The 113,987-nt window shown below is 35.4% G+C and overlaps 5 protein-coding genes across 7 annotated transcripts; all 5 read right to left on the bottom strand.

The window, feature by feature from the left end:
* Positions 1-4,990: 4,990 nt before the first annotated feature.
* LOC138693367 (zinc finger protein 83-like) lies at positions 4,991-21,518 on the bottom strand. The gene is made up of 5 exons (XM_069817286.1): positions 21,102-21,518; positions 19,070-19,204; positions 17,514-17,651; positions 15,182-15,264; positions 4,991-9,104 (listed from the first exon to the last, which is right to left on the bottom strand). The coding sequence occupies exons 1-5, from the start codon at positions 21,357-21,359 to the stop codon at positions 7,688-7,690; spliced, it is 2,031 nt and encodes a 676-aa protein (XP_069673387.1). The 5' UTR covers positions 21,360-21,518; the 3' UTR covers positions 4,991-7,687.
* Positions 21,519-30,058: 8,540 nt separating this feature from the next.
* Positions 30,059-46,404, bottom strand: LOC138692662 (zinc finger protein 227-like). Of its 3 annotated transcripts, none has more exons than XM_069815775.1 (4): positions 46,194-46,404; positions 43,962-44,096; positions 42,407-42,544; positions 30,059-34,053 (listed from the first exon to the last, which is right to left on the bottom strand). In XM_069815775.1, the coding sequence occupies exons 1-4, from the start codon at positions 46,305-46,307 to the stop codon at positions 34,036-34,038; spliced, it is 405 nt and encodes a 134-aa protein (XP_069671876.1). In that variant the 5' UTR covers positions 46,308-46,404; the 3' UTR covers positions 30,059-34,035. The 3 variants fall into 3 exon arrangements, with proteins under 3 accessions (XP_069671876.1, XP_069671874.1, XP_069671875.1); XM_069815774.1 differs by lacking the exon at positions 30,059-34,053 and adding an exon at positions 40,113-40,211; XM_069815773.1 differs by lacking the exons at positions 43,962-44,096; positions 46,194-46,404 and having other exon boundaries at positions 42,407-42,494.
* A 5,486-nt stretch (positions 46,405-51,890) lies between these two features.
* LOC138692661 (zinc finger protein 431-like) lies at positions 51,891-66,805 on the bottom strand. The gene is made up of 5 exons (XM_069815772.1): positions 66,767-66,805; positions 65,931-66,071; positions 61,707-61,844; positions 60,637-60,710; positions 51,891-56,078 (listed from the first exon to the last, which is right to left on the bottom strand). Exons 1-5 carry the CDS (start codon positions 66,803-66,805, stop codon positions 54,602-54,604), a joined length of 1,869 nt encoding a protein of 622 aa, XP_069671873.1. The 3' UTR covers positions 51,891-54,601.
* A 5,942-nt stretch (positions 66,806-72,747) lies between these two features.
* On the bottom strand, positions 72,748-92,587 carry LOC138692660 (zinc finger protein 235-like). The gene is made up of 6 exons (XM_069815770.1): positions 92,426-92,587; positions 90,553-90,687; positions 89,071-89,148; positions 84,533-84,670; positions 81,955-82,037; positions 72,748-76,703 (listed from the first exon to the last, which is right to left on the bottom strand). The coding sequence occupies exons 1-6, from the start codon at positions 92,537-92,539 to the stop codon at positions 75,731-75,733; spliced, it is 1,521 nt and encodes a 506-aa protein (XP_069671871.1). The 5' UTR covers positions 92,540-92,587; the 3' UTR covers positions 72,748-75,730.
* Positions 92,588-97,855: 5,268 nt separating this feature from the next.
* Positions 97,856-111,477, bottom strand: LOC138693366 (zinc finger protein 721-like). The gene is made up of 4 exons (XM_069817285.1): positions 111,364-111,477; positions 107,752-107,889; positions 106,226-106,308; positions 97,856-101,264 (listed from the first exon to the last, which is right to left on the bottom strand). The coding sequence occupies exons 1-4, from the start codon at positions 111,475-111,477 to the stop codon at positions 98,612-98,614; spliced, it is 2,988 nt and encodes a 995-aa protein (XP_069673386.1). The 3' UTR covers positions 97,856-98,611.
* Between the last annotated feature and the right edge of the window lie 2,510 nt (positions 111,478-113,987).

Below are 113,987 nucleotides of genomic sequence, written 5' to 3'. Positions count from 1 at the left end.
CAATATGTGACGAAATAGAAAAACGACTCTGGTTCTAGTAAGCATGTATTTCTAGTTGATGTGTCAATGCAATGATCATTCCAAGATCATATCAAAGTTAAGGCGGGTTTTATCACAGTCCACAGAATACTTTATGAGCCATATATGCTTTGTGCTCATCTTATGCACTTTTACTTTAGCTTGGCGCCATTCAGTATTATGTCCACTTCGTTCACATTGGAGGGGAGAGAACCGTTTCCTTGGGCGGGGAGGGGGCAAAGCAAAATCAATGAATTCCCATAAAACGGGGTTTTGGAGGACATCGTTTACTTCCCTCCCCCCTTATAGCTTGATCGTTTTGCACTATATCGGAATATGATCATTAAATACAAGTATTTTCGGGGAGGGGTGTGTTTCTTACAATGTTACATCCATATCCGCAATTTGTAGGACCGAGTTCAATAGGGTTTGAACTGTAGGTCTACTACTAATTATAATAGGGCATAACTTAAAAGAATCTCTCTGTTTTTTTTCTCTCATACAGAAACGTATGCCTACATCAATAACAATTTTGTAACTATGCTAACAGAAACTTTTTTATATAGATCTTACCTTCCTGAAGATATCATATGAAATATTCTATTTAATCTCGTCTATAAGCTTACACATTATACCGGGATTGTTTCTGCATTGTTGTGCAGTATGTTATTCATACATCTCCAAGTGAAGGCCAGAACACCTGCATACTTCTAACACAGGAGTACAAGCAGTTACAAAAGAAATATTACACCGCTTCCATTCCTCAAATGAGGTATAGAAATTCTCATACATTCAGAAATTTAAAATAAATATTATAGACCAGAGACATTATCCGAAGGATTTAATCGTCAATTTAAGCACAGGACCGTAATCATAAACAAAAGCAAAAAGGTTTTTTCCATACTTTCTAACATTAATGGAAAAAAAAAAGAGTTGTGACAAGTTTGGGGGGGTAGTACCCACATAGCCCCCCATAATTCCGGCTATGTTTGTTCCACTAGATGGGACATTCATTATTTTCGGCACGAAAGTGATAAAAAAAAATAAATATATACATCTTCATTACACAACTTTTAACACTGTATCACTTCGGTATTTGCATGATAATATCTTTCTTGTTTAAATTTTATTAACGTACCTTGTTAACATGTTTCGATCTATTTTTCGGTCATCTTCCGAACTGGTCGTTGTTGGTCTTGGTTCCTCTTGTTTCCTGTGTGGGTGCGTTTTGTAGTGTAGAGTCAAAGAGTGAATGTGTTTTGAAATTGAGTTGTGTGTTGAGAATATCGTTGGGTTGTGTTTTCGTGTGTCTGTATATTTCGTATTGTTCTAGTGTGTTGAGTTTCTGGTTTTTGGTTGGATGTGCAGTATTTCCATGTCAGTGTTGATGTCTCTGTAGGTGTGGTTGGCATTTGTGATGTGTTCTGCATATGTGGAGGTGTTTTGCAATTTTGTTATGGCTGTGATGTGTTCTTTGTAACGAGTTTGAAATGATCTGCCTGTCTGTACCATGTAGAAGTTGTTGCAGGTGTTGCATTTGAGTTTGTATACGCCTCTGTGGATGTATTTGTTTGTTTGTGTGTTGAGATGTTTTTGTAGAGTGTTATTTGTTCTGTATCCGATGTTGTAGTTTAATTTCTTGAATGAGGTTACAATTTTATGCGAGTTTTTGTTTTCTTATGTTAGTGTGATGTGTTTTTGGCGTTGTGTTCTACTGTTTTTTTGTGGTGTTGTTTTGTCTTACGTATAATGTTGTCTATTATGTTGGGGTTGTATCGGTTTTCTTGTGCTATGTATTTGATTGTATTTAGTTCTTCGTTGTAATCCTGTTGGTTCATTGGTATGTTGAGTAGTCTGTGTACCATTGTTCGGAATGCAGCTTGTTTGTTTTGTGTGGGGTGGTTGGATGTGTTGTGTATGTGTGTTGTTGTTGTTGTGGGATTTCTGTATACTTTGAATGTGTGTTTGTTGTCTACTGTTGTTATTGTGATGTCTAGAAAATTTATGCATTTGTTGTTTTCAATTTCTAATGCGTAGTGTAGCTTTGGGTGTATTTTGTTTATGTGTTGATGTAGCTTTTGGATTTGTCTTTTGTTTCCTTTGTATATTATTAGTATGTCATCTGCGTATCTGTGCCAATATATGATATGGGTATATTTGTGTATAGGTTAGTTATGTCGAAAATTGCTAATGTTGTATTGCGTGGGATGTTTGTCTTTTATTTTATTTACTAGGTCTATGTTGTTTTTTATTGTTTTCGTTTCCGAATTTTATGTTGTTTCTTTTGGTTTTGCTGATACACAACACATCCAACCACCCCAGAAATGAAATCAGACGAAATTCAAATACAAACTGCTGAGCCATTTATACCCGAACACACAGTTTCAGAATTCGAAATAGCGGTAGAAAATCTGAAGAAGTACAAGTCTCCAGGTGTCGATCAAATTCCAGGAGAACTAATACAAGAGGGTAAAAGCGCATTAATTAGCAAAATTTATAAACTTCTACTTGCTATTTGGGAAAGGAAATTGTACAAGAACAATGGAAAAAGTCCTTTATTGTACTTATTTTTAAGAAGGAGAACAAGACTGGTAACTTTCGAGGAATATCACTTATGATGACGACGTACTAAAATTTTATCCAATATTCTTTTGAGAACATTAACTCCGTATGTAGATGAAATTATTGGGGATCATCAGTGCGAGTGAAGGCGGAATAGATCGACTATTTATCAGATTCTTTGTATTCCACATATATTGCAGAAAAATGGGAGTATAAGTGTATAGTAGAAGAGTTATTCATAGATTTGAAAAAGGCATATTACTCGGTTAAGAGAGAAGATTTACATAATATTCTTATTGAATTTGATATTCCCAAGAAACTAATTTAATTAAAGAGTGTCTCAGAGAAAATTACAGCAGAATTCGTATAGGCCAGTTTGTATTTGATGGTTTTCCAATTGAGTGCGGGCTAAAGCAAGGAGATGCACTATCTCCTTTACTTTTTAACTTTGCTCTAGAATATGCCATTAGGAAAGTTCAGGTTAACAGCCAGGATTTGAAATTGGACAGTTTACACCAGCTTGTTGACTATGTGGATGACGTGAATATGCAACGAGAAAATCCACAAAAGATTAGGGAAAACAGGGAAATTTTACTTGAAGCAAGTAAAGCTCTAGGTGTGGAAGTACATCCCGAAAAGACAAAATATAGGATTATGTTTCATGGCCTGAATATTGTACCAAGTGGAAACATAAAAAATTGGAGATTTTTTCTTCCAACATCTTGGAGCACCAGTAACAGATATAAATGACACGGGAGGAAATGAAATGCAGAATAAATATGGGAAATGCCTGTTACTATTCGGGTGAGAAGCTTTTGTCATCCAGTCTGCTGTCAAAAAATCTGAAAGTTAGAATTTATAGAACAATTATATAACAGGTTGTTTCTCTATGATTGTGAAACTTGGACACTCTCTTTGAGTGAGGAGCCGATATTAAGGGTGTCTGAGAATATGATTGTTAAAAAAATATTTGGTGCTAAGAGGGATGAAATTACACGGGAATGGGGAAAGTTACACAACGCAGAACTGTAGGCATTGTATTCTTCACCTGACATAATCAGGAACATTAAATCCAGACGTTTGAGATGGGCAGGGCATGTAGCACGTATGGGCGAATTCGGAAATGCATATAGAGTGTTAGTTGGGAGACCGAAGGGAAAAAGACCTTTGGGGAGGTCGACACATAGATGGGAGGATAATATTAAAATGAATTTGAGGGATGTGGGATATGATGATAGAGAGTGGATTAATCTTGCACAGCATAGGGATCGATGGCTGGCTTATGTGAGGGGCAATGAACCTGCAGGTTCATTAAAAGCAATTTGTAAGTAAGTAATTGCATCAATATAATGGATTCCTAGTTTCCAACAGTTAACATATAAAGAATTTATATTGTTTCAAGTTGTCTTGTGAGTTTGGTAATTTTTTGTAATTCTAAGTTTCTATTGATAGGTGGAAATAATTAGTTCAATAAAATTGTCAGTAACGTTTGGGTCCCTAATTTTTACTTACGAAAGTTGGCAAGCCTACCGATAGGACAACGATACCTATACGACGTATTCTGCGATGACAGTACTTCAAAATATGCATTTAATCGGGTGCAACCGCAACTTTCCTTTGTCCCACCCTACACCATTTCTCTGCCCTTTCTGCCATACATACCTTGCTCTACTTCTCTCTTTTCAATCTACTTACTTTATTCTAAAGATTACTTTATATGAAATAGAATGTCTAAATTATCTTTAAATATGCCGGGATTCGAACCTAGAACCTTTCGTTTAATGAACCACTATCACAGCCATTATTCTACGAATTCGTTCCTGAACAAACCATTATAAGTTATGTTTACGCACAATAAAGTAACATCAAATACTTCCAAATGTATTAACAAATGACTTTATTATTGCCGGTATATAGTAGAACTGAATTCATTAGTTTGCTATTATCTTTATTACAGTTAATATGCCAAATTCTTCACTAATTAGTGTGCTTTCTAACAATTTATAATATATCTTGAGTATATATAGCTATATTGTTCTCACGTGGCAATTAACTAGGTTTCCCTGGTTGACTAGTTAATTAACACGAGAATATGTGCTACATATTCCTAATGTATAATATTACAAAATCTAAGATGAGAATTATATTTGGTTTAAGTTCATATTATTATATTTACACATGGACGAACGTTAATAAAGAAGCAATTTATAGCAGAAATGTAAGTACAGCCTAATGGTATTTTATTATAGCACACGTCAAGTAAAGAGTGAAGCCATGCTTGTAGATCGTATTGATAGAATTTCTAATCTGAAAACATCTGCACTGCAATAGCTGACACACTGAACATTGTCAAGTGTGTTCGTAAATAAAAAGGGGAATTTAGATAAATGAAAGAAGTATTGTATGTGTATAACGTGTTTATTAATTATTACAACAAATTGAAAATCATCAACTGCATTCTTTTTATCCATACGAAGTATGTAAAACAATTTATTGTAACACTAAGTAACAATTCTATGAGAAAAACAATGCAAATATAACCTAATACAAAATTTGGTAGGAACAGTGAAGATGTACTCTTAATGTTTTAATGCCTAAAATTGTATTTTACGTAAACATTTTTTCTTCCAATTGTATGGCAAGAAAAAGTGACGTAATGAACATTTCAATATATTTCAGGCAGAAGACTAAACAATATCTGAGAACAAATTGCTTAATAGACAGGTATGCACTCGACAACTAATACTATATAATATTATAAATAAAAGTACTCAATTACTCACAGCAAACATAATTCCTTTTGAGGATGTTGCTCTTCCTCAAACAGGAACAGCAATGATGCGGTACGTAGAAGAATAATCCTCATTGTATTTGTGTATTAAAACATCCAATTGTACATAAAAAATTTGCACATTATATTAAACCTGTCCACGTGTAAACAGATAGTCTTTTGAGCTTATATTTACACATGAAACAAACTGCAAAATTTTCACAACTGAAAGGCATTTACTGCCTTCCTCTTTCTCTCCACATAGATCAATATTGTTAATATAGTTTATCGTCTGATATCTTCTTTTGCCCCAACTCATCTCCGATTAACGATTCGTTCCAGTATATCATTCACTAGGCAGTTTCATCTCAGCCAGTGACCCAACCAATTCCTTTACATCTTCAATTTCAGTATCATTCATTCTTCACTCACTCTTTCCAACACAGCTTATTTCTTATTCTGTGTGTCCATTTAACACGATCCATTTTCCTCTCTACATATATTTAATGCTTGTATTCGCTTTCCTTCACTTCATAGTAATGGCCATGTTTCTGCTCCAAACAATCCCACACTCCATCCATAGCACTTCTTTACTCTCTTACTTACTTCTCTTTCCAGAAATCCACAAAAGATGCTCCTTTTTCTACTAAAAGCTTCGTTGATCATTCCTAATCTCAATTTCATTTCGTAGCAACAGCTGATGTTACTGCTTTAGTACACCCCAATTATTTGAAGGCGACCACTTGTTCTATTGCCTCATTTGGAATTCCTCTGACAATGGTTCTCGTCTTATTTGAATTTATGCTTATCCCATATTACTGTACACAACTGGCATTGAGATCCAGTAGCATATAGATTAGTATTGTCTCCTCTGCTGCTAACAACGCCATATCATCAACAAATCTGATGTACTTTACTCTTCTTCCTCCCGCAGTAAATCCTCCCATGTTCTGAAAACATTTCTTCACATGCAGGTTAACCCACTACAAAATGTAACACACAGAATGCATTAAGAATTCAATTCTGGTGGTAATCTGGTCAGACACACGCAGCATAATTCTGAAAGTGATTCCATTCAAAATGTGAGTTAGTTAGACACAATGGATGAAGAAGAAACATTCTTGCTACAAAATATACGAGAAAATAGATTTATGATGACAAGAGAGTGAAGTAACGTTCAAGTTTCCCACAAGCTTCTCGGTAATTACGATTGCTCACCTTTCATTATATTTATTTAAACCATATTTCAGTTCTCGATTTAGTTGTCGTTCCCGGTTAATTGTGAAACAAGCCCAACAGTTTAACTTACAGGACAGAGACAAACACATTCCACAAACACCGCATTACCAAGTAATTTCCTCGGTAAATTTTAAACCATACCTAAAATAGTCTTCCTAAAGAAACACGTTTCAGAGATCAGACTTCAAAGACTTCTCACGTAAAAGTGTTCATTGTTTCTTAGGCTACCTAAGCGAACAAACATTTACTACAAAAATCGTACTACAAAAGGTTATTACCAATATACTTGGGCACATGAAAACTTAAATTGCACCTACTACCAAAACACAATTGACGTCACTACAAACGAACATATAATTGAAAGGTTTCTCGCCTGAATGCTGCCGTTCATGGTTTCTGAGGATAGTCGAATCTCAAAAACCATAATCACGAATTTAATATTTGAAAGATTTCTCGCCTGTGTACCAGCGTAGATGTACCTTTATGTAACTAGACATTAAGAAACACCAAACACAAACATCGCATTTGAAAGGTTTATCGTCAGTGTGTAATCGTAACAGCACTTTCAAATGAGAGCAACGCGAGAAATACTTACCAGAAACATCGCATTTGAAACAATGCTCTCCCATGTGAAGACGTTCATGAGTTTGGAATATTCGATTGCGAAAAACACTTACCACACACATCATATGTCAAACGATTCTAGCCAGTGTGAAAAAGCTCATGCACTTTCAAGGTATCGGAGCGCGAGAAGCACTTACAACAAACATCACATATCTAAGGTTTGTCGCCTGTGTGTAGTCGTAAATGCACTTTCAACTTACCAGAGCGCAAGAAACACTTACCACAAACGTCACATTTGAAAGGTTTCTGGCCTGTGTGCCGGAAATTATGGTCTCTTAGATTAGACGAATCTGAGAAACACATACCACAAACTTGACATTTGAAAGGTTTCTCGCCTGTGTGCAGGCGTAGATGTCTCTTTAAGCTAGAAGACATCGAGAAATCTCTACCACAAACATTACATTTGAAAGGTTTCTCGCCTGTGTGCAAGCGTAGATGGCTCTTTAAGCTAGAAGACATCGAGAAATCCCTACCTCAAAAAGGACATATCAACGACTTACTGCTTGTGTGTATTCGTATATGCACTTTCAAGTAATCTGAGTGAGAGAAACACTTACCACAAACATCACATTTGAAAATCTTCTCTCCCACATGAAGACGTTCATGTGCATTTAGGGTATTCGATTTCGAAAAACACTTATCACAAACATCACATTTGAAAGGTTTCTCGCCTGTGTGCCGGCGTTCATGGTTTCTTAGTGCAGTCGAATCTGAGAAACCCTTGCCACAAACGTGACATATGAAGGTTTTCTCGCCTGTGTGTAGTCTTAAATGCCGTTTCAAGACACCGGAGAGAGAGAAGCACTTACCACAAACATCACATTTGAAAGGTTTCTCGCCTGAGTGTAGTCGTAAATGCTGTTTCAATTCACGGGAGCGACAAAAACACTTGCCACAAACATCGCATTTGAAAGGTTTCTCGCCTGTGTGTAGTGGTATATGGTGCTTCAAGGAGTCGAAGCGAAGGAAACACTTACCACAATCATCACATTTAAAAGGTTTCTCGCCTGTGTGTAATCGTGAGTGCTCTTTCAAATGACCGGAGCGAAAGAAACACTTACCACAAACATCACATTTGAAAAGTTTATCTCGCGTGTGTAGTTGTGAATGCTGTTTCAAAAGAAAAGAGCGAGAGAAACACTTAGCACAAACATCACATTTGAAAGGTTTCTCACCTGAGTGAATGCGTTTATGCATTCTTAGAATACTAGACTGCGAAAAACACTTGCCACAAACATCGCATTTGAAAGGTTTCTCGCCTGAGTGAAGGCGTTTATGGATTCTCAGATTACTAGACTGCGAAAAACACTTGCCACAAACATCGCATTTGAAAGGTTTCTCGCCTGAGTGAAGGCGTTTATGGATTCTCAGATTACTAGACTGCGAAAAACACTTGCCACAGACATCGCATTTGAAAGGTTTCTTGCCTGAGTGAAGGCGTTTATGGTTTCTCAGATTACGAGACTGCGAAAAACACATGCCACAGACATCGCATTTGAAAGGTTTCTCGCCTGAGTGAAGGCGTTTATGGATTCTCTGATTACTAGACTGCGAAAAACACTTGCCACAAACATCGCATTTGAAAGGTTTCTCGCCTGAGTGAAGGCGTTTATGGATTCTCAGATTACCAGACTGCGAAAAACACTTGCCACAGACATCGCATTTGAAAGGTTTCTTGCCTGCGTCCGTGGATAAATGGCGGTTCACTTTTTCCGCAGACGGGAAACATGTTTTAGACGATTCTAATTCCATTTGCTTCTCACTTTCACGAGTCCGCACGGGTTTTGCGGTGGAATCTGAATTCTTGGGAATCTCGCACACAGTCTCGTTCTCTTCAAGAGAAAGTGTGTCCAATTCTGATGATACAGTCCTCTCATTCGTAGCTGCAATCCTGAAGTAAATATACTATCAGTCTATGAAACAGTCCCAACAAATATACATTCAATTACTGAATATTAAAAAAAAAGCTATTTCATGACAAGGTGAATTACGATTAGAGATACAAGCTTGTAATTAATTTATGAGTAACTCAGGAAGTATCAAAATATCTCAACTATTTGGACTTCACCTGTACAATAAATTTAATAAGGATTACGCCACGTTAGTCAATTGTTGTCATTTTTTTGTTATGAACCTCTCTGTTCAAAGTCCCCTGTCTTTGAGTGGGCTAAATAATGCGATTATTTCGAATTTTGGGATTGCAAATGCCCAATAACTTTTCCTAGCACTCATTATTGTGATATACAAGGTGTTTCACAAATACGGGGCATATTTTCAGGTATTTATCTCCCACATGTAGACAATCGAAATAGTTCATTGCAAAATGTTTCCGGAAATGCTTCATTTCCGAGTTATGGCCTTGACAACATTGAAATTCACCGCAACGTTTTTCTTTCCGCAGGTCGTTGTCATTACAGAAGATGTTCAAAATGTCCACCTCCTGCTTGAATACACACCTCACATCGATGTGTCATTGACCTGCGAACACGATCCCAAACTCCAGGAGTATTGCGTATGTCCTCAGAACATGCCACAATTCGATTCCGAAGGGATTCCAAATCAGGCACAGGAGACGAATAAACCTATGATTTTATATGGCCCCACAAGTAGAAATCGAGAGGGCTCAGATCAGGTGAGCGTGAAGGCCAAGCAATTGGGCCAACTCTACCTATCCATCGATCAGGAAACCTTCGATCCAAGTACTGGCGAGCCGTACGACTGAAGTGTGCAGGAGCGCCATCATGCAAGAAGTGAATGTGTTGACGATTGATCAGTGGAGTGTCCTCTAAAACATGAGGTATGGTGTTTTCCAGGAAGTTTGTGTACGCCTGCCCCGTAAGTCACTTTACAAGTACATGGGGTCAAACTAATTGATCACCAATGATACCGGCCCACATGTTGAGGGAGAACCGCACCTGGTGATGAGATGGAACAGTTGCACGTGGGTTTTCATACGCCCATACATGCTGAATGTGGATATTTGTTATGCCATCTCGTGTGAACTGTGCTTCATCTGTAAATAATACTAAGGCAGGAAAGTTCGGATTTACACCACACTGCTGCAAGAACCACTGACAGAACCTAACTCGTGCAGGGTAATCTGCTGGTGACAGGGCCTGTACACGTTGCAAATGATAAGGATACAATATGTACCGTCTCCAGACAGTCGTATGAGGAACATTGACTTGCAACGCTACCCTTCGTGTGCTGATAGAAGGAGTCATGTTCACAGCCTCCAGAATCTCCTCCTGTACTTCTGGAGTTGTAGATCTTGGTCGTCCCCTTCCCAAACCAGGAGAGTTAAATTTTCCATACTCGCACAGACGGTAATGGAGATGTAGCCTACAAATGTCATCCGATCTGGACATTGTCACTGTGTGTACCTCTCTTGGTACAAACGACGAGCAAGCGCAGCATTGCCGTCCGCCTTACCGTACATGAAGTGCATTTCTGCCAGCTCTTGATTTGAATACATGTCGCACAGTCTAACGCCTACACAACACTGAATGTAACCGTCGCCTCGGAATGAACTGTAAGAGTGCCCTCTTAATGTCTCCTTTGACGGCAACAACCTGCGGAAAGAAAAACGTTCCGGTGAATTTCAATGTTGTAAAGGCCATAACTCGGAAATAAAGCATTTCCGGACACATGTTGTAATGAACTATTTTGATTGTCCACATGTGGGAAATACATACCTGCAATTATGCCCCCTATTTTTGAAACACTCGGTATAAAAAAAACCTTTTTAGTTTATAATTCTATGTATTTAAAATCAGGAAAATTCGCAGTCGAACATTACTGATTCCATTCCGTAGCAAGCGTCATCATGAGAAAATTGCAATTTGTTGTTTTGCGGAAGTTAAACTAGTAACAATGCTTTCAGAGCTCTGCAACAATGTAATTTACAAATGTACAAAATTATAAGCATACAAAATATTATTTTTCCGCTTAAAAGTTAAGTATACTCGTACTCAGCAATATAAAAGCATTAATTGACTCAATTCAGAGAAATATTTGAAATGTCTGTAGCAAATTTAAGACTTCAATACTCTTCTATTGACCGCATTATGTCAGACGAGTAGCTTTCACCTCTAAACGGATAATGATATTTAAAGTTATTTATCAGAAATAAAGGGTTGTGCGTCTGGCAGCGAAACAGGGAGGCCCGGGTTCGAATCCCAAATGGGGCGAGTTATCTGCTTACGTTTTTTTGCTGGAGTTCTCCTTTAACACAACATGAGAAAAACGCTGGGTAATTATGAGTCCTGGACCACGGACTGGTTTCACCAGCATTATCACCTTCATCTCAATCAGACGCTAAATAAGTGAGATGTTGATAAAGCGTCGCAAAATAATATAGTAAAAAAGGTATGAAATTCTGGACGTGAACAGATGGAAATACGTATCATACCCATGGGATGCAAGTACACACAGGAGGAGTCAGCAGAGAACAGACAAAAACCAAGGAATGAGAACTGTCCAAGATGTTATGTTGGTTCTCTACGGTACAGAGCGATAGATAACGACAGACCTCTTCATAAGCTGCAATATGACAGAGAACTCTTTAGCTCAAAACCTAGCCCTCACTGGATGGGGAAAAAAAAAAGTTGACATTCGAAGCTTTTACAACACCGAAAGCAAAAGAAGATTTTCATCTCTAACCGGGGTCATGCTGATTTCAGTGACATTCTATAATAGAAGAAAAAAAATATTTTGTGCTGCTGTCATCACCAGCAACGTGGGATGACTTGTTCAAAGGGAGACAACAATTGCAAGCCAAAGATAATACTCGACTGTAACAAAACCAAATTAGGGGTGGATACTATAGATAAGATGGTTAGAGAGTACACAACGAGTGAGGTGGTGTGTACGTCTGTTGTGATACGTAGACATCAACACACTGTAAATTCCCCAACAGAAAATGAAGCAAAACATCATAGGCGCTTATTACTGCTTCAACTAGGTGACCTGCCTGTTCGTCTCTTCATCACCTAGAGATCTACGAATGTGGTACTGAGAAAATTAGAGCGTGTTTCTAAGGAAGCACTTGGTACACACACTCCATAGAATGTAGGCTGCATTAGCCAATGTATCAGCTGGAAATGGAAGGAAAAGTGGACACTGCCACATCGCCTCAGTTTGGCAGACAGAAAACTGACCTGAAGCTTCTGATGGTATACGAGATTAAGACATATGGCTTGTATGGGGAGACTAACAGAAAGGCGGGAGTTCAAACCTTGCCGTACTCTGATATCCCTCTGCTACCTGGAACCTTGTGCTAGACGTCATAGGGAAGTAGAAATTTAATGGAGTGCATCACTCGACCTCATGCTAAAGAGTAAAGAGCATTGAAGGCTTCATCACAATATTATCAATTACTTCAATTTTTACTTTTTATTTTAAATAATAAAATAAAAAGTATTTCAGAAGCAATATCAATGTTCGGCAGTATGTATAGCTGTAACCAGTTTTTTCATCCACGAAACTTAACAAACTTCGATTCACAGACAATAATTTATTTATGTTCAGTTTTAGGGACTGCAACTGCTAACGTAATATTGCCTGATATAGAGAATGTTATATCCAAAAATAATCGTTAAATATGAAGCGTCTGCAGCAGGTCCTTCACGAGAGAAAAATGACTCTTGTGATATAAGAAAACTTGTTTCAAAATTGTGAGTACATATTGCAATTGCAAGAAACAAGCAATCTAGTAAACGCTTAGGAAGTAACTAGCTTTCCTTGTGGTTCAGTTTGTACACTGACGTTCAAAGACTTCTGACCTACGATATTATGAACACGTAACCGAATTTTTCACTCACGGGAGAAGTGAGAGCAAAGATCCGCAAAAAACAAACAAATTTTGAAACAGTATCCTGAAGTCTCAAAAGGTTTCACCATTATTGGGGCGCTTATAAAGTGTCAGGGACAATGACGTAGTTCAAGCAGAAATTATTATCATAACTGACAATATCAGCGGTTTCAGGCTAAACCTAGTGTAGTTTTGCAATCAGCAGAGTGGGATGAAGTATTGATTTCTATAATGCGGGTATTATTTGTCCAGTACGACTTACAACACCGACTTTTATCTTCACCATTTTTTCAAAGAAGTAATAACTACAGAAGCCACACTTACACTAACAAATTATAGTTCACTATAGATTAGTAGGGTCGGGTATCTATGTATTCACGTGCCAGTATATGGTTAATTGTTCCAATGTTTCGTGACACAATATAATTCAAGTACAATAAATTATATTTTTGCCTAGAAGAATATCCTATCTTATTTAACATAAGGTACTGTTACTTTGTAAACAAATAGTCATAAAATATTAAATCCATATCAGAAATATTCCAATTTTTAAGTAATGTTGATGCCTTATTTCTTTGTCTTTTGTAGAAGTTGTTATATAAATTTATTACACTTAATATACTGTTGATTATTATTGTGCATGACGTATCTCAGGCATTAATAACATAAACATCCGTGCCTGAACTTTGAGTAGTCACACAGTTATAATCAGTCTGTTACAGAGAATCACGTGGCTATCCTGTAACTTCAAAATCATAATTTCCTGTGCTGATTTCGTGACAGCACTGCTCTAAACTCACTATGTGTGAGAAATATTGGAGAACAAGAAAGTAAATGTGTTTACAGCTAAGAACTCTGCATTAGTTAATAACAACACCAACATATCTACACACTAGAAGAGGAAACTGTGGTCAAACAGAAAGAAATCATAAATTGGTGAAACAACGTTGTTCAAGTACAGTTATATGTATTAATGTAGTACGGTAGTATATCTGGTTTATGGAAGTGAAAGAATGATGACCTTAACTACAGCACAATAAATAAATAAGTAAACAAATAAATAAGTAAGTAAGTAAATAAAGCAGTAATTAACAAGTAAATAAATAAATAATTAAATAAAGACATAAATAAATAAATACATGAATTACGAAATAAGAAAATAAGTAAGTGAGTAAATAAGTAAGTAAATACATAAGTAAATAAGTTAGTAAAGAAAGAAGTAATTAATATGTGAAAATAAATAAATAATTAAATAAATAAATAGACAAATAAATAAATAAGTAAATAAGTAAATATGTAAGTCAGTAAACGAATAATAAATAAGTAAATAAATAAATAAATAAGTAAATAAATAAGTAAATAAAAAAAAATTAAATAAATAGATAAGTAAATAAAGTAGTAAATGAGTAAAGAGGTAATTAATAAGTAAATAAATAAATAGATAAATATATAAATAAAAAATTAATAAGAAAACAAGTAAATAAGTGACTAAATACGTAATTTACATAAGTAAATAAGTTAGTAAATAAGGAAGTAATTCATAAGTAACTAAATAAATAATTAAATAAATAAATGAATATATAAATAAAGAAGGAAATAAATAAATAAGTAGATACGTGAGTAAATAAGTAAATAAATAAGTAAATGAATAAATAAATAAATATAAAAATAACTCAATGAGTGAACGGATATAAAAATGAATAATTAAATAAAACAGGCAAATTAATGTTACACAGTGACTATGCAACAGGGATCAACGCTTTGCAGAAGAATACTTGGATTGGACTCAAAATAGTATCGTAGTACATAATTTTTCTAGGGAATTATAAAAATTTCAATTATAAACAAACTGTACATGTTAAGTTGGAGGGCTTCAATACCCTGGGCTGGACTATGAGTGTAAAGGTGCACGACTTGCATATCCATCTATATTACTTTCCTGAAAATCTACGCATTTTCAGTGAAGGATATTAAGACAGGTTTTAATAGTACATTATGGCAACCAGATACCAAGGGAAGTGCAGTGTGAATGAGATGACTGATTATTGCTGGACGATTCAGACAGACAGTTCCTCTGAAGCTGCTTCTAAACAGTCAAGCTAACAGACACTTCAAACACAAAGAACTCTACGTGAAGACTCGCACACCACACTCACCTTTCCGTCAAAACCTCGTTGTCCTCTGGAGCTACTTCAAAACATGGCTCCTCAGTCACTGCGTCCGAGTCAGTCTGCATTCCCTAGAAATACAGAGCAAATAAAACAAAAAGATAGCAATTTACGCTAAGAAAAGCGCATCGAATTTAGATGTCACAGAATTGCTTTTAAATTGTATTACGCCTAGCAGTATTTTAGCAAATATAGGATAATTCTTGAGGCAGATTTCTCGCGGGGCAATTCTTTTCCTTGTAGATCTGCGGTTTTGAACCTTTTTCAACATGTGGCTCAGAAAAAATGTAATTTAAAATCCTGTACCGCACTTATGTAATCTAAAGCTGATTCCCCAAGCAGGAGGGGAATTTTGACACTTTAAGAAGGGAATGAGTACCATAAAATGACAATAAATGGGATAAATATATATGCATTAATATATAAAATAAAATACCTTAAATTTTATATGACTTACGGAGAAATGACAATATTCTGAATTGTGAAAAGGCGCAAAAGATGTAGAGAACAGAAACAAAATACATTTTTATTCACAAACTGAACTAACACAGCTTTTTTATTTCTATTTTTATTATTTTTTAAGTTTATGATAGAAATGCAAAATTTAATGATAGAAAATTATTCCAAAGCAATATCAGTGTCAAACATACCGTATTATGAATGTTTTCTTAACTTCATATTTAGGAGATAGGAAAAGATACAATATTATAAGATGTTTTGATAAGATATCTAATGCAGGAAACATCACTTTTTATAAAAATTAGTGAAATACGGTAGATTTTAAGGTTGGCACTTCACTAATCTGGCTATCCTAGATGCGATTCTGTCATTTTCTTCTCTGTTGCTTGCACACCCACACTTTGTTCACTGAATGTTGACTTGTGCCATATTTGAGATTCCGTCGCACACCAATAGATCACTTGAGTATGCACAGCCACGCTGGTGGAAAATGACTGTTATAGAGTAACTACTTGAACACTTATAATAGAAGAAATTTTCTATGAACAATTATTCAATCATTTCTAGTTTAGAATTCGGTGGATTTTGTAAGTGGTTTACAACAATTTAACAACTGCAATGGTTATCCAGCGTCTCAGTGAAGTGAAGGTGATAATGCCAGCGAAATGTGTCCACGGTTAGTGCCGAGAGTTAACCAGCATTTTCTCTCAATGGGTTAAGGCATAATACCTGAAGAAACTTCAAACAGGTAACTTGTCCCAACCTGAATCTGGTCACTGATTTGTTAGTCTGAAAGTCAGACATGTTAATTGCAACTCCTCACTTTTGAACGAAATGGGTACAATCCCCATTTTTCTGACAATGTCTAATATCAAGTTATTGTATGACTTCGAATTTTTACATTACTAGGTATATAATCATTCGGTAGAGTTCGCTTTCTATATTACATCTATGCTCATTACATTTTCTTCCAGTTTTGGTCCATAATTTCTGCCAGGCAAAGTTATGTTGTATGCAAATATACTAAAGCTCCAGTACACAGAGATTCCTTTGCTACGACAATATTGATTATTATATCGTAGAGAAAAAATTGGTTAGAAAATTTGTTGAACAAATTTGTGAACTTCATAACTTTCCCGTGAATATCAACAAAGTTGTAGTCTAGTCATTAGGAGTAAAGGAAATTAAAATACAATGCATATTCCTAATAATTTTAAAATTGGCAAAATGAAGTTTCAAATTTTGTTTCTCTACCTCTACAAAAATTAAATGCAGTTCACTGACAGATTAAGAGAAAATAAAATACACAACAGTTTCATGTATGCTGTATCTGCATGTATATATGACAATATTTTGCAAAATTTAGAACCTATTCTGCAATCCACTCAAAATCAACTATATAATTTATCGTAAACTTACAAAATATCTTGTCTCTATGCGTAAGATAATATTCTACAAAAGGTACATTGCAACTACGTAAATACTTAAAAACAAAAGATGGAAAAATGAAATCACGAGATAATGTATTTACATACATCTAAAACAAAAATCTTTTACTTGGATACGGTAAAATGTATTAAGAATTTTAGACAACGACACAGAGTTCACAAAAAGAAGCAGTATCCTCAAACACCATAGATTATGCAACAAGCAATTACGTTTTCATATCTAAAACAAACCGAGATACCACTCCAGAATTAGTTCCCTGCAATATGACATATCTCGTAACACTAAATAGTGATAAGTGTTTTTCAGTCTCTATCATAAAGTAAAAGGCACTGCAAACACAGTTGTAAAGAGGTAGCGGATCTGACAATAAAAACACAAGAAAAACACAGTTCATTCCTTGTGCTGCACTCACCTGAGGTTCACGTTTCACAGCAGGGAACGAAAATGCCACTGGTTCTTTCTTACATTTTACCTCTGATACGAGATCATGGGTCTGATTAACATATTCCTCCTTTATACCAGTCACATGATGATCCAAGAAATTCTGTTCCTGCAGTACAAAGAGTTATATTAAATGAGCAATTTATTACAGGATATTAGAAGACGACTTCTAACGTTACAAGCTGCTGTCTATATATCTGCATGCAACAGCTCGACATTATGAGGAATAGGGTCAGAATTCATGAGCGAATGCAAATTTTTCATGCAGAAACATTATTTACACATGTTATGAAGGTCTGTAATAATACGGAAAGCAAATCGTGCATATTACGGCCATTCCTACGTATAATAAACTATTGTGCATATAATGTAGGATATTTTCAACACTGATTTGTGTTAAACCCGTGAGTAGAGTTGTTTTGAAAAAAAATATACAAATAAATAAGATAAAATAAGAATAATAAGAAACGATATAAGAGACAGATTAATACATAATTTTAATGATGTTTATTATGGAAAAAATATCTGAAGGAAAAATACATTGATACTTTTTTTCACTCTGTGGGAGAATTTCGAAATATTTCTGATCCATTGATACTTACTGACGAGGAGAAGAAAAAAGCATTCCCCTGAATTTCAAAGCTACTATCAGTATAATTTCATCATTTTTCATGTACGCATTCAGTACTCGGGTTTTCCTTTCCTATGCAATTAATGCTTATATCTTAGACAACAAAGATGCTTAGATAATTCGTCGCCTTTCCCGAGTTTTGTATCTACTTGGAATCCACCCACAATCAGTTCAAGTAAATTCAAAACCCCTATTTCTATTTCTAATAATTTCAAGATTTGTCAACTGGAATTTTTAACTTTTCCTTTCTATACCTATATGTAAGTTGAACGCACTTCATTGACAGAACAAATATAAGTAAAATATAATACTTTGATGTATGCTGTACCTATGCCTACGTATCAGATCAATTTGCAAAATTTAGAGCACCTTCTGGAATTCACCCAAATAAGCCCTGCAATGTACTGTAAGCTTACAAAATATGTTTCCCATACTGGCAGCATAATTTTTTTCGAAAGAAATATCCGAGAGACGTAAATACATAAAAGAAAAATGAAGACAAGTGATAATATTTCTGCTTACATCTACAGTAAAATCAATCATTATTTTAAAACGGCAAAACGTATCGAGAATTTTAGACAAAGACATAGAGAAAACAAAAGCAAATCATGTCAAGTACAACACAGTATCAAGGTAATAAACTGTGGGAATTTGTAGCTATGGCAACCATTACGATTGAGTGTAATGAGCAATTTCGTTTTCAAACTTAAAACAGAAGCGAGATAACAATGCAACAAGGCATAAATAATAATAAATAGAGATGAGATTGTTCTTCCCCTCTCTCAGACTATAATGCGCTACAAGTACTGCTGTAAGGAGGCAGTGTCCATTACAAACAAAACACAAGAAAAACACTGGAAGAAGAATACAGCGTGCATTCTTTGTGCTGCACTCACCTCAGTTTCACATTTGACCACAGGGAAAGAAATTGGCTCTTGATCTTCAACTTTTATCTCAGAAGTGAGATCATGGCTCTGGTCCTCATATTCCTCCTTTAAACCAGTCACATGCTGATCCAAAAAATTCCGTTCCTGCAGTACCAAAATACATCTTGAGCAATTTATTAAATGGTTTAGAAAAGTTTAGTATATACAGTTGCGAAGCTCAATACTTGATAAATATGCATACATAGATAGCTGCTGACCACCAGGAGCGCTACTATTGCCTCAGTACATATTCTTTCCCGACCAGACAATAATGTATGATCGGAACTTCTATTAGAGTGTATGGAGCTCAGTACAATATAATACAACTTTATTGCGTATCATTGCAAAGTTGTATTTAGTGTAATGTGTCCATAAGTTCCGTTTACTTCTTGTTGCATATTTCGATGCACAAATAATTACAAAACTGTGTTATTTTAATGTGAACACAATTTTACATGTTAACATAATATATTCACCTCAACGTTTCAATTTTAGAATGGAAGCTATTTTGAGTTTTAATAATTGTGATTTTAATTTGGCACATCTACCTTAATTAATCGTAGGCAGAAAATATATCATACTACACCTATGAAATTAATGTAGGTACGATCGTGTTACTTCGTCTCTTAGGAAGTAGATAAATACAATAATTCAGTAGGTACTCGATTGTAGTATTAAAATACAGACAAATTGAATGTGCGGCGTATCATACATGAAATTATGCTTAATTATAATGTATAATTGCGAATATAGGAATACAGTATAAATAACAACCAACAATTTCCATATGACATAACATAGGCTTAATATGTAATGGCAGGGCATTGGAGACTTTGTAAATCTAGTTGCTCTAGGAATAGCGCTGTCAGGTTACCGTATTTCAATATAGTCAAGTGTCCGAAGGCGAATAAGGCACCACTCATAAAGCGGTGGAACTAGTGCTCAGGTAGTTCCTGCGATTTCGGAAGTGAAAAACGTTGAATTTATCAGAGAATTTTTGTGTAGGTCCAGGTGATGGTATAAGCAAGGCATAATAAAAGCCAAAAGTAACCAAACCTAACCTGTCACAGATCCGTATATGCAAGGAATATGAGTACAAACGAACTACGTCTGCTCTAGTTGAGGCTACTAACACAGTATATTAACCTGACTTCAGATTGGAGTACCGTAAGAAACGAATAAATAGAACTGAAATAGAGACAAATTGCATTTACAAGTATTCACACGTAACTTTATGCTTAATTATAATGTATAAATGCGAATAGTGGAATATTGGTACAGTAAACATAACGTACAATGGCAACATATAAAAATCTCCGTGTGGTGGAACTCAAAATTATTGAATCGAGAATAAGTGACTGTACAAGAATTTTGCAATATTTAATCCAAATAAATTCAGGTATTACACATACGAAGAACGCAATTTTCACACCAAAAATAATATTACACCTTAACTCACAAGTGAAATATGTCTGAAGTGTCTCCTAATGATTGTTTTAAATTTACCTGTATTCATGCAATTACACTACATTTTAGAGAAATGTATGTTGCTCTTTATGCATTGCAACTAATTTATATGGTTGAAAGAAAGAACATATTCTCAAACACCCCTACCCTCCTTTTCCATATTTGACTTATCAATAATTGAAAGCCAAAAATTATTTATAGTCTTATATAAAAAGAATAAAATGAAAATGAATTCGTGACCTTAAGCATAATATCAAGTACTTACATTGGGGGAATGTGTAGCTTGGCAACCATTAAGAATAAGGTGTACACTGTAACTTCGTTTTTAAATTTGAAATATAAAACCAGTTAACAGTTCAACATTACACTTCGCTACAACATAACAAATAAAAAATATATTATCATCAGATTCCTTCTATCCCTATCACACACTGAAAAGCACTCCAAGTAATGTTATAAAGAGATAGTGTCTGTGAAAATCAAAATACAAAATAAGCACTAGAAAAATACATTGCATTCATTGCGCTCCACTCACCTCTGGTTCATATTTCAACATTGGGAATGAAATTGGCATCGGATCTTTATCAACTTTCACCTCATGTGTGAGAGCAAGACCCTGGTCCAAATATTCTTCGGAGTAATAAGACATCTTGCGTAAGCTTATGTATAACAATCTTTTAACTCTCGCATGTTTCCAATTATCGTTATGATTTAAGAAAGTAAGGGGCAGCGTTGCGAACACCAGTTTGCAGAAGTACACTAAAAGCATGAAAAATAACAATAAATATAGCATTAAAGCCACTGGATTTTTAGATGCATATTACATATTTAAAATTGTGCGAATTCGGCTATTTCTTTGAAAGGGTTCATATCTGATCCATCTTTATAGAAGACAGAAAAACTTCACATCAATATCCTTTAGATTTCGCACTGCCAAAACCAACACGTTGGCGACGCTGGTCACGGCTGACAAAAGCCTTAATAAGGTATTTTCAAGGCGGCCGTGTTCAGACAGATGATCGAGGTTCAGAATGACTGTAATTTCATGCTTTACTTCTCTTCGCAATTACTATTTTTATTTGGATGATTATTTTTCTTCTAATATTGCTTTTTAATACTAATTAATAGTAAGAGCTGATAATAGCTTATCGGTAAAATCCAAGAATCAGTGACTGTTTTTTCACACGTAGGGATAGTAGGCTTGCAAACTGTCCCGTATTTTCCAGGACAGTCCAGGATTTTGTCCATTGCGTCCAACGTCCCGACATAATTTGCACATGCATCAAAAGTCCTGATTTCAGAGCATATTAGACGTGACAGCTGATTTTCGTTCCTATCATATTGTTGGTTTTAGTCTGGATTGGAAGATTTTTCCTTACAGTCTCATACAGACATGCTTGCAAAATGTGACGAAATGGAGAAACGACTCTGGTTCTACTACGCATGTATTTCTAGTTGATGTGTCAATGCAATGATCATTCCAAGATCATATCAAAGTTAAGGCGGGTTTTATCACAGTCTACAGAATACTTTATGAGCCAAACATGCTTTGTGCTCATCTTATGCACTTTTACTTGAGTTTGGCGCCATTCAGTATTATGTCCACTTCGTTGACATTGGATTGGGAGAGAACCGTTTCCTTGGGCGGGGAGGGGGCAAAGCAAAATCAATGAAATCCCATAAAACGGGGTTTTGGAGGACATCGTTTACTTCCCTACCCCCTTATTTATTTATTTATTTATTTAATAATAACGTATACATAAAAACGTTTCATTAAAATACCCCGAAAGAGCAAAGCTCGTGTTCGGGGACAGTTCCGTTACATAGATACACATACTTTGTAGACAAAATACTTAAGAATAAAGCTCACATAAAGATTGTAATAAAATTAGTAAATAATAATACTAATAATAACAGAGTGAAAAAAGAGACGATGTTTAGATTGATGGATTAATATTAAATTATTATTAGTAGTATAATTAGTGCAGGTCATGTTGATATAGTAACCAAGATAAAATAGAAATAGAAAAATACACAGTACAGCTTCATCGTTTTGCTCTATATCGGAATATGATCAATAAATATAAGTATTTTCGGGGAGGGGTGTATTTCTCACAATGTTACATCCATATCCGCAATTTTTATGACCGAGTTCAATAGGGTTTGAACTGTAGGTCTACTACTAATTATAATAGGGCATAACTTATAAGAATCTCTCTGTTTTTTTTCCCTCATACAGAAATATATGCCTACATCAATAACAATTTTGTAACTATGCTAACAGAAACTCTTTTATATAGATCTTACCTTCCTGAAGATATCATATGAAATATTCTATTTAATCTCGTCTATAAGCTTACACATTATACCGGGATTGTTTCTGCATTGTTGTGCAGTATGTTATTCATACATCTCCAAGTGGAGGCCAGAACACCTGCAGACTTCTAACACAGGAGTACAAGCAGTTACAAAAGAAATATTACACCGCTTCCATTCCTCAAATGAGGTATAGAAGTTCTCATACATTCAGAAATTTAAAATGAATATTATAGAGCAGAGACATTATCTGAAGGATTTAATCGTCAATTTAAGCACAGGACCGTAATCATAATAAAAGCAAAAAGGTTTTTTCAATACTTTCTAACATTAATGAAAAAAAAAAAAAAAAAGAGTTGTGACAAGTTTGAGGGGTAGTACCCACATAGCCCAACATAACTCCGGCTATGTTTGTTCCACTAGATGGGACATTCATTATTTCCGGCAGAAAAGTGAAAAAAAAAAAAAATAAATAAATATATACATCTTCATTACACAACTTTTAACACTGTATCACTTCGGTATTTGCATTATAATATCTTTCTTGTGTTAAATTTTATTAACGTACCTTGTTAACATGTTTCGATCTATTTTTCGGTCATCTTCCGAACTAGTCGTTGTTGGTCTTGGCGCCTCCTGTTTCCTGTGTGGGTGCGTGTTGTAGTGTAGAGTCAAAGAGTGAATGTGTTTTCAAACTGAGTTGTGTGTTGAGAATATCGTTGGGTTGTGTTTTTGTGTGTCTGTATATTTCGTATTGTTCTAGTGTGTTGAGTTTCTGGCTTTTTGGTTGGATGTGCAGTATTTCCATGTCAGTGTTGATGTCTCTGTAGGTGTGGTTTGCATTTGTGATGTGTTCTGCATATGTGGAGGTGTTTTGCAGTTTTGTTATGGCTGTGATGTGTTCTTTGTAACGTGTTTGAAATGATCTGCCTGTCTGTACCATGTAGAAGTTGTTACAGGTGTTGCATTTGAGTTTGTATACGCCTCTGTGGATGTATTTGTTTGTTTGTGTGTTGAGATGTTTTTGTAGAGTGTTATTTGTTCTGTATCCGATGTTGTAGTTTAATTTCTTGAATGAGGTTACAATTTTATGTGAGTTTTTGTTTTCTTATGTTACTGTGATGTATTTTTGGCGTTGTGTTCTACTGTTTTTTTTGTGGTGTTCTTTTGTCTTACGTATTATGTTGTCTATTATGTTGGGGTTGTATCGGTTTTCTTGTGCTATGTATTTGATTGTATTTAGTTCTTCGTTGTAATCCTGTTGGTTCATTGGTATGTTGAGTAGTCTGTGTACCATTGTTCGGAATGCAGCTTGTTTGTTTTGTGTGGGGTGGTTGGATGTGTTGTGTATGTGTGTTGTTGTTGTTGTGGGATTTCTGTATACTTTGAATTGTGTTTGTTGTCTACTGTTGTTATTGTGATGTCTAGAAAATTTATGCATTTGTTGTTTTCAATTTCTAATGCGTAGTGTAGCTTTGGGTGTATTTTGTTTATGTGTTGATGTAGGTTTTGGATTTGTCTTTTGTTTCCTTTGCATATTATTAGTATGTCATCTGCGTATCTGTGCCAATATATGATATGGGTATATTTGTGCATAGGTTAGTTATGTCGAAAATTGCTAATGTTGTATTGCGTGGGATATGTTTGTCTTTTATTTTATTTACTAGGTCTATGTTGTTTTTTATTGTTTTCTTTTCCGAATTTTATGTTGTTTCTTTTGGTTTTGCTGATACACAACACATCAAACCACCCAGAAATGAAATCAGACGAAATTCAAATACAAACTGCTGAGCCATTTATACCCGAACTCACAGTTTCAGAATTCGAAATTGCGGTAGAAAATCTGAAGAAGTACAAGTCTCCAGGTGTCGATCACATTCCAGGAGAACTAATACAAGAGGGTAAAAGCGCATTAATTAGCGAAATTTATAAACTTCCACTTGCTATTTGGGAAAGGAAATTGTACAAGAACAATGGAAAGAGTCCTTTATTGTACTTATTTTTAAGAAGGAGAACAAGACTGGTAACTTTCGAGGAATATCATTTGTGATGACGTCGTACAAAATTTTATCCAATATTCTTTTGAGAACATTAACTCCGTATGTAGATGAAATTATTGGGGATCATCAGTGCGGTTGTAGGTGGAATAGATCGACTATTTATCAGATTTTTTGTATTCCACATATATTGCAGAAATGTGGGAGTATAAGTGTATAGTACTAGAGTTATTCATAGATTTGAAAAAGGCATATGACTCGGTTAAGAGAGAAGATTTATAGAATATTCTTATTGAATTTGATATTCCCAAGAAACTAATTTAATTAAAGAGTGTCTCAGAGAAAATTACAGCAGAATTCGTATAGGCCAGTTTGTATTTGATGGTATTCCAATTGAGTGCGGGCTAAAGCAAGGAGATGCACTATTTCCTTTACTTTTTAACTTTGCTGTAGAATATGCCATTAGGAAAGTTCAGGTTAACAGCCAGGATTTGAAATTGGACAGTTTACACCAGCTTGTTGACTATGTGGATGACGTGAATATGCAACGAGAAAATCCACAAAAGATTAGGGAAAACAGGGAAATTTTACTTGTAGCAAGTAAAGCTCTAGGTGTGGAAGTACATCCCGAAAAGACAAAATATAGGATTATGTTTCATGGCCTGAATATTGTACCAAGTGGAAACAAAAAATTGGAGATTTTTTCTTCCAACATCTTGGAGCACTAGTAACAGATATAAATGACACGGGAGGAAATGAAACGCAGAATAAATATGGGAAATGCCTGTTACTATTCGGGTGAGAAGCTTTTGTCATCCAGTCTGCTGTCAAAAAATCTGAAAGTTAGAATTTATAGAACAACTATATTACAGGTTGTTTCTCTATGATTATGAAACTTGGACACTCTCTTTGAGTGAGGAACCGATATTATGGGTGTCTGAGAATATGATTGTTAAAAAAATATTTGGTGCTAAGAGGGATGAAATTACACGGGAATGGGGAAAGTTACACAACGCAGAACTGCAGGCATTGTATTCTTCACCTGACATAATCAGGAACATTAAATCCAGACGTTTGAGATGGGCAGGGCATGTAGCACGTATGGGCGAATTCGGAAATGCATATAGAGTGTTAGTTGGGAGACCGAAGGGAAAAAGACCTTTGGGGAGGTCGACACATAGATGGGAGGATAATATTAAAATGAATTTGAGGGATGTGGGATATGATGATAGAGAGTGGATTAATCTTGCACAGCATAGGGATCGATGGCTGGCTTATGTGAGGGGCAATGAACCTGCAGGTTCATTAAAAGCAATTTGTAAGTAAGTAATTGCATCAATATAATGGATTCCTAGTTTCCAACAGTTAACATATAAAGCATTTATATTGTTTCAAGTTGTCTTGTGAGTTTGGTAATTTTTTGTAATTCTAAGTTTCTATTGATAGGTGGAAATAATTAGTTCAATAAAATTGTCAGTAACGTTTGGGTCCCTAATTTTTACTTACGAAAGTTGGCAAGCCTACCGATAGGACAACGATACCTACACGACGTATTCTGCGAAGACAGTACTTCAAAATATGCATTTAATCGGGTGCAATCGCAACTTTCCTTTGTCCCACCCTACACCATTTCTCTGCCCTTTCTTCCATACATACCTTGCTCTACTTCTCTCTTTTTAATCAACTTACTTTATTCTAAAGATTACTTTATATTAAATACAATGTCTAAATTATCTTTATATATGCCGGGATTCGAACCTAGAACCTTTCGTCTAATGAACCATTATCACAGCCATTATTCTATGAATTCGTTCCTGAACAAACCATTATAAGTTATGTTTACGCACAATAAATTAACATCAAATACTTCCAAATGTATTAACAAATGACTTTATTATTACCGGTATATAGTAGAACTGAATTGATTAGTTTGCTATAATCTTTATTATAGTTAATATGCCAAATAGTTCACTAATTAGTGTGCTTATATACAATTTATAATATATCTTGAGTATATATAGCCATATTGTTCTCACGTGGTAATTAACTAGGTTTCCCTTGTTGACTAGTTAATTAAGGGCACTGGGTAGTGATTTGTGATGAAAAATTCGATTTTTTGTTTTGTGTTTCAAAAAAAAGTACAAAACTTTCCCTTTCAAACGATATATATATTGTGGGGGTATCTCTGCAGATAAGCCCTTTAAATGGTCTCTTTAAATATGGCTGCGCGCTGGTAACGCCCCCTCAGCTCATGAAGCGAACGCGAGAGTTACACAATATTTGATGTTGTATATTTCTGAACGGGGTCCAATTAGAACCATAAGGTAAATTTATTTTTGTGCAGAGTACACCCTGCTTCAGCTGGTAGTCTTCCTGAGTTGTTTGGAAGCCTGCCAATAGCTTGTTTATGTTGTGAAAGGCACGTGGTTATAATTGTATAGTTTCGTGATTGTAGGTCCGTTTTGTATGTTTGCAAATCGTTCACAGTCATCATGGGAAGGTATAAGAAATTCGGAAAACGTAAATTTTATGGAAATCAATTCAAATCAGTTGAAAATTGTTCAAATCGTTCAGATAATGGTGGTAGCCCTAACCTAACTAGGCCTAATTCTGCTTCTGAGAGTTCGTCTGCCAAGAAACTGAAGCATATTTTTACAGATTGTAATGACAAAAACAGTGTTAGTGATAATGTTAGTGATAATGGGTATGTAATTGTTCATTTGAGTGTGTTAAAAGAACTTTTCAACAGTTATAGCAAGTGTAAACAATGTGACTCACAAGACAGTGCAAGTGTATGTGAAGACAAAAGTTCTAGAAGAGGATTATCCTGTAAATTAAGTATATGTTGTAGTAATTGTAATTATAGTGTTTCTTCCATGTCATCTAAGTTTTTAGGGTCATGTTACGATATTAATGCTAGATTAGTTTATGGTATGAGATGCATTGGTAAAGGAGTGAGTGCAGCTAATACATTTTGTGCTATTATGGATTTACCACCACCACCAACAAAGTTTAGTAAGTGCATGGATCTAATTTATAAGGCAGTAAGTGAAGTAGCTTTAGAATCTATGAGCAATGCAGTTAGGGAAGCAGTGTCTGAGAGTAATAATACACATCTGACCGTTGCATGTGATGGCACTTGGCAGAAGAGAGGTCATACCTCTCTAAATGGTGTCGTTACTACTACCAGTGTCAATACAGGCAAGGTTCTGGATGTGCACACCCTCTCAAAAAGCTGTAATATATGCCATGGGGCAAAGAATTTCGAGCTGCATGATTGCAGTATCAATTATGAGGGATATAGTGGAGGCATGGAAGCTGCTGGAGTAGTAGAAATCTTCAGTCGTTCTGTTGATAGGTACGGTGTAAAGTACACTAACTATCTTGGTGATGGAGATTCTAAAGGCTTTCAAAAAGTAAAAGAATCAAATGTGTATGGTAAGGACATTGAGATAACTAAATTAGAGTGTGTGGGTCATGTCCAGAAAAGAATGGGGGCTAGGCTCAGAAAATTGAAGAAGGACATGAAAGGGAAAACTCTTTCTGATGGTAAGTCGCTTACGGGGCGGGGTAGACTGACAGACACTGAGATCGATCTGCTCCAGCAGTACTATGGGCTTGCTATTAGAAGAAATGCAGGTAAGACAATTAAAGACATGCAGCAGGCCATCTGGGCAATTTATTTTCATAAATTGTCCAATGATGATGCTCCACAGCATGGACTTTGTCCTCCGGGTGAAGATTCATGGTGTGGATATCATAAAGCCCAACTTAAAGGTGATACATATAAACATGAACATTCACTACCAGAGGCAGTTCTACTTGCAATTAAGCCTATTTTTAGGGATCTGGCCCGAGATGACCTGCTAAGTAAATGTTTACATGGGAAAACTCAGAACCCAAATGAAAGTTTTCACCATGTCATTTGGGAACGAGTGCCTAAAACTGTATTTGTACAAGTAAGAACTCTAAATATAGGTCTGTATGATGCAGTTATTTGTTATAATGATGGATGTTACAGTAGAATTAAGGTTCTTGAAAAAATGGGCTTGACAATAAGTGGAAATGTTAAATGTGCACTAATGAATATTGATAAGCGGCGACTCTCAGAAGCCAACAAGAGGGCAGAAAATATGGAAAAAGAGGCCAGAGTCAGAAATAGGATTGAGAAGAGGAAAAGAGAGTCCCAGGAGGAGCAAAATCAACAGGAATATGCAGCTGGAATGTTCTAAAGGTACTGGGAGCTTCTAAATTACATACTTTATTTTAAATGCAGTTTTCCGTAAGTTGAGATTTTTCAAACTAAAGTGCACTTTTCTCAGAAACTACTCTATCTATCTGCATGAAATTTTTACAGATTCTTCTGAGCACTGTATTCTACAAATTAGACCCACAGATTATTGAATATGACACACATAACAAAAGACAAAAATATATATGCATTGAAAAAAAATGGCAAAAATTGTTAATAAAAGTGTAGATTTTTTTTTGTTTGACTAAGGATGAAATATTTAACTAAATATAGGTTTAGAATTTACAATGGGCATTACTTGAGAACCTAGAAACAATTAATGGAATATGAATGTAGATTATAGGGAGTAATGTGCACTTAAATTTTGAGGTACAGTTAGAAAAGTGGGTAAACAGGTTATCAGTTATGACCTTTTTGTGCACTTGCATAAGAAACTAATTAATTGTCTTTTATACCACTGCATTCAGAATGAATTATTCTATAACCATGGCAATTTTTATTCCAGTCTGACTACTAGAAGCTTAGAAATATTAAACTAAACTTTTGTATTGAAATGCTTTAAATTGTATAGTCATCACTACCCAGTGCCCTTAACACAACAATATGTGCTACATATTCCTAATGTATAATATTACAAAATCTAAGATGAGAATTATATTTGGTTTAAGTTCATTTAATTATATTTACACATGGACGAACTTTAATAAAGAGGCAATTTATAGCAGAAATGTAAGTAGAGCCTAATGATATTTTATTATAGCACACGTCAAGTAAAGAGTGAAGCGATGCTTGTAGAGCGTATTGATAGAATTTCTAATCTGAAAACATCTGCACTGCAATAGCTGACAAACTGAACATTGTCAAGTGTGTTCGTAAATAAAAAGGGGAATTTGGATCAATGACAGAAGTATTGTGTCTGTATAACGTGTTTATTAATTATTACAACAAATTGAAAATCATCAACTGCATTCTTTTTATCCATACGAAGTATGTAAAAGAATTTATTGTAACACTAAGTAACAATTCTATGAGAAAAACAGTGCAAATATAACGTAATACAAAATTTGGTAGGAACAGTGAAGATCTACTCTTAATGTTTTAATGCCTAAAATTGTATTTTACGTAAACATTTTTTCTTCCAATTGTATGGCAAGAAAAAGTAACGTAATGAACATTTCAATATATTTCAGGCAGAAGACTAAACAATATCTGAGAACAAATTGCTTAATAGACAGGTATGCACTCGACAACTAATATTATATAATTATAAATAAAAGTACTCAATTACTCACAGCAAACATAATTCCTGTTGAGGATGTTGCTCTTCCTCAAACAGGAACAGCAATGATGCGGTACGTAGAAGAATAATCCTCATTGTATTTGTGTATTAAAACGTCCAATTGTACATAAAAAATTTGCACATTATATTAAACCTGTCCACGTGTAAACATATAGTCTTTTGAGCTTATATTTACACATGAAACAAACTGGAAAATTTTCACAACTGAAAGGCATTTATTGCCTTCCTCTTTCTCTCCACACAGATCAATATTGTTAATATAGTTTATCGTCTGAAATGTTCTTTTGGCCCCAACTCATCTCCGATTAACGATTCGTTCCAGTATATCCATCACTAGGCAGTTTCTTCTCAGCCAGTGACCCAACCAATTCCTTTACATCTTCAATTTCAGTATCATTCATTCTTCACTCACTCTTTCCAACACAGCTTATTTCTTATTCTGTGTGTCCATTTAACACGAGCCATTTTCCTCTCTACATATATTTAATGCTTGTATTTGCTTCCCTTCACTTCGTAGTAATGTCCATGTTTCTGCTCCAAATAATCTCACAATCCATCCAAAGCACTTCATTATTCTCTTGCTTACTTCTCTTTCTAGAGATTCACAAAAGATGCTCCTTTTTCTACTAAAAGCTTCCTTGATCATTCCTAATCTCAATTTCATTTCCTAGCAACAGCTGATGTTACTGCTTTAGTACAGCCCAATTATTTGAAGACGACCACTTTTTCTATTTCCTCATTTGGAATTCCTCTGACAATGGTCCTCGTCTTGTTTGAATTTATGCTTATCCCAAATATTACTGTACACAACTGGCATTGAGATCCAGTAGCATATAGATTAGTAATGTCTCCTCTGCTGCTAACAACGCCATATCATCAACAAATCTGATGTACTTTACTCTTCTTCCTCCCGCAGTAAATCCTCCCATGTTCTGAAAACATTTCTTCACATGCAGGTTAACCCACTACAAAATGTAACACACAGAATTCTTTAAGAATTCAATTCTGGTGGTAATCTGGTCAGACACACGTAGCATAATTCTGAAAGTGATTCCATTCAAAATGTGAGTTAGTTAGACACAATGGATGAAGAGGAAACATTCTTGCTACAAAATATACGAGAAAATAGATTTATGATGACAAGAGAGTGAAGTAACGTTCAAGTTTCCCTCAAGTTTCTCGTTAATTACGAATGCTCACCTTTCATTATATATATTTAAACAATAATTTAGTTCTCGTTCCCGGTTAATTGTGAAACAAGCCCAACAGTTTAACTTACAGGACAGAGACAAACACATTCCACAAACACCGCATTACCAAGTCATTTCCTCGGTAAATTTTAAACCATACTTAAAATAGTCTTCCTAAAGAAACACGTTACAGAGATCAGACTTAAAAGACTTCTCACTTAAAAGTGTTCATTGTTTCTTAGGCTACCCAAGCGAAGAAACAATTACTACAAAAATCGTACTACAAAAGGTTATTACCAATATACTTGAGCACATGAGAACTTAAATTGCACCTACTACCAAAACACAATTGACGTCACTAGAAACGAACATATAATTGAAAGGTTTCTCGCCTGAATGCTGCCGTTCATGGTTTCAGAGGATAGTCGAATCTGAAAAACCATAATCACGAATTTAATATTTGAAAGATTTCTCGCGTGTGTACCAGCGTAGATGTACCTTTATGTAACTAGACATTAAGAAACACCAAACACAAACATCGCATTTGAAAGGTTTATCGTCAGTGTGTAATCGTAACAGCACTTTCAAATGACAGCAACGCGAAAAATACTTACCAGAAACATCGCATTTGAAACAATGCTCTCCCATGTGAAGACGTTCATGAGTTTGGAATATTCGATTGCGAAAAACACTTACCACATACATCATATGCCAAACGATTCTAGCCAGTGTGCAAAAGCTTACCACAAACATCACATATCTAAGATTTGTCTCCTGTGTGTAGTCGTAAATGCACTTTCAACTTACCAGAGCGCACGAAACACTTACCACAAACGTCACATTTGAAAGGTTTCTGGCCTGTGTGCCGGAAATTATGGTCTCTTAGATTAGACGAATCTGAGAAACACATACCACAAACTTGACATTTGAAAGGTTTCTCGCCTGTGTGCAGGCGTAGATGTCTCTTTAAGCTACAAGACATCGAGAAATCCCTACCACAAAAATCACATATGAACGACTTACTGCTTGTGTGTATTCGTATATGCACTTTCAAGTAATCTGAGTGAGAGAAACACTTACCACAAACATCACATTTGAAAATCTTCTCTCCCACATGAAGACGTTCATGTGCTTTTAGGGTATTCGATTTCGAAAAACACTTATCACAAACATCACATTTGAAAGGTTTCTCGCCTGTGTGCCGGCGTTCATGGTTTCTTAGTGCAGTCGAATCTGAGAAACCCTTGCCACAAACGTGACATATGAAGGTTTTCTCGCCTGTGTGTAGTCTTAAATGCCGTTTCAAGACACCGGAGAGAGAGAAGCACTTACCACAAACATCACATTTGAAAGGTTTCTCGCCTGAGTGTAGTCGTAAATGCTGTTTCAATTCACGGGAGCGACAAAAACACTTGCCACAAACATCGCATTTGAAAGGTTTCTCGCCTGTGTGTAGTGGTATATGGTGCTTCAAGGAGTCGAAGCGAAGGAAACACTTACCACAATCATCACATTTAAAAGGTTTCTCGCCTGTGTGTAATCGTGAGTGCTCTTTCAAATGACCGGAGCGAAAGAAACCCTTACCACAAACATCACATTTGAAAAGTTTATCACTTTTGAAATGTTTATCGCCTGTGTGTATTTGTAAATGCTGTTTCAAATGACCAGAGCGAGAGAAACACTTAGCACAAACATCACATTTGAAAGGTTTCTCACCTGTGTGAAGGCGTTCATGGCTTCTTAGATTACTAGGGTGCGAAAAACACATGCCACAAACATCGCATTTGAAAGGTTTCTCGCCTGAGTGAAGGCGTTTATGGATTCTCAGAATACTAGACTGCGAAAAACACTTACCACAGACATCGCATTTGAAAGGTTTCTCGCCTGAGTGAAGGCGTTTATGGATTTTCAGATTACTAGACTGCGAAAAACACTTGCCACAGACATCGCATTTGAAAGGTTTCTTGCCTGAGTGAAGGCGTTTATGGTTTCTCAGATTACGAGACAGCGAAAAACACTTGCCACAGACATCGCATTTGAAAGGTTTCTCGCCTGAGTGAAGGCGTTTATGGATTCTCAGATTACTAGACTGCGAAAAACACTTGCCACAAACATCGCATTTGAAAGGTTTCTCGCCTGAGTGAAGGCGTTTATGGATTCTCAGATTACCAGACTGCGAAAAACACTTGCCACAGACATCGCATTTGAAAGGTTTCTTGCCTGCGTACGTGGATAAATGGCGGTTTACTTTTTCCGCAGACGGGAAACATGTTTTAGACGATTCTAATTCCATTTGCTTCTCACTTTCACGAGTCCGCACGGGTTTTGCGGTGGAATGTGAATTCTTGGGAATATCGCACACAGTCTCGTTCTCTTCAAGAGAAAGTCTGTCCAATTCTGATGATACGGTCCTCTCATTCGTAGCTGCAATCCTGAAGTAAATATACTATCAGTCTATGAAACAGTCCCAACAAATATACATTCAATTACTGAATATTAAAAAAAAAGCTATTTCATGACAAGGTGAATTACGATTAGAGATACAAGCTTGTAATTAATTTATGAGTAACTCAGGAAGTATCAAAATATCTCAACTATTTGGACTTCACCTGTACAATAAATTTAATAAGGATTACGCCACGTTAGTCAATTGTTGTCAGCTTTTTTTGTTATGAACCTCTCTGTTCAAAGTCCCCTGTCTTTGAGTGGGCTAAATAATGCGATTATTTCGAAATTAGGGATTGCAAATGCCCAATAACTTTTCCTAGCACTCATTATTGTGATATACAAGGTGTTTCACAAATACGTGGCATAATTTCAGGTATTTATCTCCCACATGTAGACAATCCAAATAGTTCATTGCAAAATGTGTCCGGAAATGCTTCATTTTCGAGTTATGGCCTTGACAACATTGAAATTCACCGCAACGTTTTTTTTCCGCAGGTCGTTGTCATTACAGAAGATGTTCAAAATGTCCATCTCCTGCTTGAATACACACCTCACATCGATGTGTCATTGATCTGCGAACACGAACCCAAACTCCAGGAGTATTGCGTATGTCCTCAGAACATGCCACAATTAGATTCCGAAGGGATTCCAAATCAGGCACTGGAGACGAATAAACCAATGATTTTAAATGGCCCCACAAGTAGAAATCGAGAGGGCTCAGATCAGGTGAGCGTGGATGCCAAGCAATTGGGCCAACTCTACCTATCCATCGATCAGGAAACCTTCGATCCAAGTACTGGCGAGCCGTACGACTGAAGTGTGCAGGAGCGCCATCATGCAAGAAGTGAATGTGTTGACGATTGATCAGTGGAGTGTCTTCTAAAACATGAGGTATGGTGTTTTCCAGGAAGTTTGTGTACGCCTGCCCCGTAAGTCTGTTTACAAGTACATGGGGTCAAACTAATTGATCACCAATGATACCGGCCCACATGTTGAGGGAGAACCGCACCTGGTGATGAGATGGAACAGTTGCACGTGGGTTTTCATACGCCCATACATGCTGAATGTGGATATTTGTTATGCCATCTCGTGTGAACTGTGCTTCATCTGTAAATAATACTAAGGCAGGAAAGTTCGGATTTACACCACACTGCTGCAAGAACCACTGACAGAACCTAACTCGTGCAGGGTAATCTGCTGGTGACAGGGCCTGTACACGTTGCAAATGATAAGGATACAATATGTACAGTCTCCAGACAGTCGTATGAGGAACATTGACTTGCAACGCTACCCTTCGTGTGCTGATAGAAGGAGTCATGTTCAAAGCCTCCAGAATCTCCTCCTGTACTTCTGGAGTTGTAGATCTTGGTCGTCCCCTTCCCAAACCAGGAGAGTTAAATTTTCCATACTCGCACAGACGGTAATGGAGATGTAGCCTACAAATGTCATCCGATCTGGACATTGTCACTGTGGGTACCTCCCTTGGTACAAACGACGAGCAAGCGCAGCATTGCCGTCCGCCTTACCGTACATGAAGTGCATATCTGCCAGCTCTTGATTTGAATACATGTCGCACAGTCTAACGCCTACACAACACTGAATGTAACCGTCGCCTCGGAATGAAATGTAAGAGTGCCCTCTTAATGTCTCCTTTGATGGCAACGACCTGCGGAAAGAAAAACGTTCCGGTGAATTTCAATGTTGTGAAGGCCATAACTCGAAAATAAAGCATTTCCGGACACATTTTGCAATGAACTATTTTGATTGTCTACATGTGGGAAATACATACCTGGAATTATGCCCCTATTTTTGAAACACTCGATATAAAAAAACCTTTTTATTTGATAATTTTATATATTTAAAATCAGGAAAATTCGCAGTCGAACATTACTGATTCCATTCCGTAGCAAGCGTCATCATGAGAAAATTGCAATTTGTTGTTTTGCGGAATTTAAACTAGTAACAAAGCTTACAGAGCTCTGCAACAATGTAATTTACAATTGTACAAAATTATAAGCATACAAAATATTATTATTCCGCTGAAATGTTAAGTATACTCGTACTCAGCAATATAAAAACATTAATTGACTCAATTCTGAGAAATATTTGAAATGTCTGTAGCAAATTTAAGACTTCAATACTCTTCTATTGAACGCATTATGTCAGACGAGTAGCTTTCACCTCTAAGCAAATGTTGTTATTTGAAGTTATTTATCAGAAATAGAGGGTTGTGCGTCTGGCAGCGAAACAGGGAGGCCCGGGTTCGAATCCCAAATGGGGCGAGTTATCTGGTTGCGTTTTTTGCTGGAGTTCTCCATTAACACAACATGAGAAAAATGCTGGGTAATTATGAGTCCTGGACTACGGACTCGTTTCACCAGCAATATCACCTTCATCTCAATCAGACGCTAAATAAGTGAGATGTTGATAAAGCGTCGCAAAATAATATAGTAAAAAAGCTATGAAATTCTGGACGTGAACAGATGGAAATACGTATCATACCCATGGGATGCAAGTACACACAGGAGGGAAACCGGTTGAGTCTGCAGAGAACAGACAAGAACCAAGGAATGAGAACTGTCCAGGATGTTATGTTACTTCTCTATGGTACAGAGCGAAGGGTAACGACAGACCTCTTCATAAGCTGCAATATGACAGAGAACTCTTTAGCTCAAAACCTAGCCCTCACTGGATGGGGAAAAAAAAAGTTGACATTCGAAGCTTTTACAGTATCGAGAGCAAAAGAAGATTTTCGTCTCTTATCGGGGTCATGCTGATTTCAGTGACATTCTATAATACAAGAAAAAAAATATTTTGTGCTGCTGTCATCACCAGCAACGTGGGATGACTTGTTCAAAGGGAGACAACAATTGCAAGCCAAAGATAATACTCGACTGTAACAAAACCAAAGCAGGGGTGGATACTAGAGATAAGATGGCTAGAGAGTACACAAAGAGTGAGGTGATCTGTACGTCTGTTGTGAAACGTAGACGTCAACACACTGTAAATTCCCGAACGGAAAATGAAGCAAAACATCATAGGCGCTTATTACTGCTTCAACTAGGTGACCTGCCTGTTCGTCTCTTCATCACCTAGAGATCTACGATTGTGGTACTGAGAAAATTAGAGCGTGTTTCTAAGGAAGCACTTGGTACACACACTCCATTGAATGTAGGCTGCATTAGCCAATGTATCAGCTGGAAATGGAAGGAAAAGTGGACACTGCCACATCGCCTCAGTTTGGCAGACAGAAAACTGACCTGAAGCTTCTGATGGTATACGAGATTAAGACATATGGCTTGTATGGGGAGACTAACAGAAAGGCGGGAGTTCAAACCTTGCCGTACTCTGATATCCCTCTGCTACATGCAATCTTGTGCTAGACGTCATAGGGAAGTAGAAATTTAACGGAGTGCATCACTCGACCTCATGCTAAAGAGTAAAGAGCATTGAAGGCTTCATCACAATATTATCAATTACTTCAATTTTTACTTTTTATTTTAAATAATAAAATAAAAAGTATTTCAGAAGCAATATCAATGTTCGGCAGTATGTATAGCTGTAACCAGTTTTTTCATCCACGAAACTTAACAAACTTCGATTCACAGACAATAATTTATTTATGTTCAGTTTTAGGGACTGCAACTGCTAACGTAATATTGCCTGATATAGAGAATGTTATATCCAAAAATAATCGTTAAATATGAAGCGTCTGCAGCAGGTCCTTCACGAGAGAAAAATGACTCTTGTGATATAAGAAAACTTGTTTCAAAATTGTGAGTACATATTGCAATTGCAACAAACAAGCAATCTAGTAAACGCTTAGGAAGTAACTAGCTTTCCTTGTGGTTCAGTTTGTACACTGACGTTCAAAGACTTCTGACCTGTGATTTAATGAACACGTAACCGAATTTTTCACTCACGGGAAAAGTGAGAGCAAAGATCCGCAAAAAACAAACAAATTTTGAAACAGTATCCTGAAGTCTCAAAAGGTTTCACCATTATTGGGGCGCTTATAAAGTGTCAGGGACAATGACGTAGTTCAAGCAGAAATTATTATCATAACTGACAATATCAGCGGTTTCAGGCTAAACCTAGTGTAGTTTTGCAATCAGCAGAGTGGGATGAAGTATTGATTTCTATAATGCGGGTATTATTTGTCCAGTACGATTTACAACACCGACTTTTATCTTCACCATTTTTTCAAAGAAGTAATAACTACAGAAGCCACACTTACACTAACAAATTATAGTTCACTATAGATTAGTAGGGTCGGGTATCTATGTATTCACGTGCCAGTATATGGTTCAGTGTTCCAATGTTTCGTGACACAATATAATTCAAGTACAATAAATTATATTTTTGCCTAGAAGAATATCCTATCTTATTTAAATAAGGTACTGTTACTTTGTAAACAAATAGTCATAAAATATTAAATCCATATCAGAAATATTCCAATTTTTAAGTAATGTTGATGCCTTATTTCTTTGTCTTTTGTAGAAGTTGTTATATAAATTTATTACACTTAATATACTGTTGATTATTATTGTGCATGACGTATCTCAGGCAGTAATAACATAAACATCCGTGCCTGAACTTTGAGTAGTCACACAGTTATATGCAGTCTGTTACAGAGAATCACGTGGCTATCCTGTAACTTCAAAATCATAAGTTGCTGTGCTGATTTCATGACAGCACTGCTCTAAACTCACTATGTGTGAGAAATATTGGAGAACAAGAAAGTAAATGTGTTTACAGCTAAGAACTCTGCATTAGTTAATAACAACACCAACATATCTACACACTAGAAGAGCAAACAGTGGCCAAACAGAAAGAAGTCATAAATTGGTGAAACAACGTTGTTCAAGTACAGTTATATGTATTAATGTAGTACGGTAGTATATCTGGTTTATGGAAGTGAAAGAATGATGACCTTAACTACAGCACAATAAATAAATAAGTAAACAAATAAAGAAGTAAGTAAATAAAGCAGTAATTAACAAGTAAATAAATAAATAATTAAATAAAGACATAAATAAATAAATAAATAAATAAATAAATAAATAAATACATGAATTACGAAATAAGAAAATAAGTAAGTGAGTAAATAAGTAAGTAAATACATAAGTAAATAAGTTAGTAAAGAAAGAAGTAATTAATATGTAAAAATAAATAAATAATTAAATAAATAAATAGACAAATAAATAAATAAGTAAATATGTAAGTCAGTAAACAAGTAATAAATAAGTAAATAAAAAAATTAAATAAATAGATAAGTAAATAAAGTAGTAAATGAGTAAAGAGGTAATTAATAAGTAAATAAATAATAGATAAATATATAAATAAAAAATTAATAAGAAAACAAGTAAATAAGTGACTAAATACGTAATTTACATAAGTAAATAAGTTAGTAAATAAGGAAGTAATTCATAAGTAAATAAATAAGTAAATAAATAATTAAATAAATAATTAAATAAATAAATGAATATATAAATAAAGAAGGAAATAAATAAATAAGTAAGTAGATACGTGAGTAAATAAGTAAATAAATAAGTAAATGAATAAATAAATAAATATAAAAATAACTCAATGAGTGAACGGATATAAAAATGAATAATTAAATAAAATAGGCAAATTAATGTTACACAGTGACTTTGCAACAGGGATCAATGCTTTGCAGAAGAATGCTTTGAATGGACTCAAAATAGTATCGTAGTACATAATTTTCTAGGGAATTATAAAAATTTCAATTATAAACAAACTGTAGATGTTAAGGTGGAGGGCTTCAATACCCTGGGCTGGACTATGAGTGTAAAGGTGCACTACTTGCATATCCATCTATATTACTTTCCTGAAAATCTACGCATTTTCAGTGAAGGATATGAAGACAGGTTTAAATAGTACATTATGGCAACCAGATACCAAGGGAAGTGCAGTGGGAAAGAGATGACTGATTATTGCTGGACGATTCAGACAGACAGTTCTTCTGAAGCTGCTTCTAAACAGTCAAGCTAACAGACACTTCAAACACAAAGAACTCTACGTGAAGACTCGCACACCACACTCACCTTTCCCTCAAAACCTCGTTGTCCTCTGGAGCTACTTCAAAACTTGGCTCCTCAGTCACTGCGTCCGAGTCAGTCTGCATTCCCCAGAAATACAGAGCAAATAAAACAAAAAGATAGCAATTTACGCTAAGAAAAGCGCATCGAATTTAGATGTCACAGAATTGCTTTTAAATTGTATTACGCCTAGTAGTATTTTAGCAAATATAGGATAATTCTTGAGGCAGATTTCTCGCGGGGCAATTCTTTTCCTTGTAGATCTGCGGTTTTGAACCTTTTTCAACATGTGGCTCAGAAAAAATGTAATTTAAAATCCTGTACCGCACTTATGTAATCTAAAGCTGATTCCCCAAGCAGGAGGGGAATTTTGACACTTTAAGAAGGGAATGAGTACCATAAAATGACAATAAATGGGATAAATATATATGCATTAATATATAAAATAAAATACCTTAAATTTTATATGACTTACGGAGAAATGATAATATTCTGAATTGTGAAAAGGCGCAAAAGATGTAGAGAACAGAAACAAAATAAATTTTTATTCACAAACTGAACTAACACACCTTTTTTATTTCTATTTTTATTATTTTTTAAGTTTATGATAGAAATGCAAAATTTAATGATAGAGAATTATTCCAAAGCAATATCAGTGTCAAACACACCGTATTATGAATGTTTTCTTAACTTCATATTTAGGAGATAGGAAAAGATACAATATTATAAGATGTTTTGATAAGATATCTAATGCAGGAAACATCACTTTTTATAAAAACAAGTGAAATACGATAGATTTTAAGGTTGGCACTTCACTAATCTGGCTATCCTAGATGCGATTCTGTCATTCTCTTCTCTGTTGCTTGCACACCCTCACTTTGTTCACTGAATGTTGACTTGTGCCATATTTGAGATTCCGTCGCACACCAATGTATCACATGAGTATGCACAGCCACGCTGGTGGAAAATGACTATTATAGAGTAACTACTTGAACACTTATAATAGAAGAAATTTTCTATGAACAATTATTCAATCATTTATAGTTTAGAATTTGGTGGATTTTGTAAGTGGTTTACAACAATTTAACAACTGCAATGGTTATCCAGCGTCTCAGTGAAGAGAAGGTGATAATGCCAGCGAAATGTGTCTACGGTTAGTGCCGAGAGTTAACCAGTATTTTCACTCAATGGGTTAAGGGATAATACCTGAAGAAACTTCAAACAGGTAACTTGTCCCAACCTGAATCTGGTCACTGATTTGCTAGTCTGAAGGTCAGACATGTTAATTGCAACTCCTCACTTTTGAACGATATGGGTAATATCCCCATTTTTCTGACAATGTCTAATATCAAGTTATTGTATGACTTCGAATTTTTACATTACCAGGTATATAACCATTCGGTTGAGTTCGCTTTCTATAGTACATCTATGCTCATTACATTTTCTTCCAGTTTTGCTCCATAATTTCTGCCAGGCAAAATTATGTTGTATGCAATTATACTAAAGTTCCAGTACACAGAGATTCCTTTGCTACGACAATATTGATTATTATATCGTAGAGAAAAAATTGGTTATAAAATTTGTTGAACAATTTTGTGAACTTCATAACTTTCCCGAGAATATCAACTAAGTTGTAGACTAGTCATAAGGAGTAAAGGAAATTCAAATACAATGTATATTCCTAATAATATTAAAATTGGCAAAATGAAGTTTCAAATTTTTGTTTCTCTACCTCTACTAAAATTAAATGCAGTTCACTGACAGATTAAGAGAAAATAAAATACACAACAGTTTCATGTATGCTGTATCTGCATGTATATATCACAACATTTTGCAAAATTTAGAACCTATTCTGCAATCCACTCAAAATCAACTACATAATTTGTCGTAAACTTACAAAATATCTTGTCTCTATGCGTAAGATAATATTCTACAAAAGATACATTGCAACTACGTAAATACTTACAAAAAAAAGATGGAAAAATGAAATCACGAGATAATGTATGTACATACATCTAAAACAAAAAGAAGCAGTGTCCTCAAACACCATAGATTATGCAACAAGCAATTACGTTTTCATATCTAAAACAAACCGAGATACCACTCCAGAATTAGTTCCCTGCAATATCACATATCTCGTAACACTAAATAGTGATAAGTGTGTTTATGTCTCTATCATAAAGTAAAAGGCACTGCAAACACTGTTGTAAAGAGGTAGCGGATCTGACAATCAAAACACAAGAAAAACACAGTGCATTCCTTGTGCTGCACTCACCTCAGGTTCATGTTTCACAGCAGGGAACGAAAATGCCACTGGATCTTTCTCACATTTTACCTCAGATACGAGATCATGGCTCTGGTTAACATATTCCTCCTTTATACCAGTCACATGATGATGCAAGATAATCTGTTCCTGCAGTACAATGAGTAATATTAAATGAGCAATTTATTACAGGTTATTAGAAGACGACTTCTAACGTTACAAGCTGCTGTCTATATATCTGCATGCAACCGCTCGACATTTGAGGAATGGGGTCAGTATTCATGAGCGAATGCCAATTTTTCATGCAGAAACATTATTTACACATGTTATGAAGGTCTGTAATAATACGAAAAGGTAATCGTGCATATTACGGCCATTCCTACATATAATAAACTATTGTGCATATAATGTAGCATATTTTCAACACTGTTTTGTGTTAAACCCATAAGTTGAGTTGTTGTGAAAAAAAATAAACAAATAAATAACATAAAATAATAAGAAATTTCAAACGGTATAAGAGACAGTTTAATACATAATTTTAATAATGCTTATTATGGAAAAAATATCTGAAGGAAAAATACATTGATACTTTTTTTCACTCTGTGGGAGAATTTCGAAATATTTCTGATTCATTGAATCGTACTGACGAGGAGAAGAAAAAAGCATTCCCCTGAATTTCAAAGCTACTTTCAGCATTATTTCATCATTTTCCATGTACGCATTCAGTACTCGGGTTTTCCTTTCCTATGCAAATAATGCTTATATCTTAGACAACAAAAATGCTTAGAAAATTCGTGGCCTTTCCCGAGTTTTGTATCTACTTGGAATCCATCCACAATCAGTTCAAGTAAATTCAAAACCTCTATTTCTATTCCTAATAATTTCAAGATTTGTCAACTGAAATTTTTAACTTTTCCTTTCTATACCTATATTTAAGTTGAATGCACTTCATTCACAGAACAAACATAAGTAAAGTAAATAGCACTTTTATGAATGCTGTACCTATGCCTACGTATCGGATCAATTTGCAAAATTTAGAGCACCTTCTGGAATTCACCCTAATAAGTCCTGCAATATACTGTAAACTTACAAAATATGTTTTCTATACTGGCAGCATAATTTTCTACGAAAGAAATATCCGAGAGACGTAAATACATAAAAGAAAAATGAAGACAAGTGATAATATTTCTGCTTACATCTACAGTAAAATCAATCATTATTTTAAAATGGCAAAACGTATCGAGAATTTTAGACAAAGACATAGAAAAAACAAAAGCAAATCATGTCAAGTACAACACAGTATCAAGGTAATACACTGTGGGAATTTGTAGCTATGGCAACCATTATGATTCAGTGTAAAGAGCAATTTCGTTTCCAAACTTAAAAGTGAAGCGAGATAACAATGCAACAAGGCATAAATAATAATAAATAGAGATGAGATTGTCCTTCCCCTCTCACAGACTATAATGCGCTACAAGTACTGTTGTAAAGAGGCAGTGTCCATTACAATCAAAACACAAGAAAAACACTGGAATAACACACCGTGCATTCTTTGTGCTGCACTCACCTCAGTTTCACGTTTGACCACAGGGAAGGAAATTGGCACTTGATCTTCAACTTTTATCTCAGAAGTGAGATCATGGCTCTGGTCCTCATATTCCTCCTTTATACCAGTCACATGCTGATCCGAAAAATTCCGTTCCTGCAGTACCAAGAGACATCTTGAGCAATTATTATATGGTTCAGGAAAGTTTAGTATATACAGTTGCGAAGCTCAATACTTGATCAGGGGCGTACTTTGCGGGCTACCAGCCCAACTGTAATTTCAATGACGAAGTCATCAAAGTATTTTCGTCCCAATCAAGACGTCTGGAATTCGCATATAAGTAGATAAGGAATTTTATCATAGGGATTTTAAAATATATTTTGCGTAATAATAGGGTCAGCGGTAGCCGAGAACCTTAAACCAGTATACGCCCCTGTACTTGATAAATATGCATACACAGATAGTTGCTGACCACCAGGAGCGCTACTATTGCCTCAGTATAGACTCTTTCCCGAGCAGACAATAATGTATGTTCGGAATTTCTATTACAGTGTATGGAGCTCAGTAAAATATAATACAACTATATTGCGTATCATTGAATAGTTGTATTTAGTGTAAACTGTCCATAAGTTCCGTTTACATCTTGTTGCATATTTCGATGCAGAAATAATTACAAAACTGTGTTATTTTAATGTGAACACAATTTTACATGTTAACATAATATATTAACCTCAACGTTTCAATTTTAGAATTGAAACTATTTTGAGTATTAATAAATGTGATTTTAATTTGGCACATCTACCTTAATTAATCGTAGGCAGAAAATTTATCATACTACACCTATGAAATTAATGTACTTACGATCGTGTTACTTCGTCTCTTAGGAAGTAGATAAATACAATAATTCAGTAGGTACTCGATTGTAGTATTAAAATACAAATAGAATGTGTGGCGTATCATACATGAAATTATGCTTAATTATAATGTATAATTGCGAATATAGGAATACAGTATAAATAACAACCTACAATTTCCATATGACATAACTTAGGCTTAATATGTAATGGCAGGGCATTGGAGAGTTTGTAAATCTAGTTGCTCTAGTAATAGCGCTGTGAGCTTACCGTATTTCAATATAGTCAAGTGTCCAAAGGCCAATAAGGCAGGACTCATAAAGCGGTGGAACTAGCGCTGAGGTAGTTCCTGCGATTTGGGAGGTCAAAATCGTTGACTTTATAAGCATATTTTTGTGGAGGTGCAGGTGATGGTATAAGCAAGGCATAATAAAAGCCAAAACTAACCAAAACTAACCTGTCACAGATCCGTATATGCAAGGAGTATGAGTACAAAGGAACTACTTCTGCTCTAATTAAGGCTACTAACACAGTACATTAATCAGACTTCAGATTGGAGTACCATACGAAAGGAATAAATAGAACTGAAATAGAGACAAATTGCATTTACAAGTTATCACATGTTACTTTATGCATAATCATAATGTATAAATGCGAATAGTGCAATATTGGTGCAGTAAACATAACCTACAATGGCAACATATAAAAATCTCCGTGTAGTGGAACTGAAAATTATTGCATCGAGCATAAATGACTGTACAAGAATTTCGCAATATTTAATCCAAATAAAGTCAGATATTACACACACGAAGAACGCAATTTTCACACCAAAAATAATATTACACCTTAACTCGCAAGTGAAATATGTCTGAAGTGTCTCCTTATCATTGTTTTAAATTTACCTTTATTCATGCAATTACATTACATTTTAGAGCAAATGTATGTTGCTCTTTATGCATTGCAACTAATTTATATGGTTGAAAGAAAGAACATATTCTCAAACACCCCTACCCACCTTTTCTATATTTGACTCATTAATAATTGAAAGCCAAAAATTATTTATAGGCTTATATAAAAAGAATAAAATGAAAATTAATTCGTGACCTTAAGCCTAATATCAAGTATCTACATTGGGAGAATGTGTAGCTTGGCAACCATTAAGAATAAGGTGTACACTGTAACTTCGTTTTTAAATTTGAAATATAAAACCAGATAACAGTTCAACATTACACTTCGCTACAACATAACAAATAAAACATATATTATCATCAGATTCCTTCTATCCCTATCACACACTGAAAAGCACTCCAAGTAATGTTATAAAGAGATAGTGTCTGTGATAATCAAAATACAACATAAGCACTAGAAAAATACATCGCAATCATTGCGCTCCACTCACCTCTGGTTCATTTTTCAACATTGGGAATGAAATTGGCATCGGATCTTTATCAACTTTCACCTCATGTGTGAGAGCATGTCCCTGGTCCAAATATTCTTCGGAGTAATAAGACATCTTGCGTAAGCTTATGTATAACAATCGTTTAACTCTCGCATGTTTCCAATTATCGTTATGATTTAAGAAAGTTAGGGCTAGTGTTGCCAACACCAGTTTGCAGAAGTACACTAAACGCTCGAAAAATAACAATAAATATAGCATTAAAGCCACTGGACTTTTAGATGCATATTACATATTTAATATTGTGCGAATTCGGCTATTTCTTTGAAAGGGTTCATATCTGATCCATCTTTATAGACGACAGAAAAACTTCGCACCAATATCCTTTAGATTTCGCACTCCCAAAACCAACATGTTGGCGACGCTGGTCACGGCTGACGAAAGCCTTAATAAAGTATTTTCAAGGTGGCCGGTTCAGACAGATGATCGAGGTTCAGAATGACTGTAATTTCATGCTTTACTTCTCTTTGCTATTACTATTTTTTTTTTATGATTATTTTTCTTCTAATTTTGCTTTTTAATACTAATTAATAGTAAGAGCTGATAATAGCTTATCGGTAGAATCCAAGAATCAGTGACTGTTTTTTCACACGTAGGGGTAGTAGGCTTGCAAACTGTCCCGTATTTTCCTGGACAGTCCAGGATTTTGACCATTGCGTCCAACGTCCCGACATAATTTGCACATGCATCAAAAGTCCTGATTTCAGAGCATATTAGACGTGACAGCTGATTTTCGTTCTTATCATATTGTTGGATTTAGTCTGGATTGGAAGATTTTTCCTTACAGTCTCATACAGACATGCTTGCAATATGTGACGAAATGGAGAAACGACTCTGGTTCTAGTACGCACGTAATTCTAGTTGATGTGTCAATGCAATGATCATTCCAAGATCATATCAAAGTTAAGGCGGGTTTTATCACTGTCTACAGAATACTTTATGAGCCATATATACTTTGTGCTCATCTTATGCACTTTTACTTTAGCTTGGCGCCATTCAGTATTATTTCCACTTCGTTCACATTGGAGGGTGAGAGAACCGTTTAATTGGGCCGGGGGGGGGGCAAAGCAAAATCAATGAATTCCCATAAAACGGGGTTTTGAAGATATCATATGAAATATTCTATTTAATCTCGTCTATAAGCTTACACATTATACCGGGATTGTTTCTGCATTGTTGTGCAGTATGTTATTCATACATCTCCAAGTGGAGGCCAGAACACCTGCAGACTTTTAACACAGGAGTACAAGCAGTTACAAAAGAAATATTACACCGCTTCCATTCCTCAAATGAGGAATAGAAATTCTCATATAATCAGAAATTTAAAAGAAATGTTATAGACCAGAGACATTATCTGAAGGATTTAATCGTCAAAAAGGTTTTTTTCAATACTTTCTAACATTAATGAAAAAAAAAAGAGTTTTGACAAGTTTGGGGAGTAGTGCCCTCATAGCCCCCCATAACTCCGCCTATGTTTGTTCCACTAGATGGGACATTCACTATTTTCGGCAGAAAAGTGAAAAAAAGAAAAAAAAAAAAAAGAAAAATAAAGAAAAAAATAAATATATACATCTTGATTACACAACTTTTAACACTGTATCACTTCGGTATTTGCATGATAATAACTTTCTTGTGTTAAATTTTATTAACCTACCTTGTTAACATGTTTCGATCTATTTTTCGGTCATCTTCCGAACTGGTCGTTGTTGGTCTTGGTGCCTCTTGTTTCCTGTGTGGGTGCGTTTTGTAGTGTAGAGTCAAAGAGTGAATGTGTTTTGAAATTGAGTTGTGTGTTGAGAATATCGTTGGGTTGTGTTTTCGTGTGTCTGTATATTTCATATTGTTCTAGTGTGTTGAGTTTCTGGCTTTTTGGTTGGATGTGCAGTATTTCCATGTCAGTGTTGATGTCTCTGTAGGTGTGGTTTGCATTTGTGATGTGTTCTGCATATGTGGAGGTGTTTTGCAATTTTGTTATGGCTGTGATGTGTTCTTTGTAACGTGTTTGAAATGATCTGCCTGTCTGTACCATGTAGAAGTTGTTGCAGGTGTTGCATTTGAGTTTGTATACGCCTCTGTGGTTGTATTTGTCTGTTTTTTTGTGTTGAGATGTTTTTGTAGAATGTTATTTGTTCTGTATGCGATGTAGTAGTTTAATTTCTTGAATGAGGTTACAATTTTATGTGAGTTTTTGTTTTCTTATGTTAATGTGATGTATTTTTGGCGTTGTGTTCTACTGTTTTTTGTGGTGTTCTTTTGTCTTACGTATTATGTTGTCTATTATGTTGGGGTTGTATCCGTTTTCTTGTGCTATGTATTTGATTGTGTTTAGTTCTTCGTTGTAATCCTGTTGGTTTATTGCTATGTTGAGTAGTCTGTGTACCATTGTTCGGAATGCAGCTTGTTTGTTTTGTGTGGGGTGGTTGGATGTGTTGTGTATGTGTGTTGTTGTTGTGGGTTTTCTGAATACTTTCAACGAGGGTTTGTTGTCTACTTTTGTTATTGTGATGTCTAGAAAATTTATGGATTTGTTGTTTTCAGTTTCTAATGTGTAGTGTAGCTTTGGGTGTATTATGTTTATGTGTTGATGTAGGTTTTGGATTTGTCTTTTGTTTCCTTTATGTTGTATTAGTATGTCATCTACGTATCTGTGCCAATGTATGATGTTGTCTGCGTGTTTGTTGTTGTCTATGTTTAGTATGTATGTCTGTTCTATGTGGTGTAAGAATATTTCTGCTAGTATGCTGGAAATGGGTAATCCCTTGGGTAGGCCTTCAGTTTGTGTGTAATATTAGTTAGTGTATGTGAAGTAATTTTGTTTTGTGATTATGTCTGTGGTGTGGATGATTTCTTTGATTTGTTCTTGTGGTGTGTTGTTGTTTTTGAGCTTTTGTTAAATATCACAAAATAACGCCACTTTATAGCTTAGTGAACAGTCCTTTCATTACTGTTTTTCAGTAGTCGGTATTACAGTTTTTTTTCAAGACACTGCAACACAAGCCTACCAAAACTATCTGTGAGTCTGAAAATGTCTTCCTTAGTAATGGACTCCCACTCTTCCAACACTCGGGCAATCAACTCATTACGATTTCTTAGTCTGGGTATTCGAAACACACTTTCTTGTAATCTGCTCCACAGGTGCTCTAAGGGATTTAAATCTGGAGAATTTCCAGGCCAATCTGTCCAGACTTTGATGCCAGAATTCTTTATTGTGTCCAATGTACTCTTAGCTCTGTGGGCTCTGGCTCCATCTTGCATGAGGAACGCAATATGTTGTTTTGGAAATATAGTGGTATCCCTTAGAACTTTAGAATATGCTGGGAGAATGTGTGTACAGTAATATTCGCCATTCACAGTTTTCTTCTTATTCACTATAATAAGTTGTGTCTTTCCATAACGTGAGATTCCTCCGGCCACCATAATCTTAACGCCAAACTTGGGTACCTGCGTAGGATTTATAGAGGATGGATCCGCTGTTCGAATTCTGGCATTTTGACGATTCGGAATAGAGTGAAGTTCCACAAGTGACTCATCCGTGAACAGAATATGAGCCCTTAGAATTCTGGCAGCAGGTGCACCCTCTGTGTATCCTTCTTTCAGCAACCTTTCACAAAATTTAATTCGATCGGATATGTTCTTTTCACTCAGCATTGGCTTGGTTCTTGGTACATAAGACCTCCGACCCCAGTCCTGACTACGACAATGCCTACTGATCGTCATGTGTGAAATGCTTTTTTTATTTATAGAGCGGAAACACTCCGAAAAATTCAGCCTTTTAGCCACAGCCCGAGTTCCTACACCAACCTTGTCCTTCACCCACTCCCTTATTTTTCTTTTTGTTTGAGGTGACACTTAGCTTGGTCGGCCTGATCGTTTAGCATCAGAAACAGAACCATCCCTTTGATTCTTCCATTTTAAAACTGTTGTTGGTGACATTTTCGACAACCTGGCAATATCACGTACTGATTTTCCAGTCTTGACCAAGGCTTGAACCTGAGACCGAGCATGCTCACGTTTTGTTGGTGCCATGGTGACCTGAGTGATTAAAATTAAGTGTCTGTATCGTTTATTAAATATACGTATTAAAAATTACATTTAACTGGTTTATTATCCGAAAGTATAGACAAATAAAGATGTAACAATAATTCCTGGTACGTACCAGAAACTTTTGTTACATTCTTGTGTTACGAATAATTAATATTGAAAGAAGATGACACTTAATTTCAATCATACTACACGCTAATTTATTCATTAAACAATATAAAACAATACTCACCAGAATTAAAATCACAAATCACAGGAAAAATTTATGACCTCGTAATTTACAATGCCTAATTTTACTACAAATTAACTCACACTGTTAATATATTGAACACCTGTCTTCAACAATGTGACATTTCCCGCCAAATTATTAATAAAGAATTGGATCACACCACAATCAAGTAGTACCAACTCCTGCATCATAAAATTTGGTCATAATTCCTGGGAAAATGGGAACTAAAAAAGAGAATAATTTTAACAAACTGTACCAGAAACATTTGTTACACTCTGTAGTATCTGTAGTGTATCTTGTAAGGGTATGTATGTGTATAGGTTAGTTATGTCGAAAGTTACTAATGTTGTATTGTGTGGGATGTCTGTCTTTTATTTTATTTATTTTCTAGGTCTATGTTGTTCTTTTATTGTTGTTTGTTTTTCGAATTTTATGTTGTTCCTTGTGGTTTAGTCCATAAATAACACATCCAATCACCATACCTCTCCCTAAATCTCTCTTTTGCGTCTACTTCATTTTACTGACTACTTTATATTAATCGTGAACAAACCCTTAAAAATTATGTGTACGCACAATAAATTAACATCAAATACTTCCAAATATATTAACATATGACTTTATTATTACCGGTATATAGTAGAACTGAATTCATTAGTTTCCTGTATTCTTTATTACAGTTAATGGGCCAAATTGATCATTAATTAGTGTGCTTTCTAACAATTTATAATATATATTGAGTATATACCTGTACTTTTTTCACGTGCTAATTAACTAGGTTTCACTTGTTGACTACTTAATTAACACGAGAATATGTGCCACATATTCCTAATGTATAATATTCCAAAATCTAAGATGTGAAGTATATTTGGTTTAAGTTCATATTATAATATTTATACATGGATGAACTTTAATAAGGAGGCAATTTATAGCAGAAATGTAAGTAGAGCCTAATGATATTTTATTATAGCACACGTCAAGTAAAGAGTGAAGCGATGCTTGGAGAGCGTATTGCTAGAAATTCTAATTGAAAACATCTGTACTGCAGTAGCTGACAAGTTGCACGTTTTCAAAAGTGTTCGTAAATAAAAAGGGGAATTTGGATAACTGAGAGATGAATTGTGTGTGTATAACGTGTTTATTAATTATTGCAACAAATTGAAAATCTTCAACTGCATTCTTTTTATCCATACGAAGTATGTAAAAGAATTTATTGTAACACTAAGTAACAATTCTATGAGAAAAACAATGGAAATATAACCTAATACAAAATTTGGTAGGAACAGTGAAGATGTACTCTTAATGTTTTAATGCCTAAAATTGTATTTTACGTAAACATTTTTTCTTCCAATTGTATGGCAAGAAAAAGTGACTTAAAGAACTTTTCAATATATTTCAGGCAGAAGACTAAACAATATCTGACAACAAATTGCTTAATAGACAGGTATGCACAGGACAACTATTTTTATATAATAATATAAATAAAAGTACTCAATTACTCACAGCAAACATAATTCTAGTTGAGGATGTTGCTCTTCCTCAAACAGCAACAGCAATGATGCGGTACGTAGAAGAATAATCCTCATTGTAGTTGTGTACTAAACATCCAATTGTGCATAAAAAATTTGCACATTATATTAAACCGATCCACGTGTAAACAGATATTCTTTAGAGCTTATCTTTACACATGAAACACATTTCAAAATTATCACAACTGAAAGGCATTTACTGCCTTCTTTCTCTCCACATAGATCAATATTGTTAATATAGTTTATCGTCTGATATCTTCTTCTGCCCCCAACTCAACTCCGATTCACGATTCCTTCTAGTATATCCATCACTAGGCAGTTTCTTCTCAGCGAGTGACCCAAACATTTCCGTTACATCTTCAATTTCAGTATCATTCATTCTTCACTCACTGTTTCCAACACAGCTTATTTCTTATTCAGTGTGTCCATTTAACACGATCCATTTTCCTCCATACATTTTTTTAATGCTTGTATTTGCTTCCCTTCACTTCGTAGTAATGTCCATGTTTCTGCTCCAAATAATCTCACAATCCATCCAAAGCACTTCATTAGTCTCTTACTTACTTCTCTTTCTAGAGGTCTACAAAAGATGATCATTTTTCTACTAAATGTTTCGTTGATCATTCCTATCCTCAATTTCACATCCTAGCAATAGCTGATGTTACTGCTTATAGTACACCCCAAGTATTTGAAGACGACCACTTGTTCTACTGCCTCATTTGGAATTCCTCTGACAATGGTCCTCGTCTTAATACACAATGGATGATAAAGAAACATTCTTGCTACAAAAAATACGAGAAAATAGATTTATGACTATTACACTTTTACTACGTCATACTACTTGTGACCAATAAAACGGTACCAAAGGTCGTATTTCAACCAATGATGGCTGCTTATCGCATAATTTTATCGCGTTCTTAGCATTTGTGTCTTTGTTTGCCAGCATTTGTAACTGCGCTAGTCTGGACGTCAAAAAAAAAAAAAAAAAATACAAACCACTCCAGTCGATGCACAGCAGTTTGAAATATGACTCGCAATTGGCATTCAAGAACAAGAATTAATAAGAATCACTGATCACACCAATGCATCCTTTGAAGTCCTATATACAAATACATGAAGAGCACCATTCGGAAATCCTGAATAAGTTGAATACACCATGTAGGCCTACATCGAAGAGTTCCACTTCTATTACGCACACGTCCAATATAAGAACAATTGAAAAGCCAACCACATTGAAATTTAAAAATTGTACATGCAATAAATATTCCTTTTAAAATTATTCATGTTTATTTTTTATGTCATCATCGTTAATTAAAACTTTTCTAACACTTGTCTATATTATTAGGTTATGTTATAGCTTCTGCTATATGATATTATGGATAGTCACGTATCAGAGATTGTTTAATTTTAAGATTTATTGAAAATCATCTGTGAAGTGACGATGATTACTGGGATTCGGATAACTGAAGTGGAATGCAACTTTTGTAATAAAAATGAATCTGAATCAACAAAGCCTTCTTGACTAGTAACACTGCCATCGTGATAGAGACCGAGAACTTCTCGACGAGAAAGCATTGCTAGTAATCATAACTCAGTACTGCCATCTTGCATGCATCTAGCGAAATATTTGTAATGTTGAGATAGTACAATAATACATACGAAGACGGTTGTATTTTCGTAAGTGAATTAATATTTTAATTTTATTGGAGTAATTCGTTACTCCTAATCTTTATATACTGTCTCCTAATCGTGTAATAGTCAATTACATGCCAATCGAGTTTTGATTGAGATTACTGTTGACAAAAGAGTTGCAAGTTTCTCGTTAATTACGAATGCTCACCTTTCATTATATATATTTAAACAATATTTCAGATCTCATTTCTGGTTTCTTGTGAAACAAGCCCAAAAAAATTTAACTTACTGGACAGAGACAAACACATTCCACAAACACCGCATTACCAAGTCATTTCGTCGGTAAATTTGAAACCTTATTTAACATAGTCTTCCTAAAGAAACACGTTTCAGAGATCAGACTTCAAAGGCTTCTCACTTAAAGGTGTTCATTGCTTCTTAGGCTACCTGAACGAAGAAACATTTAATACAAAAATCGTATTACAAAAGGTTATTACCAACAGACTTGAGCACATGATTACTTAAACTACAATTATTACCGAAACACAATTGACGTCACTCAAAACGAAGATATATTTGAAAGTACTCTCGCCTGTACGCTGCCGTTCATGGTTTCTTAGGATAGTCGAATCTGAAAAACACTAAACCCGAATTTAATATTTGAAAGATTTCTCGCCTGTGTGCTGGCGAACATGGTTTCTCAGTTCAGTCGAATGTGAAAAACACGTACCACAAACTTAACATTTGAAAGGTTTATCATCTACGTGTAATTGTAACTGCATTTTCAAGTAAGAATAGCGCGAGAAACACTTACCAGAAACATCAAAATTGAAAGACTTCTCTGCCGAGTGAAGACGTTCATGAGTTCTTGGAATATTCGATTGCGAAAAGCACTTACCACACTAATCACTTGTGAAACGTTTCTAGCCTGTGTGCAAGCGCTCATGCACTTTCAAGGTATCGGAGCGCGAGAAGCATTTACCACAAACATCACATATGAAAGGTTTGTCGCCTGTGTGTATTCGTAAATGCACTTTCAACTTATCGGAGCGCAAGAAACACTTACCACAAACATCACATTTGAAAGGTTTCTGGCCTGTGTGCCGGAGATCATGGTTTCTTAGGTTATAGGAATCTGAGAAACACATACCACAAACTTGACATTTGAAAGGCTTCTCGCCTGTGTGCCGGCGTAGATGTCTCTTTAAGTTACCAGATTTTGAGAAACCCCTACCGCATACATCACATTTGAAAGACATCTCTCCCTTGTGAAGAAGTTCATGGGTTTTTAAAAAATTCGATTGCGAGAAACACTTACCACACACATCGCAACTGAAAGGTTTTTCGCCTGTGTGAACGCGCACATGCACTTTCAAGTTACCGGACAGCGAGAAACGCTTACCACACAAATCACATGTGAAAGGTTTATCGCCTGTGTGTAGTCTTAAATGCTCCTTCAAATTACCGGAGCGCGAGAAACACTTACCACAAACATCACATTTGAAGGGTTTCTGGCCTGTGTGTAGCCGTAAATGCTCTTTCAACTTACCAGAGCGCGAGAAACACTTACCACACTCATCACACTTGAAAGGTTTATCGCCTGTGTGTAGTCGTAAATGCACATTCAAGTTATAGGAGCAGGAGAAACACTTACCACAAATATCACATTTAAAAGGTTTATCCCCTGTATGTAGTCGTAAATGCACTTTCAAGTTATAGGAGCACGATAAACACTTACCACAAACATCACATTTGAAGGACTTTCCTCCCATGTGGAGACGTTCATGGGATTTTAGAAAATTCGATTGCGAAAAACACTTACCACACACATCGCATCTGAAAGGTTTTTCGCCTGTGTGAACGCATGCATGCACTTTCAAGTTACCGGACAGCGAGAAACACTTACCACACAAATCACATCTGAAAGGTTTATCGCCTGTGTGTATTCTTAAATGCTTCTTCAAATTACTGGAGCACGAGAAACACTTACCACAAACATCACATTTGAAGGGTTTCTCGCCTGTGTGTAGCCGTAAATGCTCTTTCAACTGACCGGAGCGCGAGAAACACTTACCACATACATCACATGTGAAAGGTTTATCGCCCGTGTGTAGTCGTAAATGATCCTTCAAGTGACCGGAGCGCGAGAAACACTTACCACAAACATCGCATTTGAAATGTTTCTTGCCAACGTCCGTGGATAAATGCGAGTTCAGTTTTTCCGCAGTCGAGAAACGTTTTTTACTCGATTCTAATTCCAATTGCTTCTCACCTTCACGAATCCGCACAGGTTTTGCGATGGAATGTGAATTCTTGGGAATCTCGCACAGAGTCTCGTTCTCTTCAAGAGAAAGATTGTCCAATTCTGATGATACAGTCCTCTCATTCGTAGCTGCAATCCTGAAGTAAATATACTATCAGTCTATGAAATAGTCCCAACAAATATACAATTACTGAATATTAATTAAAAAAAAGGCTATTTCATAACAAGGTGAGTAACGATTAGGGATACAAGCTTGTAATTAATTTATGAGTAACACAGGAAGTATCAAAATATCTGAACTATTTGGACTACACCTGTCCAATAAATTTAATAAGGATTACGCCACGTTAGTCAATTATTGTCAGTTTTTTTTAATAAACCTGTCTGTTCAAAGTCGCCTGTCTTTGAGTGGGCTAAATAATGCTATTATTTGGAAATTAGGGATTGCATATGCTCAATAACTTTTTCTGGCTCTCATTATTGTGATATATAAAAAAACCTTTTTACTTTTTAATTTTATGAATTTAAAATCAGGAAATTTCGCAGTGGAACATTACTGACTCCATTTCGTAGCAAGCGTCATCATGAGAAAATTTGAATTGGTATTATCTCTAACTTGCCATTTGTTGTCTTGTGAAATTTAAACTAGTAACAATGCTTTCAGAGCTCTGCAATAATGTAATTTACAATTGTACAAAATTATAAGCTTACTAAATAATTATTTTTCCGTTTAATTAATAAGTATTCTCGTACTCAACGATATAAAAGCATCAATTGACTTAATTTAGAGAAATATTTGAAATGTCTGTAGCAAATTTAAGACTTGAATACTCGCCTATTGAATGCATTATGTCAGACGAGTAGCTTTCACCTCTAAGCAAATGTTGTTATTTGAAGTTATTTAGCAGAAATAAAGGGTTGTGCGTCTGGCAGCGAAACATGGTGGCCCGGGTTCCAATCCCAAATGGGGCGAGTTATCTGGTTGCATTTTTTCCTGGAGTTCTCCATTAACACAACATGAGCAAACGCTGGGTAATTATGAGTGCTGGAACATGGACTCGCTTCACCAGTATTATCACCTTCATCTCAATCAGACGCTAAATAAGTGAGATGTTGATAAAGCGTCGCAAAATAATATAGTAAAAAAAGGTATGAAAGTCTGGACGTGAGCAGATGGATATACGTATCATACCCATGGGATGCAAGTACACACAGGAGGAAAACCGGATGTGTCTGCAGAGAACAGACAAGAACCAAGGAATGAGAACTGTCCAAGATGTTATGTTAGTTCTCTATGGTACAGAGCGAAAGGTAACGACAGACCTCTTCATAAGCTGCAATTTGACAGAGAACTCTTTAGCTCAAAACCTAGCCCTCACTGGATGGGAAAAAAAAAAAGTTGACATTCCAAGCTTTTACAACACCGAAAGGAAAAGAAGATTTTCGTCTTTTATCGCGGTCATGCTGATTTCAGTGACATTCTATAATACAAGAAAGAAAATATTTTGTGCTGCTGTCATCACCAGCAACGTGGGATGACTTGTTCAAAGGGAGAGAACAATTTGAAGCCAAAGATAATACTCGACTGTAACAAAACCAAAAGCAGGGGTGGATACTATAGATAAGATGGCTAGAGAGTACACAACGAGTGAGGTGGTCTGTACGTCTGTTGTGAAACGTAGACGTCAACACACGGTAAATTCCCGAACGGAAAATCAAACAAAACATCATAGGCGCTTATTCCTGCTTCAACTAGGTGACCTGCCAGTTCGTCTCTTCATCACCCAGAGATCTACGATTGTGGTACTGAGAAAATTAGAGCGTGTTTCTAAGGAAGCACTTGGTACACACACTCCATAGAATGAAGGCTGCTTTAGCCAATGTATCAGCTGGAAATGGAAGGAAAAGTGGACACTGCCACATCGCCCCAGTTTGGCAGACAGAAAACTGACCTGAAGCTTCTGATGGTATACGAGATTAAGACATATGGCTTACATGCGGAGACTAACAGAATGACGGGAATTCAAACTTTACCGTACTCTGATATCCCTCTGCTACCTGCAACCTTGTGCTAGACGTCATAGGGAAGTAGAAATTTAATGGAGTGCGTCACTCGACTTCATACTAAAGAGTAAATAGCATTGGAGGTATCATCACAATATCCTCTATTACTTCAATTTTACTGCATATTTTAAATAATAAAATAAAAATTATTTCAGAAGCAATATCAATGCTCGGCAGTATGTATAGCTGTAACCAGGTTTTTCATCTACGAAACTTAACAAACTTCGATTGACAGACAATAATTTATTTACGTTCAGTTTTATGGACTGCAACTGCTAACGTAATATTGCCTGATATAGAGAATGTTATATCCAGAAATAATCGTTAAATATGAAGCGTCTGCAGCAGGTCCTTCAAGTGAGAAAAATGACTCTTGTGATATAAGAAAACGTGTTTCAACATTGTGAGTACACATTGCAATTGCATCAAACAAGCAATCAAGTAAAAGTTTAGGAAGTAACTAGCTTTCCTCGTGGTTTAGTTTGTACACTGACGTTCAAAGACATCTGACCTACGATTTTATGAACATGTAAGCGAATTTTTCACTCTGACGATAAGTCAGAAGAAAAGACAAGCAAAAAACAAACAAACTTTGAAACAGTATCCCTCGGTCTCAAAAGGTTTCACCATTATTGGGACGTTTATAAAGTGTCAGGGAAAATGATGACGTAGTTCAAGCATAAATTATTATCATAATTGACAATATCTGTAGTTTCACGTTAAAACTAGTGTAGTTTTGCAATCAACAGAGGGGGATGAAATATTGATTTGTATAATGCGGGTATTATTTGTCCAGTACGATTTACAACACCGACTATTACTTTGGGAGATGGAGTTTGAATCCCTGTCCCGAATATTCAGTATCCATCCCAACAGATCCCTGGACCAAAACTAGGTAAATAGTAGATTAAAACACAAGTAATAAAATACTGCAAAAATAACAGAGAGGAAATTACATAATTTGGGGGATCTTTCGCATTAACTTCCGACTTCGTCTTCATTGTATACTCAACAACACTATGTCTCAGAGACTTTTATGTCACACTAAAAGAAAAAAATTGTTTTATTTAACGACGCTCGCATCTGCCGAGGTTATATCAGCTCGACAGTGTCCCGCAGAGTTCTTTTACATGGCAGTAAAAATACGGACATGAGCCTGATCCATGTAAGCACACTTAAATGCCGTCGACCTGGCCCGGGATCGAACCCGCAACCTCGGGCTTTGAAGGCGAGTGCTGTACCAACTACGCCCACCAGGCCGATTTTGGTGACATTCCTTCCACTTATTAATATTAAGTTGTCTGGATCCTTTTCATTCGTTTAGATTTATTTAGCTGGTCAATATCTACCGTAGAAATCATCATAAAGAGAAACAACTCTCATGCAATAACACCCGATATGATGTAAACAACTGGATACGCTAGAAGTGACTAGTGACATAGACTATAGTTCCAGCCAAGAAATTCATGGTTCTAACTTGTGTAGAAGCGCCTCTGATACAGATATTGAAAAACAATTTTTGTGACAGCTGTGTAAAACTATACAGAGGATTATTCCATTAAAAACTCAAATTTTTAAAATTCTAACATAGACTGTTATTCAGCTCAATGCTTCGATTCTATATCACACATATTTCCATTTTTAATATTGTCTGTGTCTTACATGTCTGTCCTTTGTATAATGTTTCTAAATTCATTACAGTTTTTAACTGCTGATTACTATTGTGCATGACGTATCTCAGGTACTAATAATATAAATTGTTTCAATTATATGATTGTGATTTCACTACAACTACAATACTTCACTTACAGTAACACTTTCGTGCCTGAGAGCTGAGTAGACATACAGTTATATGCAGTCTGTTACAGAGAAGCATGCAGCTATCTTGTAACTTGAAAATCATAAGTTGCTGTGCTCATTTCGTGAAATCACTATTCTAAAGTCAGTATGTGTGCCAAACACTGGACAGCACGGGAGATAATGGCATTATTGCTAGGAGCTCTGCATTAATAACAACACCAACAAGTTTCTTGTGTGAGAGGGATAGACGGACTAGGTCTACGCAGTGGAGGGGGAAACAGTGGCCAAACAGAAAGAAATCAGAACCTGGTGAAACATAGTTGAGAGTGAAAGACTGATGCCCTTAACTGCACCAGGATGCATGAAGGAACGAACAAACAGATAAATAAATCAATAAATAAGTAAAATATGCAAATTAATATTACATAACGGCTTCCAAAACGTGATGAGCGAATCGCAGAAAACCTCTTGGAATGAACTCGAAATGGCAGTACATAATTTCCTTGGGAATTACAAAGACTTCAATTATAAAGAAACTGTAGAAATTCATTTGAAGAGTTTCAATTCCCTAGGGTGCAATATGAGTGTATGCTTGTCCATCTAAATTATTATGTTGAAAATCTAAGCACTTTTAATGAAGAATATGAAGAAATGTTTGAACAGTATTTATGGAAACCAGACATCAAGCGAAGTGGAGTGTGATTGTGATAACTGATTATTGCAGGATGATTCAGACAGACAGTTCTTCTGAAGCTACTTCTGGACAGTCAAGAAAACGGACACTTCAAATACAATTAACTCTCTATGTGAAGACTCGCACACCACACTCACCTTTCGGAGAAAGCCTCGTTGTCCTCTGCTGTTACTTCCAGCCTTGGCTCCTCATTGAAGTCACTGTGCACTTCCTACAAATACAGAGCAAATAAAACAAAAAGATAGCTCAATTTACAATAACAAAAGAGCACTGATTTTAGTTGTCACACAACTACATTTAAGTCGCAATAGGCCTAGTAGAATTTTAACCAATAAAAGAATAATCTTAGGGAAGAAATTTCATGGGGCACAGCTTTCCGTTGTAGAACAGCGTTATTCAACGTGTGGCACACTAAAGGTGTACCAGTAGTTTAAAATGCTGTGGCACACTCATACAATCTGTTGTTACCAAGCTGGAGGGGATTTCGAGGGTTTTAGGAAGATCTGAGAATACTATAAAATACAAATCAATGAGGTATATCTGTAGGCATTAAAATATTGAATATAATATTTTCAATTTTACATGACTATTATTTCATTGGGTTATTTTACGACGCTGTATCAACATCTCACGTTATTTATCGTCTGAATGACATTAAGGTGATAATGCCATTGAAATGAGTCCGGAGTCCAGCACCAAAAGTTACCCAGGATTTCCTCTATTTTTATTGCTTTTTTTACGACGCTGTATTAACATCTAGGTTATTTAGCGTCTGAATGATATGGTAATAATGACGGTGAAATGATCCCGGGGTCCAGCACCGAAAGTTACCCAGCATTTGTTCGTATTGGGTTGAGGGCAAACCCCGGAAAAAACATCAACCAGGTAACTCGCCCTGACCAGGATTCGAACCCGGGCCACCTGGTCATTTGCTCTTTTGGGTTGAGGGAAAACCCTGGAAATAACGTCAAACAGGTAACTCGCCCCGAGAGGGATTCGATCCCGGGCCACCTGGTTTCGAGGGCAGATGGGGTGACCGTTACTCCACATGTGTGGACTGAATTTTATTATTTATCAGTCAACATACTGGGGATTGTTAATATGAAGAGTGGGTAAAAAGCGACAGGTTGCAAAAGACGTTGAGAAGAGAAACAAAATACAATATAAACACTGGAGGAACACGTTACTTTCCTTGTTCTAAACTCACCTCAGGTTCATGTTTGAAAACTGGGAACGAAATTGGCACTGGATCTTCTTCAAATTTTATCGCAGATGTGAGATCTTGGATCTGGTCCTTATATTCCTCCTTTATACCAGTCACACAATGATCCCCAAGATTCCGTTCCTGAGGTACAGAGAGATATATTAAATGAACAATTTATCACAGGATGTTAGGACACGACCTATACTGTTATAAGCTGCTGCCTATGTGTTGATATGCCTCAGCATGATCACAACCTAGCACGTGCATTACCCTATGACGAATAGAGTCAGGATTCATATCAAAATGTATATAATCCATGCAGAAACATTTTTCAAGTGAAGTTTCAATAAATTAAGAGTTTCTACTTGATTTATTTAACGACGCTGCAACAACTACTACATTATTTAGCATCGATGAGATTGGTGATAGCGAGATAGTATTTGGCGACATGACGCCGAGGATTCGCCACAGATTACGTAACATTCACATTATGGTTCCGGAAAAACTCGGAAAAAACCAACCAGGGAATCAACCCAAGAGTGAATCGGACTTGTGACCGAGCGCAACTCGGGATTGGCAGCCAAGCACCTAGCCGACTGAGCCACACGAGTGGCTTCAATGACAGAGCTAGGGTCAGTAGGCCTTCTCTTCCGCCCAGCCACAGTCTAAATCTAATTGATTACAATTGGTTTATAGTGACGGTCACATAAGAACAGTTCCTGAACAGCAAATATTGCCGTCATGACAGAGATGCCAACTGTTACCAGATATCACACGATCCTGTGTATTAAATGAATTATTTACTTATCGCACTTTATGTTGGAAGGTTATTCTAAATAATTCAATAATTTGTAACATATTTTCATAGGAAAACTATACGGAGGAAGGAATCAATATGTCAAGTATTTTGTCTGGGAATACGAAATTCATTGGTTTCACTAAACTATTGACTCACGAGACGTAACCTAAACATTTATTTTGTTTAACCACATGAAATTATTAGTACTGACTCCGAAAACTTACATGACTATAGTTTTCAATTATAACCACAACGCAATACACAAAAAAACTATTACGTATTAATAAGGTAATTTCCTAGAAGACGGGCAAAATGCAACTTCGCTGACGAAAACTACCAAAAACGTTCTGCCAACAATGAATATGCAACAGATATTCATAATGAAATTAAAACTGATATTAATTCATTATTTTAAGTTCAAATTTCACTAGCTTCCAGTAACCGGCTCAGATATCTAGTACAATTTTAATTTCATGGCACTGTAATACCGAAATTATTGTCGATATTTGTATCAGCTGCCAACATACCAGTTACAAAATCACTACCATTTGTAGTATCTGTCAGTATCGAAATTCGAAACGAAGTTGGCAAAAGAAAATTCAACCTGCAAACTAGAAAATCACCACAATCCACTAGCATATGTAGTAATGGGGAAAAAAATGATTATGTTTCACCCTTACAATATGAAGCATCCGAACACCCAGGGCCATCGTTTCCTCAACCCCTTGTCTCTTTTTATATTTAAAGACGTCGTAACATAATTATTTGGGATAGTTTTCATATACTGTTAACTAAAGTTGCCATGGCAATAAAGCTTTATTGATAGATCAGTTTTAAATTTATTCATTGTTCACAACAATTGGTGTAAAGATTAAACTATCGTCCTCTAGGTCGAGTTGATTTTTATCACATCCGTTCGTTACGTTGTCAGTACAGAAGAAATTAATAAGGAGTGCACACACAAGTTTCTGGACTGCTACACATTCTTTCAATAATGTGAGTAAAATTATATCTAAAAATTGCTGCACAACAATTTCAATTACATAAATCTAATAAGCATATGTGCAATTTTATTATACTAACAGATTTTTAATTTACAACTTATTACAATTTCATTAGAGTGGTTGGAATTTGTATGCAACTTTAGTTGCCAGTGGGCACTTACGATTATTTGTTTATTCATTTTACATATTCTTCAAAATTTTACCCTTGCTAACTCTGAAAACGAACAATGACATAATATCAATTTATTATAGCAGTTCTTTTCTTCACTACTGACCACTTCGTAGTTCGATTCCGTGCTGTTGTACATTTTTATTTACGTAATATCTGGTACTAATATATCTGATTTTCATCTGTTATTGTATTATCATTATGTAAATAGGCTAACTGTAAGTAAAGAGATTTTATACATTTATTACAAAATAATTGCAACAAAATTTATGTTTGTTTTTAGGATGTCACAGCATTCCAAAAAAGGAAAGGTAAAATCTTTTACAGTTCATGAAATTCTAAATATTGTAGAAGACAAAGAGAGCCCGGTGAATAACATAGCATTCTGCCCTCCACTCGAGAAGAAAGGCAACGTCGATCATCTTCCAGCTAGAATACTTTGCTCTCGAGCTCTTCTAGAGTTTGACGATGAGGATCATTCAGACACTTCTACTGTATCTGGAATTACAAAAACTTCTGGAATATATATTCTACTCCCACTACGACTGACGCTGCTACTTCTGCTACAGTATCTTCATCCATGGTTCCAACTAAGTCCAATGCTTCGTCAACGACTCAATCTTCATCTGCAGGAAATTTTCCAATACAGCCTCGAAAAATAATGAAGCTAACTACTTCAAATCTAAAATGCAGCAAAGACAGCAAAATGGCACACTTCTAAATTAAGGAAAGGAGTTGGACTGATGGAAGGACTTACTAAAAGAAGGCTCGGAGCCACTGGAACTCTACGGGAAAACAGAATCACTGATTCAATGAATCTGCCTGATAAAAAAAAAGCTGGAAGAAAGTATCCTGAGGTGAAATGGCATCCTCTACTTGCAACGATTTGCTGGTAGTCCGATGGAATAACAACAGTTCGTTACAGTTCTCACAAACTATCATCCTGTTGATCCCATGAGAAAGGCAAGCAGATATTCCACAGCTGATAGGAAGAAAATTTCTGTCAACGTTCCAGGACCTGTAGTGCAGTATAATACCAAACATTGGTGGTGTTGATATTGGTGATCAGTTAATAGCTACTTACGTTACAGCATCAATGCTAAGAAATTGTGGTAGCCATATTTCCGATGGGCAGTAGATGTAACTTGTATTCAAGGATGGCTTCTATATCGTAGATTTGGGAATGACATCTCTCTTCTTGAATACAAACATCAATGCGTCATTCATCTCCTGAAGTCATAAGGTTATACAGCAAACTCACCAGGAATCCGTCGCTCCTTATCATTTTCCGCAGTGCTGGATAAAGTGCGTAAGGACGATAAAGGCCACATAGTCGAGAAAGGTCTATCGAAGTATCGAAGATGTCATGTATGTGGTTCTCGTTTGCAATAAGAGTGATGCTGCGCTTCATCCTGATTCGTGTTTCAGAACATTTCATGATGCATAAGAACTATTTGGTATTGAATAAAATCTACTTTTCCCTTATATCTGATACAAAAATTATGGACAGAGTGTAAAATAAGAGTCTAAAGTTATGTAGTGTGTGTAAATTTATAAGTGCTTAATAAAACAAAAGCTTTTTATTGATGTAAGATTCATTTATTTCACAATAACAAAATATCAGACACGCAAGTGCCCAGTGGCAACTAAAGTTGCCAGCCTAGAATGGACCTTTTGGTTGTAGGTACATGAATGAAATAAAATTATAGTAATTAGGGTTCTTCCAGGATCACATAACAGAAATATGACGTCAAAATCTCACACAGGGAATTACGGGCATTAATGGGTTAATAGCGGTGGCCACTACCTGCCACCTAGAGGCAAAATAACTTTTTTCATTACTCGCACATAAGCGCTGATTGAGTGGGTACTGTTAGCAACCATAAAATACGATCCAGCAGGCAGTGGTTAAAACCCATTGTTCAATGTGTATCAAAATAATTGTTAGATCAGCAACAAGACAATAAAAAAAATCGTAAACTTAAAAAGAAGTCTGTTCCTAGGCACAATTGTATCTGTGTATTCGAGATAATTCTGTCTTCAATAGCAGAAATAAATATTTGAGTATTATTATTATTATTATTATTATTTTTTTTTTATTATTATTATATCAATATTAAAATGACTCCCTACAGTTTAAGGTGTGAAAGTTATGGAAAGTTCAAATAGTTAATACAATTCTAGACTGGTAATAGGTCTGACATACTTACAAATGAATTACTGATATATGTGTTTACTAATAGAGAACCACTTACATCATCTTCAGTTTTCACCATAGGAAAGCTAATAGGCACTGGTGTGGTGTCTTCAACCTTTATCTCTGATTTGATATCGTAACTCGGGTCCACGCATTCTGTCTTCATGTCCGTCACTTGCAGATGCGATGAATTCCCTTCCTACAGGACAAAAAAACATCGCGTATAATTTTATCAGTTATTTTAAAGATGACTTGATGAGTAACAGCCGCAAATTTGGTTGTACATGACAGTCACTGCTAACGTGAATCATAATGTGCACGTCAGTAACAGAAGCAGATCTCAAATCAATGTAGTTTTAAGCCTTTCAACACATTTATTTAAGTTAAAGTTTTACTTGTCAATAAATTGTAGCATGTACTCCATAATTACTGATCAAGTGCGTTAGAAAATATGACTGTCGTAGGACATAAAAAAAACACCTTGCCTGAATACAATTATGTGCTATAAATAATAAAGCAAAACTAAACCTCTCTCACATGATATCCTATATTGGACTAAGTTTCAAACTTACGTACCAAACAGAATCGCAATTGAGCAGTTCCATACGGTTTTGGGACGGATTAAGTTAATAATTATTGTAGCTCTGTATTACTCGATCATGATGCAGGGTGAACAGCGGTCACTGAGACTAGCTGAACTTCGTGTGAAAGGTTCTTCCCATGAGCAGAGTAGAATCAACGCACACTTCATAAAGCCAGACCAATTCATGACGCCATTAAATCACAGCAACAGCAAGGAATTTATTCAACTGATTATAAAGTGTGAAATGTATGCTTTTCTCCACTGTTCGATAAACACACAAACAAGATACATAGTAAAGCTTGTCTATTTACCTCTGATGAAGCCTCATTCTCTTCTATTTTGTAAACCATTCCAGGCTATGATTCAAAACTATATGCCCAAACATGTGAATCAAACGGACCGTGACAGACGGGTCTATGACGCTTCATGGCCTTACTTTATTTTTCCAAACAAGCCTGGACATAAGAGACCCAGAGAGTCTAGGCAGTTAAATGGCTAGGATTAATTTAATGTAATTGGAATTTACAAAATAGACAGGCAGACTTGGAAATGAAGTAGACAAGTACCATTTATACTTTTGTTATATTTATAGTTGCAAGATTACTTCTAATTGAGGTACTGGCTTATATATATAAACAGCAGTACTTCACTTATATGTCAGAGGAAGAACAATTGTTTGTATACATCTCATTAATGAAATATGTTACTAGTCATCGATGAATCCAATGGAGGAGGAAATGAGAAGGCAACACTATCCAATTATCTGCTGGCTTAGTTGCTTCATGACTGATGCCTCAGAAACGATGGGAATCCTAGTCAAATTGTACCATATTTTGACGAGTTCCAGTGTGGGAGAATGTAGATCTGAAACTTCTACCAAAAGCCATTTTCCACTTTTCCACTCCTTGCCTCAAGACTTCCTTCTATTCACTCATGTCATATTTTCTATGGAAGTACTTGCTCTCAATTTCTAATATTTGATCACAACATTCGTCAAAACTCCCAATCTCACTGCCATCTCTCTTCTCGCAGAGACGGATCATCCAATATTTCAGCATCTTCCTTAAAAATATACACTGCTCAAAACATTTAGGGGAACACTAAGATTTATTTAAATATTTTTTCATTGGATAAAGCTACAGACATGAAATTAATAAAGTATATTATTTATGGTTAATTATGGCCACATTTATCTCCATGTCAATAAAGACAAATGAATAATGTCACCAAACAACAGTTTAAGACATTGCACTATATAAGAAATTGAGTCTCGTCCTTACTTATCAAACTTAAACACTCGTTATGAAGGTCTAGCGTCGAGTATGGACTCTACGATATTCGATGACAGCTTGGCACCTTCGTGGCATGGTCCCTATGAGATTCTATATTTCCTCTTGGGGAGTATTCTTCCATTCCTTTTTTAGAGCATCTCCAATTTCCTGCAGGGTTTGTGGAACTTGATATCGGTTCCTGATTTTCGTACCCAGTAGTTTTCACAAGTGTTCAATAGAGTTGAGATCCGGGCTGATCGCTGGCCACTCCATTACCTCAATTTAATTCTCCTTTAGGAAATCCCTGGTGACAGCCGCAGAATGTGCCCTGGCATTATCCTGAACAAACAGAAATCCAGGGCTACTCCAATGGCAGCAGTACTAGATACTCTTCCAGAACGTCCTCGATGTACCGGACAGCATTTAGTCTCTGGGGAACAATTACGAGGTCAATACGATTGTTGTACATATTTCCGGCCTATACCATTATGGAACTTCCACCGAATCTATCCATTTCCTGTACAACTCTTACAGAAAATCGTTCTCCTGGCCGTCCCCACGCCCTTAAACGACCATCACAACCTGGAAGACCTGGATTCGTCTGAGAAGAGCACAGACTGACAATACGCACGGTTTTCAGCAAATCACGTAAATCTTGCTGCGTGATGCTCATTTGTCAAACGCCGTTTTTAACAGGTCTTTTTGGACGAATGTTCTTTTTCCTTAATCTGTTCCTTACCGTTTGGTCTGAAACCCGGATTCCGGAAGCCATATAGAGGTCATTCTGCAGGTCTCTTGCAGTTTTTGTACTCTTTCTAAGAGCTGATAGGACAATGTATCTGTCGTCCTGGGGGCGTGTTTTATATTTACTGTCCTGGCCAGGTCTTCTACAATACCGATCTGTCTCTCAGTGCCTGTTGCGTAACCTGGACACCACGGAAGGAGAAACCTCAAGTTCTCTAGCCACTTGTCTCAGTGACTGACTTGTCGTAAAAGAAGAAGATCATGATATACTTCAAACTCATATAAATGCCTCATTTTGTCAGAGACTTTAATGAACAAGGGAGTAAATTAGCATTTGTCACTATAACAACGTAAGAAATCTTACCAATTAGAAGTTGTTAGTGTCTTCCGCAATCAAAGATGTCTCCATATTTTTTATTTAAGGTAATTACTCTGTATTTAGGCCATGGATTTTTAAAATTTGTATCCCTAGATTAAATTAATGTTCCAATTTACACATTGTCCAATTTTCATGACCACAGCTTAAAAAAACAGTAACATTAAATTCATTACAAGTGTTCCTGTCATTGTTTTGACCAGTGTACGTCGTAGTCTTATAGCACAAAATCTAAATGGTTATGAAGGAATACAAATACGAATTAACATTATAAATATAAAAACTTATGGTTACTTTATTAACATTTTGACAAGTACACAGCATTACTACAAAAGAGCTCTATGAACCATTAACGGAAACGACAATGTGCACAACGGTGTTCCTTCATGAATACAAGCAGGCGTTTAGTTCCACTTTCAAGCGCTAGAGGTTAGTGTAATCGAGCACATGCTAAGATAATAATTGAGAATAGAGTTGAGACACAGGATCCAAACATCATCGCCTACCTTAGTGTATAATCCAGTAACGCTTTGCTTCAAATAAATTTAAGTTAACAGCTTTTCCTTATTTCTCAGTGACAAACTAGTTGTAATAATAATTTGTCATATTTTATATATAATAAATTTTATTATTAAAAAACATAGTACATTATTAAATTATGTATCAAATTCGTTTAATATTTGTATACAATATAATATAGGTATATGGTTTTACTTCTTACAGGAGCTGTCTTCTTCCATTTTCAGCACTGCCAAATCATTACATATTTTTATTGTTGTTGGCGTCAACGTCTCAACTCTCATTGTAAAGGAACTCTAGTGTCTACATATTACAGTTAATGACGGATTAATTGTTCCATCGCTCCAATTTATTTTATTTCAGAGCATAATGTACATAGATATATTAATTGTACGTGTTATATTTCTGTTATCTGGTGCGATGTCAGTGACATACCATGGAAGAAAGGAGAATGTCACGCTCAAACAGGTTTAAAGGTGATTGAAATCAGTTGTGCTACATCAAAGTATCGACGCGAAGTGTCCATATTGTATAATAAACTATACGCTGATATCTCTTAGTATTATCTCTTCTGATAACAACGCCATATCATCAGCAAATCTCATGAACTTTATTCTTATTCCCCTATCAGTCCTCCCACGTTTTGAAAAGCGTTCTTCAAACACAGGTTAAACTAATACAAAATAAACACACACAATTTCTTACGAAGTCAATTCTAGTGGTAATCTGGTTAGATGCATGCAGCATAATACTGAAAGTGATTCTACTCAATTTCTGAGCTAGATAGACACGAAGGATGAACATGCGCCCTTCCTGCAAAATATGGGACGAGAAAATAGATTTATGAGAAGAGTAAATGAACTTTCACTTTCTTTGCACAATGTATTGTAACAGCACTTCAATTTTCGTTGGCGTTCTCCTTCCACGTTTGTAGACCTAACAGTTTTATTCTACTAGACAGAGATAACACACATTCCACAAAACATCCCATTACCAAACCTTTTCATCACAATAATTGAAAACATATTTAAAATGTTTTACAAAAAAAAAAAAAAAAAAAAAAAAAAGAAAGAAAGAAGAAACTTCTTTCACAAATAGACTAAAAAGGCTTCTCGCCTATACCTGTTAATGACCTTTAACACAAATATCACATTTGAAAGATTCTTCGACTATGTGCCGACGCAGATGTCCTCTCAGTATACTCAAGATATTGAAACATTTACCACAAATATCACATTTGAAAGGTGCAACCTCCGTATGCAGGCGTTTAAGGGCTGTTAGTTCACCTGACTGCGAGTAACACTTACGCCAAAAATCACTTTTCAAATGTTTCGCGCCAGATTGCACAAGTTCATTGGCTTTTAGGTAAAGCTACTGCGAAAAACACTTACCATAAACATCACATTACTAAGGTTTCTCCCCGGTATGGAGGCGTTGATGGGCTTTTAGGAGACTTGATTGCGAGAAACGTTTACTACAACCATCACAATTATAAGGTTTCTCGCCAGAGTGCACACGTTTATGTACTTTTAAGGCACACCACTGCGAGAAACACTTACCACAACATCACATTTGAAAGGTTTCTGACCAGTGTGAACTCGTTCATGAAGGTTTAGGGCACTCGACTTTGAGAAACACTTACCACAAAGATCACATTTGAAAGGTTTCTCGTCAGAGTGCACACGTTCATGGGGTTTTAGACCACTCGACCGCGAGAATATATTACCACAAACGTCACTCTTGAAAGGTTTCTCGCCAGAGTGCACACGTTCATGGCCTTTAAGGTAATTCGAATCCGAGAAACACTTTAAAAAAATATCACATTTGAACGGTTTCTCGCCGGAGTGCGCACGTACATGTCTTTTAAGGTGACCCGACCTCAAGAAACACTTACCACAAATATCACATTTGAAACGTTTCTCCTCATAATGCACACGCTCATGGCTTTTAAAGCCAGACGACCAAGTGAAACACTTCCCACAAACATCACATTTGAATGGTTTGTCGCCTGTGTGGCGACTTAGATGAGATTTTAAATTAGTCTGATGTGTAAAGCACTTACCATAAAATTTACAATGGAAAAGCTTCTCGCCAGTATACACGCGTTTATCGCTTTTTAAACCACCCGACCGCAAGAAACACTTGCCACAATCGTCACACTTGAAACGTTTCTCCCCGGTGTTTAGACTTTCATGAGTTATCACTTTTCGAGTTTGAAAAAGACTAGCACAAACTTCGCAATTGAAAGGGTTCTTGCTTACGTCCATAGATGAATCACTGTTCAGATTTTTTGCAGGCGAGGAACATATTTTAGACAATTATAATTCCAACTGCTTCTCATCTTCACGAGTCCCCTCAGGTTTTCTCGAGGAAACCGACTTCTTAGGAACCTCGTTCTCTTCTAGAGGAAGGCTGGCCAATTCTGTTGATCCAGTCCTCTCATTCCTAGCTGCAATCCTGAAGTAAATATACTATCAGTCTATAAAATAGTCACAACTATACAATCCATTATGGAATATTCTAATCAGAACAAACCTATTTTATGAGGAAGTACATTACGATTAGAGATACATTCTTGTAATTAATTTATGAGTAATTGTGCAAGTATCAAAACTGACTAAATAATTTGACTTCACCTGTACAATAAATTTCATAAGGATTACACCAAGTTAGTCAACTCTCAGTTAGCTTTCATTTTTAATGAGCCTCTCTGTCCACAGTCACCTGACTTTGCTTTACTCTTTTTCAACTCGAGCACGCTATTTTATTAGATTGTTTTCAAATTCGAGATTACACATGTGCTATAACTTCTTCTATCTTTTATTCTCGTGTTGTCTAAAATCATTAAAGTTTTTAGTTTTGTCACTTTAAAATTAGAGAAAATCTGATCAGTATTATCTGTAACTTGGTATTTATTGTTTTGCGAACGTTAAACTAGTAACAAATCCATTCATTTTTATATGTTGAGTAGAACTACTAACAAGAGAGCTACCTACGAACATTTGAAGTAAATTGGAATTATTTCTTCGCCATTTTGACCAGTGTGCAGTCTTTAGGAAGAAGTACATCAGAATAATTTACAGCGATGTCCAGCACTTTCCTCTAAACCAGCGATGTTATCAGTTCTTTTACGTGCTGTTTTTCAATTCCGTTCCAGGACACCACGTGTTCAAACATTACCTCCCCTGATACGCCTCTCCAACCTGCAGTGTTATGCTAGACGTCATGGGGAAGTACAAATTTAACACAGTGCATCGCCCGACCTCATGCTAAAGAGTAAAGAGCATGGAAGACATTACAATATCCTCAATTACTTCAATTTTTACTTCCTATTTTAAATATTAAATTACAAATTTATGTTCCGCAGTATGTATAACTGTAACAAGTTTTTCTCTTGCACGAAACTTAACAAACTTTGGCTAAGGTGTCGCTTGAAAGAAATAATTTATTACTTTCAGTTTTAAGGACTGCAACTGCTAAATAATATTACCTCATATAGAGAATGTTACATCCAAAAATAATCGTTAAATGTGAAGGGTCCGCAGCAGGTCCATGAAGTGAGAAAAATGAACTCTTGTGATATAAGAAAATGTGTTTCAATATTGCAATTGCAACAAACAAGCAATCAAGTAAAAGCTTAGGAAGTAACTAGGTTTCCTTGTTGTTCAGTTTGTACATTGACGTTCAAAGACATCTGACCTACGATTTTATGGACATTTAAGCGAACATTTTACCCTCGGGATAAGTTAGAAGCAAAGATAAAAAAATAGAAACAAACTTTGAAACAGTATCGCCAGTTTTCAATAGGTTGCATGATTATTGGGGCGCTTATAACCTGTTGGGGAAAATGATGACGTAGTCAAGCATAAATTATTATTATTATTGACAATATCAGCGGTTTGCCGCTAAACCCAGTGTTGTTATACAATCACCAGAGGGGGGAAGAAATATTGATTTCCATAATAAGGGTATATTTGTCGAGTACGATTTACAACACTGACTAATGTCTTCGCCATTTCTTCAAAGAAGCAATAACTATGGACGCCACACTTACACCAACAAATTTATTTTCATTATTGATTATTGAGTCAGGTATTTTGAACGTCTGTGTGCATGTATTCACATACCAGTATATGGTTCATTCTTCCAATGTTTCGTGACACAATATGTCAGGTACAAATACAATATAATTTCGCCAAGAAAAAATATATAATAGGATGCGAAACTGCGGTCAGCACCATCTGGCGTCGGGGGGTTGAAATAAGATGATCAGCGCCAAACGTCGTAGGTGGTGAACATTAGAACTACGTGTTGGGTACATTACCTAGAATTCTCTATTTATCCGTTCGAGATATTGCTCGAGACGAGATGGCAGACAGAATCTTGCTAATAAGTGAACATAAAGTGATACTATGTGTGTATAAGCAGTGTATGTTAAACAGTGATGTTTATGGACGTTATAATAATTGTCTTGAATGTATTGTAAAGTAATAGTAATATAATAAATTGAACTATCTAAGTAGTTCTTGCAGACTTTTCCATTGCGCTCTATACTAAATAACCAAAGAATTCAATCCCAATTATCAAACCTTTTGCTTTATTTTTTATCTCTGTCTGGTTACATTTTCATTGGGTAGTGTAAAATAGATCGTCTCTTTTATCTTCCTGTTGGCTAAGGTAAGAATTTTCAGCACAAGATGCTGTGAGAAATAAAAATATGAATGTTTCATTTTAAATTGGGTTAGTTTTGAATATTGATGACTGTGGGAGGAAATACTTTCTGCACAGTTTAATATTTTCGTCACCATGTGCGCTGGAGTAATTACTCTTTTCGCCACTTGGTGCGCTGCTAGATGTAATAACGCCCCTCCCCCCCAACAGGTGGCAGCAAGATCAATTTCTACAACAGGGCCTATAGGATGTGTTACGGAAAACTCAGTAAGTTTGGCATCCTATTACATATTCATTCACGATTTCGCCTAGAAGAAAATGCTATATAATTTTACGAGAAGTACTCTTAATTTATAAGCAAATAGTCATAAAATCTTAAATATATATAACAAATATTGCAACTTCATATTGCCACGCCGGTGGAAAATGACTGTTATGGAGTAACTATTTGACCACTTATAATAAAAGAAATTTTCTGTGAACGATTAATTCAGTAATTTCCAGTCACGAATTTGGTGGATTTTGTAAGTGTTTTACAACAATTTAACAACTGCAATGGTTATCCAGCGTCTCAGTGAAGTGAAGGTGATAATGCCAGCGAAATGTGTCTACGGTTAGTGCCGAGAGTTAACCAGCATTTTCTCTCAATGGGTTAAGGGGTAATACCCGAAAAAACTTCAAACAGGTAACTTGTCCCAACCTGTATCTGGACACCGATTTGCTAGTCTCACGGTCAGACATGTTAATTGCAACTTCACACTTGTGAACGAAATTGGAACAATCCCCATTTTTCTGATAATGTCTAATACTAAGTCATTGTATGACTTCAAATTTTTACATTACCAGGTATATAATGATTCGGTTGAGTTCGTTTTCTATAGTACATCTATGCACATTACATTTTCTTCCAGCTTTGCTCCATAAATTCTGCCAGGCTAAATCATTAAGTCTCAAATTATACTAAAGCTCCAGTACAGAAAAATTCCTTTTCTGCGACAATATTGATTATTATATCGTAGAGAAAAAAGTGGTTACAAAATTCGTTGAACAATTTTCTGAACTTCATACCTTTCCCGAGAATTTTAAATAAGTTGTAGTCTAGTCATAAGAAGTAAGGGAAATTCAAATACAATGTTTTTTCTAATAATTTTAAAATTGGCAAAATGAAGTTTCTGTACTAAAATTGACTCCAGTTCACTGACAGAATAAGAGTAAATAAAATATACAACAGTTTCATGCATGCTGTATCTGGATATATATATATATATATATATTTCTCGCCTGTGTGCTGGCGAACATAGTTTCTTAGTTTAGTCCAATGTGAGAAACACGTACCACAAACTTAACATTTGAAAGGTTTATCATCAGTGTGTAATCGTAACTGCATTTTCAAGTAAGAGTAGCGCGAGAAAACCTTACCAGAAACATCAAATTTGAAAGACTTCTCTCCCATGTGAAGACGTCCACGAGTTTTTGGAATATTCGATTGCGAAAAACACATACCACACACATCACATGTCAAACGTTTCTAGGCTGTGTGCCAGCGCTCATGCACTTTCAAGGTATCGGTGCGCGAGAAGCACTTACCACAAACATCATATACGAAAGGTTTGTCGCCTGTGTGTATTCGTAAATGCACTTTCAAAACACCGGAGAGCGAGAAACACTTACCACAAACATCACATTTGAAAGGCTTATCGGCTGTGTAGTCTTAAATGCACCTTCAAAGTACTGGAGCGCGAGTAACCCTTACCACACACATCGCATCTGAAAGGTTTATTGAAATTATGTTTGCGCGCATGCACTTTGAAAGTACAGGAGTGCGAGAAACACTTACCACAAACATCACATTTGAAGGGTTTCTCGCCCGTGTGTACCCGTAAATGTTCCCTTAAATTACCGGAGCGCGAGAAACACTTACCACAAACATCACATTTGAAAGGCTTATCGGCTGTGTGAATTCTTAAATGATCTTTCAAGTTACCTGAGTGCGAGAAACACTTACCACATACATCACATTTGAAAGGCTTATCGGATGTGTGCAGTCGAAAATGCACTTTCAAGTTACCGGAGTACGAGAAACACTTACCACATACATCACATTTGAAAGATTTCTTGCCTGTGTGTAGTCGTAAATGCACTTTCAAGGAATAGGAGTGCGAGAAACACTTACCACAAACATCACATTTGAAAGGATTCTCGCCTGTGTGCAGTCGTAAATGCACTTTCAATGTATAGGAGTGCGAGAAACACTTACTACAAATATCACATTTGAAAGGTTTTTCGCCTGTGTGCACGCGCGCATGCAGCTTCAAATTACGGGACACCGAGAAGTACTTACCACATACATCACATGTGAAAGGTTTATCGCCTGTGTGAAGTCGTAAATGCTGCTTTAAGTGACCCGAGGTTGAGAAACACTTACCACAAACATCGCAATTGAAAGGTTTCTTGCAAACGTCCGTGGATAAATGCTCGTTCAGTTTTTCCGCAGTCGAGAAACGTTTTTTAGACGATTCTAATTTCAATTGCTTCTCACCTTCACGAGTCCGCACAGCTTTTACGATGGAATCTGAATTATTGGGGATCTCGCACACAGTCTCGTTCTCTTCAAGAGAAAGACTGTCCAATTCTGAAGACCCAGTACTCCCATCCATAGCTGCAATCCTGAAGTAAATATATTATCAGTCTACAAAATAGTCGCATCAAATGTACATTCAATTATTGAATATTAAAAAAACAAACTATTTCATGATAAGGGCATTACGATTAGAGATACAACGTTGTAATTAATTAATGAGTAACACAGGAAGTATCAAAATATCTCAACTATTTGGACTTCACCCGTACAATAAATTTAATAAGGGTTAGTCAACTCTTGTCAGATTTTTTTTTTAATAAACGTCTCTGTTCAAAGTCTCCTGTCTTTGAGAGGGCTAAATTATGCGATTATTTCAAAATTAGGCACTGCAAATGCCCAATAATTTTTTCTAACTCTTATTATTGAGATATATAAAATCTTGATAGTTTTTAATTTTATCAATTTAACATCAGGAAAATTTCCAGTGGAACATTACTGGTTCCATATCGTTGCAAGCGTCATCATGAGAAAATTTGAATTGGTACTATCTCTAACTTGCCATTTGTTGTTTTGCGAAAGTTAACTAGTAACAATGCTTACAGAGCTCTGCAGCAATGTAATTTACAATTGTACAAAATTATAAGCATACTAAATAATTATTTTGTCCCCTTAAAAGATAAGTATTCTGGTACTCAAAGGTATAAAAGCATTAATTGACTCAAGTGAGAGAAATATTTGAAATGTCTGTAGCAAATTTAAGACTTGAATACTCTTCTATTGAATGCATTATGTCTGACGAGTAGCTTTCACCTCTACGCGGATGTTGATATTTCCAGTTATTTATCAGAAATAAACGGTTGCGCGGCTGGCAGCGAAACAGGGTGGGCAGGGTTCGAATCCCAATTGGGGCATCATATCTGCTTTCGATTTTTCTTGGGGTTTTCCATGAGCATAACATGAGCAAATACTGGGTAATTATGAGTCCTGGACCACGTACTCGTTTCACTAGGATTATCACCTTCATCTCAATCAGACGCTAAATAAGTGAGATGTTGATAAAGCGTCGAAAAATAACCCACTAAAAAGGTATGAAGGTCTGGACGTGAGCAGATGGAAATACGAATCATACCCATGGGATGCAAGTACACACAGGAGGGAAACCGGATGAGACTGCAGAGAACAGACAAGAACCAAGGAATGTGAACTGTCCAAGATGTTATGTTGGTTCTCTACGGTACAGAGGGAAGGGTAACAGCAGATCTCTTCCTAGGCCCGTAACACACTTGCAGATTTTTCGCTAGCGAGAAATATGTAGCGAGAAAGAGGCGAAAAGCCTTCCTCCACACACTTGGCGAGTTCTCGCCACCACAGATCACACCTCGCTATGATCATCTATGCACTGCCTTCATGCAGAAAGCATTTATCTGATTATAGTAATAACTCGTTGGGGGAAATAATATAGGTTATGTATTTACGTATATGGTCGTACTTAAATATATAACCTGTAAGTATGTTGTCGTACTTTACAAATTACGTACGAAACGCTTTGTTCAATCTGAGTATTCACATGATGAGGAAATGGGCTTACATGAACATATTTTTTTCATGAAAAAAATAGGCCTAAAATTAAAGCCAGAAATATCTGAACATCACATTGTATCTTACGAAAATAAGGGCGAGTTTTGGACACTGGAAACTGGTTTCGATTTGAATGATGATATGTTTAGGTGTTATTTCAGGTTCAATGAACAACAGTTGTTTTTGCCATTCATGATATGATAGACAATTCTATGTTATAGTCTCATTAAAATTACGTAAACTCTTAAGACATATAGATACACTATTTCAAATGTTTAACTAATACTATTAAATCTCATCAAAATAAAATATAACCCTATTTACTTTCAGATAATCTGATATTTGTCTCCAGATTTCTTCTTGAAGTTTCATGTTTTTACATTTTTCAGCCCGTGCATCATATAAATAGGCCTACGGGTGACATCGTACAAGTTCGATAAGTTTCTGACTGCAATTATCAACCATCTTTCCTCATTTTCAAATAAAAACAATATAATTCATCGCCTCCTGTGATATCTTTTTCTACATTCAATCGTCATAAAGAGTATAAATGTCAAACATCGTTGATAAATGTGTCAAGAAAATTCGCTGAGCTACCGAATCGAGCGAGGAACTCGCGCGAGTTTTGCCTCGAACGAGAATCTCTTCCAGTGTGTGGACGTCCATTTGAATCCATGTTATCAATTTTTTAATTTTTAACTTAGCCCTCACTGGACGGGATAAAAAAGAAAACATACCCAGGCGTTCACAATAGCGAAAGAAAACGAAGATTTTTCGTCACATTTGTGGGTCATGGTGATTTCAATGACATTCTACAATACAAGAAAAAAACTATATTGTTCTGCTATCATCACCAGCAACGTGGTATGCCTTGTTCAAAGGGAGACAACAATTGCAAGCCAAAGATAAAACTCGACTGTAACAAAACCAAAGCAGGGGTGGATACTACAGACAAGATGGCTAGAGAGTACAATACTTGTTGAGGCGGTCAGTACGTCTGTTGTGCAACATAAACGTCAACAAACTGTAAACTGCGGATCGGAAAATGAAACAAAACATCATAGACGCCTATTCCTGCATCAACTTGGTGACGTGCCAGTTCGCCTCTTCATCACCCAGAGTTCTACGATTGTAGCATTGAGAAAGCCAGAGCATGTTTGCATGGACGCACTGGATATACAAACTCCATAGAATGAACCCTGCATTAGCCAATATATCAGCTGGAAATGGAAGGAAAAGAGGACACTGCCACATGCGCCCAAGGATGCTGGGCAGGAGACTGACCTGAAGCTTCAAATGATATACGAGATTAGGACACATGAGTAGTATGCGGAGGCTATGAGGAACGCGGGAAATTGAAAAGACTGGAGCACAGCAGGCGTTCAAACCTCCTACCTGCAATCTTTTGTTAGACGTCATAGGAAAATGGAAATTTAATGGAGTGCGTCACTCGACCTCATGCTAAAGAGTAAAGAGCATTGAAGGAATCATCACAATATCCTCTATTACTTCAATTTTTACTTCTTATTTTAAATAATAAAATAAAAATTATTTCAGAAGCAATATCAATGTTCGGCAGTATGTATACCTTTAACCAGTTCTTTCAGCCACGAAACTTAACAAACTTCGATTGACAGACAATAATTTATTTATGTTCAGTTTTATGGACTGCAACTGCTAACGTAATATTGCCTGACATAGAGAATGTTATATCCAAAAATAATCCTTAAATATGGTGCGTCTAAAGCAGGTTCTTCAAGTGAGAAAAATTACTCTTGTGATATAAGAAAATGTGTTTGAACAATGTGAGTACACATTGCAATTGCAACAAACAAGCAATCAAGTAAAAGCTCAGGAAGTAACTAGTTTTCCTTGTGGTTTAGTTTGTACACTGACGTTCAAAGACATCTGACCTACGATTTTATGATAATGTAAGCGAATTTTTCACTCTGACGATAAGTCAGAAGAAAAGACAAACAAAAAACAAACAAACTTTGAAACAGTATCCCTCGGTCTCAAAAGGTTTCACCATTATTGGGACGTTTATAAAGTGTCAGGGAAAATGATGACGTAGTTCAAGCATAAATTATTATCATAATTGACAATGTCTGCAGTTTCAAGTTAAACCTAGTGTTGTTTTGCAATCAACAGAGGGGGATGAAATATTGATTTCTATAATGCGGGTATTATTTGTCCAGTACGATTTACAATACCGACTATTACCTTCGCCATTTGTTCAAAGAAGTAATAACTACAGAAGCCACACTTACACCAACAAATTATAGTTCAGTATAGATTAGTAGGGTCGGGTATCTATGTATTCACGTACCAGTTCCAATGTTTCGTGACACAATATAATTCAAGTACAATAAATTATATTTTCGCCTAGAAGAATTTGCTAAATTATTTTACATGAGGTACTGTTAATTTGTAAGCAAACAGTCATAAAATATTAAATTCATTTCAGAAATATTCCAATTTTTAAGTATTGTTGATGGCTTATTTTGTAGAAGTTGTTATATAAATTCATTACTCTTAATTTACTGTTGATTACTATTTTGCATTACGTATCTCAGTCACTAATAACATAATCATCCGTGCCTGAACATTGAGTAGTCACACAGCTACATCCAGTCTGTTACAGAGAATCACGTGGCTATCCTGTAACTTCAAAATCATAAGTTGCTGTGCTGATTTCGTGACAGCACTGCTCTAAACTCACTATGAGTGAGAAATATTGGAGAGTAGGAGAGTTAATGGCTATAGAGCTAAGAACCATGCATCAGATAATAACAACACCAACATGTCTACTCACTAGAAGAGGAAACAGTGGCAAAACAGAAAGAAATCATAAATTGGTGAAACAACGTTGTTCAAGTACAGTTATATGTATTATTGTAGTACGGTATATATCTGGTGTTATGGCTGTTATGATGACCGTTACTACAGGAAAATAAATAAGTGAATAAATAAATAAATAAATAAATAAAAAATTAAGTATATAAGAAAATAACTAAATAAGTAACTAAGTAAGTAAATAAATAAATAAGTAAATAAGTAAGTAAGTAAATAAGAAAAGAAATAAATAAATAAAGTAAATAAAATAAATAAGTGGATAAATAAATAATTAAATAAATAAATAAAGTAAATAAGTAAAGAAGTAAGGAAATAAATTAGTAAATAAATAAGTAAATAAGTAAGAAAATAAATAAATAAGTAAATAACAAAATAAATAAATAACCAAGTAAATAAGTGAGTAAATAAATGAATAGATTCATCAATGAATCAATCAAACAATGAGAAAATGGATTAATAAAAATGGCAAATTAATTTTACACAGTGACTTTGGAACCGTGATTAACGCTTTGCAGAAGAATGCTTGGAATGGACTCAAAGTAGTACCATAGTACATAATTTTCTAGGGAATTATAAAAACTTCAATTGTAAACAAGCTGTAGATATTAAGTCGGAGGACTTCAAAACTCTGGGCTGGAATATGAGTGTAAAGATGCACGACTTGCATATCCATCTATATTACTTTCCTGAAAATCTACGCATTTTTACTGAAGAACATGAAGAAAGGTTTTAACCGTACATTATGGTATCCAGATACCAAGGGAAGTGCAGTGTGAATGTGATGACTGATTATTGCTGGATGATTCAGACAGACAGTTCTTCTGAAGCTGCTTCTAAACAGTCAAGCTAACAGACACTTCAAACACAATGAACTCTACTTGAAGGCTCGCACACAACACTCACCTTTCCGTCAAAACCTCGTTTTCCTCTGGTGTTACTTCCACTCTTGGCTCCTCATTCACTGCGTCCGAGTCACTCTGCTCTTCCTAGAAATACAGAGCAAATAGAAAAAAAACAGATAGCACAATTTACATTATGAAAAACGCATCGAATTTAGATTCCACACAACTGCTTTTAAATCATATCAGGCCTAGTTAAATTTTAGCAAATATAGGACATTTCTTGGGGCAATTTTTCGTGAGGCAATTCTTTCCCTTGTCGATCTGCGTTTCTGAAAATTTTACAACATGTGGTACAAAAAAGGTGTAATTTAAAATCCTGTAGCGCAGTCATATAATCTAAAGCTGTTTTCTTCAAACAGAAGGGGAATTTTGACGGTTTTAGAAGGGGACGAGTAGTATAAAATGGAAATAAATGACATAAATGTATATGCATTAATATATAAAATAAAATATTTTAAATCTTATGAGTCAACATACCGAGGAATGATAATATGCTGAATAGTGGAAAGGCGCATGGTGCAAAAGGTGTTGAGAACAGAAACAAAATACATAATATTCACAAACTAAACTAACACAAATTTTTTATTTTAATTTTTTTTTTTTAAGTTTATGATAGAAATGCAAAATTTAATGAGAGAAAATTATTCCAAATCAATATCAGTGTGAAACATGCAGTATTAAGAATATTTTCTTAACGTCATATTTAGAAGATACGAAAAGATACAATATTATTACATGTTTTGATAAGATATCTAATCCAGGAAATATTTTTGTTTATAAAAACAAGTGTAATACGGTAGATTTTATGGTTGGTATTTCACTAATCTGGCTACCCTAGATGCGCATCTGTCATTCTCTGCTCTGTTGCTTGCACACCCACACTTTGTTCACTGAATGTTGACTTGTGCCATATTTGAGATTCTGTCGCATACCAATGGATCACTTGAGTACGCACAGCCACGATGGTGGAAAATGGCTGTTATAGAGTAACTATTTTAACACTTATAATAGAAGAAATGTTCTATGAACGATTATTCAATAATTTCTAGTTTCGAATTTGGTGGATTTTGTAAGTGGTTTACAACAATTTAACAACTGCAATGGTTATCCAGCGTCTCAGTGAAGTGAAGGTGACAATGCCAGCGAAATGTGTCTACGGTTAGTGCCGAGAGTTAACCAGCATTTTCTCACAATGGGTTAAGGGGTAATACCCGAAAAAACTGCAAACAGGTAACTTGTCCCAACCTGTAAAATGTTATGTTTTATTTAACGACGCTCGCAACTGCAGAGGTTATATCAGCGTCGTGGGATGTGCCGGAATTTAGTCCCGCAGGAGTTCTTTTACTTGCCAGTAAATCTACTAACATGAGCCTGTCGCATTTAAGCACACTTAAATGTCATCGACCTGGCCCGGGATCGAACCCGCAACCTTGGGCATAGAAGACCAGCGCTATACCAACTCGCCAACCAGGTCGACTCCCAAACTGTATCTGGACACCGATTTGCTAGTCTCACGGTCAGACATGTTAATTGCAACTCCACACTTCTGAACGAAATTGGTACAATCCCCATTTTTCCGATGATGTCTAATACCAAGTCATTGTATGACTTCAAATTTTTACATTACCAGGTATAAAATGATTCGCTTGAGTTCGCTTTCTATAGTACATCTATGCTTATTACATTTTCTTCCAGCTCTGCTCGATAAATTCTGTCAGGCAAAATCGTTAAGTATACAATTATACAAAAGCCTTAGTACAGAAAGATTCCTTTGCTACGACAATATTGATTATTATATCGTAGAGAAAAATTGGATAGAAAATTCGTTGAACAATTTTGTGAACTTCATACCTTTCCCGAGAATTTTAACTAAGTTGTAGTCTAGTCATAAGAAGTAAAGAAAATTGAAATACAATGTTTATTTCTAATAATTTTAAAATTGGCAAAATAAAGTTTCAAAATTTACGTTTCTCTGTCTGTACTAAAATTAATAGCAGTTCACTGACAGATTAAGGGTAAATAAAATATACAACAGTTTCATGCATGTTGCATCTGGATGTATATATCAGAACATTTTGCAAAATTTAGAACCTATTATGCAATCCACTCAAATCAACTATATAATTTACCGTAAACTTACAAAATATCTTCTCTCTTTGCGTAAGATAATATTACAAGAGATACATTGCAACTACGTAAATACTTAAGAACAAAGGATGAACAAATGAAGTCACGAGATAATGTATGTACATACAACTAAAGCAAAATCTTTTCCTTGGAAACGGAAAAATGTATTAGGAATTTTAGACAACGACACAGAGTACACAAAAAGAAGCAGTGTCCTCAAACACCATAGATTATGCAACAAGCAATTACGTTTTCATATCTAAAAGAAACCGAGATAACACTCCAGAATTCGTTCCCTGCAATATGACATATCACGTAACACTAAATAGTGATAAGTGTTTTTCGGTCTCTATCATAAAATAAAACGTATTGCAAACACTGTTGTAAAGAGATAGCGGATCTGACAATCAAAACACAAGAAGAACACAGTGCATACCTTGTGCTGCACTCACCTCAGGTTCACGTTTCACCACAGGGAACGATATTGCCACTGGATCTTTCTCACATTTTACCTCGGATAAGAGATCATGGCTCTGGTTGACATATTCCTTCTTTATACCTGTCACATGATGATCCAAGAAATTCTGTTCCTGCAGTACAAAGAGATATATTAAATGAGCAATTATTACAGTATTAGAAGAGACTTCTAACGTTACAAGCTGCTGTATATATATCAGCGTGCATCAGCTTGACATTATGACGAATGGGGCCAGAATTCATAAGCGAATGCAAATTATTCATACAGACATATTATTTAGACATGTTATGAATGTCTGTAATAAAACGAAAAGCAAATCCTGCTTCTTACGGCCATTCCTACATATAATATACTCTTGTGCATATATTGTAGCATATTTTCAACACTGTTTTGTGTTAAACCCATAAATTGAGTTGCTTTGAAAAAAAAAAAAACAAAAACAAATAAATAAGATAAAATAATAAGAATTTGCAAACGATCTAAGAGACAGTTTAATACATAACTTTATTGATGCTTAATATGGAAAAAAACATCTGAAGGAGAAATACATTGATACTTATTTCACTCTTTGGGAGAATTTCGAAATATTTCTGATTCATTGAATCTTACCGACGAGGAGATGAAAAAAGCAATCCCTTGAATTTCGAAGCTACTTTCAGTATAATTTCATCAATTTTCATGTACGCATTCAGTACTCGGATTTTCCTTTCCTATGAAAATAATGCTTATATCTTGGACAACAAAAATGCTTAGAAAATTCGTCACCTTTCCCGAGTTTAGTATCTAGTTGGAATCCACCCACAATCAGTTCAAGTAAATTCAAAACCTCTATTTCTATTTCTAATAATTTCAAGATTTGTCAACTGAAATTATTAACTTTACGTTTCTATACCTATATTTAAGTTGAATGTACTTCATTGACAGAACAAATATAAGTAAAAAATAATACTTTGATGTATTCTGTACCTAACCCTATGTAGCAGATAATTTTCCAAAATTTAAAGCACCTTCTTGAATTCACCCAAATAAGCCCATCAATGTACTGTAAAGTTAGAAAATATGTTTTCTATACTGGCAGCATAATTTGCTACAAAAGAAATATCCCATTGACGTACATACCTAAAAGAAAAATGAAGACAGGTGATAATATATCTGCATACATCTACAGCAAAATCAATCATCATTTTAAAACGGCAAACCGTACCGTGAATTTAGGCAAAGACATAGAGAAAGCAAAAACAAATTAAGTGAAGTAAAACACAGTATCAAAGTAATAGACTGTGGGAATTTGTAGCTATGGCAACCATTACGACTGAGTGTAACAAGCAAGTTCCGTGCCGAATTTAAAACAAAAAAGAGACATCAATGCAACAAGACATAAATAATAACAAACAGAAACGAGATTGTTCTGCCACGGTCACACACTAAAAGGCGCTGCAAGTACTGTTGTAAAGAGGCAGTGTCCATTACAAACAAAACACAAGAAGAACACTGGAAGAAGAACACATAGTGCATTCTTTGTGGTGCACTCACCTCAGGTTCACGTTTCACTACAGGAAAGGAAATTGCCACTGGATCTTCAACTTTTATAATAATAATAATAATAATAATAATAATAATAATAATAATAATAATAATAATAATAATGATTTATTTTAGCTGGCAGAGTTAAGGCCGTAAGGCCTTCTCTTCCACTCAACCAGCAAAAAGTGTATATACATATGCATGAACTTACAAAGAATTCAACAATTTGATTTAGATGAGAGTTACATGTATACAAGAGTTATTTACGAATTAAACAACAAAATACTATGAACTATTAATTAAACACTGAAATAAACTGTGTAGCAGAATTAAACTAAAATACATAGAATGTTAATATATTTCAAATGATATTAGATAATAGAAAGAGATTATTATGAGACAATTTTGAAAATGCAGCACAATCAGGATGATGTCTAAAGAAAAAAGCAACAGTTTATTGTCTTGCAGCCCCTAATACTTTGTGACAAGGAATTCCATTGACGCGAGGTGGATATTGTAAAAGATGAGGAATAACAAGATGTTCTATGAAGAGGTATATTTAGCGTGCCACAGATAAGTGATCTGGTATTTACGTCGTGGTTAGAGTATAGATAAGAGAAACGAGACGAAAGGGAATTTGGTGTTGAGGTGTGCAGAATTCGAAAGAGTAGAGACAAAGAGTGTAAAGTTCTGCGTTCTTTAAGTCGGAGCCACGAGAGACTTGCGAAGGACAGTGATATGTGATCATATCGTCGGATGTTGCACACGTATCTGACGCACATATTCTGAGCTCGCTGTAACTTGACTGACAATTCAGAACTTAGATCACTTCACAAAACGTCACAATAATCGAAGTGCGGCATTACTAGAGTTTGTACTAGGGTAAGTTTTAGTTGCTGGGGCAAGAAGTTTCTCAAGCGACTCAAAGAGTGAAAGGAGGAACAGATTTTTTTTATCGTTTCTTTAACTTGAAAATTCCAACTTAGATTATTATCAAAAAAGAAGCCAAGATTTTTTACGACAGATGAATAAGGGATTAGGATTTATCTCAGAAATGAGATCATGACTCTGGTTCACATATTCCTTCTTTGAACCAGTCACATGCTGATCCAAGCAAGTCCGTTCCTGCAGTACCAAGAGATATCTTGAGCAATTTATTACATGGTGTTAGCACAGTTTAGTATATACAGTTGCGAAGCTCAATACTTGATAAATATGCAGACATAGATAGTTGCTGACCAGGATCGCTACCATCACCTAAGTACAGACCCTTTCCCGAGCAGACGATGATGTATGTTCGGGTTCTCAATTTCAGTGTATGGAGCACAGTGAAATATTATGTTATAACTTTATTGCGTATCATTGCTAAGTTTTATTTAGTGTAATGTGTCCATAAGTTCCGTTTACTTCTTATTGCATAATTTTATACAGAAATAATTACAAATCTGTGATATTTTAATGTGAACAGAATTTCCCATGTTAAAATAATCTATTCGCATCAACATTTTAAGTTTAGAATGGAAGATATTTTGGGGTTTAATAAAAAAGAATTTATATTGATATTTTATTTTAGCACATCTACCTTCCTTATGTGTAGATAGAAAATTTACCATACCACACCTTTGAAATTAGTGTACGTACGATTGTGTTACTTCGTCTCTTAGGAAGTAGATAAATTCAATAATTCAGTACACACTCGATTGTGGTATTAACGTGCAGAAAAATTGAATGTGCGGCGTATCATACATGACATTATGCTTAATTATAATGTATAATTGTGAATAGAGGAATATAAATAATAAGCTACAATTTCCATATGTCATAACATAGGCCTGCGTATATAATGGCAGGGCATTGGAGAGTTTGTAAATCTAGTTGCTCTAGTAATAGTGCTGTGAGCTTACCGTTTTTCAATATAGTCAAGTGTCCGAAAGTCAATAAGGCAGAACTCATAAAGTAGTGGAACTAACGCTGAGGTAGTTCCAGCAGTTTCGAAAGTGAAAATCGTTGAATTTATAATAGAATTTTTGTGGAGGTGCTGGTGATGGTATAAGCAAGGCATAATAAAAGCCAAAACTAACCAAACCTAACCTGTCACAGATCCGCATATGCAAGGAGTATGAGTACAAAAAACTATTTCTGCGCTAGTTTAGTTTACTAACATAGTACATTAATCAGATTTCAGATTGGAGTACCGTAAGAAACGAATAATTAGAACTGAAGTAGAGAGAAATTGCATTTACATGTTATCACAAGCAACTTTGTGCTTAATAATAATGTATAAATGCGAATAGTGGAATATTGGTACAGTAAACATAACCTATAATTGCAACATATCAAAATATAAGTGCGCTGCAACTGAAAATTATAGAATCGAGAATAAAATTTAATAAATGTACAAGAATTTTGCAATATTTATTCCTAATAAAGTCAGGTATTACACATACGAAGAACGCAATTTTCACACAAAAAATAATATTACACCTTAACTCGCAACTGTAATATGTCTGAAGTGTCTCATTATCATTGTTTTTAAATTTACCTTTTATTCATGTAATTACACTACATTTTAGAGAAATGTATGTTGCTCTTTATGCATTGCAACTAATTTATATGGTTGAAACAAAGAACATATCCTCAAACACCCCTACCCTCCTTTTCCATATTTGAATTAACAATAATTGAAATCAAGAAATTATTTATAGTCTTAGATAAAGAGAATAAAATGAAAATGAATTCGTGAACTTAAGCATAATATCAAGTACCGACATTGGGGGAATGTGTAGCTTGGCAACCATTCAGAATAAGGTGTAACTGTAACTTCGTTTTTCAATTTGAAATATAAAACCAGATCAACATTATACTTCGCTACAACATAACAAATACAAAATACATTGTCATCAGATTCCTTCTATCCCTATCATACACTAAAAGCACACGTTTCACCACAGGGAACGAAATTGCCACTGAATCTTTCTCACATTTTACCTCTGATACGAGATCATGGCTCTGGCTCGCATATTCCTCCTTTATACCAGTCACATGATGATCCAAGAAATTCCGTTCCTGCAGTACAAAGAGACATCTTAAATGAGCAATTTATTACAGTATTAGAAGACGACGTCTAACGTTACAAGCTGCTGTCTATATATCTGCATGCATCAACTTGACATTATGAGGAATGGGGCCAGAATTCAAATGCGAATGCAAATTATTCATGCAGGAATATTATTTAGACATGTTATGAAGGGCTGTAATAATATGAAAAACAAATCGCGCATATTACGGCCATTCCTACATATAATATACTATTGTGCATATAATGTAGCATATTTTCAACACTGTTTTGTGTTAAACCCAAAAATTAAGCTGCTTTGAAAAAATAAACAAATAAATAAGATAAAATAATAATAAATTGCAAACGATATAAGAGACAGTTTAATACATAATTTTAATGATGCTTATTATGGAAAAAAACATCTGAAGGAAAAATATATTGATATTTTCTTTTCACTCTGTGGGAGAATTTCGAAATATTTCTGATTCATTGAATCTTATTGACAAGGAGAAGAAAAAAGCATTCAATTGAATTTTAAATCTACTTTCAGTATAACTTCATCATTTTTCTTGTACTCATTCAGCACTCGAGTTTTCCTTTCCTATAAAAATAATGCTTATACCTTAGGCAATAAAAACGGTTAGAAAATTCGTCGACTTTCCAGATTTTAGTATCTAGATGGAATCCACCCTCAATCAATTCAAGTAAATTCAAAACCTCCATTTCTATTTCTAATAATTTAAAGATTTGTCAACTGAAATTTTTAAGTTTACGTTTCTATACTTGAATCCACTTCATTGAAAGAACAAACATAAGTGAAATAAATAATACTTTGATGTATGCTGTACCTATCCCCATGTATCAGATCATTTCGCAGAATTTAGAGCACATTCTCAAATTCACCCAAATAAGCCCCACAATGTACTGTAAAGCTACAAAATATGTTTTCTATAATGGCAGCATAATTTTCTACAAAAGAAATATCCCAGAGACCTAAATACCTAAAAGCAATATGAAGACAAGTGATAATATTTCTGCTTACATCTACAGCAAAATGAATCATCATTTTAAAACGGCAAAACATATCGCAAATTTTTGACAAACACATACAGAAAACAAAAACAAATCATGACCAACACAGTATCAAAATAATAGTGTGTGGGAATTTGTAGTTATGACAACCATTACGACTGAGTGTAATGAGCAATTTCGTTTTCAAACCTAAAACTAAAGCGAGATAACAATGTAAAAAGACATAAATAATAATAAATAAAGATGAGATTGTTATTCCACTCTCACACACTAAAATGCGCAGCAACTACTGTTGTAAAGATGTAGTGTCCGTTACAATCAAAACACAAGAAAAGACACTGGAAGAAGAACACATAGTGCATTCTTTGCGCTGCACTCACCTTAGGTTCACGTTTCACCACAGGGAAGGAAACTGGCACTTGATCTTCAACTTTTATCTCAGAATTTAGATCATGGCTCTGGTCCTCAAATTCCTCCTTTGAACCAGTCACATGCTGATCCAAGGAAGTCCGTTCCTGCAGTACCAAGAGACATCATGGGCAATTTATTATATGGTGTTAGCACAGTTTAGTATATACAGTTACGAACCTCAATACTTGATAAATATTCATACATAGATAGTTGCTGACCACCAGGATTGCTACTATCGCCTCAGTACAGACCCTTTCCCGAGGAGACGATAATGTAAGATCGGGTTTTCTATTTCAGTGTATGGAGCTCAGTGATATATTATATTATAACTTTATTGCGTATCATTGCTAAGTTTTATTTAGTGTAATGTGTCCATAAATTCCGTTTACTTCTTATTCCAAAATTTAATGTAGAAATAATTACAAAACCTTGTTATTTTAATGTGAAGATAAATTTACACGTTAACATAATCTATTCGCATCAAAATTTGATGTTTAGAATGTAAGCTATTTTGAGGTTTAATAAAAAAGAATTTATATTCTTATTATAATATTTAGCACATCTACCTTCCTTAATTCTAGATAGAAAATTTACCATACCACACCTATGAAATTAGTGTCCGTACGATTTTGTTACTTCGTCTCCTCGGAAGTTGATAAATAGAATAATTCAGTGTGTACGCGATTGTTGTATTAACATACAGACAAATTGAATGTGCGGCGTATCATACATCATATTATGATTAATTATAATGTATAATTGCTAATATAGGAATATAAATAATAGTCTATAATTTCCATAGGACATAACATAGGCCTACATATGTAACTGCAGGGAAGTGAAAATCGTTGTGGGTGCAGTTGATCCAATAAGCAAGGCTTAATAAAAGCCTAAACCTAATCTAACCTGTCTCAGTTCCGTATATTGTAGGAGTATGAGTACAAAGGAACTACTTCTGCGCTAGTTTAGGCTACTAACAAAGTACATTAATCAGTCTTCAGATTGGAGTACCGTAAGAAACGAATAAATAGAACTGTAGTAGAGACAAATTGCATTTAAATGTTATCACACGTAACCTTATGCTTAATTATAATGTATAAATGCAAACACTGAAGTATTAGTAGAATAAACATAACCTATAATTGCAACGTATCAAAATATTCGTGCGGTGGAACCGAAAATTATTGAATCGAGCATAAATGAATTTGCAAGAATTTCGCCATTTTAATCCAAATATAGTCAGGTATTACACATACGTACAACGTAATTTTCACGCCAAAAATAATTTTACACCTTAACTCGCAAGTGAATTATGTCTGAAGTGTCTCATAAACATTGTTTTAAATTTTACCTTTATTCATGCAATTACACTACATTTTAGAGAAATATATGTTGCTCTTTATGCATTCCAACTAATTTATATGGTTGAAACAAAGAACATTCTCAAACACCCATACCCTCCTTTTCTATATTTGACTTATCAATAATTGAAAGCGAAACATTATTTATAGTCTTAGATAAAGAGAATAAAATGAAAATGAATTAGTGACCTTAAGCATAGTATCAAGTACCTACATTGCGGGAATGTGTAGCTTGGCAACCATTAAGAATAAGGAGTAACTGTAACTTCGTTTTTAAATTTGAAATATAAAACCAGAAAACAGTTCAACATTACACTTCGCTACAACATAACAAATAAAAAATATATTGTCTTCAGATTTCTTCTATCCCTATCATACACTGAAAAGAACTCCAAGTAATGTTATAAAGAGTGTGTCTGTGATATTCAAAATACAAAATTAGCACTAGAAAAACACTACACATGCCTTGCGCACCACTCACCTCTGGTTCATTTTTCAACATTGGGAATGAAATTGGCATCGGATCTTTATCAACTTTCACCTCATGTGTGAGAGCATGTCCCTGGTCCAAATAATCTTCGGAGAAATAAGACATATTGTTTAAGCTTATGTAAAACAATCCTTTAACTGATGCAAGTTTCCAATCATCGTTATTATTAGACAGTTAGGGTTACCAACACCAGTTTGCAGAAATACAGTAAACGCTTAAAAAACACTAAATATAGCATTAAACCCACCGGATTTTTAGATTTGTATTACATATTTAAAATAGTGCGAATTCGGCTATTTCTTTGAAAGGGTTCATATCTGAAGTATCTTTATAAACGACTGAAAACTTTACACCAAATGGTTTAGATTTCCAACTGCCAAAACCACCACGTTGGCGACACTGGTCACGGCTAACAAAAACCTTATTAAAGTTTTTTCAAGGCGACCGTGTTCAGGCAGATAATAGAGGTTCAGAATGTCTGTAATTTCATGTTTTACTCCTCTTTGCAATTATTATTTTTTGGATGATTATTTTTCTTCTAATATTGCTTTTTAATACTAATTAATAGTGAGACCTCATAATAGCTTATCGGTAAACCCCCAAGAATCAGTGACTGTTTTTTCATACATAGGGATAGTAGGCTTGCAAACTGTCCGGTATTTTTCCTGGACAGTGCAGGATTTTGACCATTGCGTCCAACGTCCCAACATAATTTGCACATGCGTCAAAATGTCCTGATTTCAGGGCATACTAGACATGACAGCTGATTTTCGTTCCTATCATATTGTTGGATTTAGTCTGGGTTGGTAGAAATTTCCGGACAGTCTTATACTGATAGGCTTGCAATATGTGACGAAATAGCAAAATGATTCTGGTTCTAGCACGCATGTAATTCTTGTTCATGAGTCAATGCAATAATCATACCAAGATCATATCTAAATGTAAGGCAGGTTTTATCACAGTCACAGAATAATTTTATGAGTCACATAAACTTTGTGCTCATTTTATGCACTTTGACTTTAGTTTGGCGCCATTCAGTATTATGCCCACTTTGTTGCCAAATGATGAGTGAGTACAGTTTCCTTGGGGGGGGGGGGAAGCAAAATTAAAGAATTCCCATAAAACGGAGATATGAGGGACATCGTTTACCTACCTCACCCCTTATAGCTTGATTGTTCTACAATATATCGGGATCTGATCATTAAATAAAAGTATTTTCTGGGGGAGGCGTATTTCTTACAGCGTTACATCCATATCCGCGATGCTTTGGACCGAGTTGTATAGGGCTTGGACTGTAGGTCAACTACAAATTATAACAGGGCATAACTTAAAACAATCTCTCTCTTTTTTTCTCTCGTAGAGCAAAACATGCATACATCAATAAAAATTTTGTAACTATGCTAACAGAAACTTTTATATATATATAGGGATTACCTTCCTGAAGATATCATATGAAATATAAACTCTATTCTATTTAATCTCGTCTTTAAGTTTACACATTATACCGCGTTTGTTTTTGCATTGTTGTGCAGTATGTTATTCATACATCTCCAAGTAGACGCCAGAACACCTGCTGACTTCTAACACAGGAGTACAGGCTGTTACAAAAGAAACATTACACTGCTTCCATTCCTCAAATGAGGGATAGAAATTCTTATACATTCAGAAATTTAAAATAAATATTAAACACCAGACACATTATCCGAAGGCTTTAATCATCAATTTAAGGACAGGACCTTAATCATAAACAAAATCAAAAAAGTTTTTCTCAATATTTTCTAACATTAATGAAAAAAAAAAAAGAGTTGTGAAAAGTTTGAGTGGTAGTACCCACATAGCCCCCCATAACTCCGCCTTTGTTTGTTCCACTAGATGCGTAAATTCATTATTTTCGGCAGAAAAGTGAAAAAAATAAATAAATACATGCATCTTGATGACACAACTTTTAACATTGTATCACATGGTATTTGTATGATAATAACTATCTTGTGTTAAATATTATTAACGTACCTTTTTAACATGTTTCGACGTATTTTTCGGTCATTTTCGGAATTGGTCGTTCTTGGTCTTGGCGCCTCTTGTTTCCTATGTGGGTGCGTTTTGTAGTGTAGAGTCAAAGAGTGTATGTGTTTTGAAATTGAGTTGTGTGTTGAGAAGATCGTTGGGTTGTGTTATCGTGTATGTATATTTCGTATTGTTGTAGTGTGTTGAGTTTCTGGCTTTTTGATTGGATGTGCAGTATTTCCATGTCTGTGTTGATGTCTCTGTAGGTGTGGTTTGCATTTGTGATGTGTTCTGCACATGTAGAGGTGTTTTGCAGTTTTCTTATGCCTGTGATGTGTTCTTTGTAATGTGTTTGAAATGATCTGCCAGTCTGTCCTATGTAGTAGTTGTTGCAGGTGTTGCATTTGAGTTTGTATATGTCTGTGTGGTTGTATTCGTTTCTTTGTGTTGTTTGTGTGTTGAGATGTTTCTGTAGAGTGTTATTTGTTCTGTATGCGATGTTGTAGTTTAATTTCTTGAATGGGGTTGCAATTTTATGTGAGTTTTTGTTGTCTTACGCTAGTGTGATGTATTTTTTGTGTTCTTGTGTTTGTGTTATGTTCTTCTGTTTATTGTGGTATTGTTTTGTCTTATGTATTATGTTGGCTATTATGTTGGGGTTGTATCCGATTTCTAGTTCTATGTATTTGATTGTGTTTAGTTCTTCGTTATAATCCTGTTGGTCCATTGTTATGTTGAGTAGTCTGTGTATCATTGTTCGGAATGCAGCTTGTTTGTGTTGTGTGGGATGGTTGGATGTGTTTTGTGTGTGAGTGTTGCTGTTGTTATGGGTTTTCTGTATACTTTCAGCGTGTGTTTGTTGTCTACTTTTGTTATTGTGATGTCTAGAAAATTTATAGATTTGTTGTTTTCAATATCTAATGCGTAGTGTAGCTTTGGGTGTATTTTGTTTATGTGTTGATGAAGGTTTTGGATTTGTCTTTTGTTTCGCTTGTATAGTAGTAGTATGTCATCTACGTATCTGTGCCAATATATGATGCTGTCTGCGTGTTTGTTGTTGTCTATGTTTAATATGTATGTCTGTTCTATGTGGTGTAAGAATATTTCTGCTAGTATGCTGGAAATGGGTGATCCCTTGGGTAGGCCTTCAGTTTGTGTGTAATATTTGTTATTGTATGTGAAGTAGTTTTGTTTTGTGATTATGTCTGTGGTGTGGATGTTTTCTTTGATTTGTCTTGTGGTGTGTTGTTGTTTTTGAGCTTTCGCTCTAGTAATCTAGTGTATCTTGTTTGGGTATGTTTGTGTATAGCTTAGTTATGTCGAAAGTTGTTAATGTTGTATTGTGTGGGATATGTTTGTCTTTTTATTTTATTTATTTACTAGGTCTATGTTGTTTTTTAATGTTGTGTGTTTTTCCAATTTTATGTTGTTCCTTATGGTTTAGTCCATACATAACACATCCAACCACCTTACCTTGCTCTAAATGTCTCTTTTGCATCTACTTCATTTTACTGATTTTTTATATTAAATAGGAATATCTGAATTATCTTTAAATATGCCGGGATTCGATCCTAGAACCTTTCGTTTAATGAACCACTATCACAGCCATTATTCTATGAATTCGTTCCCGAACAAACCATTAAAAATTATGTCTACGCACAATAAATTAACATCAAATACTTCCAAAAGTATTAACATATGACTTTATTATATTACACTTAATATGTCAAATTGATCACTAATTAGTGTGTTTTCTAACAATTTATAATATATCTTGAGTATATACCTATATTGTTTTCACGTGCTAATTAACTAGGTTTCCCCTGTTGACTAATAAATTAACACGAGAATATGTGCTACATATTCCTAATGTAAAATATTCCAAAATATAAGATGTGAAGTATATTTGGTTTAAGTTCATATTATTATAATTACACATGGATCAACTTTAATAAAGAGGAAATTTATAGCAGAAATGTAAGTAGAGCCTAACGATATTTTATTATAGCACACGTCAAGTAAAGAGTGAAGCGATGCTTGGAGAGCGTATTGATAGAATTTCGAAATGAAAACATCTGTACTGCAGTAGCTGACAAGTTGCACGTATTCAAGTGTGTTCGTAAATGAGGAGGATTTGGATAAATGACAGATGTACTGTGTATGAATAATGTGTGTTTATTAATTATTACAACAAATTGGAAATCATCAACTGCAATCTTTGTATCCATACGAAGTATGTAAAACAATTTATTGTAACACTAAGTAACAATTCTATGAGAAAAACAATGCAAATACAACCTAATACAAAATTTGGTAGGAACAGTGAAGATGTACTCTTAATGTTTTAATACCTAAAATTGTATTTTACGTAAACATTTTTTCTTCCAATTGTATGGCAAGAAAAAGTGACGTAATGAACTTTTCAATATATTTCAGGCAGAAGACTAAACAATAACTGAGAACAAATTGCTTAATAGACAGGTATGTACACGACAACTAATATTATGTAATACTATAAATAAAAATACTCAATTACTCACAGCAAACATAATTCTTGTTGAGGATCTTGCTCTTTCCCAAACAGCAACAGCAATGATGCGGTATGTAGAAGAATAATCCTCATTGTAATTATGTATTAAAACGTTCAATTGTACATTAAAAATTTGCACATTATATTAAAACCGATCCACGTGTAAACAGATACTCTTTTGAGCTTATCTTTACACATGAAACACATTCCAAAATTATCACAACTGAAAGGCATTTACTGCCTTCCTCTTTCTCTCCAAATAGAACAATATTGTTAATATAGTTTATCGTCTGACATCTTCCTCTGCCCCCAACTCATCTCCGATTTACGATTACTTCCAGTATATCCATCACTAGGCAGTTTCTTCTCAGCCAGTGACCCAAACAATTCCTTTACCTCTTCAATTTCATTATTTTTTTCTTTCTTCACTGCTCTTTCCAACACAGCTTATTTGTTATTCTGTGTGTCCATTTAACACGATCCATTTTCCTCCCTACATATTTTTAATGCTTGTATTCGCTTTCCTTCACTTCAAAGTAATGGCCATGTTTCTGCTCCAAACAATCCCACACTCCATCCAAAGCACTTCATTATTCTCTTACTTACTTGTCTTTCTAGAGATTCACAAAAGATGCTCCTTATTCTACTAAAAGCTTCCTTGATCATTCCTTATCTCAATTTCATTTCCTAGCAACAGGTGATGTTACTGCTTATAGTATACCCCAAGTATTTGAAGACGACCACTTTTTCTATTTCCTAATTTGGAATTCCTCTGACAATGGTCCTCATCTTGTTTGAATTTATGCTTATCCCATACTACTGTTCGGCAGCTGTCATTGAGATCCAGTAGGATATAGCTTATTATCGTCTCCTCTGCTGCTAACAACGCATATCATCATCAATTCTGATGTATCTAGTTAATAACGAATGCTCACCTTTCATTATATATATTTCAACACTATTTTAGTTCTCGTTCTAGTTGTCGTTCACGGTTAATTGTGTATCAAGTCCTACAGTTTAACTTACAGGACAAAGACAAAACACATTCCACAAACTCAGCATTACCAAGTCATTTCGTCGGTAAATTTGAAACCATATTTAAAATAGTCTTCCTAAAGAAACACGCTTCAGAGATCAGACTTCAAAGGCTTATCACTTAAAGGTGTTCATTGCTTGTTAGGCTACCTGAGCGAAGAATAATTTACTACAAAGATGGTATTACAAAAGGTTATTACCAACAGACTTGAGCACATGATTAGTTAAACACAATTAACGTCACTCAAAACTTAGATACATGTGAAAGGTTTCTCGCCTGTACGCTGCCGTTCATGGTTTCTTAGAATAGTCGAAACTGAAAAACACTTAAACACGAATTTAATATTTGAAAGATTTCTCACCTGTGTGCTGGCGGACATGGTTTCTTAGTTTAGTCGAATGTGAGAAACACGTACCACAAACTTAACATTTGAAACTTTTATCATCAGTGTGTAATGGTAACAGCATTATCAAGTAAGAATAGCGCGAGAAACACTTACCAGAAACATCCATTTGAAAGACTTCTCTCCCAAGTGAAGACGTTCATGAGTATTTGGAATATTCGATTGCGAAAAACACTTACCACACTCATCACTTGTGAAACGTTTCTAGCCTGTGTGCAAGCGCTCATGTACTTTCAAGGTATCTGAGCGCGAGAAGCACTTACCACAAACATCGCATCTGAAAGGTTTGTCGCCTGTGTGTATTCGTAAATGCACTTTCAACTTACCGGAGCGCGAGAAACTCTTACCACAAACATCACATTTGAAAGGTTTCTGGCCTGTGTGCCGGAGATCATGGTCTCTTAGGGTAGACGAATCTGAGAAACACTTACCACAAACTTTACATTTGAAAGGTTTCTCGCCTGTGTGCCCGCGTAGATGTCTCTTTAAGTTACCAGAATTGGAGAAACCCCTACGGCAAACATCACATTTGAAAGACATCTCTCCCTTGTGACGACGTTCATGGATTTTTAATAAATACGATTGCGAAAAACACTTACCACACACATCGCAACTGAAAGCTTTTTCGCCTGTGTGCACGCGCCCATGAACTTTCAAGTGACTGGACTGCGAGAAGCACTTACCACATATATCACATGTGAAAGGTTTATTGCCTGTGTGTAGTCTTAAATGCTGCTTCAAATTACCGGAGCGCGAGAAACATTTACCACAAACATCACATTTGAAGGGTTTCTCGCCTGTGTGTAGCCGTAGATGCTCTTTCATCATACTGGAGGTCGAGAAACACTTACCACAGACATCACATTTGAAAGGTTTGTCGCCTGTGTGTATTCGTAAATGCACTTTCAACTTACCGGAGCGCGAGAAACTCTTACCACAAACATCACATTTGAAAGGTTTCTGGCCTGTGTGCCGGAGATCATGGTCTCTTAGGGTAGACGAATCTGAGAAACACTTACCACAAACTTTACATTTGAAAGGTTTCTCGCCTGTGTGCCCGCGTAGATGTCTCTTTAAGTTACCAGAATTGGAGAAACCCCTACCGCAAACATCACATTTGAAAGACATCTCTCCCTTGTGAAGACGTTCATGGATTTTTAAAAAATACGATTGCGAAAAACACTTACCACACACATCGCAACTGAAAGCTTTTTCGCCTGTGTGCACGCGCCCATGAACTTTCAAGTGACTGGACTGCGAGAAGCACTTACCACATATATCACATGTGAAAGGTTTATTGCCTGTGTGTAGTCTTAAATGCTCCTTCGAATTACCGGAGCGCGAGAAACATTTACCACAAACATCACATTTGAAGGGTTTCTCGCCTGTGTGTAGCCGTAGATGCTCTTTCATCATACTGGAGGTCAAGAAACACTTACCACAGACATCACATTTGAAAGGTTTGTCGCCTGTGTGCATTCGTAAATGCACTTTCAAATTATCGGAGTGTCGGAAACACTTACCACAAACATCACATATTAAAATCTTCTCTCGCATGTGAAGACGTTCATGGACTTTTAGGGTATTCGCTTGCCTAAAACACTTACCACATACATCACATTTGAACGGTTTATCGGCTGTGTGTAGTAATAAATGATCCTTCAAGTAACCGGAGCGCGAAAAACACTTACCACACACATCGCATCTGAAAGGTTTTTCGCCTGTGTGCAGGCGTGCGTGCACTTTCAAGGGACTGGCCTGCGAGAAGCTCTTACCACATACATCACATTTGAAAGGTTTATCGGCCGAGTGTAGTCGTAAATGAACCTTCAAGTAACCGGAGCGCGAAAAACACTTACCACACACATCGCATCTGAAAGGTTTTTCGCCTGTGTGCACGCGTGCATGCACTTTCAAGTGACTGGCCTGCGAGAAGCACTTACCACATACATCACATTTGAAAGGTTTATCGGCTGAGTGTAGTCGTAAATGATCCTTCAAGTAACCGGAGCGCGAAAAACACTTACCACACACATCGCATCTGAAAGGTTTTTCGCCTGTGTGCACGCGTGCATGAACTTTCAAGTGACTGGCCTGCGAGAAGCTCTTACCACATACATCACATTTGAAAGGTTTATCGCCTGTGTGTAGTCGTAAATGGTCCTTCAAGTAACCGGAGCGCGAGAAACACTTACCACACACCTCGCATCTGAAAGGTTTATCGAAATTGTGCATGCGCTCATGCACTTTCAAGTTCCGGGACCGCGAGAAACACTTACGACAAACATCACATTTGAAAGGTTTATCGCCTGTGTGTAGTCGTAAATGCGCTTTCAAGTTATCGGAGTGCGAGAAACACTTACCACAAACATCACATAGAAATGTCTTTTCTCGGATGTGAAGACGTTCATGAACTTTTAGGGTATTCGATTGCGAAAAACACTTACCACAAACATCACATTTGCAGGACGTCCCTCCCATGTGATGACGTTCATGTCTTTTTAGAATAATCGATTGCGAAAAACACTTACCAAGCACATTGCATCTGAAAGGTTTATCGCCTGTGTGTAGTCGTAAATGGTCCTTCAAGTGACCGGAGCGCGAGAAACACTTGCCACAAACATCGCATTTGAAAGGTTTCTTGCCAACTTCCGTGGATAAATGCTCGTTCAGTTTTTCCGCAGTCGAGTAACGCATTTTAGACGATTCTAATTCCAATTGCTTCTCACCTTCAAGTGTCCGCACAGCTCTTCCGGTGGAATCTGAATTCTTGGGAATATCGCACACAGTGTCGTTCTCTTCAAGGGAAAGACTGTCCAATTCTGAAGATACAGACCTCTCAATCGTAGCTGCAACGCTGAAGTAAACATACTATCAGTCTACAAAATAGTCGCAACAAATGTACATTCAATTGCTGAATATTTAAAAAAAGCTATTTCATGACAAGGTGAATTACGATTAGAGATACAAGCTTGTAATTAATTTATGAATAACACAGGAAGTAGCGAAATATCTGAACTATTTGGACTTCACCTGTACAATAAATTTAATAAGGGTTACACCACATTGGTTAGCACTTGTCAAGTTTTTTTTTTAATAAACCTCTCTGATCAAAGTCCCCTGTCTTTGAGAGGGCTACATTATGCGATTATTACGAAATTAGGGATTGGAAATGCCCATTAACTTTTTCTAGCTCTTATTATTGTGATATATAAAATGTTTATAGTTTTAATTTTAGCAATTTCAAATTAGGAATATTTCCAGTGGAACATTACTGGTTCCATTTCGTAGCAAGCATCATCATGAGAAAATTTGAATTGGTATTATCTCTACCTTGCCATTTGTTGTCTTGTGAAAGTTAAACTAGTAACGTTGCTTTCAGAGCTCTGCAACAATGTAATTTACAATTGTACAAAATTATAAGCTTACTAAATAATTATGTTTTCGCTTAAATGATAAGTACTCTCGAACTCAAATATAAAAAAGCATTAATTGACTCAATTTAGAGTATTATTTGAAATGTCTGTAGCAAATTGAAGATTTGAATACTCTTCTATTGAATGCATTTTGTCTGACAATAGCTTTCACCTCTATGCGGATGTTGATAATTCAAGTTATTTATCAGAAATAAATGGTTGCGCGTCTGGCAGCGAAACAGGGTGGACGGTGTTCGAATCCCAATTGGGGCAAGTTAACTGCTTTCGTTTTTTCTTGGGGTTTTCCATTAACACAACATGACCAAATGCTGGGTAACTATCAGTGCTGGACCACGGACTCGTTTCACCAGGATTATCACATTCATCTCAATCAGACGCAAAATAAGTGAGATGTTGATAAAGTGTCGAAAAATAACCCACTAAAAATGGTATGAGAGTCTGGACGTGAACACATGGAAATGCTTATCATACTCATGGGATGCAAGTACACACAGGAGGGAAACCAGATGAGTCTGCAGAAAAGAGACAAGAACCAAGGAATGTGAACTGTTCACGATGTTATGTTGGTTCTCTATGGTACAAAGCGAAGGGTAACGAAAGACCTCTTCATAAGCTGCAATATGACAGAGAACATTTTAGCTCAAAACCTAGCCCTCACTGGATGGGAAAAAAGTTGACATACTCAAGCGTTCACATCAGCAAAGGAAAAGAAGATTTATTCGTCCCTTTTCGGGGTCATGATGATTTCAATGACATTCTACAATACAAGAAAAAAAATATTTTGTGCTGCTGTCATCACTAGCAACGTGGTATGACTTGTTCAAAGGGAGACAACAATTTGAAGCCAATGATAATCCTCGACTGTAAGAAAACGAAAGCAGGGGTGGATACTATAGACAAGATGGCTAGAAACTACAATACTTGTGAGGCGGTCTGTATGTCTGTTGTGCAACATAGACGTCAACACACTGTAAACTCCAGAACGGAAAATGAAACAAAACATCATAGACGCCTATTCCTGCTTGAACTAGGTGACGTGCCAGTTCGTCTCTTCATCACCCAGAGATCTACGATTGTAGCATTGAGAAAGCCAGAGCGTGTTTGCATGGAAGCACTGGGTATACACACTCCATAGAATGAACGCTGCATTAGGCAATGTACCAGCTGGAAATGGAAGGAAAAGTGGACACTGCCACATGCGCCCAAGGATGCTGGGCAGGAGACTGACCTGAAGCTTCAAATCATATACGACATTAAGACAAATGGGTTGTATGCGGAGGCTATGAGGAACGCGGGAAATTGCAAAGACTGGAGCACAGCAGGCGTTCAAACCTTACCGTCCTCTGATATCCCTCTGCTACCTGCAACCTTGTGTTAGACGTCATAGGAAAGTGCAAATTTAATGGAGTGCGTCACTCGACCTCATGCTAAAGAGTAAAGAGCATTGAAGGCATCATAACAATTTCCTCAATTACTTCAATTTTTACTGCATATTTTAAATAATTAAATAAAAATTATTTCAGAATCAATATCTATGTTCGGTAGAATGTATAGCTGTAACCAGTTTTTTCATCCACAAAACTTAACAAACTTCGATTGACAGACAATAATTTATTTACGTTCAGTTTTATGGACTGCAACTGCTAACGTAATATTGCCCGACATAGAGAATGTTATATCCAAAATAATCCTTAAATATGGAGCGTCTGCAGCAGGTCCTTCAAGTGAGAAAAATGACTCTTGTGATATAAGAAAACGTGTTTCAACATTGTGAGTACACATTGCAATTGCAACATACAAGCAATCAAGTAAAAGCTTAGGAAGTAACTAGCTTTCCTTGTTCAATTTGTACACTGACGTTCAAAGACATCTGACCTTCGATTTTATGATCATGTAAGCGAATTTTTTACTCACAGAATAAGTCAGACGAAAAGTATGCAAAAAACAAACAAACTTTGAAACAGTATTCTTCAGTGACAAAAGGTTTCACCATTATTGGGGCGCTTACAAAGTGTCAGGGAAAATGACGTAGTTCAAGCATAAATTATTATCATAACTGACAATATGTGCCGTTTCCCGCTAAACCTAGTGTAGTTTTGCAATCAGCAGAGTGGGATGAAGTATTGATTTCTATAATGCGGGCATTATTTGTCCAGTACGATTTACAACACCGACTTTTATATTCGCCATTTGTTCAAAGAAGTAATAACTACAGAAGCCACACTTACACCAACAAATTATAGTTCTCTATAGATTAGTAGGGTGAGGTATCTATGTATTCACGTGCCAGTATATGGTTCATTGTTCCAATGTTTCGTAACACAATATAATTCAAGTACAATAAATTATATTTTTGCCTAAAAGAACTTGCAATCTTATTCAACATGAGGTACTTTTAATTTGTAAGCAAGTAGTCATGAAATATTAAATCCATGTCAGAAATATTCCAATTCCTAAGTAATGTTGATGGCTTATTTTTTGTGTTTTGTAGACGTTGTTATATAAATTCATTGCACTTAATTTATTGTTGATTACTATTGTGCATGACGTATCTCAGGCAGTAATAACATAAACATCCGTGCCTGAACAGTGGATAGTCACACAGTTATATGCAGTCTGTTACAGAGAATCACGTGGCTATTCCGTAACTAAAAAATCATTAGTTGTTGTGCTGATTTCGTGACAGCGCTGCTCTAAACTCACAAAGTGTGAGAAATATTGGAGAGTATGAGAGTTTATGGCTTTAGAGCTAAGAACCATGCATCAGTTAATAACAACACCATCATATCTAGTCACTAGAAGAGGAAACAGTGGCCAAACAGAAAGAAATCAGAAATTGGTGTAACAACGTTGTTCAAGTACAGTTATATGTAGGCTATTATTGCAGAACGGTAGTACATCAGGTGTTATGGAACTGAAAGAATGATGATCTTAACAACAGCAAAATAAATAAATAAATAAATAAATGAATAAATAAATACATAAATAAGTAAATAGACATATAGATATATAGGTACGTATGTAGATAGGTAGATAAATAAATAAGTAAATAAATAAACAAGTAAGTAAATAAATAAGTAAATAAATAAATAAGTAAGTAAATAAATAAATAAGTAAATAAAGAAGTAATTAATATGGAAGTAAATAAATAAAAAAATAATTAAATGAATACATAAATAACGTAAGAAGTAAATAAGTGAGTAAATAAATAAGTAAATTAGTTAGTAAATAAAGAATTAATTAATAAGTAAATAAAAAATTAAATAGATAAATAAGGAAATAAGTAAATATTTGTGTAAATATGTAATAAATAAGTAAATAAATAAATAAGTAAACAAATAAGTAAATAAGTAACGAAATAAATAAGTAAATAAAATTAAATAAACAAATATGTAAATGAGTAAAAAAATTAATAAATAGATAAATAAATAAATAAGGAGCCAAGTAAATAAGTTAGTAAATAATTTAGTAAATAGAGAAGTAATTAATAAGTAAGTAAATAAATGTATAATTAGAAAGGAAATAAGTAAACAAGTAAGTAGATAGATAGATAGATAGATAGATAGATAGATAGATAGATAGATAGATAGATAGATAGATAAATAGATAGAACTTTATTGTCGATGGCATAATGTATGCATAGACATGGTCAAATATATACAATTACAATTTAATGTAAAATAAGTCAAATATAAAAAAAAAAAACATTATTCATTTCAACGGCCCATGCGTGCATCCTCAAGACTGTAGGGACACAATTTTATTAATTTCGTTTTTACATAATTCTTAAATTTCATAGAATTTTTTGTATATTTGATGTCATCAGGCAAACTGTTGTATATTTTAATACCAAAGACCATATACGTTCTACTAGTGTTTGTAAGGTGGCAAATAAATAAGTAAATAAGTAAGTAAGTAAATAAATAAATAATTAAATAAAATGGCCAAATTATTGTTACACAGTTACTTTGCAACCGTGATTAATACTTTGCAGAAGAATGCTTGGAATGGACACAAAATACACCGTAGTGCATAATTTTCTAGGGAAATATAAAAACTTCAGTTATAAACAAACTGTAGATATTAAGTTGGAGGGCTTCAATACTCTGGGCTGGAATATGAGTGTAAAGGAGCACTACTTGCATGACCAACTTTATTACTTTCCTGAAAATCTAAGCTTTTTTACTGAAGTACATGAAGAAAGGTTTTAACCGTACATTATGGCAACCAGATACCAAGGGAAGTGAAGTGGGAATGTGATGAGTGATTATTGCTGGATGATTGAGGCAGGCAGTTCTTCTGAAGCTGCTTCTGGTGAGTCAAGCTAATAGACACTTCAAACACAATGAACTCTACGTGAAGACTCGCACACCACACTCACCTTTCCGTCAAAACCTCGTTGTCCTCTGCCGTTACTTCCACCCTTGGTTCCTCATTCACTGTGTCCGAGTCAGTCTGCTCTTCCTTGAAATACAGAGCAAATAAAAAAAAAGATAGCACAATTTACATTAAGAAAAGCGCATCGAAATTAGATGCCACAGAACTGCATTTAAATTGTATAAGGCCTAGTAGAATTTTAGCAAATATAGGACAATATTGAGGCAGATTTTTCGTGGGGCAATTCTTTCCCTTGTAGATATGCGGTTTTGAACCTTTTTCAACATGTGACACAGGAAAAAAGTAATTTAAAATCCTGTAGCGCAGACATATAATCTAAAGCTGTTTTCTCCAAGCAGGAGGGGAATTTTGACGGTTTTAGAAGGGGACGAGTGGTATAAAATGCAAATATATGACATAAAAGTATAAGCATTAATATATATTATAAAATATTTTAAATTTTATATGAGTCAACATACCGAGGAATGATAATGTATGCTGAATAGTGGAAAGGCACATGGTGCAAAAGATGTTCAGAACAGAAACGAAGTACATATTATTCACAAACCAAATTAACATAACTATTGTATTTTTTTTTAAGTTTGTGATAGAAATGCAAAATTTAATGCCAGAAAATTATTCCAATGCAATATCAATGTCAAAAGTACCGCATTCTGAATGTTTTCTTAACTTCATATTTAGAAGATACGAAAAGATACAATACTATTACATGTTCTGATAAGATATTTAATGCAGGAAACATTTCATTTTATAAAAACAAGTGAAATAGGATAGAATTTAAGGTTGGCACTTCACTAATCTGGCTATCCTAGATGCGAATCTGTCATTCTCTTCTCTGTTGCTTGCACACCCACACTTTGCTCACTGAATGTTGACTTGTGCCATGTTTGATATTCTGTAGCACACCAATGGATCACTTGTGTATGAACAGACACGCTGGTGGAAAATTACTGTTACAGAGTAACTATTTAACCACTTATAATACAAGACATATGAGAACATTTTGCAAAATTTAGAACCTATTCTGCAATCCACTCAATATCAACTACATAATTTATCGTAAACTTACAAAATATCTTCTCATTATTCGTAAGATAATATTCTACAAAAGATAAATTGCAACTACGTAAAAACTTAAGAACAAAAGATGAACAAATGAAGTCACGAGATAATGTATGTACAAAGAACTAAAGCACAATCTTTTACTTTGAAACGGTAATATGTATTAAGAATTTTAGACAACGACACAGAGTAGACAAAAAGAAGCAGTGTCCTCAAACACCATAGATTATGCAACAAGCAATTACGTTTTCATATCTAAAACAAACCGAGAACTACTCCAGAATGAGTTCCCTGCAATATGACATATCTCGTAACACTAAATAGTGATAAATGCTTTTCTGTCTCTAATATAAAGTAAAAGGCACTGCAAACACTGTTGTAAAGAGGTAGCGGATCTGACAATCAAAACACAAGAAGAACATAGTGCAATCCTTGAGCTGCACTCACCTCAGGTTCACGTTTCACGACTGGGAACGAAATTGCCACTGGATCTTTCTCACATTTTACCTCTGATACGAGATCATGGCTCTGCTTCACATATTCCTCCTTTATAGCAGTCACATGATGATCCAAGAAATTCCGTTCCTGCAATACAAAGAGATATCTTAAATGAGCAATTTATTACAGGATATTAGAAGACGACGTCTAACGTTACAAGCTGCTGTCTATATATCTGCATGCAACAGCTTGACATTATGAGGAATGGGGCCAGAATTCATAAGTGAATGCAAATTTTTCATGCTGAAACATTATTTACACATGTTTTGAAGGTCTGTAATAATACGAAACGCAAATCGTGCATATTACGGCCATTCCTGCATATAATATACTAATGTGCATAAATTGTAGCATATTTTCAACACTGTTTTGTGTTAATCCTAAAATTTGAGTTGCTTTGCAAAAACAAAAAAATAAACAAACAAATAAATAAATAAATAAAATAAAACAATAAGAAATTGCAAACGATATAATAGACAGTTCAATACATAATTTTTATTGTTGCTTATTATGAAAACAGCATCTGAAGGAAAAATACATTGATACTTTTTTTCACTCTGTGGGAGAATTTCAAAATATTTCTGATTCATTGAATCTTACTGACGAGGAGAAGAAAAAAGCATTCCCTTGAATTTCAAAGCTACTTTCAGTATAATTTTATCATTTTTCATGTACGTATTCTGTACTCGGGTTTTCCTTTTTTATGAAAATAAAGCTTATATCTTAGACAACAAAAAAGCTTAGAATATTCGTCGAATTTCCCGTGTTCAGTATCTAGTTGGAATCCACAAACAATCAGTTCAAGTAAATTCAAAACCTCTATTTCTATTTCGAATAATTTCAAGATTTGTCAACTGAAATTTTTAACTTTAATTTTCTATACCTAAATTTAAGTTGAATGCACTTCATTGACAGAACAGACATAACTAAATAAATAATACTTTGATATATGCTGTAAGTAACCGTATGTATCAGAATATTTGGCAAAATTTAGAGCACCTTCTGAAATTCACCCAAATAAGCCCCAGAATGTACTGTAAAGTTACAAAATATGATTTCCATAATGGCAGCATAATTTCCTAGAAAAAAAAAATCCCAGAGACGTAAACACCTAAAAGAAAAATGAAAACAAGTGATAATATTTCTGCTTACATCTACAGCAAAATAAATCATTACTTTAAAACGGCAAAACGTATAGAGAATTTTAGACAAAGACATAGAGAAAACAAAACAAATCAAGTCAAGTACAACACAGTATCAAAATAATAGACTGTGGGAATTTGTAGCTATGACAACCATAACGACTGAGTGTAACAAGAAATTTCGGTCCCGAATTTAAAACAAAAACGAAACAACAATACAAGAAGACATATAAAATAACAAATAGAAACGAGATTGTTCTGCCACGGTCACACACTAAAAGGCGCTACAAGTACTGTTGTAAAGAGGCAGTGTCCATTACAAACAAAACACAAGAAAAACACTTCAAAAAGAACACACAGTGCATTCTTTATGCTACACTCACCTCAGGTTCACGTTTCACCACAGGGAAGGATTGGCACTGGATCCTCAACTTTTATCTCAGAAGTGAGATCATGGCTCTGGTCCTGATATTCCTCCTTTGAACCAGTCACAAGCTGATCCAAGGAATTCCGTTCCTGCAGTACCAAGAGACATCTTGAGCAATTTATTATATGGTGTTAGCACAGTTTAGTATATACAGTTGCGAAGCTCAATACTTGATAAATATGCATACATAGATAGTTGCTAATCACCAGGATCGCTACTATCGCCTCAGTTCAGCCAGTTTTCCGAGCGACGATAATGTATGTTCGGGTTTTCTATTTCAGTATATGGAGCTCAGTGAAATATTATATTTTGACTTTATTGCGTATCATTGCTAAGTTTTATTTAGTGTAATGTGTCCATAAGTTCCATTTACATCGTATTGCATAATTTGATGCAGAAATAATTAGAAAACTGTGTTATTTTAATGTGAACAGAATTTTACATGTTAACATAATCTATTCGCATCAACATTTTATGTTTAGAATGAAAGCTATTTTGAGGTTTAATAAAAAAAGAATTTATATTGTGATTTTAATTTAGCACATCCACCTTAATTAATTGTAGATAGAAAATTTACCTATGGAATTAATGTACGTACGATCGTGTTACTTCGTCTCTTAGGAAGTAGATAAATATAAAAATTCAGTACATACGCGATTGTAGTATTAACATACAGACAAATTGAATGTGCGGCGTATCATACATGACATTATGCTTAATTATAATGTATAATTGCGAATATAGGAATATAAATAATAACCTACAATTTCCATATGACATAACATAGGCCTAATATGTAATGGCAGGGCATTGGAGAGTTTGTAAATCTAGTTGCTCTAGTAATAGCGCTGTGAGCTTACCGTTTTTCAATATAGTCAAGTGTTCCAAGGTCAATAAGGCAGAACTCATAAAGCGGTGGAACTAGCGCTGAGGTAGTTCCTGCGATTTCGGAAGTAAAAATCGTCGAATTTAAAACAGATTTTTTTGTGGAGGTGCAGGTGATCGTATAAGCAAGGCATAATAAATGCCAATACTAACCAAACCTAACCCGTCACAGATCCGTATATCCAAGGAGTATGAGTACAAAGGAACTACTTCTGCGCTAGTTAAAGCTACTAACATAGTACATTAATTAGACTTCAGATTGGAGTACCGTAAGAAACGAATAAATAGAACTGAAGTAGAGACAAATTGCATTTACAAGTTACCACACGTAACTTTATGCTTAATTATAATGTATAAATGCGAATAGTGGAATATTGGTACAGTAAACATAACCAATAATTGCAACATAACAAAATATCCGTGCGATGCAAATGAAAATTATTGAATCGAGCATAAATGAATGTACAAGAATTTCGCAATATTTAATCCAAATAAAGTCAGGTATTACACATACTGTATGAAGAACGCAATTTTCACACCAAAAATAATATTACACCTTAACTCGCAAGTGAATTATGTCTGAAGTTCTCATAATCATTGCTTTAAATTTACCTTTATTCATGCAATTACACTACATTTTAGAGAAATATATGTTGCTCTTTATGCATTCCAACTAATTTATATGGTTGAAAGAAAGAACATATTCTCAAACACCCCTACCCTCCTTTTCTATATTTGACTTATCAATAATTGAAAGCGAAACATTATTTATAGTCTTAGATAAAGAGAATAAAATGAAAATCAATTCGTGACATTAAGCATAATATCAAATACCTACATTGCGGGAATGTGTAGCTTGGCAACCATTAAGAATAAGGTGTAACTGTAAGTTCGTTTTTAAATTTGAAATATAAAACCAGATAACAATTCAACATTACACTTCGCTACAACATAACAAGTAAAAAATATAATGTCATCAGATTCCTTCTATCCCTATCACACACTAAAAAGCACTCCAAGTAATGTTATAAAGAGATAGTGTCTGTGCTAATCAAAATACAAAGTAAGCGCTAGAAAATCACATCGCATAGCGTCCGCTCCACTCACCTCTGGTTCATTTTTCATCATTGGGAATGAAATTAGCATCGGATCTTTCTCAACTTTCACCTCATGTGTGAGAGCATGTCCCTGGTCCAAATTTTCTTCGGAGTAATAAGACATATTGCGTAAGCTATTGTATAAGAATCGTTTAACTATTGCGTGTTTCCAATTACCGTTATGATTTAAGAAAGTTAGGGCCAGTGTTGCCAACACGTTTGCAGAAATTCACTAAACGCTTAAAAAAAACACTAAATATAGCATTAAACCCACTGGATTTTTAGATGTATATTACATTTATAAAATAGTGCGAATTCGGCTATTTCTTTGAAAGGGTTCATATCTGAAGCATCTTTATAGACGACTGAAAAACTTCACACCATTATGCTTTAGATTTCCAACCGCCAAAAGCACCATGTTGAGGAAAGTTGGTCACGCCTGTTAAGAGCCGTAATGAAGTATTTTCAAGGCAGCCGTGTTCAGACAGATTTTCTAGGTTCAGAATGGCTGTAATTTGATGTTTTACTTCTCCTTTGCAATTATTATTTTTTGGATGATTATTTTTCTTCTAATATTGCTTTTTAATACCAATTAATAGTAAGAGCTGATAATAGCTTATCGTTAAAATCCAAGAATCAGTGACTGTTTTTTCACACGTAGAGATAGTAGGCTTGCAAACTGTCCTGTATTTTCCTGGACAGTGCAGGATTTTGACCATTGCGTGCAACGTCCCGATATAATTTGCATATGCATCAAAAGTCCTGATTTCAGGGCATATTTGACATGACAGCTGACTTCCGTTCCTATCATATTGTTGGATTTAGTCTGGATTGGAAGATTTTTCCTTACAGTCTCACACAGACATGCTTGCAATATGTGACGAAATGGAGAAATGACTCTGGTTCTAGTGCGCATGTAACTCTAGTTGATGTGTCAATGCAATGATCATACCAAGATCATATCTAAAATTAAGGCGGGTTTTATCAGTCTGCAGAATACCTTATGAGCAATATATACTTTGTGCTCATCTTATGCACTTTTACTTTAGCTCGGCGCCATTCAGTTTTATGTCCTCTTCGTTCCCATGGGAGGAGAGAGAACAGTTTCCTTGGGCGGGGGGGGGGGGCAAAGCAAAAGCAGAGAATTCCCATAAAACTGGTTTATGGCGGATATCGTTTACCTTCCGCCCCCTTATAGCTTGATCGTTTTGCACTATATCGGAATATGATCATTAAATAAAAGTATTTTCGGGGGGGGTGGTGTTTCTTACAGTGTTACATCCTTACCCGGGATGTTATGGACCGAGTTCGATAGAGCTTGAACTGTAGGTCAACTACAAATTATAATAGGACATTAATTAAAAGCATCTCTCTTTTTTTTCTCTCGTACAGAAACACATGCATACATAAATAACAATTTTGTAACTATGCTAACAGAAACTTTTTTATATAAAGCTTACCTTCTTGAAGATACCATATGAAATATAAACTCTAATTATTTTATTTAATCTCGTCTTTAAGTTTACACATTATACCGGCTTAGTTTCTCCAGTGTTTTGCAGTATGTTATTCATATTTCTCCAAGTAGTGGCTGGAACACCTGTAGACTTGTAACACATGTGTAAAGGCTGTTACAAGAGAAACACTACACTGCTTCCATTGCTGAAATGAGGTATAGAATATGTAATAATAATAATAATAATAATAATAATAATAATAATAATAATAATAATAATAATACGTGGCGCTACAGACCGTGAAGGACTTAGACCGACCATTCGGCTGCTGGCCTCACGCCCACATGCTGAAGCAGAGGTGGACGATCATCCAACCAGAATGGAGGTATGGTGTGGTTAGCACGATGATTCCCCCATCCGTTATGGCTGGCATTCATTCAGAAATTTAAAATAAATATTATAGTCCAGACACATTATCTGAAGGCTTTAATCGTCAATTTAAGCACAGGAACTTTAACATAAACAAAAGCAAAAAAGTTTTTTTTAATACTTTGTAACATTAATAAAAGAAAAGGTGTTGTGACAAGTTTGGTGGGTAGAACCCCCATAGCCCCCCATAACTCCGCCCTTGTTTTGCTCCACTAGATACGTCATTCATTGTTTTCGGCAGAAAAGTGAAAAAAAAGAAAATAATATACTTTTACGATAGACATAGATATCAACGAGGACAACAACAACGACTTGTAAAATACCATAGACCATCAAGTGTGATAAGTTGTGATAGCTCTGGTGTAAATCATGTAAACGTCTGTGTTTTCCGAGAAGGGTGGCTGAAATCTTTTGTGTACGAAGGATAAGTTATTTCGGATTAGTACAGGTTACGTTAAGTTAGGTTAGTTTATATTAGCTTAGAGATAGCGTGTGGGAAAATATCAGAGATACTATCAATTTCCAGCTGAGCCGAGCATAGGTTATTATGAAATTAAGGAAAAGAAACCGTGGTATGATGAAGATTGTTGCATGGTAGTAGAAAGAAGAAAACAGGCAAAATTGAAATTCTTACAGGATCCAGGTGAGGAGAATAGAGATAATTATTTCAATGAAAGACGGAAAGCAAGTCGTATATTTACGAATAAAAAGAGAGGCTACTTGAAGGAAAAACTGTTCGAGGTAAAAA

This window comes from Periplaneta americana, chromosome 17 (genome assembly GCF_040183065.1).
Source record: "Periplaneta americana isolate PAMFEO1 chromosome 17, P.americana_PAMFEO1_priV1, whole genome shotgun sequence".
Taxonomy (NCBI): domain Eukaryota; kingdom Metazoa; phylum Arthropoda; class Insecta; order Blattodea; family Blattidae; genus Periplaneta; species Periplaneta americana.
The sequence above is the reverse complement of the archived record's forward strand: the minus strand, read 5'-3'. Positions and strand labels throughout refer to the sequence as shown.

Coding starts and splice junctions, on each gene's coding strand:
- LOC138693367 (XM_069817286.1), bottom strand. CDS start 21,359: ATGCTATATTTATTGTTATTTTTCATGCTTTTAGTGTACTTCTGCAAA. Junction 19,205..21,101: donor TGTTGAAATATGAACCAGAG/GTGAGTGGAGCG, acceptor TTGGTACTGCAG/GAACGGAATTTTTTGGATCA. Junction 15,265..17,513: donor CTGTGAAACGTGAACCTCAG/GTGAGTGCAGCA, acceptor CTGTATTTCTAG/GGAATGCAGACTGACTCGGA.
- LOC138692661 (XM_069815772.1), bottom strand. CDS start 66,805: ATGGTTTACAAAATAGAAGAGAATGAGGCTTCATCAGAG. Junction 66,072..66,766: donor AGAATGAGGCTTCATCAGAG/GTAAATAGACAA, acceptor TTTGTCCTGTAG/GAAGGGAATTCATCGCATCT. Junction 61,845..65,930: donor TGGTGAAAACTGAAGATGAT/GTAAGTGGTTCT, acceptor TCTGTACCTCAG/GAACGGAATCTTGGGGATCA.
- LOC138692660 (XM_069815770.1), bottom strand. CDS start 92,539: ATGTCTTATTTCTCCGAAGATTATTTGGACCAGGGACATGCTCTCACA. Junction 84,671..89,070: donor GCCATGATCTCGTATCAGAG/GTAAAATGTGAG, acceptor TTTGTACTGCAG/GAACAGAATTTCTTGGATCA. Junction 82,038..84,532: donor TGGTGAAACGTGAACCTGAG/GTGAGTGCAGCA, acceptor CTGTATTTCTAG/GAAGAGCAGAGTGACTCGGA.
- LOC138693366 (XM_069817285.1), bottom strand. CDS start 111,477: ATGTCTTATTACTCCGAAGAAAATTTGGACCAGGGACATGCTCTCACA. Junction 106,309..107,751: donor TCGTGAAACGTGAACCTGAG/GTGAGTGCAGCT, acceptor CTGTATTTCAAG/GAAGAGCAGACTGACTCGGA. Junction 101,265..106,225: donor AACGAGGTTTTGACGGAAAG/GTGAGTGTGGTG, acceptor TGTTTACTTCAG/CGTTGCAGCTACGATTGAGA.